The sequence below is a fragment of the Leucoraja erinacea genome, chromosome 11 (assembly GCF_028641065.1).
Source record: "Leucoraja erinacea ecotype New England chromosome 11, Leri_hhj_1, whole genome shotgun sequence".
NCBI lineage: Eukaryota > Metazoa > Chordata > Chondrichthyes > Rajiformes > Rajidae > Leucoraja > Leucoraja erinaceus.
The window spans coordinates 35,176,382-35,320,560 of NC_073387.1; the positions used below are offsets into that span (position 1 = coordinate 35,176,382).

Sequence of the window (144,179 nt, forward strand, 5' to 3'; positions counted from 1 at the left end):
AATCTGGTGGTTTTGCTCCGCATGCTGCGGTAGCGCTTGCCGGATGGTAGGAGGGTGAACAGTTTGTGTGCTGGGTGGGTGGTGTCTTTGATGATATTGGTTGCTCTCTTGCGACAGCGAGATGGGTATAAGTCCTGGATTGCTGGTTGGGGTGATCTGGTGATCTTCTCCGCTGTCCTCACCACTCTCTGTAGGGCCTTCTGGTCAGCAGCAGAACAACTGCCATACCAGACTGAGAGACTGCTGGTAAGAATGCTCTCAATGGCACCCCTGTAAAAAGTGGTGAGGGCAAAAGGGGGGAGGTCGGCTCTCCTCATCCGTCGAAGGAAGTGGAGGCGTTGCTGTGCTTTCTTGACTAGGGAGATGGTGTTGGTGGACCATGTCTGTAATGTGCACTCCCAGGAACTTGGTGTTTTTCACAGACTCCACTGCACTACTGTTGATGGTGAGTGGGGTGTGTGCTGTCTGTTTCTTCCTGAAGTCCACAGTTATTTCTTTTGTTTTATTGACATTGAGTTGAAGGTTATTGATGTCACACCAGTTGATGAGTTGTTGTACCTCCTCTCTGTAGGCTGAGTCGTCATCGTGGCTGATGAGACCCACCACTGTTGTGTCATCTGCGAACTTGATGATGTGGTTCGAATTATGCTTGGCACAACAGTCATGTGTCATTAGCGTGAACAACAGAGGGCTCAGCACACATCCCTGTGGGACCCCCGTGTTCATGATGGTGGTCTCTGATGAGTTTTTGCCAACTCTTACTGTCTGTGGCCTGTCGGTGAGGAAGTCCAGTAACCAGTTGCATAGTGGGGTGCTGATGCCTATTCCGCCGAGTTTATTCACCAGGTGTTGGGGGGTGACTGTGTTGAAGGCGGAGCTGAAGTCGATGAACAGCATCCGCACGTAACTGTTATTGTTCTAATTGAAAGATGAATTAGATAGCAGAAGCATTCACATCAGCACTGCTATCATTGAAGCAATTTAAGGATGCATGAACATTGTCACTGTTGTGTTGGTTTTAAATGATGAATGGGAATTTAGGGAATGCTTGACCATAAATGACCAAGACCCAATAAATAACCAAGGCCCAAGGACCATTCCGATGATCAAGTTGTTTGGTTTTTATTATCTTGGCATTTGTATGATATAAATTATGAGGAAATTGTTGACTAACTATAACAATAATCACTCACAAATAGACTGTAACAGGTAAATTGGAGGTGAGAAAAATACCAGTATAGTTTGCAGAAACTTAGGTCAACAATGACCTGCTCTTCTTAAGCAGTGCCCCACGATGTAGAGTTCTCAACCTCTTATTATGCTTCCTTTACGCTCATGATGGTGCTGCCAAATTCTGCTCTATCTCCATTAATATGTTTACAGATGACACCTCTGTAGTGGGTTGGATCTCAAACAATGATGAATAAAGCACAGGTAGGATATAGAGAGCTTAGTACATGGGGTTAAGAATAACAACCTTTCTCTCAATGTTAGCAAACAAAGGAGCTAGTTATCGACTTCCATAAGCAGAATGAAGCACAGGCCCTGGTCAGCATCGATGATGCTGAAATGGACATAGTCGAGTGACTCAAGTTGGGCGTAAATATCTTATATATCTTATTCCTGAATAACATGCAAAATAAAGCTTTTCACTGTATCTCAGTACACATGACAGTAATGAACCAATACCAACACTTAATACGCCGGGGCATCGGTACTAGAAAATGCCACATTCAACTAAAAACAAAACAAACATAGCCTTGGTAGCAGATCATCTCCCCACTGCTTTTAGAAGCTGGTTATGGAACGCATTAATCCAGACACCTACGTCAGACTTCTATTCATAGACTACAGCTCTGCTTGCAATACCATTATCCCATCCAAGCTCATGTTAAACTCGAGGAACTTGGAACTCAGCACTGTCCTCTCCAACTGATTCCTCGACTTACAGACAAACAGGCCACAATCAGTGAAGAGTGGTGACAAATCAGCCACTACCATAATCTTAACACTTGTGCCCTGTAAGGGTGCATTCTCAGCCCCCTTCTTTACTCCTTCATGACTGTACAGCCAAATACAGATCCACCTCAATTAACAAATTTGCAGACGACACCACCGTAGTGGGATGGATATCAAATAATGACAAGACAGAGTGCAGGAAGCAGATTGAAAACCTCGTAACCTGATGCCAAGGCAACAACCTTTCTGAAAAAGGGTCTCGACCCAAAACATCACCCATTCCTTCTCTCCAGAGATGCTGCCTGTGTTACTCTAGCATTTTGTGTCTACCTTCGATTTAAACCAGCATCTGCCGTTCTTTCCTACCCAACCTTTATCTCAATGTCAGCAAGACAAAGGAGATTGTGATCGACTTCAGGAATCGAAGCAGTACACATACCAAAATATACATTGATGGCACCGAAGTAGATATGGTTGAAAGCTTCCTTGGAGTTAATATCACCAGCAACTTGATCCTTGATCAGCCATACCAAAAAAGCACACCAATCCCTCTATTTCCTTAAAAGGCTTAGGAAGCTTGGCATGTCCCCAACAACTCTCACCAAATTTACAGATGTGCCAAATGTATTTTAAATGTTGTTGGAATACTTGCCTCAACTATCTCCACTGGCAGCTTGTTCCATATACACACCACCCTCCGTGTGAAAAAAGTTGCTCCTCAAGTTCCTATTAAACATTAAAATCTCACCTCAAAATCTTTCTCCTCTCACCTCAAAGTGATGGGGGTGACAATGTTCATAAGGGATTAAATCAGAACAAAAGTGAGAATGGTTATTGGCTCAGAAAAATCCATGTTTTCTGGATAAAACCAGGCAGCACCAAGAGCGAAAAAAAAGTTGGTGGGAGATACTTATACGGCCATGGCATCAAAAGTAAAATTCAAGATGCATGCAACAAGGGTACCACAGTAATCATGGCTGAATTTAATTTGGAAATAGACTGGTCAAATCAAATTAGCAATATTAGTATGGAGGATGCATTTCTAGCGTTTGGATGGAATGTTTTTTTGACCAATATGTTGACAGGCAAACAAAACACAGGCTATTCTAGATTAGGTTCATTGCGATAACCAGTGCAATCTTGCTGATAATCTGGTTGTATTGGCCAAAATGACCCAAAAATGATTCACAAAAGTTAAAGTTGTAAAAAAACATGCCAAGCCAAAGGTTCAGTGCAGTTTAGAATTCAGCAAAAATAGGACAAAGAAATTGATCAAGAGAGTAAAAACAGAGCATATGAGTAAATACCTCTTCAGGAAAGAGTCTCCATGTTCTACGCACATGGGCCTTTTACACTACCTCAAAGCCCACAAAATTGTCGTGGAAATACATCATCCTCATTAGGGCGGCACAGTGGTGCACCAGTAGAGTTATTGCCCTACCGCGCCAGAGACCCTAGATCGATCCTGACTATGGCTGCTGTCTGTGCGGAGTCTGCACGTTCTCTCTATGAAATCCTACCGACGTGCAGGTCTATAGGTTAATTGGCTTCTGTAAATCGCCTCTAGTGCGTACGATGCGAAAGTAGGATAACATAGAACTAGTGTATGGGTGATCGATAGTCGGCATGGACTTGGTGGGCTGAAGGGCCTGTTTCTGCAGTATCTCTATCAAAGACCCAGAGAGACTGTCTAAAAAAAATAGAGAAGCAAGAGTTTCTGCACATTATATCTGAAATTACTCAAACATCATATTCTAAAAAGTTACTCCAGGAAATAATTTTTACTTCATACTAGTATGACGTATAATAAATTGGTACCAAATCCTGAGTCAGTACCTCACCTTACATGATAACAAACTAAAGGAGGACTCCGTGAAATAGTGTGACTTACATCGTCTCACTGAATAATTACTGAGTTTTGATACCTGTTTACAGCTGTTTACCTGAAACTAGAGGATACAAATGCTTAAACAGATAATGTTAGGGATTTGTAAGCATTAGTTCGCTCAAATGTTTATGGCTCAGACTTCATAGGTACTCAGTTCTATAAATGACGTAGATTAATTTAATTTGGAGACGTTTGACTGCTAAATTTAAATGAATTTGTTACATGTAAGTATCCAATAGTTCGCAGTAACCTGCATTAATTGGTATAATTCAAATGTCAGTATTATAATATGAAAGTGTTTTTATTTCTTGGTTCTGATACTTTGTAATTTTTCACCATTTAAACATCCTCACAAAATGAACATAGGACCTCTTTTTTTAAACTCCTCAGATATCACCTGCAATTTTTATTTGGGAAGTTAATTATATATCTCTCCAAGCGGATGTGAAGGTTAGCAATTATGGAACAGCCACTTGTTATTTGAATTATCCAAGCTATCTGTAAAATCCTCGAGCCGCCACAACGATTGCAACATATAATGACTACATCCCTGCAACTTCCACAAATTGCACAACGACAAAGATTCTCAGGCATTTTAATGCTCACAGCGTCATTAGTACGAAAACAGGGCAGTTCTCGCAAAAGAAAATTAATCATTCTCATTTCAGTAATACCTGAATTGAAGTGGAATCCAAAGGATGTTGTAATCGTATGCCATCCTGTTATTTTTAATGTGAGATCAATCATAGCAAATCCTTCATTGTACTAGGCCAAACGTTCAGTCTGCATTATCAACCAAAACATCTGTTATCCTTAAAGTATCAAAAATGACACCTAATCGAAAGGTTTTACAATCTTATTTTCCAGTCACTAACCCTTCTTAAACTGCTTTTTATCTCCTTTTAACTCCCCGTCCCATTCCCATAACATGCTTTCAGACCTTGGTTCCTTCATTGCCAGTGTGAGGCCAGACACAAACCTGAAGAAAAACACCTCATGTGTAGCTTACATCCTAACAATATGAACATTGAATTCTAAAACCTCAAGTAAACTATACTCCCTCTTTCTCCCCAAGCTCCTCCGTCCCACCCTGGTGTATTCCCATTTCCCCCATCTTCCACCTAATACCCTCCAGTAATCCTACCCCCTTCTTTGTACACTCATCTCCTAGACCTGTGTCCCTCATTTCCCTATTCTCTCTTCTCTTTTCCCTCCCCCTAGCCCCCTTCCACCCACATCCCTCCCTCCGGCTTTACATTTCACCTCCTCTCCTCCTGAAGGAAATCCACAATAGGCAGGAAAGGGTATTGGGTAGACTGATGGGACTGAAGGCTGATAAATCCCCAGGGCCTGGTGGTCTGCATACCTGGATACTTAAGGAAGTGGCTCTAGAGATCATGGATGCATTGGTGATAAATTTCCAATGTTCTATTGACTCAGAATCAGTACCAGTGGATTGGAGGGTAGCTAATGTTATCCCACTTTTTTAAGAAAGCCAGGAGAGAGCAAACAGGGAATTATAGACCAGTTAGCCTAGGTGGGGAAGATGCTGGAGTCAATTATAAAAGATGAAATAGCCGAACATTTGATAGAAGTAATAGGATCGGTCCGAGTCAGCATGGATTTATGATGAGGAAATCATGCTTGACTAATCTTCTGGACATTTTTGAGGATGCAACTAGGAAAATGGACAAGGGAGAGCCAGTGGATGTAGTGTACCTGGACTTTCAGAAAGTATTTGATAAGGTCCCACATAGAAGATTTGTGGGCAAAATTAGGGCACATGGTATTGGGGGTAGAGTGCTGACATGGATAGAAAATTGGTTGGCAGACAGGAAACAAAGAGTAGGGATTAATGGGTCCCTTTCAGAATGGCAGGCAGTGACTAGTGGGGTACCGCAAGGCTCGGTGCTGGGACCGCAGATATTTACAATATACATCAATGATTTCGATGAAGGGATTCAAAGTAACATTAGCAAATTTGCAGATGACACAAAGCTGGGTGGCAGTGTGAACTGTGAGGAATATGCTGTGTGAATTCAGGGTGACTTGAACAGGTTGGGGGAGTGGCAGATGCATGGCAGATGAAGCTTAATGTGGATAAATGTGATGTTATCCACTTTGGTATCAAAAACAGGAAGGCAGATTACTATCTAAATGGCGTCAAGTTGGGAAAAGGGGAAGTACAACGGGATCTGGGGGTTCTTGTTCATCAGCCTATGAAAGTAAGCATGCAGGTACAGCAAGCAGTGAAGAAAGTGAATGGCATGTTTGCCTTTATAACAAGAGGAGTTGAGTATAGGAGCAAAGAGGTCCTTCTTCAGTTGTACAGGGTCTTAATGTGACCACACCTGGAGTATTGTGTGCAGGTTTGATCCCCTAATTTGAGGAAGGACATTCTTGCTATTGAGGGAGTGCAGCGTAGGTTTACAAGGTTAATTCCCACGATGGCGGGACTGTCAAATGCTGAGAGAATGGAGCGGCTGGGCTTGTACACTCTGTAGTTTAGAAGGATGAGAGGGGATCGCATTGAAACATATAAGATTGTTAAGGGTTCGGACACACTAGAGGCAAGAAACATGTTCCCGTTGTTCAGAGAGTCCAGAACCAGGGGCCACAGTTTAAGAATAAGGGGTAAGCAATTTAGAACGGAGACGAGGAAACACTTTTTCTCACAGATAGTTGTGAGTCTGTGGAATTCTCTGCCTCAGAGGCGGTGGAGGCCGGTTCTCTGGATACTTTCAAGAGAGAGCTAGATAGGGCTCTTAAAGATAGCGGAGTCAGGGGATATGGGGAGAAGGCAGGAATGGGGTACTGATTGGGGATGATCAGCCATGATCACATTGAATGGCGGTGCTGGCTCAAAGGGCCAAATGGCCTACTCCTGCACCTATTTATTGTCTCCTCTTGTCTTACATCTTTTTGTCTTCTTTTTACTGCCTGCCTTCCCTCCCCTCACCTGTACCCACCTATCACGTACCCACCTCTCCTTTCCAGTTTTCTCCTCCCTACTCCAATCAGTCGGAAGAAGTGTCCCAACCCAAAACTTCTCCTGTGCATTCCCTCCCCAGTTGCTGCCTGAGTTCCTCCAGCACTTTGTGTTTTGTTCAAGATTCCAGCAGCTGTAGTTTATTGTATCGACAATATTTGTTTCTTAGGTTCTTCTCAGCATGTTGTAATTTGTATAGGGCTTCATATATATAACAAATATATCTATATTGCAAGTTTAATGTTCTTTATTAATTTTCAATGTATGGGTGCCATTGGCAAGGTGGCCATTTGTGCCATTCTTTATTGCCCTTGAGAAGTTTGTAGTGAGCCACCACTTTGAACTACTCTAATTCTTCTGATGAAGTACCCACATCCCTGTTGTGTAGGGAGTTCCAGGATTTCAAGCCCACAATGATAAAGTACTGATATCTTTCCTAATCAGAATAAGGTGCAACATGGAAGGGAACCTCCTGCAGACAATGGTGATCATATATCCCAACTGCCCTTTTCCTTTTTTGTTGTAGAGGTCACACTTTTATAAGCACTGGTGGAATTATCACTGCTACAAACTCCATTGCTCACTTTCTCTGTATAATTATTTTATATTATTTTCTTCACAGCTCACCATCTTCCACATGTGAGTTCTACATGAGAGGACATTCATACAAATATGCTTGATGGCATTTGGAACTGTTGGCTGGATTGTCATCTCTACATGAGTTAAATTCTGAACATCCTTTCCTACTGCTGTCTGGTAAAGCATCCAACATGAGCAAATAATTTTTACTAACTATGTCTTCACTCTGTAGCCCAAACCAGTCAAGCTTCAGCACACTAACTGCTCAAGATTAAGTTTTGTGTATTAAACATGTGGTGTTAGTTCAGCCATTCAGCTGTATTATTTTAAATCAGCCTATATTAATTTCTAAACTATTGATTTCTTACAGTAGTGTGATTTCATTGACAGCCAACAGATGTGGTCTAAAATCCATGAAGCCATTCTTTGTACATGACCCTGGACATTGGATGTTGCTATGCTATTTGAGTCTATGGGCTGTACAAATTAAGCCAGAACCCCAGCCAACATCCAATATCCACACATGTACTTCCAAATAAAGTTAAATGAAATTACCAGAATTGTGAACAGAGCTGCAGGCACAAAACTCGATTCCCTCTCTTCTAAACGCAATTATGATTGCCCATCAGCCCTTTGTGGAGTTCTGCCAACTCAGCACATGGTAAGGCATGCAGCCAGCATTTAACAGGAAAAAAACAGGAAGCATTGGTAATACTCAGCTGTTCAGACACATCCTTGAAGAGAGAAACAAAGTTAATGTTTTGGATCAATGATCTTTCATCAGAAATATGAAACGTAGAGATAAAGTAAATCTTAAGAGGCAGAGAACAGTGAGGGGTAGAAAGAACTCTAAGAAATACTCGTGATAGGAGGAGGGCTGGAGAGATCACAGGACAGGATGGCAATTGAGATGGTAATGAAGTGAATCACAAGTCAGTCTGGAAAAAATTGTAAATAGGTAAAGATAAATAATTATTTGAGATCACCAGAAAAACACGATAACTGTGAATACTGAAAATGTGATAAAGGCTGGAATTGCTGACTATCTGAAATTTATTGAACGCAGCACTGAGAACAGAGGGCCTTAAATGTCAAGTTTAAAGACAGAGATGTACCTTTAGCTTATGTCAAGTTTCAGAGAGCAGTGTAGGAAACCAAATACAAGCAAATCAGTGTGAGAGCTTGATGGAGAACTAAAGTGCCCAAACAGCAGAAACCTGCTTCTGTTATCAGAGTAATATAGATGGAATAAACCACAAGAAACATGTCTCAACAGCAAAGGTGTCTAAAGGTAGAGGACATAGGTTTAGTGTAAGGGGTAAGATATTTCAAGAAATAACTTTTTACCTGGAGTGCAGAACGCACAGTTTGAAAGGCTGGTGGAGGCAAGGATTTGTTTTCAATATTTAGGGATTAAGTGCTTTGGACAAGCACTTGCCAAAACTCAGAAGGTTGTGGATCAAGTACTGGTAAATGGGATTAGTATAGATGGACACTCGATGGTCAGATGGATATAGTGAGCTGAAGGGCATGTTTCTGTTCTGTATGACTCTATGACTAGGATCCCTCATGTATCCAGGCTATGCTTGTCTTTTTGTAACATGTTGGCTGAGTCCAATTCAGGTTTCTAATCTCACTTCCTTTCCAATGGATTGATGAATAGTTATGTGCCACCCCCTTGCCCTCAAACAAAAAGCTTCATCAACTTTACTGCCAATCACTACTCTTATTTTAATCTGGTCCATTTCCAACTCCTCCCTTCCCCAAGTTCTCCATCTTTATTTTAGGGATAGGTTGGAAGTCTGAAGAAGGGTCTCAGCCCAAAACGTCACCCATTCCTTTTCTCCAAAGATGCTGCCTGTCCCGCTGAGTTACTGCAGTATTTTGTGTCTATCTTCAGTTGGTAGCCAACATTGGTAAGGTTGATAAGGTTGGTAGCCAAGGACGTCCCTGCTACTATGACTGCAGCTCCTCCCACTCTGCTTCCTGAAGGACTCCATTCTATTCTCTTAATTTCTGCAACCTTGTTATATCTGATCTCATGATGTCCCTTGCCCCACCATTGCTTTTAATGTGTCTTCCTTTTCCCCTCCACCATTGTTAACAATACCCTCAGCTCAGTCCATTCCATTGGTGGCCCAAGAGACCTAGTGTTCAGCTTGTGCAAGATAGGGGGCAGCATGGAACCCCACCTACAAGCAGATTTAATGAGAATATGTTATTGGTCCTTAGCAACCAAAGTGCTGCAAGTTCAGAGGCTTCCATGGGTCCAGTAGTTACCTGATTTGTGACATCAACTTCTCAGCTGAAATATTAGGCATCTTTTTCTTTATTAAATTAAATCGTTGACTCATGGCTTTCATTCCGTTTATGTTGCTCCGTTAACAGAGAACAGGTGATGCTTCTTTCAACACTCAGCAAATAGAAGAAACCTCGTCATTGTCGGAAATTAACGGCATCCCTTATGTGTACGTGAAGCATATTTTCTACTTGCATTCTTCCCTTGTGTGATCATGCCCCACAACTTAAATTTACGTAGTGCAATATTGCAAAGTGGAACGTAACAAAAGCATCGTCTTTGGCATATGGAAGGTTATTGTTAAAATGCCAAGAAAAAATGACGAGATGCTGGAAAGGCAGTGTCTGTAAAGATGGAAACCAGAATAATGTTTGAGGTTAATAAACTTTCAGAACCTGAAAATGTTGGAAAACAAACATATTTGGAGAATGGGAGCAGGAGGATGGGTACAGAAATAAAGTTAAGGTCTCTAAAAGCTCTGAGAACATGAATGAACAAGTTATGTTGATTTCAGCTGAAAAGGTACTGAAAGCTCGTTGATTAAGCTGGTCTGTATATATGAGATGTAAATGGAAGGAAATTGCATTGTAACTACTGTATGAGACACATTGCATTGTAACTATGAACTCTAAAATACAGCAGCTGCTGGAAAACTGAAATAAAAGAGAATGCTAAACATGCCCGACGTACTTGGCAGTATCTGTGGAGAGAGATAAACTGAATTAACATAACACGTGTTCAAAATGTTATAAGAATTGACACAAACTGGAAAGCTAGGTACCTGAATGTCAATGTTGGGACCCAGGGGCTATGGCAGATGTGCCGGCAGGCAACTAGAAACTTTGGATCATCGTAGTGAAACGCATGGAAGTATTCTGAAATTGGTTATCCAATCCACTGGGTGGCGCCGTCAGCGATGGCAGCCTCGCCAACAGTCTGTCTGTCTTTTCGTGTATTTTTTTATTTTTTTAGTGTGTTTTAAAAGTTTGTGTTCCTGTTCTCTGGTATGTTTTTTGTGGGGGGTTGGCAGGAAGGTCGGGGTAAACTTTTTCTCAATCTCAGATTCAGATTCAGATTCAACTTTAATTGTCATTGTCAGTGTATAGCACAGAGACAACGATATGCAGTTAGCATCTCCCTGGAAGAGCGTCATAGAATATGATTTCAATAAATAAATCTGTTTACATGCATACAGTCACAGACTTATTTTTTCCTGTGGGAGGAGTGTCCGGGGGAGGGTGTGATTGGCAGTCACCGAGGTACATTGTTGAGTAGTGTGACAACCGCAGGGAAGAAGCTGTTCCTGGACCTGCTGGTCTGGCAACGGAGAGACCTGTAGCGCCTCCCGGATGGTAGGAGGGTAAACAGTCCATGGTTGGGGTGAGAGCAATCCTTGCCGATGCTGAGCACCCTTCGCAGACAACGCTTGCTTTGGACAGACTCAATGGAGGGGAGCGAGGAACCGGTGAGGAACCAGATAGCCAAGGAGGGAGTGATCCCTGCAGAAGATTAAAAGAGATGGGAGCAGATGATCTGACAAGTGCTGGGATCTTGTTTTAACTAGTGGAAATTACAAAAGATAGTGTGCAGAATATGGATGCTGGTGGGGGTGAAAGGTGAATACTAGGGCAATTCTTCTACGGTTCGGTTTGGTGGGAGGATGTTTCTGGAGACAAAACACCCCGAAGGTTATGGGCCAAGAGAGGAAATGTGGCATTGAAGTAAATGATTAGACATGATCCTACTGAGTGTCTGAACAACTTCAAAGAATCTCGTGGCCCGATGTTGCCTTTATATTTTCATTCTCCCTTCCAATTTCTATTGATGCCATTGTATGAACTACCCTGTACAATATTGATACCGTGGTTTGGGCTTGAACCTAGCCTAACATCTGACTTTATAACCATCATAATCATTGTTTGCTTTGGTAACTCCAGCTACCATTTCCACCTTGTCTTTGGGATTTATTTGATGGTGATTCATAAGCAATGCAGACAATCTGATCCCTACGTCATACAACTATCTCTTCAAATATGAATTTGGAACTTCCCCTCCTTGAATGTTCCTCTTTTTTTATTCTTTTCGTCAAGTGTGACAAAACATTTTTAGCATGAGACTATGAATTTGAATAACAGGAAATGCATTGCAAATGCTGTTTGTAATGTTAAAGGGAAATAGAATTGTATACAGTACGCACTTAGATAATTTTACGGGTTGCCATAGTGGGTGACTTTAACTTCCCTGATGTTGAATGGGACCTACTCTGTGTAAAATGGGCAGAATTTGTCAGGTGTATCTAAGAGGTTTTCCTGAAACAGTATATGGATGACAAGCACCAGGCCACCATATCTAGCACCATCACCGACTTCATCAACTCCCACGCCCTGCCCGACCAAGCTTCCAACCTCATCGTTCCCCAGCCCCGCACGGCCCGGTTTTACCTCCCCCCAAAATCCACAAACCCGGCTCTCCCGGCAGACCCATTGTCTCTGCTTGTTCGTGCCCCACCAAACTCATCTCCACATACCTTGACTCCATACTATCCCCCTTGGTCAAATCCCTTCCCACCTATGTTCTAGACACCTCAGACACTCTCCGCCGCCTCCGCGCATTCCACTCTCTAGGCCCTCACCCCCTCATCTTCACCATGGATGTCCAGTCACTCTACACCTCCATCCCCCACCAGGATGGCCTCAAAGCCCTCCGGTTCTTCCTCGACCAGAGGAGCAACCTATACCCAGCCACTGACACTCTCCTCCGCCTAGCGGAGTTGGTACTCACCCTCAACAACTTTACGTTTGACTCCTCCCATTTCCTCCAAACACAAGGCGTAGCTATGGGCACACGCATGGGCCCCAGCTACGCCTGCCTCTTTGTCGGGTACGTCGAACAATCCTTGTTCAATACGTACCAGGGCCCCATCCCCGACCTCTACCTCCGTTACATTGACGACTGCTTTGGGGCCACCTCCTGCACCCACACACAACTGACTGACTTCATCCACTTCACCACTGACTTCCATCCGGCACTCAAATACACCTGGACCATTTCCGACACTTCTATACCATTCCTTGACCTCACCATCTCCATCGCAGGGGATAGACTTCTGACCGACATACACTACAAACCCACTGACTCACATGGCTATCTGGACTACACGTCTTCCCACCCTGCCCCCTGTAAGGACTTCATCCCCTACTCCCAATTCCTCCGCCTACGCCGCATCTGCTCCCAGGATGAGACGTTCCACACCAGGGCATCGGATATGTCCTCGGTCTTCAGGGAACGGGGATTCCCCTCCTCCACCATAGATGAGGCTCGCACCAGGGTCTCTTCCATACCCCGCAACACTGCTCTCTCTCCCCATCCCCGCACTCGCAACAAGGGCAGAGTCCCCCTAGACCTCACCTTTCACCCCACCAGCCGGCACATACAACAAATAATCCTCCGTCATTTTCGCCACCTCCAACGTGACCCCACCACTCGCCACATCTTCCCATCTCCCCCCATGTCTGCCTTCCGCAAAGACTGCTCCCTCCGCAACCCTTGTCAATTCTTCCCTTCCCTCCCATACCACCCCCTCTCGGGCACTTCCGTTGCAACCGCAAGAAATGCAACACCTGTCCCTTTACCTCCCCCCTTGACTCCATTCAAGGACCCAAGCAGTCGTTCCAGGTGCGACAACCCTGTATCTCCTCCAACCTCATCTACTGCATCCGCTGCTCTAGATGCCAGCAGATTTACATTGGTGAGACTAAGCGGAGGTTGGGCGATCATTTCGCCGAACACCTCCGTTCAGTCCGCAAGAACCTACCTGAACTCCCGGTGGCGCAGCACTTCAACTCCCCCTCCCATTCCCAATCCGACCTCTCTGTCCTGGGTCTCCTCCATCGCCAGAGTGAGCAACACCAGAAATTGGAGGAACAGCACCTCATATTCTGCCTGGGTAGCCTGCGGCCGGCGGGCATGAACATTGAATTCTCCCAATTTTGTTAGCCCTTGCTATCTCCTCCCCTTCCTTAGCCTTCAAGCTGTCTCCTCCCATCCCCCAGCCCTCAGGCTCCTCCTCCTCCGTTTTCCTTCCTTCTCCCCGCCACCCCCTATCAGTCTGAAGAAGGGTTTCGGCCTGAAACGTCACATATTTCCTTCGCTCCATAGATGCTGCTGCACCCACTGAGTTTCTCCAGCATTTTTGTGTACCTATGGATAGTCTAACTTGAGATGGACCATACTGGACCTAATATTGGAAAACAAGCCTGGCCAGGTGACTACTGTTTAAGTTGAAGAGCAATTTGGGGTTAGTGATCACAATTCCATAAGTTTTAAGATTGTTTTGAATAGGGATAAATCTGAACCTTGAGGGAAGGTGCTGCATTAGAAACAGGCAAATTACAGTGTTATTCAGCAGATGCCAGGGAAAGTAAATTGGGAGCAATTGTTATTGGGTAGGCACATATCTGACAGGTGAGAGTTGTTTAAAGATCAGTTATCAAAATTCTGGATTGACATGTTCCTGTAGAGTGGAGGGATAAGGATGGCAAGGTAAGGGAACCTTGGATGACCAAAGAGGTTGTAAATTTGTTGAAAAGGAGAATGGAAGGTTTTATAAGATTAAAGCAGATCAAAGCCTTTGAGAAATAAAGCAAGTGTGAAAGACCAAGCGAGTGATTAGAAGGGTTAAAAGAGACCATGAAATAACATTGGTAAATCAGATTAAAGAATACCCCAGGGCTTTAAATGCAAGAGGGCAACCAGTGTGATGGTAGGATGCACAAGGATAAAGGAGTGAATTTGTGCATTGAGTTAGAGGATGTAGGCAAGGTACTAAATGAATACCTGTATTCAACTTGGAAAAGGACATGAAGGACAATGTGATCATTGTGGAGAATACTAATGCAAAGGGCAATTTGAGATCAGGAGGGTGGGTGGTGTTTGGCTCCTGAAGAGCATTAAGGTGGATAAATCCTTAGGATCTGATGGGATCTCCGAGGTTGAGAAAAGAGACAAAAAAGGACATTGCAGGGCCTTGCAGATCTTTGCATCTTCTCTCGCCACAGATGCAGCTATGTCTGGAGAGAAACTAATGCTGTTCTTTTATTTACAAAGGGAAATAGAGAGAGTCCAGAGAATTATAGGCCCCCGGTGAACCTCACGCCAGTAAGGTTATTGGTGAGGGTTCTTCGAGATAGGATATACTCCAATTTGGAAGAGAATTGCCTTATAAGTCAGGGATAGTCAGTACAGCTTTGTATAAGTTGTTTTCTTTGGAATGCCTATGGTTGTGAGGAGAGATAATAGAAATAAATATGAGAAACATAAATAAGATATACATCAGAACCTTTTTGCCCAGGGTGGAAATGTCAGGCGAGAGAACAGAGCTTTAAGGTCAGAGAGGGAAAGTTTAAAGATGTGCTGGGTATGTTATTTTACATAGAGAGCAGTGGGTGCCTTGACACACGGCACCAGGGGTGGTAATGGAGGCAGATGCCAAAGGCTTATACACAGGCATCTGAATATGCATGGAATGGAGGGATATGGATCATGTTCAAGATCATATTAATTTATCCTGCCATTATATTCGACACATACGTGTATTGGCATGGTACTTTCTGAAGCCCTAACCGACCATAATCAACTGACCCATGTTATTCATCTTTTGAAAGCGCGTATAATTAAACATAACATGAATAAAAGATGGTCGGAGGTCAAGCTAGAAAAAAGCTTTGGGAACACGTTACAATAGTTTCCATAGCCGAGGGCTGACTATATAACAGTATGTTCATCCGGCACCGGTTGGATTTCTAAGAACTGATTTATTTGGAAATACGACATCCTGATTTGCAGTTAAATTTCATGTTATACATTGTTTTGTTTTAAATTCCGTGATCCTTAACAGATCGTAAACACCAATGCATCTTTCCTGTTCTTGGTATTTGCGATGTTGATTAAAACTTGCAGTTGCTTGTCAAAAATAATGGGATTTAAACAGATAGCTGACCCATTTTTAAATATCTTAATTATACATGAACGTTACTCATAGTATGTTAGATGATATATAGAAATGCTAGATGTATAGAAAGGAACTTCAGATTCTGGTTTAAACTGAAGATAGACAACAAATGCTGGAGTAACTCAGCGGGTCAGGAAGCATCTCTGGATAGAAGGAATGGGTGACATTTCGGGTCGAGACCCTTCTTCCGAAATGCAATTTTGTCAAAATTAAATCCACTGGGATTAATATTTCTAATAGCGTGCAAACCGGATGCATACGATCTATGCGGCACCACAGAGTGTGACAAAAAATATCGACTCGGGGTAAGTATGGAGAAAGGAAGGGGGAAATGCAATTCAAGCATTTGTTTTAAACAGAGTGTGCACGGCGAGGTGATTACTTTATCTGCCGTGTGAATGTTGGCGGAAGTCAAAATGATCTATCTTCAGTGAGATACTCAAATACCAAGAACAGGATGTAAAATCCTCCAGCTTGCAAAGCTATTTTCAGTTAGTTAAGTGAAATGCAATTCGATCCATAAATGTTTCTAATTATAGTATTACAGTATATCCGGCGTGACCTCCAACGGGACATCTGGGATGGGAAACGTGCTGCACGTATCCTGGAGAATGAAGGGAACGCGGCGTTCTCGGGCCTCGCTGTTCCTAAAGCATCAACGTCAATGCACGCTTTTCCTGCTTATACGCCCCGGACGCTCGGTTGTCGACTTGGACTTGTATTGGAAAGTTACTGACTGACAGCGCCGTTGACCATACGCGTACTTCAGACTGCATCCTGTGATTTTCCATAATAGAGCAACATAAACTGCAAGGGCAGCCCAGTAAAAACAGGACCTGACTGGCGCCTGGAGTGAGTAATTTCCTAAGGTGATCCTCAAGTATAAAATCATTGTATAAAATAATGAGAGGAGTAGATCGGGTCCACAGAGTCATGTGCCCAGACTAGGAGAATCGGGAACCAGGAGAACAAGGTTAAAATGAAGGGGGGAAAGAATAAATAGGAATCTGAGTCATAGAGTGAACAGACCCTTCGGTCCAACTTGCCCACACCAGCCAACATGTCCCAGCTGTACTAGTCCTGTCCAAAGATCATATAGCGGCTATAAGATCTTTGGTCCTGTCTGCCTGCTCTTGGTCCATATCTCTCCAAACCTGTCCTATCCATGTAACTGTTTCTTAAACGTTGGGATAGTGCCAGCCTCAACTGCCTCCTCTGGCAGCTTGTTCCACACACCCACCATCCTTGTGAGGGGTAGTATTTTTCACACAAAGGGTGGTGGGTGTCTGGAACGAGCTGCCAGAGGAGGTAGTTGAGGCAGGGACTATTACAGAATTTAAAAAAAAAACTATTAAACAGGTTTAATTAAGAAGGAACTGCAGATGCTGGAAAATCGAAGGTACACAAAAAAGCTGGAGAAACTCAGCGGGTGCAGCAGCATCTATGGAGCGAAGGAAATTGGCAACGTTTCGGGCCGAAACCCTTCTTCAGACTGATCGGGGGTGGTGGGGGGGACGGGACAAGAAAGAAAGGAAAAAGGAGGAGGAGCCCGAAGGCTGGGGGAGATGGGAGGAGACAGCAGGGGGACTGAGGAAGGGGAGGAGATAGCAAGGACTAACAAAATTGGGAGAATTCGATGTTCATGCCCCCAGGATGCAGACTTCCCAAGCGGAATATGAGGTGCTGTTCCTCCAATTTCCTGTGCTGCTCGCTGTGGCCATGGAGGAGACCCAGGACAGAGAGGTCGGAGACGGAACAGGTATATGCATAGGACAGGTTTGGAGGGACAATGGCCAAACGCAGGCAAGATGGAACTAGTGTAGATGGGACATGTTTGTCGGCATGGGCAAGTTGGGCCAAAGGGCCTGTTTACACGGTGTAAGACTCTGACTCAATTATTGATCTGGAAAGCGATACGATGCCGCCCAGCTGACCAACAGTCCCTAAAAGATCCCATTCATCCACCCTGTGCTCGTTTTAATCCGACATAAGCAGCCTCTAGATGCCTGTAGTGCAATGCTAGCGAAGTACCTCATTGTTGTCAGCATTGACATTTGTTAAACGGCATCACACATGATTTCAAACGAATATCAATCATGACGTGTTACATTTTATCCACTAATCGGAGATTAGATTAGAGTTCCAAGACATAAAACCATGCTTGTCTACAGATACAGATTTGATTCACATTTATTGCAGTACTCTTCGTGTTAAAGAATAGAGTTTCTGATATCACATTACTTAACCAAGTAAATGTTTGACTAAAGTTGTTACAAACTAACCCTTCGAGAATTTTGTGGATTTGACTGCTCCACGAATAATCGATTGCAACAATTTAGCAGAAATGGACGGGAATCAAATGTTTCAAAGGAATGGTGTCAGTACAGGAAAGTGGTGCTGGGATAAGGGTCGCCGTAATAAATGGGACAGCACTTGAAAGGAACCGAGTCCTCCTGTTCAAAGTTAACTGGAGAATTTTGACCGGAGAGGTACACATGAATGAAGAGGAATGAATGGACAGTATAAATAATCCCTCGAAGTAAGGAATTTTAGACGTATATATTTGTGTTCAAGGGAATGTTAGAAATACTGTTTTACGCACTGCTTTCCGGAGATTATGTTAGTATAAAGCAGGATTTGGGTGCTAGACTTGGAGACCATTCACATAAACATAGCTCGTTCGGAGTCCGGGCTGGTGGCCAAGATCAAGATGTGACGCACGTCCTCCTTATGTGACTGAGGAAACTCCCTGTGTTTCTATGGAGACGCAATCAATCATACACATCTGAGGAACAGCTCCTCCGTGTAACATAGCAACGCTATTGAACGACGATTAAACTAACGCCAAGTCAAATGACTTGGCGTTAGTTATTATCACAATCAATTAATACCAACTTGGTTAATCTCTACTTTTGACCTAAGCGTCCGGTAACTTTAAAACATTTTGAAGAGGATTTAGGTAGAAATTCCATCTTAATTTATTTACTTGGATTTAATTTCGAATTTGCAGTCTATGTATAAACATACTGTACATGTATATTATATTACACACACACACACACAGATATATATATATATATATGTATATTACATATATGTGTACATGTATATTATATTACACACATATATATATATATTATATATATGTGTGTAATTATATATTATTATATAATATATATACGTCACCTATCCCTTTTCTCTAGAGATGCTGTCCAACCAGCTGGTACTTTTTGATTTTCAGTTTCAACAAGTTTCATAATTATCTGTCCAAATTTAAACATGTTAAACCAAATATATTTTAGAACGAATATGGAGATTCGCGGCGAGCTCAATTAATTATATAAGGTTAATTGGGATTTAAGTAACAGATTAGATTTGGAAAATAGGTAATATTTAGTTGATTTTCTATTCATGGTGTTGATTATTCTATTAATACCAACAATCATGGTGCATTCTGAGAAAGAGGAGATGACTATAGGCCGCTTCTAATGGTATTTGAATCTAATCCATATTGCAATCACATGAATGTCGGACTGTAGCTGATGCAGAGTTCCTTTCCCTGCACATTTTAATGAAGTAACTGGGGTTTAACAATCGGGCATTTTGTGGTCGGTTTACAGAAACCTTCAACGGTTAATGCTAAATTTAGAGTATTAAACTGCCACAATGGGATTTGATCTGACGTGCCCTGGTTTATCGGCACACTACACACCTCCTTATTACTACTCCATTAACCAAAGGGTGGGATATTCAGGAATATGACAACAAATGCAGTAATAGGATTCTTCATTCAGTTGCAATTTCATTTCCAGTAAATTCTAGGAAAGGGTTCATTCCAGATGGAACAAACTCAAAACTAACTACCTTGCAATAGATTTATACAACTGCATTTTTTTTTTTAAATACAAAGTTTTAGAAAGCAAATAAGAAAATCCTGGATTAAATTACCAGATAACAGTAGTCCAGGTTTTCGATAATCCCAGCAAATTGAAAGGTGACAATGACATTACCCCCCCTGTGCTGCATGGCACACGAGGGCAGTGGAAACAGAAGCAAGTTATTGCCAATTGAATTTGACACTAAGACCCATTAATCTTGAGATCATTTCCAACAGAATTTGTGCGCTTTTTAACTAGACGTTCTAATTCCTTTGACAATATCATTAAAGGTAGTGGATTAATGAGAAACATAGATGTTCCAACCACTTTAGTGCAGACTTCTAGATTAACTTTCAGGGTTGTCCTAAAATATAGTTTGTCCTATAAATCATTTGGAGTTTGTCAGCGAGTGAAATACAGACCTATATTTCAGGGGGGAAATGGCTTTAGCATGTAGATATGCATACTAAAGATAATTTCCGGAAATATATGTATTTATATCTCTCTTTGACAAACTCTAATGGATTTGAAGTGTGGCTGGCATGGTATATATCTATACCATCTAACCCCGAACCAATCTTGAACAGCATTAATGGGAAATAATGTTTGAAGTGTCGTTTAAAGGCTGTGCAAGACCAATGGACCAAAATCTGCGCTAAACATTCGTGTGGTTGGTACAGTTAAAATAAGCGTGCTGTTTTAATAAACAGGGTAAGGAATCAAAATAACACTTTTAGCTGTTCAACGCTAAACAAAGTTATGTAAAAAAATTGTTTTATTGAACTCATACAAAACATATGTACAATAAAGAATATGGCCATTGTGTAAATAAATAATTGTATAAATTATCAAACTGAAATCAGTATAAACATCAACATTAAAAAAGTATAAAAAGTGCTAAATTGCCGATTGTATCTTCGCCAGACATTTTTCAGAATTAGACACAGTGCAATGGTCTGGTTGAGATATTTCAGGATGAATCTCTGTGCATTGAGGAAAGGCGTGGACACGACCTCTCCCAGCTTATTGTGCTTTGTTTAGTCCGGAAAATACAGTCTTTCCCGCACGTCAATATGTAGGGGAGGTGGTAATGGGACTCTGGAGATAACTCAAGGAATTAGCTGGTGAACGGACGGGCATGCTGACAGGGAAGTTAAAGACGAATCGAGTTGAAGCACTGGAGGGGTTATTTGCGGGACTGGCAGCCTCTGTTGAACACGAAGGGGTGAACACTTGCGATTCAAACTGCAAAAGTTGTCCCATAAAACTGAAGTTTGGGGAAATGACGCTCCTGCGTTGTTTAACGAACTCGAAAGCTTCGTCTAACTTCACCCGGTTGGCTCTCATGAGATAAGCAAGGCAGATGGTAGCAGATCGAGAGATCCCAGCCTGACAATGAACAAATACACGGCCGCCAGCATTCTTCACAGAGTCTGGAGAGAGACAAAAATCAGATTGAGTATTGAAAAAACGATTATGAAAAAATATTTACTGCTCAAGTTTTTAAAAACAGTTTTATGAATAAGCTCCGATTAGGTATCTGAAGCAGAGAATAATAGAAGATAGACACAAAAAACTAATGTTGACAATTTAACTCAAATTCACTTCTGTGCATTACTTGACAGGAAAGTGTTGGCTGCATGTCTTCGAACACTTATTATGAATCTCTCGGCAATATTCAAGCCTTAGCACGTCTATCTGTTGAATTAACTGCTTATTGTAGGGATTAAATCACAAGAATTTACCTATAAATTCAATGGCGTCGAGGAACCAGGAGCTGATGTCGGCTTTGTGACTGTCCTCCACCGGGATAGATTTATATTGATAATGTTCCTCAAAGTGGTTTGGGCAGTTAGCAGAGACGTTCATCAGGGCCGTGATTCCAAGGGCATCCAGCATATCCTTCCTTGACGCATGGTAGGCACTTCCGAGGTAGAGGAAAGGGAGAATTTCTACAGGTCCACCCTGAGAAGTTAAAAAAAGTATATTTCAATTTCCCAGTAAATTTCCTATGTCAATTTTTATGACAATTGGTTGGTTAATCAGTAATCCTTTTTATCTATATTGCAGAGACATTTAGATTAAACGGTTGGTCATATAAATGTTGCTCAACAGTGAACAGTTAGCAAATAACTAACCTGATCATAGAGTGGAGTATCACAGGAACTGCAGCTGGGCTCCGCACTGCTGGGGCGGCGGTTGGGGCTCAGAGGTAGAGACAACGATGGGGGCGAAGGTTTAGTGCAAAATTCTGGATATTCTGTGGAAAATGCATCATAGCCACCTGAAATTAAACAAACGCGAAACTGATTAATCCACTGTATCCTTAAGACATACAATCAAATGTTACCGAAGCTAAAGAGAGACGTACACGACCCGCCAACACAGCATGTTTAATTTCACATCTTTTAAAGCTTGTTTAAAGTCGTCAATGTTTTACGCAGAGCTATTTGATCACTGGTTAGATGCACGTTTTGGTTTCATTAGCAGACCAATATGGTTCTGAGTGATACATCCGGCGTTAAAATGCCCCCAAGCTTTAGTAGCATCGATGTTTAATTGACGCTTTTTCAGCGTCATTACTGCAACAAAAGTTAAGTAGTCAATTTGCTTACCTCGGAGAAAGGTAATGCGTGCTCCATATGATTCTCTGCACAACGTATTGACTGCGAGGTGCACCGTACAGTCTTTTTTGAGCATGTCAAACTCACAAGGCATTTCGTCAAATATGACTACGTATGAATAATGGCCGGAGATCAAGTTATTGCGAGACTCTTCATTCGGTACAATATGTTCAATCCCCATCGTTCCTTTAGCCCTTCTCTTTACTATGGTACTGAAACGGACGTTGATTGAATTCTCTACATGCGAGGCGTTGAAGGCGAAGAAAGATCGGCAGTCCAGCAATAGACATTTGGAAGAATTTTCTTTGAGAAGCTGTCCAAGAGTTTCATTGTTAACACTTGAGATTTCCATCATGACCATAATTGCTGATTTAAAACACACAGCTGGTTCTCGAGAAGCTGATGGCAAAGCCTGCTTCTTAGATCGTCCTGGGCCCTGGACTGAAGTCTTGCCCTTTTTGCTCTGGCCGCGACTCTTCCGACTGCCTTTTTATGGAGGGTTTTTGTGAATGAAATTGACGCGGTGGCCGTCACGTGAGCCGATGTGGTGACGCACGGTGCCTGGTGCACTTGACACGCCTTGTCCTTGACTTGAGCCAAGCAGGCGCGTCACGCCAGCTCCAATCCTCAATGCTTAATTAGAAACCAACAGTGTGATGTAACTTCAGGCCAGCTGACCTGAAACCGCAGCGCCTGCATTTCAACCAGCACGAAGAGTACACTCAACTTTTAATGCATTCAGACAATAATTTATATATTTAATTAGTAATGTATTATTTACAAAGTTAAGAACATTCAAACCCCATACCCATTTCAGCCCAAGCTACTGCAATCATTAACTGCAGTTAATGTGTAGGAAGGAACTGCAATTGCTGGTTTAAAAAGAAGATAGACACAACAAAGCTGAAGTAACTCAGCAGGACAGGCAGCACCTTCGGAGAGAAGGAACGGGTGACGTTCCGGGTCGAGACCATTCTTCAGACTCGGTTATCCTATTTACACCAGGAGACATAAACACTCGTGTACTGTTTATCTTACCAATAGTTTGTTTTGTGTAGGTTATGTACTGTTTTGACATTTTAACCTGAGTCAGATTAAATTGAGGAAATTAAGGGATTGGATACATACCGTCCGTGTTAATGCACTCAGAGTACTGAAGGGATGAGATAATGCAGTAGTCACGGTGCAAGTATGGATTCACCTGACAATTCCTCATGTTTCCAAATAAATAGTTTATGGATGAGTATTCAAATTACTTTTTGTTAAATGGACTGGAAACCACGGCGTGTAGTTATAAAATTTCCACAAAACTGACAGATTTGTTTACTTAGGATCTACAAATTTGATATAGATTAGATTAAAATGTATTGCGTGTTGTGCTTAACCTAAAGTACAACGTGTTCTGAATGGATAGTTCGATTGCGTAATGAAGCTTCCTATGACCGGAGAACAACCTAAATAACATTGTCGCGGAGAATCGCCGCTAAAGAACAGAAACAGCCAACGATACAAAATGGGTTACATTTTAAATGTGTCCATTACTTTTCCATAATTATGCAATTGCACAGCGAGTTACACTTTGTAATCAGAAAAGCAACTGATTTGTGAGCTCAGAACCAAGTTACGAAGCACTACTGGGATGTCGCCAGTAAAGTAACAATTCCAAACGAACGTGTCCTGGGGCTTTATCGGTGATAACGCCAGACTAATATTGATTAATGCGCATTAAGAACTAAAATACAGTGTTTTTAAAACCACAATAAAATACGTTTTATGTAATTTAACCTTGTCAAAATCACATCCATTTAAGGATCGAAGGTAGACATAAAATGCTGAAGTAACTCAGTGGGACAGGAAGCATCTCTGTAGAGAAGGAATGGGTGACGTTTCGGGACGAGACCCTTCTTCTTCAGTCTATTTAAGGATCCATTTAAGGATCCATGTTTTCTTATGAAAAGATTATTCCAGAATTTGTGTGATATGACTAATTAGTTTACCCGATCTTTACCTGATTCAATATTATGCCATGAGGCATAACGTGGAGATGTTTACGTGGATATGTGTGCGTGAGAGACAGAGAGGTGGTTGGCAGAGAGGGCAGGGGGGGGGGGGGGGGGGGGGGGGGCTAGCGGAAAGAAGGTGAGGAATAAAGGAATTTGTACAATTGGAAGCTATTATAGTAAAATGGTGAGTGTTTGAGTATACAATTTGGTTAAAATATGAATTTTAGTGCAAGGGGCTTGGATGGGGAGAAATCAGTGCTTTCAAGAAGGTTTTCTGAAGCAATACTACAGTCCTACAAGTGGGAGAGGAGCTGTACTTCTCTGAGGGAATGAGGGCGGCCAAGTGATTGAAATGTCTGTGCAGGAACCCTTTGGGTAGAGCGACCACAGTTCAGTAAGATTTAATACGGTCATGGAAATAAATCAAGTTGATCCTCTAATTAGTTCCCTAAACTTTGAGGTGGATGTTGATCCATATAAGATAGAACTTGGGAGAATATGATGAGTTGTTTAAGAAGGAACTGCAGGTGCTGGAAAATCGAAGGTAGACAAAAGTGCTGGAGAAACTCAGCGGGTGCGGCAGCATCTATGGAGCGGAGGAAATAGGCAACGTTTCGGGCCCAAACCCAGAGGGGCACTGTGAACAACATCTGATAAGTGGGAGGCTTTTAGAAACAAGATATTAATTAGAACCAGCATGTATGACCCTGTAAGAGGGAAAAGTGGTACGTTTAGGCAATTCTGGTTAGTTAAGGCTGGTTAAGATTTGATTGGGAAAAGAGGTCAGCTATGTCAGAGACAGGAAATTAAAAATGAACAAATCATTTGAGGTTAATAGCTGATATAGGGGCAAACTTAAGAAATAAATTTGGAGGGCATTGGGATAAGGATGGGACATTACCACTATTCCTCTCTGCTAAGTGGAGAAAAAATAATCAGTTCAGTTCATTGGACTCCTGTTAACCATATATTGAAAATACTGTATTCAATTTGGATCATGTTTTTTTTAAGTATGAGTGAAAGAAAACCAGCAATGTCAGGCAACATACTGCCTGACATTGCTGTAGTACTTAAATGTTTATTAATTTATGGATTCTTTCCTGAAGTAATATCAATAGTTTAAAAGCAAAATGTAAAAGTTGAGTTAAATCACATCAAGGTTGTTTAATTTGACACTCTATGTGCCAGTAACATGGCAAATGGTATAGAATGTTTAAAAAATGTATATTAGAACGTCAGAATATCAAAACATTTTATGAGGATGTTGCCAGGAATCGAGGGGCTGAGCTTTTGGGAGAAGTTGAGCAAGCTGGGACTATACCTTGGAGCATAGGAGGATGAGGTGTGATCTTGTACAGGTATATAAAACCATGAGAGGAATAGATCGGGTAGACACACAGACTCTCTAGCCCAGAGCAGGGGAATTGAGAACTAGAGGACATAGGTTGAAGGTGAAGGGGAAAAGATTTAATAGGAATCTGTGAGGTAACTTCTTCACGTGAAGGGTGGTGGGTGTATGGAACGAGCAGCCAGAGGAAGCAGTTGAGGCAGGGACTATCGCACCATTTAAGAAACATTTAGACAGGTACATGGATAGGATAGGTTTAGAGGGATATGGGCTAAACGCAGGCAAGTGGGACTAGTGCAGATGGGACATGCTGTTCATTGTGAGCAAATTGGGCTGAAGGGCCTGTTTCCGTGTTGTATGACTATAACTCTATAAGCATTTGAATGAGGAAAAGGCAATCTTGCCCTATGAAAGTGTTCCACAATTTAGCAAAATTATGGATGATCTACTGGCTCTGGTCCATTTCTCTGCACTTTTTTCCCTTATCCCTTAATTCTCTTAATATCTAAATATCTATTAATTTTTATTTTGAATAAACCCAATGACTAAACCTCCACTGCCATCTGGGTGGAGAAGTCCATTGATTCACCATCTTCTAAGTGAAATAATTTGTCCCAATCATAATGCCCAACTCCTGGATAGAGGTGGATATGGAGAGGATGTTTCCACGTGGGAGATTCTAGGACCAGAGGCCATAGCCTCAGAATTAAAGGATGATCCTTTAGGAAGATGACCAGGGAATTCTTTAGTCAGATGGTGGCGAATCTGTGGAATTCATTGCCACAGAAAGCCAAGGAGCCGTCAATGGATATTTTTAAGGAAGAGATAGATAGATTCTTGATGAGTACAGGTGTCCGAGGTTATGGGGAGAAGGGCAAACCCAGCATCCTAGGGATCGGCCTAATAAATAGTTTCAGCACTACCTCTAATGCTAAATGTGACATTTTTCAGGTAAGACCAAAACTGTGTGCTTTGCTATATAACCTGCTAAACGAGGAACATTCTTCAGTCTGAAGAAGGGTCTCGACCCGAAACGTCACCCATTCCTTCTCTCCAGAGATGTTGCCTGCCTCACTGAATTACTCCAGCATTTTGTGTCTATCTTCGATTTAAACTAGCATCTGAAGAGATACAGAGTGGTGGAGTAAGTCGGTGGGTCGGGTGGCATCCCTGGAGAACATGGATGGATGACGATGTGGGTCGAGGCCCTTCTTCAGTATTCTTCTCCCTCCACTGCAGGAACTAAAATATTTTTTAATCACTAAGCTTGGAAATAGGAGCAACATCTTAATGTTATTATAGGTCCACAAACAAATGCGCGGAGAATAACATTATGTTAACATAAATGTACACCTAATGATTAATGCAGTCTTGGTGGGCTAAAAAGCTTATTTCTGTGCACAATTCTATGACTCATGAGTTTTGGAAGCAAAATTATTATCTCAGGTTGATGGGAGGAGGCAGAAAAGTGGAAGGAGGCTAAATCAGGTGAAGAGGCTGACACTGCATCAGCCATCCAGTCCTTTCAGGCAGAACATTTCACTTGAACTTGCTGTATATTTCTTCTTTCATCACATTACCTCTAAGTATTATGTAATTTGCTTTGATGGCCTTTATCCGCCAAACATTCTGCTACTATTCTCAGTGATGGCTGCATTTATGAGTTTTGGGTTATTGTGAAAGTTTTAAATTATGTTGTTACATTTTGTATGTCCAAGTTATTAATGTATGTCAAAAAGAACAGGACGTCAATATGTTATTGCTGATTCAATTGACAGAAATGTTGTCTCTGAGTTAGGAAGTTGTGGATTCAATTGCTGTTCCAGTAACTTGTGCACACATATTCAAGCATACAGCATGGATATACTCAGAATGATGCTTGCCTTTTTGAATGAAATATCAAATCTAGGGTTGATTTAATTTTTACTGACACTAAAATGGTCATAGTCATAGAGTGTGGAAACAAGTCTTTCAGCTCAACTTGCCCACGCTGACCAAGATGCCCCATCTACTTGTCCCACTTGCCTGCGCTTGGCCCGTAACCCTCTAAACCTATCCTATCCAGAAACCAGTCCAAATGTCTCTTAAATGTTATGATAGTCCTGCCTCAACTACCTCATTCCATATACCCACTCCCTTTGTGTAAAAAGGTTACCACTCAGGTTCCTATTAAATCTTTCCTGTCTCACCTTAAACCTACAGCATGTCCTCTGGTTCTCAATTCCCCTACTCTGGACAATACTCTGGTCACAATAACAATCATTATGGGTCATCAATGCAGACTCTACATGCTTATGAAAAAGCAGCACAGGCCAGCACTGACTGTTTTCAGCTCCTTTGCCTGTTTAAGAATCTGCTGTGCCAGTGACTTCTTTAATCCCATAGCTTCAATTACAAGATATTTTATCAAACATTCTTTTCAAAGATTGAAAAGACTAGGCATTTAGAAAGATGAGGGGGGGGGGATCTTATAGAAACATATAAAATTATAAAAGAACTGGACAAGCTAGATGCAGGAAAAATGTTCCCAATGTTGGGCGAGTCCAGAACCAGGGGCCACAGTCTTAGAATAAAGGGGAGGCCATTTAACACTGAGGTGAGAAAAAATGTTTTCACCCAGAGAGTTGTGAACTTGTGGAATTCCCTTCCACAGAGGGCAGTGGAGGCCAAATCACTGGATGGATTTAAGAGAGAGTTAGATAGAGCTCTAGGGGCTAGTGGAATCAAAGGATATGGGGAGAAGGTAGGCACGGGTTATTAATTTGGGACGATCAGCCATGATCACAATGAATGGCGTTGCTGGCTCGAAGGGCCGAATGGCCTCCTCCTGCACCTATTTTTTATGTTTCTGGACATCCGGTGGCGCTGTTGCTAGCCGCCTCCGCCCACGGTCTGGCTGTCTTTTTTTATTTTGTTATGTTTAGAGTGTGTTTTTTTTCGTTATTTTATGTGGGGCGAAGCGGGTAGGGTAAGGGGGAAACCGTCCTTCAGTCGCTTCCTGGTGAGGATGCGGCTATTATCCGAGTCGCGTCCTCGCCCCCCCTCCCTGCCAGCTGGATTGCCACGGCCTTTCCTGCCCGGACCGGACCAGAGCTTCAGCAGCGGCAGCGAGGCGCTGGAAACATCGCAGAGTGGGCAAGGCCTTCCCGGGATCGCTGCTTGGAGCTTCGGAGCTGTGGGTGCGGAGCTCCCAACGTGGGCGGCACTGACCTCAACATCGCGGCGTGCTGGGACCCTTTGCCAGGGGTCGCCAGCGCGAATCTCAGCCCAGCGCGAGCTGCGGACTCCGGTGGAAGGTGGCCGACGAGAGGTTCCTGGCGAGAGGGCCTGAACATTGGGCCACCCGTAGCGGCAACTACAGGGTGCTCCGGTGGCTCCGACCACGGGTGATCATTGGGGAACATCGGCGAGGAGGTCGACTGGACTCTGGTTCCTTCCCTCACCGTGGGGAACTTTGGTGCTGCTGTGGGGATGTTTGTGTTGTGGTCTGTGTTTTGTGTTTTTTTATTTTTCTATTTTAATTTTTTTTTGTATTACTGTAAGGGAAAAAGAATGTTGTCTCTTCATTGAAGCCAATGACAATAAATTAAATCAAATCAAATTGCTATGTTTCTAAGTCCAAATAACATTGTCTTTTATTTTGTCAAAAATCCTACATTTTGTAAATAGGATTTACTATTAATTAATCAATCATGATTTTCAATAAAGACTCGGAAATGATCACTTGTTCGTCTTTTTACCCATTTTGAGAACATCAATTATACAGAAGGAAAATTCCATCTACGTTTCACCTGCAAGCAATCGTATGCCTCCAAACCTAACCGAGTTTTCACATTATATTACTTTGAAATTATGCTATTCCGTATTCCCGAATCTATCTCATTAATGTCCAAGAAGGAACTGCAGATGCTAGAAAATCGAAAGTGGACAAAAGTGCTGGAGAAACTCAGCGGGTGCAGCAGCATCTATGGAGCGAAGGAAGAAGGGTTTCACCCGAAACGTTGCCTATTTCCTTCGCTCCGTAGATGCTGCTGCACCCGCTGAGTTTCTCCAGCACTTTTGTCTAACCTTTATATCATTAATATCCTGTATTTTTTTTAAAAACGGAATGTCCATGTGTTACTTCTGGTTCATTTATTATAATATATATAATTTATTCAAATTATGCCACTGAATTAGAAAGTTGTGGATTCAATTCTTGTTCCAAAAACTGGTGGGACAAATATCCAAGCTCAGTGCAGTTCAAAAGTCCAAGATCTTTATCATCAGCCTGTACAAATTGTTAGTTACGGTTGACTAGCTGGAAACAGATGTGCCCAGCGCAAGATCGCAGAGTCTGTTCAGCATTGCAATCCCTGGACTGGATCTCTGCTGCACCTTTCGCTTGACAGGATCTCTCCTGCACACTTAACCACCCCGAACAGAGATGTCACTTTTATTTTAAATGATGACCGTGAATCTAAAGGGCGTCTTTTCTTGGGGGTGGGAACGTGGGGTAATTTTCTCTTATAGTTGGAAACTCCCATTAGATGCAACAACCAAAGATCTTTGGCAACAACTCTCTTGCATTCCCAGACCGGAATAAGACCAGCAGATCGCTTTTCAGCAGCCAATAGCGAAATACAGGGCGTCCAAATGTGACGACGCATCCGGGCGGTAGCCGGCGGGTTCCAGAGAAAGTTGTGCACTTTACCACTGGTAAATCCCCTGCAATTGCATTTAGTGAACTGATTGCAATTTCAGGCGCCGTCATGGTATTCGACGTTAGGAGGTGAGTTGGGAGTGTGCATGCATCGGTATGTATTTCTTGTAGAGGCAAGGTTGGTAGAGGATGTACAGAAATGTTGCAGAGTTCTGGAGGCAAGTTGCTCTTGTCCTCTTGTGTCTGCTGCAACCCTTGTTCCATCGCAGCAGCTCCATGTAGATCCCGGCGGATCAAAATCAGAGGCTGAAATCACCTCCGCTTTCAACCCTGGTCCAGGTTGCACCGGGCGGGGCGGCCAAAAAAAAAGCACCTTCAAGGGTCATTTGTGAAATCTGATTAATTGTATTATAACGGGTCTGTCTCCTTATCAGATGTGGAACCGTTTCCCAGCTAATGTTAACACTCCAGCAAATGCATTACCTGTCCTTTTAAAAAAACCTGTGCATAAAAATAACAATAAAGTGCACCGAATCGTGCAATTCCAGTGTTTAGTAAAGGGAATTATGTGTCCCTTTTTTGGTGGGACGATTTATGTGGTTGGTGGCATTTAATTTTCTTTCATTCTCTGAAGCATAGGAGCAGCTTTAATTTATTAACACGTGGCACACGTTGATTTGACCCAACGCGGGTCCGGTTCTACCCGGAAGCATTGTCTCATAGCACATGAGTTTAAAATCTCCTGCATTACCTGACGAGTCTCACGTTTCCTTTCTGAAATTGTAGCTTACAGCACGCAACTTGAAACTCGTCAGGTAGTACAGGAGATTTTAAACTAGCAAGCTGTGAAGTCTTAATAATCCATTTGGCTTAAAATCTATTACAATTTACTTTTTTTTTCTTAGTGAAATAGTTAGAATAGTCCCTGTCCCAGTAATGTCACCCACGTTAACATTTTGCCCTGATCGTTGTGGAACGCTCAAAGCTCATTTTACATTATTATTATTATTACTATTATTATTGTATTCACGTTATGAGTGTGTTATTTTTCTGAAGTGAGTACCTGTTAATTGTCGGTAATAGAAATGGCTGGGTTGTGAACAAGAAGGTCAAAATCTTGGCAATGTAATATTGACTTTTATTACTGTAACTCGCTAAAGCTAGTAGGCATTTCTGTTTTGAGAGAGTGCAGTGTAGATTTCATTAACACATTTAAACATTTCATCTCTAATAATGGTGTTATCTCATGGTTTCTCTTGAGGTCATAAGGCCATAAGTGATAGGAACAGAATTAGGTCATTCGGCTGATCAAGTCTACTCAGCTATTCAATCATTGTTGATCTATCTCTCCTTCCTAACCCCATTCTCCTGCCTTCTCCCCATAATCCCTGACACCCATACTCATCAAGAATCTATCTATCTCTGCTGTAAAAATATCCATTGAATTGGCCTCCACAGCTTTCTGTGGCAAGAAATTCCACAGATCCACCACTCTCTGACTAAAGAAATTCCTCCTCATCACCTTCTTAAAAGAACATCCTTTAATTCTGAGGGTATGACCTCTAGTCCTAGACTCTCCCACTAGTGGAAACATCCTCTCTACATCCACTCTATCCAAGCCTTTCACTATTCGGTAAGTTTCAGCGAGGTCCTTCTTCGTTCTTCTAAACTCCAGCAAGTACAGGCCCAGTGCCGACAAATGCTTATCATATATTAACACACTAATTCCTGGGAACTTTCTTGTAAACCTTCCCTAGACCCACGACCAACACATCCTCGGATATGGTGCCCATAATTGCTCACAATACTCCAAATGTAGTCTGACCAGAGCCTTATAGAGCCTCAGCATTACATCCCTGTTTTTGTATTCTAGCCCTTTTGAAATAAATGCGAACATAGAGAACCAGTTGGTATCTTCCTCCAGCTACCAGCCATCATTTATTAGGAAGGACTGGGGGAGTGAGGGAGCAGCATTTGACCAGATCCAAGGGCAGGTCCTACCAGGGTGTTGATTGCCCCTCACTGACACAGTGGACTGATTCCCTGAACCTCTGCAAGTAATCTGTCCTCTTCTTCCTGTTCTTAAGCGATTGCCAATGCATGCCTGCATTTGTCAATATTTCAATGTGGTGCTTCCTTGTGCCACCATTGTTGTCTCTCTTGCTTCTTTGTAGACTGGATGAGGGAGAGTTCCAATGTACAAAGGAATGAATGAGCCAATTCTTGGAATTGATTTGGCTCTGTGCAAATCTTTGATCCAATTTACCTATTCCAGAAATCACAGTATGTTAAACAACATGGGTGATCTTTACTCCAATGATGTCTTTTATTTTTTTTAAGTTTCAGATAATAAAAATTCTGATTAGTATCCAGTTGGATGTGTCTGATATTAAGCACACTGATGTACACACTGAAGATACAAAGTGCTGGGGTAACTCAGCAGATTAGGCAACATCGCTGGAGAACATGGATAAGTGATGTTTTGGTGTGGGACCCTTCTTCAGCTTCTGAAGTATCTGAAGAAGTACCTGAAATGTCACCTATCTGTGTTCTCCAGAGATGCTGCATGACCTACTGAGGTGCTCCAGTATTTTGTGTCTTTTTTTGTAAACCACGATCTGCAATTCCTTGTGTCGACATTGAAATCGATTAACTTTTCACTTCAGGGTGAATTTAAAAGCTTGCGGTGTTTGTACTGTTGGGTAGTGTCCTATTCTGGGTTATAAAACAATTGGAGAAGAAGCAGAGAGCAAAATTCAGCGGCACAAGTACAGAACTTAGTGAGCCATGCTGGATCTTGAGGTGAATGAACAAATTACAAGGATAAAATCAAGTTATGTTATTTTCAGTAAAACACCAACCTTTTGAAGATGGACAAATGAATAACTTTTTTGATGTCAGACTTCACACATTGTGTCAGAAAATGTGAAAAATACTTAATACATATTGGACTACAGATAAGAAGGAAACTTCTTCCTAGAGTTCAACGTGAATATGCCACGTATATAATTTGCTTGGATTCTATTAGTGAAAACTTTAGAAAACTGTTTGTGAATTATGTATTTGTAAACCTCTTTTGGTTTTCAGTGCTCTTGCATCAAATAGTTCTAGGAAAGACGATCTACGGAGGAAAATGTATACAGTAACGGGATTCAGCATTTCTCGCATGAAAAGGTTGTCATTATGACACGCTAAATACTCCCATGTTTTTGAAAGTACCTACATTCATATGTTTATTCATTCACGGCTGGATGACCATTTCAGTTAACCACAACTCTTACAGTCCGATTCAGATTCAACTTTATTGTCATTGTGCAGTGTACAGTACATAGACAACAAAATGCAGTTAGCATCTCCCTAGAAGAGCGACATAAATATGAGCAATAAATAAATCTATTTACGTGCATACATTCATAGTATTGTATTGTATATCTTTATTGTCATTTCCTGAGTATTCACATACCCAGAGGAAACAAAAAAACGTTGCTCAACCAGTGTCCATTCAGTGTGCATTAAAAATAAATAGAAATAAAAATACATGTATCATGAACAAATTTAACACTCTACTAAACATTCAACAGGCGTTCCGATCGGCAGCGGCACAACAGTGGCTCTGCTGCAGTGTGTCCAGGTTGGTGGTTGGTGCGCGATACTTGGCAGGGGGCAAAGTCCATTTAGCAGTCTTATAGCCTGTGGGAAGAAGCTGAGGAGCATCCTGCTGGTTTTGCAGCTAATGCTCCTGTACCTCTTCCCAGATGGCAGGATGGAGAAAATGTCATGCATTATGTCATGTCATGCACCTCCCACCAGTATTTTTTCCTGGTGGGAGGTGTGTCCGGGGGGGGGGGGGTGATTGGCAATCACCGAGGTACAGTGTTGAGTAGTGTAACAGCCGCAGGGAAAAGCTGTTCCATGACCTGCTGGCCCGGCAACGGAGAGACCTGTAGCGCCTCCCGGAAAGTAGGAGGGTAAACAGTCTGTGGTTGGGGTGAGAGCAGTCCTTGGCGATGCTGAGCGCCCTTCGCAGACAATGCTTGCTTTGGACAGATTCAATGGAGGGGAGTGAGGAACCGGTGATGCGTTGGGCAATTTTCACCACCCTCTGCAGTGCTTTCCGGTCGGAGACAGAGCAGTTGCCATACCATACTGTGATGCAGGTCTCCTGCATGAAATGCTATTCAACCCCAACTTTTATTAATGCAGTTCTATACTTTTGATAGTTGTACAAATAAAGAATAATGCTGGACTGAGGATGTCGAGTCAAACACACGGATAGATATTAGCTCAGTCTGCTTTAATCTTGATGCATTTCCATATTCCATGGGAAAAGGAATAGCATTCAAAAAAAGCAACCAAGTGCTGGATGAACTCGGCAGGTCAGACAGCATCTGTGGAGGGAATGAACAGGTGACATTTCACCTCGGGACCCTGCTTTGCCTTTAGACTTTAGTTACGTAGTGAGGAAACGGGTCCTTTGGCCCACCCCCACCAAGTCCACGCCTACCAGCGATCACTCCATACATTAACACTATCCTGTGGATGTTGTCTGTGTGGGGTGTTTACGTTCTCCCTTTGACCGTGTGGGTTTTCTCTGGTTGCTACAGTTTCCTCACATTCCAAAGATGTGCAGGTTAGCAAGTTAATTGCCTTATGTAAATTGTCCCTGGTGTGTACGGTAGATCGAGTGTACGGGTGATCATTGATTGCTGTGGACTTGGTGGGCCGAAAGTACAGGATTAATTTCTTCATTTTTTCCATGTACGAAGAAGGAATACTATTCTTAAAAAAACAACAAATGAAGTGCTGGATCATGAATAGGAAAGATTAAGAGGGGCATGAGTCAAACATGGGCAGATTGGATTAGTGTATCTTAGTTGCCAAGGGCAAGTTGGACAAAGGGCCTGTTTTCGTGCAGTATGATTCTGTGACTCCAGATGTTTTCAAATGATCGTTTTAATGCGTATAACTATTTTTCTGATATCTCAGCTGTTATGGAAAACTTTCAGGGCTTTCCATTGTTTATTACCACGGTATTTAGTTTTGCTCTTTGTACTCTACTTTAGTGTGCTTCTAATGTTGATGTATGTGCTTGCCTGACAGTAGACACCCACCAGACCCATACGTCTACTGACGAATTTCTCACAAATGGAGATGTATAAAAATTCCAGGGTGAATCATCATTCTGCTGCATTTTAGTTCATTTTTAGTCTGCGTTTTGTTCACAATTTGGTGCAGTTCATCTTTTTGGTCTGATCTGATTTGCGAGAATGCTGTTAGATTCTTGAGAATTGGTTTCCATAATTCAGTGCTGTTGTTTAGTAGATATTAAATACTCTACAGTAGATCAAGTGGTGTTTGACCCTAGTTATTTTTGCATTCCTAAGCTCTTTGGGAGGCTTCTCATTTTGTAAATGTTATTTAGTGCTATGAGTGGTCCTTTTTGTGACATCAATTTGTTAAAGTAGTTACAAAACACACATTTTATTGATGACAAATATGATGTTGTGGAATATATTTTTAAAAGTGATCTCAACTGCATCAATGAGTTTTGAGATGTCGTGGTTTTAATTTAAATATCGAGAATGCATTTCTAAAACTATTGTACTTTACGTAGGAGTCTATTGCTTTGCATGAAGTTGCTGGCATTCACTGATCGGTTTCTGTTTCCAAGATATGTAAATAGATAGTGCCATGAGGGTGTGATTGTTTAAACGTAGAAACAAATAAATGCAGATGCTGGTAAGGACATAAATTGCCGGAGTAACTCAGCAGGTCACACAGCATTTCTGGAGAACATGGATAGGGGATGCTTCGGGTCTCGAACCGAAACATCGCCTATCCATGTTGTCCAGTAATGCTTGCTGTCCTGCTGAGTTACTCCGGCACTTTGTGTCCTTTTATGTGGTTTAACTAGGAAGCGAAAGGACTTTTTAAACATAATGCCCAAACGTATTTTAAAGATGTCAAGTTTGCCACAGTGCCTTTTTGTAAAACAAAAGTTCAAAGTTAAAGGTCACCATTGCCATTTTTGTACAAAATTCAACTGTGAGCATTACAAAATTCTATTACTTAGGTAATACTCTTTCTGCATCAGCTACACTTGTTAAATAACGACTATAGCCATAATACCACTAATATCTTTACCTCTCATAATGTTGTATCCCAACAGCAACATTGTCATGATGGGAATTTGTTTTTGGGTTGGAGGGCTATGGTGGTGTGTACAACTCTGGACACCCTTGCCACAGTGCCCTGCATAATGCTTGGGACAAAGACCCATCATTTATTTATTTGCTTCTGTACTCCACAATTTGAGATTTGTAATAGAAAAAAATAATGTGGTTAAAGTGCACATTGTCAGATCAGGAGACCGGAGGGAGGGGGAAGACCGCAGGCGCTGCCGAACCGCCACTGGACCATCCTCGGTCCCCGGTTCTCTCCCTCCACCCCCCCCACTCGAGTCATCTGGACCGACGGGACACTGGCCCCCAGGCCCAGCACGGAGAATCGCCAACCCCAGCTCACCTCCGCCTCTCCCGCCGGGCAACCGACACCCTGGACTGACAACATCAGCGGCCACACACCCACAGCCAGCACCAACTCCAGCCCAACCCCGCTCCAACTCCAGAGGACGGTCCCCGATAGGCCACTATGGCGACAAGTGCCAGTTCGCCTACGGCCTCAGCCGCTGCCCCAAGACAATGATCCCAAACATACTGCCAAAGTAACAAAGGAGTTTTTCAAAGCTAAAACATGTTAAATTCTTGAGTGGCCAAGTCAATCACCCGATCTGAACCCAATTGAGCATGCCTTTTATATGCTGAAGAGAAAACTGAAGGGGACTAGCCCCGAAAACAAGCATAAGCTAAAGATGACTGCAATACAGGCCTGGCAGAGCATCACCAGAGAAAACACCCAGCAACTGGTGATGTCCATGAATCGCAGACTCCAAGCAGTCATTGCATGCAAAGGATATGCAACAAAATATTAAACATGACTACTTTCATTTACATGACATTGCTGTGTCTCAAACATTATGGTGCCTGAAAATGGGGGGACTATGAATAAACACTGCTGTTATTTCTACATGGTGAAACCAAAATGTATAAAAATGGCCTTTATTAAGATATGACAATGTGCACTTTAACCACATGTGATTTTCTTTTTCTTTTACAAATCTCAAATTGTAGGGTACAGAGGCAAATAAATAAATTATGGGTTTTTGCCCCAAACATTATGGAGGACTCTGGTGTGTACTAGAGATCCTTGAGGAATGTTTAATTCTGTATCAGCTGGCAATGATGAATCACACTGTCTACCTTAAACATGACAAAATTGTCACTAATGTGAACCAGAAAAAATTACACCGCCGTCAGTAGAAGTTTGCAACAAAAGACAGTTAATTCAAATGTTTTAATGCTCAAGAAGAATTTAAATTGAATTCCTGTTCTGGATGCTGCTAAATATGCAACACATCTGCTTACTAGAAGTATAATTTAATTATAAAGAAAATATCTAAGGTTATGCTAGATCTCCACCATTGGCACCTAATCACCCAGCGGAGTGAAAAGCAGATCAAGGAGAATTTGTAGTTTGCTAGCTCTTGTGCACAGCAGGGCACAATGTCATTAAATGGGGTGTTGGACTTTGGCTGCCTGCTGTTAAAATTGGGTTCTTTGTTCTCTTTGCCAGAGGGAGTGACTTTAAAAAAATAAAAATAAATAAGTACTCATAAATTGAATCAAACACAAAGATGACTGTGTAGGAAGGAACTGCTGATGCTGGTTTATACTAAAGATAGATACAAAGTGCCGCAGTAACTCAGCGGGTCAGGCAGCATTCGTGGAGAAAAAAGGTGGGTAACGATTCAGCACCGAACCCTTCTTCAGGCTGAGACTAGAGGGGCTGATTTTTGTTTGCTTGATATAAATTAATTGCTTCCAAAAGCCAGTTGTTTTCTGTGATTATTAGGAACAGATTATAGGAAATGTAATTTTGGAAAAAACTGCATTTTATCAGCCGCCGTTGTGCCTCCACTATCTTGTTGCCTTCCACAATAACATTAAAGGAAACTGGTTTCTATGTCAGTGTCACATGTCCAAAATAGTAGACCTTCTGTATTGCTAAAACATCTTGCAGCAATGTTTTCACAACAGCCATTCTTCCGATACTACCATGATCAAATAGTTATTCTTTATGTATGAGGTCTGAATTGCTCAACTCCCATCTCCCCACTTTTTCTTCACTCCATTGTTTATAGATTCTTTCCTCTGCTATCACTTATTCTGTCCCTTGATGTATGCTTGTGCTATGCCAAGGCTCGAAATTAGCGGTTGCCCGGGTGCCACTGACCACCCAAAGTGCCGCCGGGCAACCTGAACACCGAGTCATTTTGCCCGGCTTGGCACGCAGATACTGGTTGATACCGAAGATAGACACAAAAAACTGGAGTAACTCAGCGGGTCAGGCAGCATCTCTGGAGAAAAGGAACGTGACGTTTTGTGTCGGCGACGGCTGCAATGCGTGGGAAAGATACTAAGTGTGGTGTGACGGAGGGTCGGAGCGAATGACGGGCCCCGAACAGCAGCGGCGACGTCGGCGGCGGCTCCATCTCCTCCTCCTCCCCCCTCCCGCCTGCCCTGTTAGCGGCCGTTGCCTGCCACTCTGCCAACGGCGCTTTCAAAACAAACCCTCCCACACGCTGAGGCCGGGAGGAGGGAGAGAGGGAGGGGGTGGCCCCCTTCTGCCGTCTGAAGCGTCTGCACCGCTCGGCCCCGCACCTTCCTGTTGGTTGGCTAAGGAGGGGAGGCGATGGCGAGGAGATCCCAACTGCCTCCCCCTTTAGCGGCGGCACTTGGCAATGGACAGGCAGAGGCGGAAATCCCGGGGGGGGAGGGGGGGGGCGGCAGGGGACACTCGTCCCCCCCTGTTTTGAGAAGTCCCCACCAGAAAGCCCCCTCCCCCCGCACCCGGGGGTGGCCAGAGATGTCAGATGGGAGCGGTGCCCCCCGGCCCACAGCCAGCGCAGAGAAGCAGTGCTAAACCCAGCTCAACTCTGCCTGTCCTCCAAATTTTTTTTATTTGTTGCTTACAAACTGGGTATCGTCATTGCTGTTCACAACACATACATCTAATCTGAATGTCTGATAATGTGGCGTCTTGACACCTTTAAATATATTACCAAAAGAACATTTGCTGCATTTATGTCCTTTGGCCATCTCTTGTTAGCTAGTGTAATGTCAGATGGGTATAGTCAGTTTTAACAGCTGTTATCATAAAATGCATTTAGAAAATTCCTTGCAACCTGTATATTTTGTTGTGGATAAATTATATGGGAAGCGAGAGTGTTTCTGTACCAATAGCAATAACGACCCATGCTATGGCCATGTCATGATAATTTTCGGTCCTTCACAGAAAACATGCTTGCATCAATCTGTAGTGTGCATGGTTAAGCATATATGTTATCATGGTCCAGGATTTATTGACACAAGTTGATCATACGCTGAATAATCCTACCACATTTTTGTTTGGAAGTGGAAAGAAATAATAAAAATTGCATTAATTGCAATGTGTAAAAAGAGTTGAGATACTGTATTATAATTTTGCTGCATGTCATTGTGGTATATATCATGTCTTGATTGGTGAATATGTTTAGTTTGTGACTTTATTTGAAGCAGAAATAATATGTGAATGCTTAATTGAGCATAATTCCGATTGGTAACTATGCACTTCGTCCGAGCACATTACTGCACGCGTCATGCAAGCCATCTTAAATGACCACCTAAACTGGCATTTGGCAACCTAAAAAGCTGCCAAGGTTGCCCGGCTGGCAACAGGGAAAAAAAGTTAAGCGAGAGCCCTGTATGCATTATACCTTTGTCTAGCTTTTTTCTTGACGCAACCTTGCCAAACTGGAAAAGTAACACATGATACTGGTGATATACAGCATATGCAACATTTATGGGGGAAAGCAGTTGACATTATAATAAGTGTTTAACACCACCCTGGCTAAAACTCTCATTTAACTCCTGCCATCATGAAGGTCCTCTTGAACATCAAAAAAACGAAGGAGCTGATCATGGACTTTAGGAGGGCACATCATCCGAGGACGTACACTCCATTGAGTATAAATGGGGATCCTGTGGATAGGGTGAACTGTTTTAAATATCTGGGAGTCCACATCTCTGAGGATTTGACATGGTCATCACACGCCTCAGCACTGGTGAGTAAGGCAAGGCAGCGCCTTTACCACCTCAGGCAATTGAGGAAATTCAGAGTGTCTCCGAGGATCCTCCAGTGCTTCTACGCAGCGGCGGTGGAAAGCATCTTGTCCGGGAACATTACCATCTGGTTCGGGAATTGCTCTGCCAAGGACAAGAAGGCTCTGCAGAGAGTAGTGCGTTCGGCCGAACGCACTATGGGAACTTCACTCACCCCCCTGCAGGAACTATACAACAGGAGGTGCAACTCCAGAGCAAACAAAATCATGAGAGACCTCTTCCACCCCTGCAACGGACTGTTCCAGCCGCTACGGTCAGGCAAACGCCTCCGTTGCCATGCAGTGAGAACGGAGAGGTTGAGAAGGAGTTTCTTCCCAGAGGCAATTCGGTCTGTAAACGCCTTTCTCACCAGGGACTAACTGTACAGAACGTTTTTCCTTCTATTATTTATTATGTAAAATAATATGTGTGTTATGATTGTGTTTATAATTTGTTTGGTTGTTTTGTTGTTCCGCGAGCATTGCCACTTTCATTTCACTGCACATCTCGTATGTGTATGTGACAAATAAACTTGACTTGACTTGTCTGACCACCAGGTTCAAGAATAGCTTCTTCCCAAAAGCCATCAGCTTTTGAACACTGCAAAACACTACCTAAAATATGAACTATGAAGTCGCACAAAGGACTTCGGGTTTTTAATTTATTGATTTGTTTGTTTATCATATTATCAATGTGTACTGTGTTTACAGGCCGGTTATGATGCTGTAAGTAACATTGTATTGCTCAGTTTTCAGTACCTATGACAATTTAACATTCTCTTGATTCTGGAGTTGATCTGAGAGTGGTGGTCAACACAGTGCATTTTACTGAGAAGACACAACCTTAAAAACATTTAATTAAAACAAATATTCTCTTAACATGGGGAACCTATGTAGCCATTTATGTATCATTTGATTGCTAAAGATTTCCAAGCTTAATTATTAAGGTCACATTATTATTTTGATTTATCCATTGTCCTATAACCAAAATATATTAATTTGACATATGCCATGCCTCCGAAGAATAAAGCCTGACTTTTCTGATGCGGACGCAAGTCCATGATATCACAGGAACAGTAAGAGGCCACTTAGCTCCTTCAGACTGTTCCAACTTTAATCTAACTTCATTGACCTTTACTATTGGCACAAATCCCTTACAGGCTTAAACAATCAGTCATGGGTATAAAATTAACAACTAACCATTCTTTCCAAGTAGAAGTGCTTAAATCCACATCAGAGAAGCCAAGCTTTAATCTGCTAACAATCTCCTTTTGGTCTGAAACGGCCTAATTGTTTTCTTCCATTTCTTGGGATCTCTGCGTCAGTGGCAAAGCCAGCATTTATTGTCCATGAGAAAGTGGTGGTGAACTGCTGCCTTATACTGTTCGAGTCCTTCTGGTTAAGATTCCCATACGCAACTGTTAGCGAGGGTGTTCCAGGATTAAGACTCGGTGATGATGAAGGATCGGCAATACATTTCCATGTCTAGGTGGTATGCAAGTTGGGGCATCTACAGGTGCTAGTGTTCCCATATGCCTCTACGGCCAGAGTACATTTGCTGAGGAGTTGTGGAAACAATTGAATGTTGGGCAATCATCAATAATCATAATTGAAGATGGTTGTGCTGAGGACACTGTTTTGAGGATCTCCCACAATGCAGTCCTGGTGCCCGCTTGCTGGACCACCAACAACTACACTCCTCTTTGTGCAGGGTAGGATGCTAACCATTGGAATATTTGTGTATAGTATGATATAACTGGATAGCTTTTCACTTTATCTCTGTGCATGTGAGAGCATAAACAAAACTCGAGGCCCATTGACCAATTTTACCAGGGTTATTTGATACCATGTGCAGTCAAAACTACCTTGATGTGAATAGAAGCCACTCTCGCATCTGAAAATCAGCTTGTTTGATCCATATGCATAAAAAATGAGATTAGTAAGGACTGTCAGAAAGAGGTACAAATGCAAAAAGAGTTCCAGATCTTGGGGCCCTAGTAGTTAACAGTGGCTGCCAAAGTTTGCCAGTTAGGTTTAGAGAAACAGCATGGAAACGGATCTTTCGACCCACTGAGTCCATGCCAACCATCGATCTCCTGTTAACACTAGTTCTATGTTTTCCCACTCTCATCCATTCCTTGCACATTTAAGGGCAATTTACAGAGGCCAATTAGCCTCCAAACTCTCACTTCTTTGGGATATGGGAGAAAACAAGAGTAAACCATGTGGTCACAGGAAGAACGTGCAACCGCCACACAGATAGCACTCTGGAGCTATGAGGCAGCCTCGGTACCACTGTGCCTTTTATTTGGTAAAATAATATTGTTCTTTGTTGCCTGAAGTTAAAGGAGTCATGTAAGCTTCTTGGAAAATATTGTTCATGTTAATGGTGCATGTAATGCAGGAAAATATATTTCACAATGCTGCAGAGACAGTAAATTAATAAAGGAGATGGTAGGTCAGAAGAGGAATATCAGGACAAGTGGCCTTAAAGTTGAAATGGCTCCTGAAGGAGAGTGTAGCAAAGACGAGAGGTCGAATAATGAAGCTGGAGTCCTTTTGGATTGAATGGCCATTAAAAAAAAATCTGTTGACTAACAAGAGGTAAAGAAATGTGGCTTCAGCTTTGCTTATCATGTAGTTTTAATTTTGGGCAAATGCACTAGTAGATTAAAAGACTTGTGGGTTCCACTTTTAATGATAGCAGACTTGTTATTACATCTACTTCAACATCAGGACATTCTGTCACTTTATTCTATCTACCTGATAAGTTAATAGGAGCTGGAGTGTGCTTAAATTGCAAGTTACATCTGCATGGCTGCCAACATTGCGTGAGAGTTGGGAGTGAGAAATTGTGAGAGACCAAGCCTGAGTGAGCATAGCGACTGGGGTTTGGGGTGTGTCCTCACCCATTCGTATGGAGCTTTTGCATTTTTCAGCTTGAAATTGTGCAATCTGGTGCATACTGTAGTGTCTTTTAACTTGCACTTGAATGTAATATTTATGCTTTAAATTGGATTAGCTATGAATAAGGTTAGGCTAAATTACATTCCTAATTACATTCCACAGTAGAGCCAGGCTCTGATCAACAGGCGCAGCACATGAATGATAACATATTCATGTATGGAAATCAGATTATAATCAAACACTTTGCCCATGTTGACCAACCTGGGTCTCACTGCACACCTGGTACTACTCCTGACCCTGACTTCAGTTGCATACCTTCCCTCATTCCTGATCCTGAGTCCAACCTTACACCTGCCCACCTATAATACCCTGAGCATAGGTGCTTACCTGATTAGGTTCCCAGCACTGAACACTCCCATTGTCCCAGCTTTGACTGAACACCTAGTACTATTCAAGACCTTGACTCTGGATGCACACTTGGCCTTGCTCCTAGCCTCTCTGCACTGACAATATATCTGGCCCACACATAAAACCCCATATCTGACCCCCTGGACCTAACCTAATACTTTCAAGTCCACAGGTGCTTATCTAATGCGGTAATCTTTTATGGGGCACTTTACAGACCAAATTTTGTATAACAAAATTTGCCACATCCATTTGCTTCCTTGTTATCTAACATGCTAGTTACTTTGTCAAAAAAGTCATCAATTGGTTGAACACAATTTCTCATCCATAAAATTATATTCAGCTCTATAAGTATTCTGTAACCATTTCTTTCATTTTCTTAACAAACTGTCCTGAAGTCATTTTCACCCCGAATATTTTCAGTATTTTGCTGTCTTCCTCTCAGCTGGGACTTTTCCGAAATGCAAAGTCCAATAACTATATATTTTAAGTAATATTCTATTAAATGTGATCTTGAGAGTACATAATATTTTCTGTGGTAGTCATAACACGACAATGATAAAAATATCTTCGTTTTGATTGCACCTACCAACATGCATACATTATTATATTACAGTTAATATGTACTGAGGGCAAATTTTTGTTCCAATCCTCCCCATTCCCTAGTACCTTTACACTGAAGTTCCCCCCTCACATCTGGCAGTGGTCTCTGTCTGAACCAGGGGCCACAGAGCGTTTTTGAAAGTGGGGAGGCTGAGTAATCACTGATCACTGTCCTTGGGGGGGGTCCCCAGCGAGGGAGTGGAGCAACTAAGTGGGGGGAGGGTGTGGTCAACATGGGCAACGGACATCCCCCTCCCACAGTAGGGACTTTTTGAAATTTGATGTGTTAAAATCATGTTTTAGTGCATTGTAGAAATATGATTTCAATGTTTGAAGTATTTTTAAGAGGTAAGTTTTTAAGGGGTAACATTTTCCACACAAAGGGTGGTGGGTGTATGGAACAAGCTGCCAGAGGAGGTAGTTGAGGCAGGGACTATCCCAACATTTAAGAAACAGTTCAACTGATACATGGATAGGACAGGTTTGGAGGGATATGGACCAAAAGCAGGTAGTGCCGAAGGGCCTGTTTTCACACTATCACTCTATGACTACATTATACCTCCACCATGCATGAATGCTTCAAAATCAAGTGGTCAAATTTTATTGCCATATACTCAAGCATAGAAAATAGGTGCAGGAATAGGCCATTCAGCCCTTCGAGTCAGCACTGCCATTCAATATGATCATGGCTGTTCATCTAAAATCAGTACCTCTTCCCTGTTTTTCCTTTGATTTCGCTAGCCGCAAGAGCTAAATGTAACTCTCTGTTGAAACCATCCAGTGAATTGGCCTCCACTGCCTTCTGTAGCAGAGAATTCCACAGATGCACAACTTTCTGCATGAAGAAAGTTTGTCCTCATCTCAGTCCTAACTGGCCTACCCTTTATTTTTAAACTGTGACACCTGGTTCTGAACTCCCCCAACATCGGGAAAATTTTTTCTTGCAGTTACATTGTGAAAATCTAGCAGGCAAGCAGGATGCTTTCTCCAACCACCCCCATTTGACCACTATCTTCCACCGCTTCTACCCAGTGCTTGGTACATACTTCTAGTTATCCTCCAGGATGCACTGAGCTGCAGCCTGATCCATGCCAGTCACCTGGGCGAATTCGGCAAGAGTCTCTCACGGCAGCGGCGCGACGCCTCCGATGGCCCAGGATTCTTGAAATGAGGCTGCTCCATGGCCAGAGTGCAAGCCTCCCGACGGCCCTGAGGCTTGCACTGAGGTTGCTGCATGGCCGGAGCTGCAGCAATGGACTCGCCAGCCCGATACCCACTCGCCAGCCTCGCCAGCCTGGTACCCACTCGCCAGCCCGGTACCCACTCGCCAGCCCGGTACCCACTCGCCAGCCCGGTACCCACTCGCCAGCCCGGTACCCACTCGCCAGCCCGGTACCCACTCGCCAGCCCGGTACCCACTCGCCAGCCCGGTACCCACTCGCCAGCCCGGTACCCACTCGCCAGCCCGGTACCCACTCGCCAGCCCGGTACCCACTCGCCAGCCGGCAAACACTCGCCAGCCCGGAGAACACTCGCGCTGCAAGTGCTGTGAGGCAGCAACTTTATTGTTGCACCACTGTGCCACCACATGTCTTTGGGATGTGGGAGGATACTGGAGCACCTGGAGAAAATGCATACGGTCACAGGGAGAATGTAGAAACTTGGTGTAGAGGCAGCACCCGAGGTCAGGATTGAACCCAGTTTACTGTGCTCTAAGGCAGCAACTCTGCTGCTGCACCACTGTGCAGCCTACAATGTCGAGTGCATATGTTCATATCTTCCTGGGCCCAGCCTACTGCACGCTCACACTCACTGAGATCAGACGTAGGGGCTGATCATGTTGGCTTCTATGTCCTGCAGTCGGGTGAGATGTTTGGTTCAGCTAGTGAAGAGCTTGAGTGCCTGTCCTCAAAATGCCTTGACAACAGTTGACAGAAACACGTCATGGATTTTAGCACCATTTACAACTCTAAAATTGAGAAACATAAACATTCTTGCACTAAATTAATTTCATTTTTAAGATTTGTTGTAAATTACTCTCAGTTTAATGAACACAAATTGCCAAACTGAAAAAAAACACACCATATTATGTGAGATGAGATTTGCCTTTTGAAATATTTGAGATCTCTGATGGTAGCCAGGTCTGATTGGAGAAATAGTTTTCCCCAGCAAAAAAAAAGCTCCCACCAAAATTGCATTCCCTTACTGGGAAATATTTGAAGTCCATCAATGGAGACCAGTGACAGATGTGGCAGCATATGTTGCTGCCTAATAAATACTGCTCCTCTTGCAGCAGTTTTGCATTAGCCCAGCACTTGTGTTTTCACGGGAGTCTGTTGATAACTGCCAGCCACAGCTGGGGGAAAAAATCAATTGATGGTGTAAACAAGGAAGTTGTTAGTGAGTTTAACCTGAAGCAAGAGGATGTAACAGCATTGGAAGCTGTCCAAAGAAGATTTGCCTCGCTAATTGCTGGGATGGGATACTAGACAGTGTGAGTGTGTATTCCTTGGAGTTTAGCAAAATGAAGAGTGACATTATTCAAGCATCCAGAAAATCAAGCTGTGCTTGATGCAGTACGTTGAGTTGTTTCCACTAGTGGGAGACTCAAACAAGGGGACATAGCTACAGAATAAGGGGCCAATCATTTAAGGTGCATAAAAATGTCTTCTCATTGATGGCAATCACCCCCTGGGATTCCTTCTCTCCGAGGGTGGTGCAAGCCTGATCATTTGATATATTTAAGGTGGTGATAGATTGATGTTTGAAAGAATGAGGAATTAAAGGTTATGGGGAACTGGCACGGAAATAGAGCAAGGAAGGCTCGCATGGATGAGCAGGCGTGTGGGACCCACTCCTCTTCTTGTGTTCAATGTGATCCATTTTTCTACATTGCTCTCACTTGCTGTATGCCATATTGCAAACATGCATGTTGCTGCTAATTCTTCCTGTCGGGTTTAACTTCAAGCTATTTAAAACCCCAGTTTAAAATGTCATGCTTATTATTTGGATTTTGTTATGTGTTAAACAGCACCAGATCTTGTGGATTTTTGAAACATTACGAACTCAGTCTAAACTTTAATTCCATCCTCATCGCAACTTTGATATGCAGGTTTAGATCTGTTGGAAAATAGAATTAAAAAAAATGATTGCTTCAGAACATTATAACAAAAGCACAGATAGATGTTTTAAAGTGGAATGAGATGAGACATATAGTAGAATCAATTGACCATAGTGAGAGAAGAAAATATGTAACAATGTTTTAGTCTGAGAACTGAGGATCTTGGGCTTGGGATAGAGCTCAGCGCACATGAGATTTTAACACTTAAGAGCATTTAAAATATGTTGTGCTCAGCCCTGTCTAGTTTTCTGGTCACTGCTGTTGGTTAAAGGATTATAAAAAGGAAGGAGGGAGAAATTGATATCAAGACATGTCTGCGTATTTTCAATAGTTAATGATGTAAGCCATGATTCTAACCAATCTCAACAAAGAGCGATACGAGAAAAAGACCGTCACAGCCCTGACATTTTATCAATATCTCTCACCACAGCGCTGCTCCTCATCTCAAACTTCCTGCAAGGTTTGATATAATCTTAGAAATAATGGATAACTATTTAACCTGTAGCAGCTGCACTCCAAATAAATGGCACCCGACATTTGTAGTCATTAGGTCATAAGGAATAGGAGTAGAATTGGGCCATTCAGCCAATCAAGTCAACTCTGCCATTCAATCATGGCTGATCTCATTAACCCCATTCTCCTGCCTTCTCCCCATAACCTCTGATACCTGTACTAATCAAGTCCTGAGGGACTGTCATAAGATCATAAGAGGAGTAGAATTAGGCCATTCAGCCCCCATATAGTATACTCCGCCATTCAATCATGGCTGATCTATCTCTCCCTCCCAACTCCATACTCCTGCCTTCTCCCCATAACCTCTTGACACCTGCACTAATCAAGAATCCTATCTATCCATCTATCCATCTATCCATCTATGTCTTAAAAATATCCATAAACCCACCACCATCCACTGACTGAAGACATTTCTCCTCATCTCCTTCCTAAAGAACATCCTTTAATTCTGAGGTTATTACCTCTCGTCTTGGACTCATCCACTAATGGAAACGTCCTCTCCACATCCACTCTTTCCAAGCCTTTCACTATTCTGTATGTTTCAATGAGGTCCTCCCTCATTCTTCTAACCACCAAGTGAGTATAGTCCCAGTGCCGACAATCAGTCAATATATGTTAACCTATTCATTCATGGGATCATTCTTGTATACATCCTCTGGACCCTTACCAGAGCCAGCACATCCTTCCTCAGATATGGTGTCCAAAATTGCTCCCAATATTCCAAACGTGGCCTTATCAGAGCCTTGTACAACCCTAACTGCCCAACACGAAAGAGTTAATGATGGCGGTTATTAATGTTCTTGGTGACTTTCTTCAGCACGTCTTCATACAGTGCCTGAAGTGACATCTGATGTGCAACAAGATGGACTGTATTGATGTGCTGGTTTTTTTTGTGGTTCTGACGTGTGGTTTTATTTATTTATTTATTTATTTTTAAGTGCTGCTGTTTTTGTTTTGTAATGCAACCACTGCTGCTATTTGGGAGTGTTTTTCGTGTGTTTGTGCATCACCATGCAACAGGTGAAAACTTCAGCAGCTGGTGAAATAACAGAAGACGCCATGGCTTTCCCAGGCAGCTGTCTGCTGAGCGATTAAAATTAGTCTTTCCACATTGGCTGATTTTATTTTAAACGGATAAAGGCCAGGATTGCATCGCATTTAGTAGTGATGTTGGGATCATAGGAGTCTCATTCCAGCAGACATAATTATAATGACCCTTTATAGGGTATTTACATTTCCAGTAGTTGTGTTTCAGTCTATAAAATTCTATTCATTTATATTTTATGTCAGTTAATTTATATTGCCCCTAAATATCACAGCAAATCTAATGCAGCTCATAATTCTCTGGTGACTCTGTGCACGAATTGTCTCTTTAGTAATCTAATTCACCATCAAAATGGAAGGCTTTCATCATTGGCCATGGAGTCAGATGATTATTGACATTTACATCCAAATAAATGTTGGAGATTTATGGTAATTAAAAGGAAATGTTCCCGGTAAAGGCTTTGAAGCTCAATTTAAATAAAAAATGTTTTTAGGGAATAGTCCATTTTCAGATGCAAAACCAGAATTAATGCAGTTGAAAGATTGGCTTCTCTTATACAGAAATATTAAGCCTGAAGATGGAAGCTAATACTTAATCGTGGAACTATTTAATGAATGTAGATCATAGAAATGTCCAGCGCAGGACAGCCCTTTTTTTCCACTGCTGAACCTGATACCAACTTAACCTCATCAGTCTGAAGAACACATCAGTCTGAAGAAGGGTTTCGGCCCGAAAGGTTGCCTATTTCCTTCAGTCCATAGATGCTGCCGCACCCGCTGATTTTCTCAAGTATTTTTGTCTCCCACCAACTTAACCTAATCTCCTCTGCCAGCACGTGATCCATATCCCTCCATTCCCTACATATTCATGGGTCTATCTAAAAGTCTCTAAAATGACACTATTGTATTTGCCTCCACCACCTCTGACATTGCGTTCCAGGCACCCACCACTCTCTTCCTGGACTTCGCCTGTGGTGAAAGAAGATGCAAAGATCTTTGTCAAGGCTCCTGCAATCTCCTCTCTTGCCTCTCTTAATAACCTGGGATAGATCTTGTCAGGCCCTGGGGATTTATCCACCTTGATACTCTTCAGGAGCCCCAACAACTCATCCATCTTAATCTCAGCCTCCCCTTGTATGTTAGTATTCTCCACACTGTCTTCCATGTCCTTCTCCTTGGTCAATACAGAAGCAAAGTATTCATTTAGATCCTCATCTACATCCTCTGACTCCAAGCATAAATTCCCTCCTTTATCTTTGAGCGATCCTACCTTCTTGGTCGCCCTCTTGTTTTTAATGTACAGATAAAAAGCCTTTGGATTTCTTTACTTCCGTTCACTAAAAACTTTATATGGCACCTTTTGGCCATCCTAATCGCACACTTGAGTTCTTTTTTACTTGCTTTGCAAGGCTCTGTCTGATTTCATGTTTCTAAACCTTGCATTTGCTCCTTTTCTTTTTGCTCAAATTTATAACCTCTTTGATTATCCAAGGTTTCCTTACTGCAACATGGCAGTCCTACACTCTGATCAGTTGGCCTTTAAAACAACTCCCAACATATCAGAATGTGTAGGAAAGAACTGCAGGTGCTGATTTAAATTGAAGGTAGACACAAAATGCTGGAGTAACTCAGCGAGACAAGCAAAATCTCTGGAGAGAAGGAATGGGCAACGTTTCGGGTTGAGACTGATTTTGTGTCTACCTCCCACATATCAGATGTGGACTTGCCCAATAACAACTGCTCCAAATTTACTTGTCCTAGTTCATGTTTAACAATGCTGTAATGCCTTGCCCCAATTTAGTACATTCCCCTAAGGCCTGGAGTTAACCTCATTCATAACTATCTTAAAACCTTTGGAGTTATGATCAGTTTCCAAAATTTTCTTTGTTCCTCTATCTTAGATCTATGTTAATTATCTGCTGTTACAGGGATGGGCTGAGATATGGGATGAAATAGGGGGGAAAAGGGTGAAGTAATGATCAGATCAGCAAGAAGAAATTGTGCCATGTTGCTAAAACTGGCTGGGAGCTTCAGTAGTCCCATGTTCCTTGTACTTTAGTGGTTTATTTTTCTTTCATAAGCTTTCATTTTTATACATCCTTGAAGTAATTTTGAAGATTCATAAATGTAAAATAATTCTGTTATTGCAAGTGCTGTGCTGCACATAATGTTGCTAAAAGTCGATCAGATTTCCAAACTGACAGGGTGTGGGACTTTGTGTTGGTGGCTCACAAAGTCATTTACACCTTGTGCAGTGCGTATCTTAAGTATATTACATGGAAAGATTATCCTTTGTGAGATTTAAAATGTAAATCCAAATGACCTGCTAAAGGCCCACGTCATCGTATTCCGACGCGAGGACATTTAATCACAATGGGAGAGTACTGGAAGTCTGCCATAAGTTATAATACATTTACATACACACTGTGTTCCTTAGCTCACTTTATACAGGGTGTTGCATTGTATATTTTAGCAAGCAACCGGTCATTTGGTAAGATGCTGTAACATTGTTTAAGAACTAAGCTTAATCATTAATATAACCCGGGTCATTTTGCAATATTGGCCACAGCCTCTCCCACAGCCAAGCTTTTAACATCCTTCTGTTATCTCTTTAGTATTAGAATTTTGTCAAAATGTCTTTTTATATTACGTCAATATTTGTCAATTGTGAAATTGTTAAATTGGAGGAGTTGGCATTTAATGTTCAGTTGATGATTTCGCTTTTTACAAACGTAGTTCTAAACACACTTTAACTTTTTCACAAAATTTTACTTATAGTATGGTATTTTAAAACATTGGCTGTTTGAGTGCACTAATCCACATTTGTTATTTATGATGGAAAATATGTGCATGGGCTGCTAGACACTTTCATCAACAACATTTCTCAATGAATACTGGAATAAAAGGAATGGGAAGATATTGGGCAAGATGAATTTCAGCTGCTGTTCAGGGTACAATAGAATTGTACAGCACAGGAACAGGCCCTTTGGCCCACAATGTTTCTTCTGAATATGATGCGAAGATTAGCTCTTATCTATCCGATGAAAGGTCTTGACCTGGAACGTCACCTATTCCTTTTTTCCAGAGATGCTGCCTGACTCGCTAAGTTACTCCAGCATTTTGTGTCCATCTTCAGAGTAAACCAGCATCTGCAGTTCTTTCCTACACACCCTATATATCCATGTTCCTATCGAAAAGTTAAGTCTTAAATGCCATTTGTCCCTATTGCCTTAAAACTATGCCCTCTCGCACTTGATACTTCCATCCTGGGAAAATGGTTCTGAGTGTCTACTTCTAAGTTCTAAGTATCATGCCTCTTATAATTTTATGCAGTTCATTAACATTGGAGATCTTGGCATAAATTAGATGATTTTAATGAGACCATGTGTCCAAGTGAAATTTAAAAAAAAACAAATTGATGTTGGAATTGTATTATTCCAAGGGGCGACAGATAGCACAATAATTGTATTATTATGGGGCGGCAGATAGCACAATGGGCTAAGAGTTCGGCTGGCGACCGGAAGGTAGCCGGTTCAAATCCCGCTTGGAGTGCATACTGTCGTTGTGTCCTTGGGCAAGACACTTCACCCACCTTTGCCTGTGTGTAATGGAATGTAATTACGGCGGCAGGCGCGGGCACACCGCGACGCCCTGTGTCTCCCTTTCAAGGGAGATGCTAAAATGCATTTCGTTGTCTCTGTACTGTACACTGACAATGACAATTAATTGAATCATTTCATTTCATTTTTTTTTTTTTTTTGTATTAATGAAATGTAATGCAATAGGTATGTTGAACAGTACCATGCTAGAACAGGTCCTTCAGCTCACCATGTCCATGCTGACCAAGATCTCTTCTCCATATAACCATATAACAATTACAGCACGGAAACAGGCCATCTCGACCCTTCTAGTCCGTGCCGAACATGTATTCTCCCCTAGTCCCATATACCTGCGCTCAGACCATAACCCTTCATTCATTTCCCGTCCATATAACTATCCAATTTATTTTGAAATGATACTCCTTGCATGTGTCTGTCTAATGATACTCCTGCATGTGTCTGTCTAAATACCTCTTAAACATCACTACCACTTCCCCCGGCACACAGTCCAGGACGTACCACTGTCTGTGCAAAGAAAAACTCAACATACCTTGCATATTTCCTTTGACCTTTCCACACTGGGGGGAGACTCTGATTATCTACCCTAATTACTCTCATATGTTTATAAAGTTCTGTCAGCCTTTGAAAACAATCAAAGTTTGTCCAACTTCTCCTTGTAGCTAACACACTTCAGTCGAGGCAATTTCCTGGTAAAACTCTTCTGCACGCTTTCCAAAGTCTTCACATCCTTCCGATAGTGTGGCGAACAGCACGGCAGAGTATTCCTATCTAAAGTAGACACAAAATGCTGGAGAAACTCAGAGGGTGAGGCAGCATCTATGGAGAGAAGGAATAGGTGACATAGAAACATAGAAATTAGGTGCAGGAGTAGGCCATTCGGCCCTTCGTGCCTGCACCGCCATTCAATATGATCATGGCTGATCATCACTCTCTGTGTGAAAAAGTGGTGAATCTCTGGAACTCTCTGCCACAGAGGGTAGTTGAGGCCAGTTAATTGGCTATATTTAAGGGGGAGTTAGATGTGGCCCTTGTGGCTAAGGGGATCAGAGGATATGGAGAGAAGGCAGGTACGGGATACTGAGTTGGATGATCAGCCATGATCATATTGAATGGCGGTGCAGGCTCGAAGGGCCGAATGGCCTACTCCTGCACCTAATTTCTTTGTTTCTATGTCACCTATTCCTTCTCTCTATAGATGCTGCCTCACCCTCTGAGTTTCTCCAGCATTTTTTGTCTACTTTAGATAGGCAACATCTGGAATACTCTGCCGGGTTTTGGGTCGACACCCTTCTTCAGACTGGTGCCTTTCTAAAGTTTTATACAGCTGCATTGTGACTTCCTGACTTTTATACTTGATGCCCCAAATGATGAATGCCAGCATGTCCATTTGTGTTGCCACTTTCAGGGAGTTTCAAAGCCCTGTCCCACAGTACGAGTTTATTTCAAGAGTTCTCCCGAGTTTGCCCTGACTCGAACGCGGGGATTTACGGTAATGGCCACTCGGCGGTACTCGGGGCTCTCGTGGACATTTTTCATCATGTTGCAAAAATCTTCACGAGTCTTCCCGTGCTTACCTGCCGTTAGTGAGTCTACCCGAGTACCTGCCATTAGCGCTAGAGACGTCCCCGAGCTCCGACATACCCGTTATGTTCATTCTCCGTGCTTACCACGAGTTTGATTTTTTTTTAACTCGGCAGAGCTCCATGGAATGAACTCGTACCGTGGGACAGGGGCATTAGACTTGCACTCCAAGATCTATCTGTACATCAATGATCCGAAGGACCCTGCTACTTGTGTAATTTCCTCATGCATTTGACTTAAAATGTAACACCTGGTATTTGTCTGGATTAAACTTGATATGCCATTTCTCTGCCCATACTTCTAATTTATCCATATATTGCCATATAATTTGATAATCTTTCTCACTTTCCACAATTCCACCAGTTTTAGTGTCATCTGCAAACTGTCAGACCATTTACATTTTCATTCAGATCTATTATGTATCTTAAACAGCAGAGGTACCAACACTCGTCCCTGCAGAACACTACAGGTCACTGACCTCCAGTCAGAGAACCCACCCCGTGTCCTCTATCACCAAGCCAATTTTGTATCCAATTTATCATTCATTGTGCCTCTCTTGTGACAATCTCCTGGGCCAGTCAATTGTGAGGGACATTGGCAAGTGCTTTACTAATGTCCATGTAGATAACAAAGAGTGCCCTTTCATCTTCATCTCCTCCTCTGCACAAACACACATCAAATTTGTGACATGACCTCCCCCACACAAAGCCACATTGAGTTTTGCTAATAAGTGTGCTTTTCAAATGCAAATAAAATTGTTCTCTAGTAATCTTTTCCACAATACTTTCCCTATCACTGGCATAGGGTTCACTGGTCTATAATTTCCTTGTTTGTCCCTGTTGCCTTTCTTAAGCAAAATGATGCTATTGCCGATTCTCCAGTGTTCTGGAACCTAGCCAGTAACTAAAGAGGATGTATAGATCTCAATCTAAACCCCAGCAAACTCCTCCCTTGCTATCTCAGTATCCGGGGATAGATTACATCAAGCCCTGTGGTTTTATCCACCTTTACTGTTTCTCAATGTACACCACAACTCTATCTCCTTAACATTGACGTGTTTTAGAATGTTAAAACAGCTCTACCTGATCTCAATGTCATCCATGATGAATGCTAATGTGAAGTACTTGTTAAGAACCTCGCCCACCTCCTCTGACTCCAGGCTGAGATTTCCTCCTTTGTCCTTGAGTGGCCCGAACCTTTCCCAGCTACTCGCTTGTCCTTAATATACATATAATATGCTTTGGATCTCCCCTTAATCCTGCTTGCCAAGGACATGTCATGGCCCTTCCTTATTTAAGCTTGATTTGTTTGAGGCTAGGAAGTTAGACATGCAAATTTCAAAAATGCTGGCCAAAAAGGAACCTAGTGCACGAATACCTCTTTTAAATAAGGATAGGAAAAATTATGAGGCCATACCTCACATTAATGTGTACAATGTCCTGTGTTGTAATATTAAGACTTCCTTGCTTTTATATATGATTCAAATTTCAATAAAGGCCAACATTCCATGAGGAGCGTCCCGACCTGAAACATCACCTATCTGCTATCTCCAGAGATGCTGCTTGACCTACTGAGTTACACCAGCACATTATGCCCATTTAGGCCAACATACCACTTGCTTTCTGGATTACTCAAATGTTAACTTTGTGGTTCATGTGTGAGAATACCCAGACTGTTCAGTTGTGCCCCGTGGTCAAAGAGTTATACAGCACGGAAACAGCCCCTTTGACCCAACCCGTTCATGCCCTATCCAAACCAGTCCCATTTGGCCTATATCCCTCTCAACCTTTCATATCCATGTAATTAAGATAGACACAAAAAGCTGGAGTAACTCAGCGAGAAGGGCAGCATTTTGGAGAGAAGGAATGGATGGCGCTTCGGGTCAAGATGCTTCTTCATTCCTTCTCTCCAGAGATGCTGCCTATCTCACTGAGTTACTCCAGCTTTTTGTGTCTATCTTCTATTTAAACCAGCATCTGCACTTCCTTCTTACACATATCCATGTATGTGTCCAAGTGTCTTTTAAATGTTCTGACAGTACCTGTCCCAATTCCTCCTTTGGCAGCTTAATCCATATACCAACCACCCTCTCTGAGAGAAAAAGTTGCTCCTCGGGTTCCTATCAAATCTTGCCCCTTTCATCTTCAACTCGTCCTCTGGTTTTTGATTCCCCTACCTTGGGTAAACGGCTCTGTGCATTCACAACATCTATTCCCCATTCTTCCAATTAAAGCAACATTGTGCTTTTCCATTTCTTCCAGCAAATGGATGATATCCTATTTCCTCGCTGCATACTCCAAACCATTTTCTCATGGTGGCAATATCAAATACTGGAGGGTGAAGCTTCAAGGTCAGAGAGGGAAAGTTTAAAGGAGATGCTTGGGCCAAGATTTTCACGCAGAGTGGCAGGTGCCTGGAATGTGCTGACAGGGGTGGTGGTGGTGGTGGCGGTGGTGGCAGAAATGATAGGCACATGACAATGCAGGAAAAGGAGGAATGTTCTATGAATATGTTCAATACTGTTTTAAATAATTCCCTATCGCTTTGAAGATTCTGTGCATTCTGTACTTTTGTATGATTAGCAAATCAGGTTGCAATGCAGTCAATCCCCTCATTCAGAACATTAACACATACGGACGTCCCTTGATTTACACAATGGTTGTTCTCCTGGAAAGTGAAGTTCTGTAAATGTAAAGTGAAATTTGAAAATGTGAACCTGTGCGTGGCGTTGTATTTATCACCGTGAAAAACAACTTTGGGTTATGTATCTGATTTACAAAGAATTAATGGCATTGGAGCAAGAATTTGTATATTGAGGAATAGTTCACGTTGTGCACACTGGAATCAAACTGCTTTCAATGTGTTCCTGCACCTCCTTATCCTGATGTCCCTTCAGTACTTATTAAGCCGATTTTAAATGTTTTCTTCATGGCCCTTGCCCTGAACATCAGTCTGGTAGTAGATTCAATTCTATTTTTATTACTTTTTTTCACAGTTGATTTCTCTTGCTAGTTGTTTCTCATTCCGGATTCCCTCGTGTTAGACCTGTGACCTCTGGCTCGCACTGCCCTCCCCAGCCCCGACTTCGGACGATAGTTTCCAACCTCCAGTGAACCCTTCTTCACCCACCTCATGGTCCGGTTGATAGGCCTGTTGTAGGCAGCTGACGTTGAAGCTGGAGAAGTCGCTTTATTCAGATTACCGCCACCGACGGTTCGAGTTTTTGGTCACCGTGGGGCTCCCTCCCCTCTCACCAGCTACAAATGGCAAGGAGAATTATTTGAATGAATCTTAATAAAGAGCCGAAACAATGGGCGACACAAGGAAGCAGCAGCTGGTGGAAGGGGAGGGAGCCAGAAGTTGGCGGCTGCCTGAGAAATTGCACTACAACGTGAGCCGCAACAACAGCTGCGTCAACAGACCGTGCGGTTGGTGAAGAGAGATCGCTGGGACAAACCAGCAGCATCAACGCATAATTTTAAGGTGAAACTACACAATGTGCAGGTGTAACTCAGCAGACTGAATCATTCTGAATCAGTCTTAAGAAGGTTCCGACATCACCTTGCCATGTTCTCCAGAGATGCTGAGTGACCTGCTGAGTTACTCCAGCACTTTGTATCCTTTCGTGTAGTAACCACCATCTGCAGTTCTTGATTCAACTCCTTACTCGGTGAAAGTGGACAATCGGCAATAACAAACACCATCTCCCCACTTTTTTAATAGTGTTTTTAACTGTGTATATGTGGGGGGCGGGGGGGGGGGGGGGGGGGGAAGGGGGAAACTTTTTAAAATCTCTTCCCTGTACGGGAGACCCGACTTTTTCCAGTCGGTCTCCGTTGTCATAGAAACATAGAAATTAGGTGCAGTAGTAGGCCATTCGGCCCTTCGAGCCTGCACCGCCATTCAATATGATCATGGCTGATCATCTAACTCAGTATCCCGTACCTGCCTTCTCTCCATACCCTCTGATCCCCTTAGCCACAAGGGCCACATCTAACTCCCTCTTAAATATAGCCAATTAACTGGCCTCAACTACCCTCTGTGGCAGAGAGTTCCAGAGATTCACCACTCTCTGTGTGAAAGATGTTCTTCTCATCTCGGTTTTAAAGGATTTCCCCCTTATCCTTAAGCTGTGACCCCTTGTCCTGGACTTCCCCAACATCGGGAGAAATCTTCCTGCATCTAGCCTGTCCAACCCCTTAAGAATTTTGAAAGTTTCTATAAGATCCCCTCTCAATCTCCTAAATTCTAGAGAATATAAACCAAGTCTATCCAGTCTTTCTTCATAAGACAGTCCTGACATCCCAGGAATCAGTCTGGTGAACCTTCTCTGCACTCCCTCTATGGCAATAATGTCCTTCCTCAGATTAGGAGACCAAAACTGTACGCAATACTCCAGGTGTGGTCTCACCAAGACCCTGTACAACTGCAGTAGAACCTCCCTGCTCCTATACTCAAATCCTTTTGCTATGAAAGCCAACATACCATTCGCTTTCTTTACTGCCTGCTGCACCTGCATGCCTACCTTCAATGACTGGTGTACCATGTATTCATAGCAAAAGGATTTATCGGCCTTTAATCCATTCAATTTACCCAACACCACTTCCCGACTAACCTGGATTTCACTCAATTCCTCCAACTCCTTTGACCCGCGGTCCCCTGCTATTTCCGGCAGATTATTTGTGTCTTCCTTTGTGAAGACGGAACCAAAGTAGTTATTCAATTGGTCCGCCATATCCTTGTTCCCCATGATCAACTCACCTGTTTCTGACTGCAAGGGACCTACATTTGTTTTAACTAATCTGTTTCTTTTCACATATCTATAAAAACTTTTGCAGTCAGTTTTTATGTTCCCTGCCAGTTTTCTTTCATAATCCATTTTTCCTTTCCTAATTAAGCCCTTTGTCCTCTGCTGTTCTCTTAATTTCTCCCAGTCCTCTGGTATGCTGCTTTTTCTGGCTAATTTGTATGCATCATCCTTCGCTTTGATACTATCCCTGATTTCGCATGTTATCCACGGATGCACTACCTTCCCTGATTTATTCTTTTGCCAAACTGGGATGAACAATTTTTGTAGTTCATCCATGCACTCTTTAAATGACTTCCATTGCATATCCACCGTCAACCCTTTTAGATTTAATTGCCAGTCAATCTTGGCCAATTCACGTCTCATACCCTCAAAGTTACCTTTCTTTAAGTTCAGAACCATTGTTTCTGAATTAACAATGTCACTCTCCATCCTAATGAAGAACTCAACCATATTATGGTCACTCTTGCCCAAGGGGCCACGCACAACAAGATTGCTAACTAGTCCTTCCTTATTACTCAATACCCAGTCTAGAATAGTCTGCTCTCTCGTTGGTTCCTCTACATGTTGATTTAGATAACTATCCCGCATACATTCCAAGAAATCCTCTTCCTCAGCACCCCTGCCAATTTGATTCACCTAACCTATATATAGATTGAAGTCGCCCATTATAACTGCTTTGCCTTTGTCGCACGCATTTCTAATTTCCTGTTTGATACCATCTCCAACTTCACTACTACTGTTAGGTGGCCTGTACACAACACCCACCAGCGTTTTCTGCCCCTTAGTGTTTTGCAGCTCTACCCATACCAATTCCACATCCTCCAAACTAATGTCCTTCCTTTCCATTGCGTTAATCTCCTCTCTAACCAGCAACGCTACCCCACCTCCTTGTTCAGCTCCCAGCCTTGGTCACCCTGGACCCATGTCTGCGTGATCCCAACTATATCATAATCATTAATGGCTATCTGCACATTCAACTCATCCACCTTATTGCGAATACTCCTTGCATTGAGACACAAAGCCTTCAGGCTTGTTTTTACAACTCTCTTACCCCTTATACAATTATGTTGAGAAGTGGCCCTTTTTGATTTTTGCCCTGGTTTTGTCTGCCTGTCACTTTTACTTTTCACCTTGCCACCTCTTTCTTCTACCCTCATTTTACACCCCCATTGCCTCTCTGCTCTTGTACCCATCCCCCTGCCACATTAGTTTAAATCCTCCCCGACAGCACTAGCAAACACTCCCCCAAGGACATTGGTTCCATTCCAGCCCAGGTGCAGACCATCCTGTTTGTACTGGTCCCACCTCCCCCAGAACTGGTTCCAATGCCCTAAAAATTTGAATCCCTCCCTCTTGCACCATTTTTCAAGCCACGTATTCATCTGCAATATCCTCCTATTTCTGCTCTGACTGGCCCGTGGTACTGGTAGTAATCCAGAGATTATTACCTTTGAGGTCCTACTTTGAAGTTTATCTCCTAGCTCCCTAAATTCATCCTGTAGGACCTCATCCCTTTTTTTACCTATATCGTTGGTGCCAATATGCACCACGACAACTGGCTGTTCACCCTCCCCCTCCAGAATGTTCTGCAGCCGTTCAGTGACATCCCTGACCCTTGCACCAGGGAGGCAACATACCATCCTGGAGTCTCGTTTGCGGCCGCAGAAACGCCTATCTATTCCCCTGACAATTGAATCCCCTATTACTATTGCCCTTCCACTCTTTCCCCCCCCCCATGTGCCGCAGAGCCACCCATGGTGCCATGAACTTGGCTGCTGCTGCATTCCCCTGATGAGCAATCTCCCTCAACAGTATCCAAAATGGTATACCTGTTTAGGAGGGAGATGACCGCAGGAGACTCCTGCACTACCTGCCTACTGCTTTGCTGGCTATTGGCCACCCGTTCCCTTTCTGTCCTCTTACCTTTTACCTGCGGTGTGACCAACTCGCTGTACGTGTTATCCACGACTTTCTCAGCATCGTGGATGCTCCAGTATGAATCCAGCCGCAGTTCCAATCGTTCAATGCGGTCTGCCAGGAGCTGCAGCTGTACACACTTCCTGCAAACGTAGTCACCAGGGACACTGACCATATCCCTGATCTCCCACATGTTGCAGGCTGAGCAAACCACGGGGCCAATCTCCACTGACATATCTTACTCCCAATTTAACTATATTAAATATTAAAAAACACAAAACATTATCCTGTAAACTTTACTAATAAATACTGTACCTTTAACTCCCAGAATCCTTAACCTAAAGGCAGAAATGTAAAAATGTAAACCAATCAGAGGCTTCCCCCAGACTCCTTCTCTGGAACGTTGGCGATTTTGGTTACAGCGCAGGTACTCCTCCCCTCTCACCAACGGCTCCCTGGGCCTCTGTGAAAACAAGCCCCGTGGTGTATTTTATACTTACAGCGCAGGTACTCCTCCCCTCTCGCCAACGGCTCCCTGGGCCTCGTTGGGGCCTAGCACCATGGAGCGGCCTCCAGCCTGAACGACCTGGGGGCTCCAGTCACGGAGCCTGCGGAGCTGCGGACTTACCATCGTGGGGCTGGCCGGCATCGGAGCGTGAGGAGCGGTGGTGACTAGCTGCTGCGGCCCGACCACGTAGCTCGGAGGCTCCAGCTGCAGCTGCAAGTCCGGTGGACTGGGACATCTGGAGCTCGCAGGTCCGGGTGGAGAGACCGCTTTCCGGAGCTCCCGCAACGAAACTTCTCCAGCCCGTGCCATGAGACTTATCATCGCCCGCCTGGGGCTTGGACATCGGGAGAGAAATGGAAAACAGGGGAGAGAAAAGACTTTGCCTTCCATCACAGTGGGTTCACTGTGATGGATGTTTTTGTAAATTGAATTGTGTGTATGTCTGCAGGAAATTGTCTTTGTATGTATGGCTGTGGAAACTGAGTTTCGTTTGAGCCTCACTGAGGGTCAAATGACATGTAATAAATATTGATTGATTGATTGATAAAGTAACTGAGAAAGGCTGTGCGTTCTCTTGCATTATTCTTTCAAAATGGGGGGAACTTATTTCCTTTCTTGGCATGACGATGTTTTGTAAATTCCTTCTGCTTCCTGTGAATATCCCCCGAGTATATCACTGGCTCCACTTCTTGTTTCTGAAGGCAGAATAGCTGCAAAAAGTTTGATGGCCTGTCGTTCTTTGCATCACACTTCCGTGATATGTGGAATGTCGATTGTTGGTTGTAATAGTTGGTTCCTTCCCCAGCTTAATAGAAACATAGAAAATAGGTGCAGGAGTAGGCCATTCGGCCCCTCGAGCCTGCACCACCATTCAATATGAACACGGCTGATCATCCAACTCTGTATCCTGTACCTGCCTTTTCTCCATACCCCCTGATCCCTTTAGCCACAAGGGCCACATCTAACTACCTTCTGTTGCAGAGAATTCCGGAGATTCACCACTCTCTGTATGAATTTTTTTTTCTCATGTCGGTCCTAAAAGATTTCCCCCTTATCCTTAAACTGTGACCCCTTGTTCTGGACTTCCCCAATATCGGGAACAATCTTCCTGCATCTAGCCTGTCCAACCCATTAAGAATTTGTCAGTTTCTATAAGATCCCCCCTCAATCTTCTAAATTCTAGCGAGTACAAGCCAAGTCTATCCCGTCTTTCTTCATATGAAAGTCCTGACCTCCCAGGAATCAATCTGGTGAACCTTCTCTGTACTCGCTCTATGGCAAGAATGTCTTTTCTCAGATTAGGAGACTAGGATAATTTTTATCAACTAGTTTGTTTAAGCCGACAATTTAATCTTTGATTTGATCTTCTAGAATTTACCAAATTCCTCAAACTCTTCTTTGTACTGTGGCGTCCAGTACAATCCTGATTTTATTTTTGTTGCCCCTGCTCCTTTCGGCCCAAGGATTCCAAAACTCTTGATCATATAACGTGCTTGGCCATGTCATTCTTCATGAACTCTGGGTTGTTTATGTTGAATCATGCAAAACCTCACCACGATTACCCAACCCCTTAAATGTATGATTACATTGGACAATGAGGATAAGTCATAGTTTTGTTTCCTTATGTGACCCACCTCATTCTCCTATCCTGTATTTCTTTGCCTCTGGAACCAGATACACAAAGCCCTGTGTTATTCTTTTTTTGCTTGTTGCAATCAATGTAATGACTATCTGGTGCTTTTATAAATGGATGAACATTTTTAAAGGAATACAGTAAAACTAATAATCTAGTACTCTCAGGACTTTAGTGGTGCCGGAACGGCTGATTTTCAGGACTGTTGACTCTTTCTATTTATATGGGGGGGGGGTGTGCACGTAAGGTCACTGGGTCATAGGGCTTGACGCACGGAGCCGCTCAATCCATCTGGAGGACATCGCAGCTTCCGGTATATGCTGTTAATAAATGAAACGCGTACTTTCCTACCTGTTAAAAAACGCCAAAATGTTGAATTTTTGCGCTGTAAAAAATTGTGGAAATCGGGGTAAGCGTTAGAGACATGCACCCAACTTCAGAATTCCCAAAGTGAAGCGAAATGAAGGTAAAGAGAAGCGAGAGCTGAATGGCCAACAACAGCTAAAGTGCTTGGCGAACATTGGCCGTGCAGATATCGAAATTGAAAATATTGGGAATTAGCGGGTTTGCTCACTGCATTTCATCAACAGTAAGGCATTATTTGTGTTTTTTCTTGATTCCTTTGGTATCTAAAAATTCTCAGTGATAAATCTGTCTGTAAATTTTGCTTCAGAGGTGTTTTCATTTTGTATGTAAAAACCCACTTGAGAACCATGGTCGATTTAAAAATTTTACAGCCAGATTTATCACCTGAAACTTTTTGACCATTCTGCGGGTTTTAACGGGCCCGCTACGCTGGAAACAATGGTCAGTGCTTACCTGCAGTTCATCGCGTGTACTCCACTTGGCGTAGCGTAGCAACAGTACGGGTCATGGGTCGTGACCCGACTGCCTTGCAACCTCCCTATGCCTAGACACTTTTTACTCAATTCTCTAGATGTTACGTGGTACAATAATGAATTTCCTAGTGTGTTGGGTAAATTGACTGGGCAAGTGGCAACTGAGGCTCTGGTGAGACGGGATCTGTGGCCCCAGTCAGATGGAAAGGGAGCATGGTGAATGACACCAGATGCTGAACCATTGATATTTCTGAATAGTTAAATAGAAAATTATCAGGATTTTACTATGTGCAAGATTAGAAGCATAACATTTGTCCCCTGTTGTAAGCTTGGCTCCATCACTGAATTTGCTGCCCTGGGCCTGGTAAGGTTGACTTTTGTTCAACTCTGAGCTGAATGCCACAAAATTCAATCCTTCACGAAAGCCAATCGACTCAATATAAACTTGCTTATAGCTGCCCTCTCCCTGCTGAAAGACTTTGACCTTGCTTATGTAACCCGCTGCATTGGTTTCTCCATTCACACTCATGCTGTTTTCTTTTAACTTCTTAAAATTCAAGATAAACAAACCTCGAAAGGGCCTGTCCCACTTGGGCGTCATGCGCACGTAATTTACGCGACATCATTACACGTGCATGGTGCGCATTACGCGCGTATGGTGCGAGGTGACATAGGCAGTGACGTGTGGTCGCGCGCGGCGCCCCAGGATTTTGGGATGTATAAAATCTTTGCGTGCCCTCAGCGTGACGTGCATATGACACCCAAGTGTGACAGGCCCTTATGGCACACCAAGTCCCAGATGTCCCTTTCCTTTTTTGTTTTGATATTATTTCCTGTTTTGTATGCGAGTTCTTTTAATCTTGAAATCAAATGTTAACTGTCCAACTTTATGCCACAATCTTCAGTTCCCGAACTTCTGATGTTCATCCCTCCAAGGGCTGTAGGCGATGGAGCCCCGTCGATGACGGAGAGTTTCCCCAACTTTAGTTGAGTTTAGAGATACAGTGTGAAAACGAGCCCATTTGGCCCACTGAGTCCGCACCGACCAGAGATTGCCGCATACTAACACTATTCCCCACACACAAGGGACAATTTACAATTACACTTAGCCAATTAACCTACAAACCTGTATGACTTTGGAGTGTGGGAGGAAACTGGAGCACCCGGAGAAAACCTATGCGGTCACGGACACCCTGTGTCTCCGGCACTGTGAGCCAGTATTCTACCACTGTGCCACCGTGACGCCCTAATTTAAAAAAGGATTTCTTGAAATGGATTTACTTGACAGATCCCTTTTACGTATTTCGTCTATTCTGCAAAATTATTTCAACATTAAAGCATCTTGCTGTTTGACAATGTTCGTGGTCAGCATTATTTTATATTAAGTGGCAAAGAGAAGAACTAAATGTGTTTTTTTTTCTCCAAAGGAATTTCTCAATCTATGAAGTTGGTACTGGTAAATTGAATAATTGTGTTAAAATTATGATGGAGCAAAGGTTGCATTAAATCTATTTTAACCATTTTGTTTTTCTCTAGACTTGATATCTACAGGAAAGTTCCAAAAGACCTTACTCAGCCCACATACACAGGAGCTGTCAGTAAGTATTGTGTTACATCCTGCTTGGTCTTATGATAATCACATGCCAATTTTACAGACTATTCATGTTTAAAAAAAAAAAAGACCAAGGAAAAGTCCATCAATAGCAGGGAGGGTCCAAGGCACTGGATGCAACTGTTCTGCTGACACCAAGATATATCTCCTACTCTTATTTGACCCCTGGCATGAAGAATTAGGAAGTTATAGTTACTAAATTCTGTTAGGGCAACATCCATAATTTCACAATCTTATGCAGACAACATAATGAAAAATGAAATCGCAACTGCTGTTTCAACAATATTATGATACGCTATGTATGCCTCTCCAACCTGCATTCATAACTGACAATCAGGGTTTCCCCTCGGCTCTGTGTCCACAGCAATATGACTGCTCTGTAGGCAGTGCTTTTGGATCTCCCGTGATCCAAAATGTTCAGTCGTGTTTTGCAAAATGTATGAACCACAGGACCAGTGATGATCCTTTTTATTGTAGCCCTGCAGATCAGAAGCTGTGCGAGCTATCCACTGTGTGGGCACATCCTTGCATCACTGAACCATAAACTAATACTTACATTTACTTCCAGTCATTGTTGCAACATGGAATCCAAATGTATTTATCAATATCATACTAAAACATACTCTCAAACTTTTTCTGCCAAAGTATAACAATTCTTAATGTTAGCATGCTAGTTTGTTAGTTAGTTGGTTGTATCACCTCTGGCCAGTTTTGTTTGTTTATACTAAACTCTTAATTACCAGTTGTTGCTTACTGTCATTTTTTTTTTTTAATCATTTAGTTTCCCCTGGGATCTGGGGCTCAACTTTTAAAATTTATTTTCCTTGTTCTGTGCTGTTCCCCTAGCCACCATTTCCCAGTCTCTGCACTTCAATCTATTCCCAAAATAACATCTCATCATTTCGATAAAAGGGTATGAACCAGATGCCATTTTCTCCCTCCATAGATGCTCTGTGACCTGTGGGTCATCAATTATTTTGTTTGGCATCCTGATCGTATTTGAGTCTCCTGCATCTTGTTCCACGTAGAGCTACCTATTTCTTCTACTGTCTTCTGTCCTTAGCGAGCTTGTTGGTGATAGTCGGTGACTATCAGTGATTCTTACTAATGTGGATGGGACATGTTGGTTGGTGTGGGCAAGTTGGGCCAATGGGCCTCTTTCCACGCAGTATAACATCATGACTATAACTCCAACATGGCGGCGCTGCCCTAGCATCTGCAGCTCGCCTGCAGTCCGTTTGTCTCTTTTGTTTTTGTTTTCTTTTTGTCCCGTTGTTACAGTTTATTTTGGTTTATTTTAGTTGTGTATGTGTGGAGGGGTGGGAGAAACTTGTTTTAGTCTCTTCCTTCGGTGGGATGCGACCTTTTCTTGCGTATGCCCCGTCTCCGTCTCTGTCTGCGCTGAGGCCTAATGGCAGAGTTGGCGGCCTCCAACTGGGGCTGACCTCAAGACTCCGGAGGCAGAGCCAGCCAGGACTTACCATCGCGAGGCTGGCCGACTTCGGGGCTGTGGTGGCGTTGCGGCGGCGGCGACCCGACTTCGGAGGCTTCGGCCGTGGGCCCGGTGGACGACATCGTCGGGAGCTCGCAGGTCCCGGGCTGGTGACCGGTTCTCCAGAGCTCCCGCAACAACAGCTTCGTCCGCTGGACTGGAGGGTGGCAGCTTCGACCGCCCCGGGCCGCGGAGTTTGAACCGGCTCGTTCACGGAGCTTGGATTCATCCGCGGGACTTGCTTACCATCACCCGGCGGGGTCACAACATCAGAAGCCTGGATCGCCTCAATGCAGAGGGAGAACAAGGAGGGGAGTAACAAGGACTTTAAGACTTTTGCCTTCCATCACAGTGAGGAGGGCCTGGTGGACTCACTGTGGTGGACGTTAAATCTTATTGTGTGTTTTATTATTTTATTCTATGTTATGACTGCAAGGCACAAAATGTCGTTCAGACTGAAAAGTCTGAATGACAATAAAGTATACTTGATACTTGATACTCTATATTTGGAGAATTATCTTGCTGTGTACACTGGATATCGTGAACTCTCCTGATGATTATATTTTCTCCCTCAAGAAGATACAAAAGGTCCCCTTGCCTGAGTTGAAGTCCTGAGCAAAGTGCTATATTTTATTTTAGTAGGATGCGAGCATTACTGGCAAAGTCAATATTTTAGTGTTCATCCATAGAATTCAACACTCTTCCTTTTGCTCTTGTAGGAATAGGCACAGAAATTGCCTTTCCCATTCTCGATCATCGTCTTCAGTGCTGTCTCTAGTTACGATGTTGAATGTACACCGTTCACTCTTTCTATAGCTTTAACGTTAATTCTCTAATGTGGTCCATGTGCCTTTGACACAGTCCTCGAACCACAGTCTAATCATTGTTTTGTGTATTTGTATCACTACCACTTCCCAGTTCTTTGCCCTCATTTATAAAATGCGGTTGATTTTACTTTTATTGTTTAATAACAGTAATTTTATTATTTTGTGCTTTTGGATTTGAATTTGTCTTAAACATGTGGTCATTCCATGATATTGTTGCACAAAGGTAATGTTTACCTATTGCAGTTTAATGGCGTAAGTACGTTTCCATGATTAATACTTTAAAAAAGTCACAAGACCTGTAATGCATCAGGATTACTCACTTTTGCAGTTCAGTACTGTTGAGTCAGAATTGTTGACTTGCACTGACTGGTTAGTTGCTGTGAATTGCACGTCTTCAGGTCTCTTAACACGTTTCCTTCTTCTGAGTGTCATACCCGTCTTCTATCTTGCAATGCGGTGACCACTTTATTGCGTTATAATATCCTGAATAGGTAATATAGTGAAGGAAAATGTTTCTAAAATCGCTAATTTCCCCTCAAAAATATGGGTGGATTTATAGCCTGAAAATGAATTATCTAAAGTAGAATTGCAATAGGCAGTAATATTACTGGATGATCTTTCCTTTAAAAAAATATAATCAAGGTAGATATGTACAGAAACATTTTGTTTTATCTGAGCACTTTCATGTAAAGAAAAGGGAAGCATTCTTTGCAGAATGGAGTCTAAATGAAGGTGTAGTGTTGGAGAAGAGAACAGAATTACAAACACATTGATTGAAAAGCTACCTGATCTAGGCTTTTCTCAGGAAGCAGATTTGTAGAGCATGGCTCTTTAATGCATATTGCAAATTTAGTGAAGCAATTTGATAGCTAATAGGGTGATTTTGATTCCCATAATGACCCTCCCTCAAACCTCTGGTCCTCACACCCTCTCTTTCTGTAACCCCTCCTGCTCCCCGTTTCTCTACCACATTTTCTTTATCTCTCGAGGGAAATTGAATGAAGGTTTCAAATTTCTCCTGAACACCTAACACCTGATTGCTTAGGTGATGAGTCACAACTTCTTTGTGTTGAGTAGCTTATGATGTTATGTCAGGACATTGTCATCTACAACACCCCCCTCCCCTCCCCTCCCCCCATCAAGATTCTTTTGAAGAACAAACTGGGTTGATTGAATTCTGGACCAGTACTACATTTATGGCATGTGGTGTAACTACTTGATCTTGTCTTGCCTGTTACATGGCATCAATAGGAGTGATCATGACATAGTTACTGTTGGAGCTAAGTCCTGATTTAAAAAAAAATCAAATTCCTTTTAATAAGAGACTACATATTGATAACATTAAAATAATTACATTCGAAATTCAATAAATTAAAAAATAAAACTATCTTTAGTTTTTTTTGTTGTGTTTAATGTTGAAATACGCTTGTGTCCAGTTTCTTGAATCGTCATGGCCAAGAAAGAAACATAATTTGTTTCTCCTATTTCACAAATGTGTTAACATTTTGCAATTTGCATGTGTTATGGGTTGACTCTTTAACCTTTAACTTTTCTCTTCCCTTTTATATGATTTTTGGCATTGAGGCAGATTTGAAGGAACTTGGGGCAGAGTTGGGCTATTTTTGCTTCAGCGAGTTTGTCAATGTTACAAGTGCCAAAGGTACTAGACAGGATAAATAGCAACAGTACTGTTTGAAGTGGTTGAATGTGGGGAATTGGATGTAAAATCAAAACATTTTGGACAGCAACAAAAGTTTTCACCCAGAGAGTTGTGAATCTGTGGAATTCCTTGCCTCAGAAGGCAGTGGAGGCCCAATTCTCTGGATGCTTTCATGAAAGAGTTAGATTGGGGTCTTAAAGATAGCTGAGTCAAGGAATATGGGGAGAAGGCAGGAACAGGGTACTGATTGTGGATGATCAGCCATGATTACAGTGAATGGCAGTGCTGACTCGGAGGGCCGAATGGCCTACTCCTGCATTATTGTCTATTGTGTGAAATCGACGAAAGCAGATATTTAAGAATATATCAGGCAGATGGTTATTGGAATGGTTAATAAAATGACGTTAATTGAGTGGGCACATGAAACTAAGATCATTTGTGTCCAAAATGAACATTGTCCATCAAGCGTAGACAAAAATGCTGGAGAAACTCAGTGGGTGAGGCAGCGTCTATGGAGAGAAGGAATAGGCAACGTTTCGGGTCGAGACCCTTCTTCAGAAGCGGTTGGATGGGGTGCCAATTCCAATGATTTCTGTGTAATTTGATAGAAACTGTTTATATTCTAGTGATCAGTTCATTTCCTATTTTACTATGTATTTTCCATTAAATTGGGCCTTCCACTTCATTGTCACGCTAGCTTCTAAAACACAAACATAGTGGCGCCAACATATTTATGCTAGCACAGTTTATTTTTTAAAACCACATTGAGACTGGAAGTTGTAAGGAGCGGTGGGAACTGATTTTTTTTTTGTGTGCGAACACACTTCCTGTTCTGCTCTTGAAATTCCAATCTGGTGATCTCACAGATAAAGGTTGCTGCCCACGGTTCACTATTCTGGTTCTAGTCACTGAGGGGGACTTTCAGGAAGCCACATCAGGGGGAGTTCCCGGGCAGTGATCTGCTGTAACTGCAAGTAATAAGCATCTGAATGGAGGCGACAGAAATGTTACCAAGTGTCCAGATATTTCCTTTAATATCACTTGGGACTCGATGATTGAATAAAGCACTGCTTGGTTCCAGTTCCAGTCAATTTATCCGTTGAATCATAGGTTATAAAGTTGGGTTTTTTTGTATACAAAAAAAATCACATTCATGTGTGAACCCTATTTTTAGATAATTACATACTTTTGGAATTTATAGCCCTTGATTTCTAACTGGAGACTGATTTATGATAGTTACATACTTTTATGGAGAGGCTGGAGCCCTTGTTTTGGGCACAGAGGATCAAGAAGAAATTGAGTGGGGAGGTTCAAGATCATAAAATATCTTGAAAGAGTAAGCAAACCTAATGACAATAAGCTGGTAGACAGAGACAAAAGTAAACGACGGGGGATTTTTTTTGGAATAAGTTATAAACTGGAAAATAATGATATGGAAGGGTATTGTGAACAGATTTTCAAAATGGAACTGGATAAATGTAGGGTAAAGGACGAAGATGTGGGTGTAATGGTATAACATTTTTCAGAAGAGCTAATGCAGGTGTAATGCATTCTTTAGTTTAATTTTAATTTAGAGATACAGCGTGGAAACAGGCCCTTCGGCCCACTGAGTCCGCACAGACTAGCGATCATCTGTGCACTACTTCTATCCGGCACACTATGAACAATTTACAGAAGCCAATCCTACAAACGTGCACATCTTTTCTATGTGGGAGGAAACCGGAGCATCCATAGATAACCCACGCGGTCACAGTGAGAATGTACCAACTCTGTACAGGCAGCACCCATGGTCAGCATGGAACACAGCTCTCTGGCGCGAGAATGTAGAAACTCTGCAATCACACCACTATGCCACAGATTATCTTACTGATTCGTCTGAGGCTCCATGTCGTTAGTCCCACCACCCTGAGTGATGAGACCATACGACAGCCCTGCAATGGTACTGAAGTCTGTGTTGCAGGATGAGCTGTACCTCCAACCAGGACTTTCCAGTGCCTTTACAACACTCTTAACATCGAACGATGTGATAAAACATCCAGTTATATACCATGTGCAGGAGAGCAGATCCATTTTTGCGAATTTCCATCCAATACGTCAACTCTGGTCGTCAGCAATGTGAAGAAACCATAGTCATCGGTGCTGTCAAGTGGCACTTACTCACCAATGACGTACTCTTATCTGCCCAGAACAATTCTATTGCAGACCACAATCATGGTCTTTGAAGCGTTGTGATTATTTTAAGAAGGGTAAAGAGGAGAGATGGAGGTGATGGTGATGGAAGCATGAGTTATTCAGAAGCCCTGACAACTTGGAAAAGCAACCCAAGATTCTCTCCCCCGCCACCATGTACCGCCCTCCTTGGCATTAGTTTGTCAGATATAGATCCCAATTAATTTTAATTTACTGTATTTGTTTTATGAGTTTTACAGCTTTAAAATATGCCATAACAAATCATGTCTTGCATTAGCTCAACAAAATGGTTCATTAACCTAATGAATAATTACACAATCACAAGTGTAATGACACGGATCTTTGTCACCCCTTTCAAAACTGCAATGCTGTTATTTGTTAATGAAAGTCTTTAATTCTCCTATGTAAACTTGCAAAGTTATGCATTGCTGTTTTTTTTAAATTGTCTTTTACGGTTTATGCATCGATTGATATTCTGGTATTCTATTTTTAAAATGGTTTGTTTTATTGCCTGACACCTGTGTTAATTCCAAGCCATTGGGCTCTGTCAGGCACCAAACCACTGACTCAACTGCAGTTATATACAAAATTAACTTTGACCATAGACTAGACTAATTTTGTAGCCATTTCTCCATCTTTACAGTGACTATATATCCTGCAGTTTGGAAGGAAAAAAGCACTGGAGCTTGTTTTTAAATGCTTTCATTTGTCTTACAGTTTCCATTTGCTGCTGCATGTTCATGCTGTTCCTTTTCTTGTCAGAACTGACTGGGTTCATTGCCACTGAAATGTAAGTAAACAGCATGCCTCTTGACCACTGATCTTATTGGAGCTGTGTGTAAATAAAGATGAAAGTTAATGGAATAGGTTGTGTTAAAATGACAACAGCTGATTTTTCTTAGTCCTGAAGCTCCCAGCAGGTGCTGCATGCTCCCAGTGTCCCCTGTTAATAAAATTTATCTTCCCAGTTTCTGCTTTCAGACTATTTAGAGTGCTCTGGGCATCATGTTTACTGTTGCAAAGAATGGATATATTTTGAGTGGGCGATGGGCAGGAAGAGGAATGGGGAGTGTCCCTTTTTAGTCCCTTGAGCCTAGTTTGGTTTTATTTAAATTGTAGCTATTTGCATCTTATTTTCATTTGATTTGTTTAATCCATAAACCCTTAGTACCTTTTACAAAAATCTATCTTTTTTTTTCCATTTGACTCACCACCATCTTCACAATGGCAATTGGGGGTGGGCAATAAAACACTGGTTTTGCCAGTGATGCTCAGATCTTGAAATTGGGGGGTGGAGAAATTATAACCCAGCAATCTAAATTTCCATTGCACGGTGTGATGTTCTTTCTAACACCACCTTTAAATGACTTGACTGCAACTTAAAGATTTTTTTAATCTTTTCGCACCCTTGCGTAATTTCTGTCACTGCATAGAATATAAGAAATGACAGACTCATTTGTAGAAATATTTTTCAGAAAGATGGGTTGTTTTAAAATATATCCCACCCACATGGCAATTTTAATGGTCATTGTGTAGTCAAAGCGCCAAACCCCAAGCCTGTATCAATCTTAACACCTCTGCACTCAACTAAACCTTGTTATAAACAGGCAAATGCACTTGCTGTGCTATTTAGCATTCTGGGAACTTGTAATGCTTTTGCTCAGCAGCAGTCTCTTTCTCTGTCAACAAAGCATGACAACTTTTCCTGCAATTTTATAATATCAAATGTCTCCAAGAACAAACAACCTGGTGATTAAAACATCAACGTGGGAGCATTAAGGCAGACAAACAGCTGATGGAGCTGCAGCAGTAAAGCAGGTTCCTGTAGTATTTAAAATACGACACCTCCTCCTGATTTCAACCCCAAACCGTGCTGTTGGTTTAAAAATCAAAGGCTGGTTAAGAAAGATTATTTTGATAAAGTGCAATTGGAGACCAAAATTGTCCTTTAAATAAGCAATTGTGGAGTAAAGGCAAAGGTGTCCATTCTCGTTAAGTAATCTGAAGAAGAAAATTGCAGAAAATAAACAGGCCTACAACCAAGTTTGGTGTGCATTTCTTGCCATACATCTTACTGCACAATATAAATATATGTTTGATCAACAATGAGAATTAATTTTCTTTACTTGAAGTATCATATATACTTTTTAAATCCTATATTGGATACCAAGGCAAAGCAGTTCTCTTATTACAGAATCTAATTTAAAATTTTGACCCCAAGACGTCAGTAGCTATTGACAATACTTTTTAATTAATGAGCAGGAAAGTAGCGTCATCCCAAAGTATCAGTGTGAAGTCTGGATTGACCTGGTTGTGTTGGAATAACCTGATAATCAGACTTTCGCAGAACCTGAAAGAGAGTGGGAACTGAAATGGATTTGTGTTAATCTACTACTACGCAATGAGATGGCAACCTGATGAGTGACGTACTAGGATTAGCTGAGGAAAAACCGTGTTTCTATATTTGGCAATTTCTACTAGAACACTTAACTTTGTCACATCGCTAAATGTTCTTGGAATGAGTGGTTACTATTTTGTTGCAGAGTGAATGAATTATACGTGGATGATCCTGACAAAGATAGTGGAGGAAAAATTGAAGTAAATCTAAATATCACCTTACCTAACCTTTCATGTGATGGTGAGTTAATGTAACCATTCAAAACAAATAGTGGCAAGGGATTATTTAATAAAAAAAGTAATTTCACCTGTCCGACTCATCCTTGTATTTTAAAGCCCTTCAGATTAGATTTGTCTCTCTTGCATTTGGTTTCATATCTGCATTATTGCTGCTTTGTGGATGAGGAAACTAGTCCTTGTATTTTCTTGAGTGTTTAAATTGAAACTATCTTTATGGCTGTTCTTTTAATAAATTACAGCAAAACTATAATTAATCCACACACTCGGGAATTTAATGCTACGTGAATAGCCGATTTTTTGGACTATTGGATCTCACTCATATTGACATAATTTCTGTTTAGCCGTTGCACAGTGGTACCATAATAACCTTTCCAGTAAACCCATTGATTATAACGAGAACATGGGAATTTAGGCTGTGATGAATTTAAATGAAGCTCCACAACTGGGCTGAGGTGATCTTGGTGAGTTTAAAGCAAGTGAGGGAGTTGGGACCACAGTGAGTTTCGAGGGAGCTTTGGAAGAGGGTTATGGTGAGTTTAATAGAAATATGGGAAAGGAGGCCCTAGTGAATTTTTAGGGGGGGGATGTAAGAAATGGGGTTCCGCTAAGTTTATAGGCAGCATGCAATGCAAGGCCCAGTGAGTTTATAAGGAGTGTGTGAGATGGCAACCCGGTGAGTGTACAGAAATTGGTGCTTCAGTGAGTTTAGAGGAAAGGTGAGAAATGGGGCTCCATAAGTTTAAATAGAGAATAGAAAACACAATCCAGTGAGTGCGGTGCTATCCATTCAGATTTCTAAACACCAGGATAGTGGAATATCAATTTCTTACGATATTCCAATACTGAGATCATTCCACTTTTAAAAGTTATGTCTCGGTTTAGTTAGTGTAGGAAGGGACTACAGATGCTGGTTTAAACCGAAGATAGGCAAAAAATGCTGGAGTAACTCAGTGGGACAGGCAGCATCTCTGGAGAGAAGGAATGGGTGATTTTTAGGGTCGAGACCCTTCTTCAGACCCTGAGGTCACCTTGAAGGTCACCCATTCCTTCTCTCCAGAGATGCTGCCTGTCCCGCTGAGTTACTCCAGCATTTTGTGTCTTATCTTGGTTTAGTTTCCTAAACAGCTGAATGTAGATTTGTTCTCTTATTTATTTATCTATCTATCTATCTATTTGTTTATTTATTTATTTATTTATCATTTATTAGAAGCAGTGTATATAAAAATATAAGCAGCGGCATATGACATAATACAGTTATTGTACAGCTTCAATTTTAATTTTTAGCTAAAGATGAGAGAGAAGAAGTGAGAAAAAGCAAGAGAGAGAAAGTGGATGTGCAAGAATAGAACCCCTAGACGACCAAATTGGTGTAGCCAAAGAGTGAGTAAGTAAAAGAAATAAGAAAGACGTAGAGAAATAAAAAGACAAAAACAGAAAGAAAAACAAAAAGTGATGATATACCTGCTTTGTATCCCTCCCCAACCATCACCCAACCCGTAATTAGATTTAATTCCAAAATTGTGTTGCACCATACTATCCTTGTAATGAATCAATGAATGGTGTCAATGTCTTCGAAAAATGCTCTGATTTTTCTGCCAAGACCAGTCTCATATTTTTAAGATGTAGCATCTCAGACATGTTTGTAATCCACATTTTGAGAGAAGGGTCAGATGTATGTTTCCAAAATTTGAGTATTAATTTTTTCGCCGTTATCAGACCATAATTGAGGAAACGTCTTTGAAATATTGATAGCTCAGAGCAGGCTTCTGACGTTCCTAGAATAATCATCCGTGTCGGGGACCAGATTTGTTTTTAATGTTTTTGAGAAAATTTCAAAAATTCCTCTCCAAAAGTTATGTAATTTTATGCAAGAGGTGAAGGAGTTGCTTCTTGAAGGAGATATTTGTCACATATAGGAGATACATTTGGAAAGATCTTATTCAGTTTAGTCTTTGAATAGTAGAGTCTGTGCAGTATTTTATATTGAATTAAAGTATGTCTAACGTTAATCGAACAATTGTGTATATGTAAAAGGTTTTCTTCACATCTGTCTTTTGGAATTTTTAGGCCTAGTTCCTCTTCCCAGTCTCTTCTAATTGCTTCTGACAATGGGATTTCTATATTTAGACGGGTGTCATACAAATATGATGTTAAGTTGTTTGAAGTTCTATTCATACATTCTTCTAGTATATCTAGCAGCAGAGTTTGGTAGTCATGGGTATATGTTTTTGGATAGTCTCGAATTTGAAGATATCTGAAATATTGATTACCTTTTGGGTGGTATTTCGACTAATTCCTGAAATGAGAGGAGGTCCCGTCTCGTAGAGATCTCCAGGTTTTTTGATTCCTAGTCTTTCCCAATGAGTAAACGTTTTATCAATAATAGATGGCTTGAACAAAGGGTTATTGGCTAATGGTGAGAGAAGAGATACATTTCTTAGTTTAAAAGTTGATTTTACTTGTCTCCAGATTCGTAGAGTGCTGTGAATAATCGGATTTTTATCATATAGTGTGTTCTTCATATTTGTTGGGGAGAGAAGAATCGCGCTTATGTTAAAAGGCGTGCAATCCCCTCTCTCCATTATTAACCAGTCTACCTGTTGGCATGAGTTATCCAGCCAGTAAATTACATTTTTAATGTTTGTTGCCCAATAATAGTATAAGAAGTTGGGGAGAGCCAATCTTCCCATTTCTTTGGGTTTACATGGATGTCATTTATGAATTCTATGTTTTATAATCCCAGAATAAGGTTGTAATCAGAGAATCAAGATTCTTGAACATTTTTTTAAGGAAGGTATATTACTTAAAATTGATGGAAATAAATACAGAATTTGTGGGACGAAGATCATCTTTATAGCATTTATTCTGCTTATTAGAGACAACGGAAGTGTTTTCCAAAATTGAATAAGAGCGTTTAATTTAGTAACTAAAGGTGGGAAGTTTGCATTGAATAGAGGGGTATATTTTCTGGTTACCTGAACACCCAGGTATTTGAATTTTTCCGTAGGAATTCTGAAAGGGAATTTTAGAAGGTGTGTCGACTCTTCAGGTTTTATTGCCATAATTTCACTTTTGTTCCAGTTTATTCTATATCCTGAAAAGGAACCGAATTTCTCTATAAGATTTAATATATTTGGAATACTAACTTGAGAGGTGGTGATATATAATAATAATACATCATCTGCATATAATTATATTTTATTATTGGAGTATTTAGAATTATAGTCGTGAATGCTCGGATGTACTCTTACACTTTCCGCTAGGGGTTCAATCGCCAGGGCAAATAACAGGGGTGATAATGCACATCCCTGTCTATTGCCCCTGGATAACTGGAATTTAGGAGAGAGTATATGGTGTCAGTATCCTGGCAGTTGGCACCATATAACAGTTTTATCCATGAAATAAAATTTTCTCCCATCTGAAATTTTTGCAGTACTGTGGAAAGATATTTCCATTCTACTTGGTCAAATGCTTTTTCTGCATCTAATTAAATAATTGATAAGTCTTCTTTAGTTCGGTGTGAGTACATTATGTTAAAAAGGCCTCAAATAATTAAACAAATGTTTCTTGGGTATAAACCCTGTTTGATCCGAGTGTGTTAATTTATTAACATATTTACTTAATCTTCTTGCCAAAGATTTCACTAATAGATTTTTGATTTAGGAAGCTAATTAGCCAGATTTTTACATCAAGCCCTTTAATTTTCTTTCCATAGCTTAAACATTTAAAATTTTGTTCACAGATTTCACCCACTGCCCCTCGGCCTACCCCTGTTTAGCAGCGTTTGGCTCTAGTAGATGTAGGGATGGCAGTTGCTAGTTTATCCACTGATGGCCTCGTCTTGTGTGAACATATAGAAAAAAAAAATAAGTTGCTCCTGAATTTCTTGCCTTTTAAGATTATCCTGTATTGCCACCTCATTTGCAAGTGTGAGAGGATCTTGGCTTCAGAAGCAATCGTATTATTTAACTTTTTATTTCAGTCTTCGGGGAGATGGGTTCAGGGATTAGTCACTGTCAATATGGTTCAATTACTGTAAATACAGTAGTGAAACCTGTATATTCGTCATAATTGTTAGCTTAGAAGTTCTCTTTCCCACAGGGCATAAAGCAAATATCAATTGCCTCTAATGTTCTTCATTGTTTAAAGTCTCTGGCCATTTCAAGACACTATTTGGTAAAGTCGCAAAGGCAGTCCACTAAAGTACAAAATAATTCAAATTTTGAGATCAGATTAAATCCAATATACCTGCATACAACATGAGGAAGTAATCATCAGTGCCATGTGACCGTAAGAATTTTTTTAAACCAGTTTCCCCCCCCCCCCCCCCCACCACCAAAAAAAAAAAAATCCCTCTCTGTATTTCATTGCAGTCCGTGGAAGGAAGAATTGTGTAATTCTAAATTTAGGTTGTCATTACCTTGTATGACTAATTCCTTTTTATAGGTCATCAGAAAAAATTTTGGATATCGATTTAGATTTTCATATCTAAGTGAATTGACACATAAAACAATTTAACCTGCTGCCACTCAAACTAGTGATATCTTTGGAGACTAGTATTCAGTGTTTGAAATTTCCGAGCTTTGAAGTTAATCAACAAACATTGACTATTGTCATTGTTTCTTGGTTATTGATCAAAATGCAAATGTTTTTTTTAAATTTACCCAAGATAACAAATCATGGAGTCATACAACATGGAGAGAGGCCATTTAATCCAACAAATCTGCACTGACGATTCTGTGTCTGAATTTTCCAAGTTTAATCCCATTGTATCTTGCCCTAATTTCAATCGGCTTGTGCCAGATTCTACAAGTCAGCCTAATGCCAGGGTCAATTTACACTGGCCAGTTAACTTTGCAATCCACGTATTCGTGGGGACTTGGAGCATCGCTGCAGGGGAGGGGAGTTTGGGGGAGGGGGGTGTTTGCAGAATAGTGTGAAAACTCAACACAGACACCACTGGTCACTGGAAGTTAGAATTAAACTACTCCCAGAGCTGTATTGGCTATATCACCATGTCACATGCCTCGTTCCATGCATTATGTTGTCCATGTTTATTGCATTGGCTTTCGCCGCTGGTTCTGAAGGGAGCTGCCAGCCTATGGCCCATCCACATTATGTACGTCCTGCACGGTCCTCGTGTAAGTGCAGGTTGAGCTGAGCATGAACTCGACTACCACTTCACTGGTCAGTGCCAGAGCTGGGCTTTTATGACTTGTGTATTAGGAGGATGAAGGCGTGTTGATGTTTAATGTGCTTTTAATTACGTTTTTTTTTTATTTGAAATACTTTATTGGGGAATATAAGAAGTATTTAAATATCCTCCCAGCTTTGATGGGGGCAAGGCTCTGTCCCAACATTGTTTCCTGTCGGGCGCACCATGGCGATATGTTTTCTGGCCAGTTCACAGTGAAAGCGCACAGTCCATCTCCTGGGAGGGGAGAGTTGGCTGTTTGTATCCAGCCTAGGCCTTTGTAGAACAGCATAGCTGTCAGTGGCAGTCTGCACGGTGCTGTGGGCCAGATGGTCGTTGATCCAGCCACTCAGTTTTCCAGGGCACCAAGGTCTCCAATTGACCTTGAGCCTGCCGTTTGAGACCATAGTGGGCCGCAAGTGGTGATACCGAGATCCAGGGCACTGATTTTGTGGCCCATCCTTGGCCCTGATGCTAGCTTGGTGCTGTTAAAAGGACTTTGAATTGTTTGTAAAGACTCTTGAGTGGAGCCGCTGTGACACAAGTGAATGATGTACAGTGCCTTCCATAATGTTTGGAACAAGGACCCATCATTTATTTATTTACCTCTATAATCCACAATTTGAGATTTGTAATAGAAAAAAATCATGTTGTTAAAGTGCACATTGTCAGATTTTAATAAAGGGAATTTTTATACATTTTCAGTTTCACCACGTTGAAATTACAGCAATCCCCCCCCATTTCAGGGCACCGTAATGTTTGAAGTCTGCGATTCATGGACATCAACAGTTACTGGGTGGCTTCTCTGGTGATGCACTACCACGCGCGTATTACAGCCATCTTTAACTTGTGCTTGTTTTGGGAGCTAGTCCCCTTCAGTTTTCTCTTCAGCATATAAAATACATCCTCAATTGGGTTCAGTTCGGGTGATTGACTTGGACACTCAAGAATTGACCATTTTTTAGCTCTTTTGTTGGTTTAACAGCATGTTTCGGATCATTGTCTTCCTGTAGAATGAACTGCCGGTCAATGAGATTTGAGGCATTTGTTTGAACTTGAGCAGATGGGATGTGTCTATACACTTCAGAATTCATTATACTACCGCCATCAGCAGTTGTATCGTCAATGAAGATAAGTGAGCCAGTACCTTCAGCAGCCATACATGCCCAGGCCATAACAGTCCCACCACCGTGTTTCACAGATGAGGTGGTATGCTTTGGAACCTAGGCAGTTCTTTCTCTCTTCCATACTTTGCTCTTGCCTTCACTCTGATATGTTAATCTTCGTCTAATCTGCCCACAAGACCTTTTTCTCAGAAATGTGGTTGCTCTTTTAAGTACTTGTCAAACTGTAACCCGGCCATCCTATTTTTGCAGCTAACCAGTGGTTTGCATCTTGCAGTGTAGCCTCTGTATTTCTGTTCATGAAGTCTTCTGCGGACAGTAGTCATTGACGAAACCACACCTGAAGAGTGTTTCTGTTCTGTCGGACAGGTGTTTGGGTTTTTTTCTTTATTATAGGGAGAATTCTTCTGTCATCAGCTGTGGAGGTCTTCCTTGGCCTGCCCGTCCCTTTGCAATTAGTAAGCTAACCAGTGCTCCTGTTCTTCTTAATGATGTTTCAAACAGTTGATTTTGGTAACCCTAAAGTTTGGCTGCGTTTAAACACAGCTGTAATTTCTACATGGTGAAGCCAAAATGTATAAAAATGGCCATTAATAAAATCTGACAATGTGCACTTTAACCACATGCGATTTTTTTTCCTTCTCTATTACAAATATCCAATTGTGGTGTACAGAGGCAAATAAATAAATGATGAGTCTTTGTCCCAAACATTATGGAGGGCACTGTAACTGTAGGAACTGTGCTTGGGGTATGTGTGTGTGGGGCAGGCTGGATCATGCCTGATCTGGCTCAGTGTGACGAATGGGTATCATGCTGCAACTCCAGCCATTGTCCTGGACAGGCTTAGGGGGAATTTACAAATCTCTGATTTTTCTTTAGTCAATTTAAAACAAAAATAATTAAAAGCATTTTTGGTAAAAGTAAAATAAATAAAAGATTGACACAAAGTGGAGGAATGGGTCAGATAGCATCCCTGGAGAAAAAGGATGGGTGATGTTTTGGATAAACGCCCTTCTTCAGATATAAATTTACAGATACTAGTAAATATTTCAGATACAAATAAATAAAATGCTGCCTTCCTCCAAATCTTCAAGCCAAGAATCCACTGAGCTTTTTCCACGCAGGTCTGGCTGGCAAACGATTGCGGAGGTGGATTCCTCGGCCCACACCTCTTGGCTTCATCATTAGAATCCTGGTGGATCAAGTGCAAGATGTGTTTATTATGGGGTGAAAGCTGGTGGTCTCCCTTGACGCCTGCTGTCCCTAGTATATAACTTGATCTGAAGAATGCATCACTGGTGGTTTCTAGGATACCTTATGGCCAATAATTCACAGCTGAAACACTTGGGTTGTACAAATGGGTAGGGAATTAACAGTTTATTCCTGGCTATTTCTTTGACTAATAGTAATTATATTTTGCCATGAAGAATATTATGTTTGGCTTTAGGGAGCCATTTACCACAAATAGTTTGCATTGAATAATTGTTTTTATGTCAGAAGCTGACTTTACTGTATTGTCTACTGGAAATTATAGCTGCTTTGGAAACATTGCAATGTTTTTATGAATCTTGGAGCAGTTTATTAATTTCATGTCTTTCTCAGTTGTTGGATTAGACATCCAAGATGAAATGGGAAGACATGAAGTTGGCCATATTGAAAACTCCATGAAATCACCTCTAAATAATGGCCAGGGCTGCACGTTTGAAGGACAATTTAGCATAAATAAGGTAAGTTTAAAGAACCTGGTAGTACAAAATATTTTTGCAAAATTTAATTCAAATCTGAAAGCTGCAACATTGTAGCATGCAGATAGAACAAGTAATTAGGAAGATGGATAATATGTCGACTTTTAGTACAACAGGTATAGAGTATAAAATCAGGGAAATCTGGCTAATAACTGCTAATGAGACCACACCTGGAGTATGTATACAGTTTTGGTAACCTTCCTTTAAGAAAAAGTACTTCCTTGGTTCAGTGAATGAAGACTCCTGAGATGAAGATTTAATATTATTTTGAATGTTTGTGCAGCTTTGCTCCATTTTAGAAGAACGAAATGCATCCTTATTGAAGGATAGTATTCTGAGTGAGCTTGACAGGGTAAATGTTGAGCGGTTGTTTCACCTTATTGGGAACATCTGAAACTAGGGGACATCAGAATACGGGATAGTCTAGTTAAAAATGCGGATGTGGGGGAATGGGAATTATCTATCCTAGAGAGCTGTGGTGGAGGCTGACTTGTTGATTATGTGTAAAGCTAGGGGCAACAGATTTTTGATCCATAGGGGAATTCTCGATTAAGGGAAAAGAGACAAGAAAGTAGAGCATGTCAGTTCAGCCATTGATCGTAAAATCACTTTTGCACCCAGATTCAAGCACAATGGGTCACTCCCACATGAAAGGTATCAGAGCTTTAATCCATAAGTGATCTTTTTGTACTGATTCAGGATTTAGTTCAGTTTAGTTTAGCGATGCAGCATGGAAACAGGTCCTTCAGCCCACCGAGTCCACGCTGACCAGCTATTCTCATACACTAGCATATCTTGCACACGAGGGACAATTAACATACTTTGCTGAAACAGCCTACATACCTGTGTGTCTTTGGAGTGTTGGAGGAAACCGGAGCACCCGGGAAAACCCACACGGTCACAGGGAGACTGTACAAACTCCTTGCAGATAGCACTCGTACTCTGGATCAAACCCGGAACTCTGGCGCTGTAAGGCGGCAACTCTAACGTTGCGCCACCGTGCCGCCCTCTTCTAGAATCTGGTTCTGCCTGCAAAAGTGGCCGTGCCCTAATATCAAGTCTATGCAGTTATGTTAGTTCAATACGTTTATATAAATCACACTCTTTGTTGGACTTACTGGCGTGTCAAAGAGTTATATAGGGATACAGTATGGAAACAGGCCCTATAGCCAACTGCACCGTTGCCAATCATCTGGCACTCGTTTCGACTAATCGTACATTAATCCCACTTTTATCTTCCACACGTTCGCATTAATTCACCAGGATTCTACATTAAGTTACAGGGGCAATTTACAGTGGTCCATTAACCTGCTTATAGGATGTAGTTTCAAAAGATTTCTTTAAATTTTCAATGTAGTAAGGAGCTAACGAGTGAAACATCACTGTAATTATTACCCACATGGCACACTTATTTAAAAATGTTTGTTTTCAGTAATATTAATAAAATTTCCATTTTATCGCACATATCAAGGAATACGTTTTTTTGAATAAAAAACACAATTGTATTTTTCATTCAAAATTGCCAAAGTGATGATTTTCATTGGTGTCTTTTTTTGTGAGGCACTTAAAATGTATTTGGAGTATCATATTCTGATCAATCCCAAAGTCTCCCTAGCTCAAGACATGTATTCAAGAGAGAGTGAGATATAGCTCTTATTAATATTCGGATTCTTGTTCTTTATTTTAAAATGTCTCATTGACAAATAACATTCCAACTGGGCTAGTGCTCCACCATGTCCTTATTTGTATTCCATCACTTTGATATGGGGAGAGAGCATGAACGGGGTACTGATTTTGGATGATCAGCCATGATCAGATTGAATGGCGGTCCCGCCATGAAGGGCTGTATGGCCAACTCCTGCACCTATTTTATATGTTTCTCTGTTTCATTTTGTAAAGGAAATGGAATCACATGGCTGAGAATCGTTTCTGTTGTCTAAGTCAACACATCACGTAAAGGTCTTCAAATTTCAAATAACATTTGAGTAGATTCTAGAATTTCTTAATGTTTGGGAGCGGTAACTTCTGACCATCACTGTTTTGCAACATGGTTGAATAGACAATGTTAGCCAATAAATACAGATCTAGAATTGGATTAAAAGATGACGCAGAAATACAATGCTGTGGTCAAACCATTATCAATGCTTGATCTAAGTTGTGGGTGAACTTGACAACAAAAAGGTGCAGCTAAGTTGCGGTTAAGACAAACATAATTGCAAAAAAATAAGAGTTTAAAAATAAACCTGGTGGGAAAACTCAGCCGGTCAGACAGCATTTGTGGAGGGAAATAAACAGATGACAATTGTGGAAAATGATATTGATATTTAATTAAATGCGATAATTTGAACATTAATAGACATTCATTTCTATGAAGGGTAATAGTCTGATTAAACAAAAAAACATTGTACAAATTATTGAAAACGTTGTACGGCTTTTAATTATGATGTCAACTTGTGGTTACGGCTGAGAATCATCTGCTGTGTTTCATCAGTAATCTGCCATCAGTGTTCATTGAGGTTTACAGGGTGAACAGGGGTTGATGTCATTGGGTGGGTGGAGGATCCTGCAATGCTCCCTATTACAGAATGTAGATAGTATCGTAATCATTGTTGTATCAGCCATGATGTCAATGGGCAAATGACTTCGGGAGAGAAAAATGATTAAAATTAGAATCTGGACTGGGCTGTAAACGATAACACAAATGGGTCAGCCTGATTAATTCAGACGCTCTCGGCCCGCCTTGGCCTAATCGATGTCCCGGTTGCCAAACTCCTCTTCCCATTCCCACCCTGATCTTTCTGTCCTGGGCCTCCTCCACTGTCAAAGTGCATCAAATGCAAATTGGAGGACACGCACCTCTTATTTTGCTTGTGCAGCTTACGGGCCAGCAGTATGAAAGTTGATTTCTCTAATTTCAAGTAACTTCTACATTCCCTCCTGACCCACCCTAGTCGTTCCACTGTCCGTATCCTTGTATCCTTCTCGTTAGGATGTCTTCCCCAGCCAACAATGGGCCTGCAGTTTCAAACCCCCCACTCCCCTCTATCTTTCAGTATGAAGGGGTCCGACCAGAAACTTCACCTATTTCTTTTCTCCAGAGATGATGACTGACCCGTTGAGTTATTCCAGCATTCTGTGTCTGTCTTCAGATAAATGCATTGAAATAAAGAATAACATTTAGCTGTCAGATTATGGAGGTCCTGATGTTTGAATATTTGCTCCAGTCTGGAGACTAAACACCACAGCTGCCCTGTTATGGTGTTTCGGATGCCAGATTGGAGTAAGTCATTGCATTAAAGCCCTGAAACTTTGTGGGCGATGGTCAGCTATTCCTTTGCCATGACTGTGAAGTTCGAGTTAACAACTTTATTTGTAATTTAGTGTGGCATTGTTTCTTATGTTAAGAATTCCATATTTCTCAAAAAATATATAGCATTGTAAATTATGTGGAGTTCTGGAATTATTTGCTTACATCGGTACAAACATTTTCACTAGGTACCAGGCAATTTCCACATATCTACGCACAGTGCAACTGCACAACCAGATAATCCAGATATGACTCATGTAATTAACAAACTGACATTCGGAGAAATGATAGAGGTAAGTGCCTATTTTATATAACATGACTGACCTTAAAATAGTGTAGTAAATTAGTCACACTTTCATCATATTCATCTGTCAACTGAATATAGTAAAGCTATTTTGGTTATAGATCTGTGATTTATTTTTACTTACTGAACAGAGCAGTTTTGTACGTTTTTCTGTTCATTATTGCTTGCGGGCTATGGTTCCAAGGTTTATTGTTATGGTAAGGTTTATGTTTAAATTCATAACAATAACCAATTCCCTTTTGCTTCTTACCAGTGCGCAGATATGGAGTCCAATTTTGCCATGATTCCATGTCTTTTACTTTTTTTTGGACCAAAATGCATGAAAGACCTTCTCAAAGGCATAGTTGAAATCCTGCATTATCTTCATTACAATACCTGCATGATCTTCATCCTTGTTCACCACATTTGAATCCAGTTAATAGGACACAATATTCCATTAACACATTTATATTGACTGCCTTTAATTAATTGAAGCCAGAGGGTAATGGTGGATGGCTGTTTGTCGGGTTGGAGGCAGGTGACTAGTGGGGTGCCTCGGGGATCTGTGTTGGGTCCTTTGTTGTTTGTCATGTACATCAATGATCTGGATGAAGGGGTGGTAAATTGGATTAGTAAGTATGCTGATGATACCAAGATAGGGGGTGTTGTGGATAATGAAGAGGATTTCCAAAGTCTACAGAGTGATTTAGGCCATTTGGAAAATGGGCTGAAAGATGGCAGATGGAGTTTAATGCTGATAAATGTGAGGTGCTACACCTTGGCAGGACAAATCAAAATAAGACGTACATGGTAAATGGTAGGGAATTGAAGAATACAGTTGAACAGAGGGATCTGGGAATAACCGTGCATAGTTCCTTGAAGGTGGAATCTCATATAGATAGGGTGGTAAAGAAAGCTTTTGGTATGCTAGCCTTTATAAATCAGAGCATTGAGTATAGAAGCTGGGATGTAATGTTAAAATTGTACAAGGCATTGGTGAGACCAAATCTGGAGTATGGTGTACAATTTTGGTCGCCCAATTATAGGAAGGATGTCAACAAAATAGAGAGAGTACAGAGGAGATTTACTAGAATGTTGCCTGGGTTTCAACAACTAAGTTACAGAGATAGGTTGAATAAGTTAGGTCTTTATTCTCTGGAGCGCAGAAGGTTAAGGGGGGACTTGATAGAGGTCTTTAAAATGATGAGAGGGATAGACAGAGTTGATGTGGACAAGCTTTTCCCTTTGAGAATAGGGAAGATTCAAACAAGAGGACATGACTTCAGAATTAAGGGACAGAAGTTTAGGGGTAACATGAGGGGGAACTTCTTTACTCAGAGAGTGGTAGCGGTGTGGAATGAGCTTCCAGTGGAAGTGGTGTCGGCAGGTTCATTGGTATCATTTAAAAATAAATTGGATAGGCATATGGATGAGAAGGGAATGGAGGGTTATGGTATGAGTGCAGGCAGGTGGGACTAAGGGAAAAAAAGCTGTTCGGCACGGACTTGTAGGGCCGAGATGGCCTGTTTCCGTGCTGTAATTATTGTTAATTGGAAGGTTTTGTTTGCTCATCAGAATTGTTTCCAGGGAAGTTGAACTAACTGGCCTGTATCCACTTGATTTATTCTTTCCATTATGAAAACATTGATAGTCCCCCACTTCTCTGCAACATCTAGAGATGACTGCAAAACAATGATCGGACCCCTCACAATTTCATCCTTTCGTCCTTTCCTCCTTTTCAAAGCCCATAGAGACAGGGAGAGATTCATTTGGTCCTGGTGATTTATCCACTTTCAAAGACTCCAACCCCATTAATATTTGCTCTCTTACATTATTGCATTTAATATTTAGCATCTTATCTATACCATCTGTATTTTCCTCTTTTTTAAAATAAAAAATACAAGCAAAAATAAATTAACTTTATCCTCGGGTTTTAGCTCTCTGTGTGAACCATCTTTTTAATTCCCCAAAGGTCCTACTCTTAATTATCCTCCTGTTCTTTAAGCATTTGTAAAACCTCTTTAGATTTTCTTCAATTTACTTGGCAATATTTTTTCGTGCCCACTCTTTAGAATTTACCCGTTAATTTCATCGATACACATCAATGACTCAGAAATCCCCCAGAGTACAAATCTCATGGTTATATTTATTTTCTAAAAGTCACTTTATTATCATTAATCATAGAATTACTGCAAGCCAATTGAATTCCTCCTCTGATAGTAGTTGGGCAAGAATTTCGCCAGATGATTTTTATAAAATTCAACGTTGGCAAACAACTGAGGCAAAATTGAATTTGAAAAAAATAGCATGGATGATGATTTCTGGAAATTTAATATTAAAACAAGTTTAATTTGCTGGCTGATTGCCTTAAAATTCTTTGACCCGGCACCTCTCAGAGTAACTGCTTTATACTCATTTTTAATACCTTTGGCGCAAAATATCTGGAACCAGTCGATTAAATGCATCTTACTCGCAGGTTATATGTAAAACAGGAAGATAATTTATACTTTGATTATTGTTATTTCTTAATATAACTTTTCACGATGCTATTTGTGGTTGTTAAATACAGTGGGAAAAGAGTGGAGGTAATGGGGAAAGAAAGCAAATTTAAGAAGCGATGAAGCTGCCAGGAGTATTTATTGGACGGTAAAAGTGATGAGTGGCATTCAATGCAGATGAGCAGAAGTTTAAATACATTGGACAGATGTGTTATAATTTATTAGTGTTGAACCAGATAAGAAAGAAATGGAGAGAACTGGTGATTGCGTAAAATCATAGTCCAATTTACTGGCAACGACGCCGCAACGAGTGCTAAGTCAGCAAAATAGTAGTCTGAAGCTATTATGCTGCACTTTATGCAGACAATTCTTAAATGCGATATTTCTGGTACGAAGTCGGAAGAGACACATCAAAGCTTTTGTGATCTGCAGAAAAGTGACAAGGCAATGGGTCTCTTAGAGACCTTAGTTATGAGGGAAGGATTATAAAAATACTTGGACACCTGACTTGTTACAAGTGAAGGGAAGGAAAATTCTGGCAAAATCAATGGGAACAAAAAATGATAATTTGGAGCACGATTTGAAAATAAAACCGACACCTGCAGTACCAGAGTTCCAGATAACATGGAGACCCCAGAAGCTGCAGATGCTGGAATCTTGAACCAAGAAACAAGGTGCTGGAAGAACTTAGTGGGGACGGTCTGCATTTCTTTGAAGGGAATGGACATATGGCGTTTCAGGTTGGGATGGGAGAGGAGCCTGGTGGGCACACATTTCTTGCACCACATCTCCCTCCACCCTGGTCAACCTGCTCACTTCCCCTCCTCTGTGTGCATCATCTCCCATCCCTGTCTCACATTTCCCTTTTTATCTCCGTCTTCCCTTTCACCCATATTCCTCCTTCCAGCTTTGCATTTCACTTCTCCTCTTTCCTTTTCTAATAACCTTTAGTCTCCTTCTCACCTCTAGCCTTTGTCACTTACACCACTTTATTCCCTTTATCATTAATCTGTACACTTCGATTGTAATCATACATTGTCTATTCACTGATTGGTTAACACGCAACAAAAGGTTTTCACTATACCTCAATACATGTGACTGTAAGCTAAGCTAAACTAAACTCAAACTCAAACACTCATCTGCTAATCACAACCCCTCTTCCCTCCCCACCACCTGCATCCATCTATCATTTACCAGTGCCAACCCTACTCTTTTTAAGTTTTCACCCTCCTCTCCATCAGTCTGAAGAAGGGTCCAACCTGAAACATCACCTATTCATTCCCTCCACAGATGTTGCCTGACCTGAGTTCCTCGGGCACTTTGTTGTTATCGTTGATATATACAAAGGAATGAAACTGGAAAGTAGTCAGTCATTCCAAAAGGGATTGATACTTGGAATAATCATTCAACGCACATAACACAAAGAACCAGTGCCACTAAAGAGGTAATAGTATATTGTGTTGATGGGCTGATAGGTTTCTTTGTAAGGATGAGCCAAATGACCATGCCTAGTTACAATTAAATTTTGAAATTTCACAGAAATATTGTAAAGTTAGGCATTTTAACATGTTTGAGTCCATGGATGGTTAACCTGAGTGTGTACACTATTTCCTGTCTTAATTTACCATGCCCTTGTTTTATTTCATTTCTTTAGGTTAAAAATGTTCAAGGTGCTTTCAATGCTGTAGGCGGAGCAAGTAAACTTGCTTCAAACCGTAAGTAGCCTGTATTAAGCCTGCTTGAGTTTTTTGCATTTGCTTTAAATTGCATTTACGGCAGCACACAAACGTGGTTAAAGGAGGTAATTGAAGGCATTGAAGGCTCTGCACTCAGCTGGCTCCGTTCCTACCTTTCCAACAGATCCCACTTCATCTCTCTCCACAACCACACCTCTGCTACAGCCACAGTCACTCAAGGCGTTCCCCAAGGCTCCGTACTCGGCCCCCTCCTCTTCATCATCTACATCCTCCCCCTTGGCCAGATACTCCGCCACTTCAATCTGGACTTTCACTGTTGCGCTGATGACACCCAGATCTACCTTGGCACCAAATCCCCCCACAACCCCCCCCCCCCCCCCCCCCCATATCAACTCCTGTTTGTCAGCTATAAAAACCTGGATGCAACATAATTTCCTCAAACTCAATAGCGATAAGACAGAATTCCTCCTCATAGGCTCCAAATCCACACTCAGCAAAATCAAAAACCACACTCTCACCATCGACGGCACCACTGTCTCCCCACCTCCCCAGGCCCGCAACCTTGGTGTGATCTTTGATTCCACCCTCTCCCTTGAGCCTCTCATCCGCTATGTCATTAAAACCTCCTTCTTTCATCTCCGCAATATCGCCAAACTCAGACCCTCTCTCACACCGCCCGCTGCTGAAATACTCATCCATGCCTTCATCTCCTCCCGACTGGACTATTGCAACTCACTTCTCCTTGGCATCAGCTCCACCTACATCAACCGACTCCAACTGGTCCAGAACGCAGGCGCCCGACTCATCACCCATACCAAATCCTGGCATCACATCACTCCAGTCCTCAAACAACTTCACTGGCTTCCCATCTCCCACCAGATCACCTACAAAATCCTGATCCTCACCTACAAAGCCCTCCACCATCTGGCCCCCCCATATCTCAATGACCTCCTCTCCCCCTACCAACCCTCACGGTCCCTCAGATCCACATCAGCTGGTCTCCTCTCCATCCACAAGTCCAACCTCCGCAGTTTTGGGGACAGAGCCTTCTCCAGGGCAGCTCCCAGGCTCTGGAACTCCCTCCCCCCAACTGATCCGCAATTCCGTGTCCCTCACCATCTTCCAGTCCCGCCTCAAGACCCATCTCTTCACCTCTGCCGTCCCTTTTCATCTGTGCATTAATTGCCTCATACTGTGTTTTGTATTGAATTCTGTATTTACTTTGTGTACTAGTCTTGTCTCTACTATTTATTTCATTCCCCTTACATGTTTTTCCTCTACCTGCAAAATTTTTGTAAGGTGTCCTTGAGACTCTTGAAAGGCTCCCATAAATAACATTTATTATTATTATTATAATTGGGCTGTTATCTAGTTTCAAGATTAATTTTAATGCCTATTGTAAGGCTCTGTTAATAACTATCCAATAATTAAAAAATAAATCACAGATTTAAAAAAAACTAGTATCAATAAAGCTAACCATGAACCAATTAGGTTTTTTTTCTTGTAAAAAGTCTTGTTCTCAGTGGTCCTTGAGCCTCAATGAAGATTAATGTCTAAGCAATCATTAGAATACAACAGGATATTTTATTTTTTCCTATCACAATTTCTTCCCTCTCTTTCTCCCGGTCCCAAGACCCTATGACTTGCATGTACCCACCACCCACTGCATGAAAGAATTGTGCATGAGCCACAGACTCATGTTTGATCTGAACAGCACGGCAGGCATAAGGTGACAACAGGATGAATCAGAATACCCGATTTCTTCCTGATGTGAACTGGTTGACTTCCTGAAGGTAGCACTGTCCCATCTAAACTCTGAGTACTTTAACCCAGCAATAGGTTTGTATAAATCAGATTTTCTGATTTAATAACATTGAATCCAACAATTTAAAAGAAGCCACTGTTCCTGCTTTGTATTTCGTGTTTTTGCTGTTTTCCTCTTCCAATTTCACTTTTTCGCTTGTCTTCACATATTTATACTTATCACCTTGTATCTTTTCTATCCGCTGCCTTTCCTAGCTGCCTACAGCCTGGTCTCCACTCTGTCATATACCTTCCTGTCTTGTGCACTCAATTGCCCCACCACCACCCCTCTCCTCTTCAATCTAAAGCTTGTTTTGTTTCTACAGGATTGCATCATTGTAAATATTCTCATTTAGAAGTTGCCTCTCACCACTGGTCGTTTTTGTTTGTATGCTGACACCAATCACCATTTCTCACCACCACCTCCCTTAACCCCTTCCACGTTCTAAGACTGCGTTTGCGTTCACATTCAATGATTAGAAATAAAATTTTTGAATTTATTTGCAACTAAATGTTGGAAATATTGAAACTCTTGGTTTTGGTCCCTGCTAGGTACTCAGCTCCTGGCTCACTAACTGTCTCCGTGGCAACGCTGAGGCTGATCTGGTGTTAACATGGAGTTGAACATTCCACCTCAGTTACGTTGTATTGTAAAACGCCATCCCTGCCCAGCGCAGCTGCATAAAACCTTGACCATCCTTTTGTTATTTCTGGAACTAACTCTTTGGATGCATTCTTAAATGAAACCTTCCATTTTCTATCCTCCATTAACAAGAAACCACCCAAAGCCCTGCCGCATTGTTTATGGAGTCAGAACCTGGCCGATGCATCAGTTGTATACTCTTGTCAACTTAACTTGCTCTGTTGAACAGTGAGTCATTTTTAACATTCCCAAGCTTGTTTACAAGTTACCTCTTTTCACCACTCCCTATCGTGTAATCACATTTAATCCCATATTGTGTTAATTATATTTTTATAATTCAGGTGTCCATTATTGGTGGTCATGCCCTCATTAGCCAATGTTCGGTGCTCTGGAATTTTATTATCTACCTTTGAGTCTGATCTCTCTTTATCCTGTGAGGCTGTCTTTCAACTGTACTTCACAGACCCAATACTATCTCATGTGAATCATTGTCATGTTTTGTTTCATCATGCACCTGTAAATTAACTTGGAATGTTTAACTATCCAAGAAGTTGCTCTACAAACATGAATTATTCTTCCCACTGTTTGGTCGATATGTTGCAACGAATATAGTCCATTTGCGCTCAAACATCATTAATTGTGCTTGCAGTAATGCACTGTCCCAAGTCAATGTGTTATTTGGGGCTTTTGAATAGTATCGTGTTTCCTGGCTGTTGGAAGCTGGTCTAAATGTTGTTTTAATTAAATTTGCCATGCTGTTGAATTATGTCCTGATCATGTTAGTGGTGATTCTGATAACATGTTTATTACTAATATTTCTACAATTAGTAGGTGAATTATATTGTTGTCGCAGCATGACTGATTAGGATATTACTCATACATCATTTGAAATTGTCCACAATTTAATCGTGCCAAGAAGCAGCTGTTGAGTTAGTTGATCATTTTGCATTCTACTAAGCCTAGAGAAAATGCAGGCAGAGAAGAGTCAAGAGTGTTTTATTGTCATATGTCCCGGATGGGACAATGAAATTCTTACTTGCTGCAGCACAACAGAATATTGGAATATGTAAACATAGTACGTAACAGGAAAGAGGGGGAAAAAAAAGTTCAATAAATAACAAACATAGTGCAATAATAATGTAGTCTTTTGCAATTCAGAGCTCGGAGCTTATTCGTTGTTGTGTTTAATAGCCTGATGGCTGCAGGGAAGAAGCTGTTCCTGAACCTGGATGTTACAGTTTTCAGGCTCCTGTAACTTCTACTGATGGCAATGGTGAGATGAGTGTGTGGCCAGGACTGTGTGGGTCCTTGATGAGTTTGGCTGCCTTTTTGAAGCAGCGGCTATGATAGATACTGTAGTAGTAATAAAATTCCAGTTGAAACTTAATTCTATAATATTTCTGATCTCAAGCAGCTCTTGCCTCGCATGACTATGTTTTGAAGATAGTCCCCACTGTCTATGAAGATTTAAAGGAAAAGCAGCGTTATTCCTATCAGTACACAGTGGCACAAAAGGTAAAGTGGTGGATTTTTTTATTTGATTCACTGGCAGATTGTGCTTCCATTCAATATTACTCAGAATGGCCTTGGTGTGGGCAAGTTGGGTTGAAGGGCCTATTTCCATGCTGTATCACTTTTATCTATGAAAGCAGAATAAATACTGCTTATAATAAAAGGACAAATAATAAACTGTCTTGCTGCTAAGTTGTGTATTCCTAGTTATGTTTTATCCACATAGCTAGTAATGCATAATACAAAGGGAAATTTAATAATTTGTGTATTGATTTGGCCTGTTTTGAGATTGGCAGGCAATTAATAAGATTTGTATTCCAGTGGACAAAATAGTGGGATACATTATTGCCAAATGTGACATTGTTTCGGACATTAATTTGAGGAAATTAGAGCTTAGCTTGCAGTTTTGTGTTAATATTAAAGATTCTGCTGCAGTAGTGAATTCTTTGGACTGGCATGCCCTCTTCAGCAAAGACTACCAAACATAGAGGAACTTCCATGCTAATTGGATTAGCCTCAAAGTGGGAAACTAATTTAAAGCCATTGACTGTACATGAAGCTTTTGAGATCTTGGAGAGAAGTGAAAAGCAGTTGTATGATTGCACGTTTCACCTTGTTTCTGCACAGCGGGTATAGAAATAAGTGGGAGAACAGCAAGTACTGTTGAACTCAATTTTAATTACCTTTTTTAAAATTCAGTTACTGTTGAATGGAATATTGTTTGTATTTCAGGAATATGTTGCATACAGCCACACAGGGCGAATTATCCCTGCCATCTGGTTCCGATATGACCTCAGCCCAATCACTGTAAAATATGTTGAACGGAAACAACCTCTATACAGGTTTATTACAACAGTGAGTAAACATTTGTTTAATCATGGTGATATCATTTTATGCTGTTGTGCTTATCCGGCACAGTTATACAGTTTTCCGATATACTTGCCAATCAGGGATAATCAAATTAATTTCAAATTTCCATCTTAAAAAAAAAAGAAAAAAAAATTCCAATTGCTTTGCCTAATAACAAGTTCTAAGCAGCTGTTGTATGATATAGTTATTAATAACCCTTGGTGGTTTTTGAAGACAGCATTCAGGGACTTTGAAAACAGGGATTTCCTCTGACTCAGTGTTCATGGTCTGACTGTGGGTTGCCTGAGAGATTCCCTCAAAAATGAAAATAGACTGAATTACAATTTTAAAAAAGCACCGTGAAACAGTGGAAACAGTTAATAATTGAGAATGTTGACTTTATTTAATGAAGGTTGAAGCCCTGGAGTAGTGGATCTTCATCAACTTTTCTCCTGGGCTGTGCTTTTAAATTAAAGCCAGAATGATTAATGGGACAAAAAAGGCCTTTATCTCGATTAAGCATGTATGATATACAATGAATTTGGACTAGAGATGTGAACATAAAGTTGTCTCTTAGTTTTGGATGTAAATTTGGCTTAATGATTCCTGGGTACGTGTGGTAGTAAATTAAAGGTAGTGGAACTAGTAGTGGAAAAAGGTGGAACCAAAGAGTGAAAGCTTTACTTTGCATCTAACGAAGCTACAACAGACTTTGCATTAAATAATGATGTTGACAGCTACCTAAAGTGCATGTCCCATTCCATAGCGTCAGCTTTTTTCACCTTGAGTATAATCACTTCCAAACCTAGGTAAGCACCAAGGATGTCCTGCAGTGATTGACTCGGAAAAGGTCTGGCATCTCAACCTGCGCATCCATGAGACGTTCTAGACCATCAGCAGCAGAAAGTTAGACTTCCATCAAGTTTGTACGAAGGAACAGCAGATGCTGGTTTTGACCAAAGATAGGCACAAGTTGCTGGAGTAACTCAGTGGGACAGGCAGCATCTCTGAAGAAAAGGAATGGATGACGTTTCGGGTTGAGACCCTTCTTCAGACGGATGTCAGGGGAGAGGGAGATAAAGATAAGGAAATGGAGTGTGAAAACAGGACAAAGGGAATGGAGATCAAGGAAAATGTAGAATAGATCATTGTTAGCTGGGAGAAGTTAACAACAAAGTAAACAGATAAAATATATAAAACAACTTAACAACTATGCTAAACACTTTAACTCCCTCTCCCATTCCCGCACTGATCTTTCTGTCCTGGGCCTCCTCCATTGTCAGAGTGAGGCCCAGCACAAATTGGAGGAACAGCACCTCATATTTTGCTAGGGCAGCTTACACCCCAGTGGTAAGAACATTGACTTCTCTAACTTCAAGTAACCCTTGCTTCCCTCTCTCTCCATCCCTTCCCTTCCCAGTTCTACAACCAGTCTTATTGCCTCCGACTACATTTTATCTCTGTTTGCTTTGTTGTTACCTTCTCCCATCTAACAATGATCTATTTTTCATTTTCCTTGATGTCCATTCCATTTGCCCTGTTTTCACACTTAATTTCCTTATCTATGTAATTCCCTCTCCCTTGACATCCGCCTGAAAAAGGGTCTTGACCCGAAACGTCACCGATTCCTTCATTCCAGAGATGCTGCCTGTCCCACTGAGTTACCCTCACGTGGCTGAGCACATTCCTGAGCTGAGCACATCCCTCACTCTGCCATTACTAACAAGCCTGGGGAGTAGCCCTGGTTCACTGAGGAATGCAAAAGGCCATGCCAACAGTAGCATTAGACATATCCGATGATGCTGACAATGTGATAGCTTCTTGAAGCTGTAAAGCAGCATTACTCACATGCTAAATATCGCAAATGGCTTGAATAGAGCTGAGTGATCCCACGAGCTATGCAATTTCAGTACAATTGTGAACATTAAATGGTTAACAGGAGGAGGAGGTTCCTTGGAAATTGTCACTTTCAACATTGACTGGGTCCGGAGTGTGATTGTTAAAGAAAATAAACATTCACAACCACATTCAGTCAAACGTGCTGAGTTGTGGATCCATTAGGTCAGCCCATTCCAAGAAGGTTTGGAGAGGGTGCAGAGAAGGTTTCCCAGAATGCTGCCTGAATTCATCATATGGAGAGGTTGGACAATCTTGGATTGTTTTCTCTGAAGCATTAAAGACTGAGGGAAGACCTGATACCAGTATGTAAAATTATGAGTAGGAAGGACCTGCAGATGCTGGTTTACTCCGAAGATGGACCCAAAATGCTAAATTATGAGATGCATAGTTAGGGTAGACTGACTGAATCATTTTCCCAGGGTGGAAATGGCAAAGGCTGGAAGGCATAGGTTTTAAGGTGAGAAGGACAAAATTTAATGGAGATGTGTGAAGTAATTTTTTTTACTGGAGTCTGGAGTGATGGTGGAAGCAGATATGATGGTGGACATTTAAGAGGCTTTTAGATAGGCACATGGATATGCAGGGAATTAAGGGATAAAGATCATATGCAGGCAGAGAAGATTAATTTAACTTGCCATCGTGTTCGGCATGGACATTTTGGGCTGAAGGGCCTGTTCTTGCACTATACTGTTCTATGTTCACTTCCCTCTGAGATCCCACTACCACTGAAGCTCGTCACTGGCCAGTTTGATTCAACACCACATGATGACAGGAAATGGCATAGAATGCTGGATACATCAAAGACAGTGAGACCAAGAACTGGGCTCCAGAACCAGCTATGCTGTCGGCGAAACTGTTGCAGCTTAGTTTCAATACTGACATGTACCTGATAGTGTAGAAAATTGCCCTGTATGCCGTGCTCGCAAAAAGCAGGGCAGATCTAATCCTCTCATTGCTGCTACTCAGCACACACACTATCATCAGCAAAGTGATGGAGCTGTCACCATCCCGAGGAAACCAATTCCCTTAATTGGCACCTAGTCCGTCACTCTGAATAATCATCACAAGGTATTGAGTATAGAAGTTGAGTATAGAATCTACAAAATGTACTGCAGTTTCATGTGCAAGTTTTGCTGACAGCACCTCCAAACCTGTGACCTCTACCACCTGGCTACTGCAGAGATGTCTTTCTTCAGAGGACTGCAGCAATTTAAGTTGACTTGCCATAAAGGTGATTAGAGGTGGGCAGTAAATGTTGGCCTTGCCACTGTTGCCTAGATCCCGAAAATGAATGAAAATAAATATTCCATTTCTCCCCCCCCCCACACCAATTGATGGTACAACTCTTATTAAGCCCCATTATTAAGCCATGGTTCAGAGTTTTTGCTTGAATGTTGCTAGTAAAGAAGGCAAATGCAACGTTAGCATTTCTTTTGATAAGACTTGAATATAAAGACTGGGATGTAATGCTGAGGCTTTAAGGCATTGGCCAGTCTGCTTTTCGAGGATTGTGAGTAGTGTTGGGCCCCATGTCTGAGGAGATACAATACGAAAAAAAAATCACTTCTCCGTCGAGGTAAAAGATTGAAAAAAAAATTCCCTCAAACCCCCCACCCCCACATAAAAAAAAAACAAGGAACACTGAAACATATTTTTATCACATACTAAAAATAGCAAAAAAAAAAGAAAGGACTGTTGGTGAGGCCGCCTCTGTGGGTGGTGCCACCTGCAGTGGAGTATATAAGGATGAGAACTTCATTGAAGCTTACCAAATAGTGAAATGCCTGAATAGAGTGGATGTGGAGAGGAATGTTCCACTAGTGGAGAGTCCAGGACCAGAGAGCACAGCCTCAAAATAAAATGATGTATCTTTAGAAAAGAGACGAGGAATTTATTTAGTCAGAGTGTGGTGAATCTGTGGAATTCATTGCCACAGACAACTGTGGAGGCAAAGTCATTAGGTATTTTTAAAGCAGAGATTGACTGATTCTCTCAGTCTGAAGAAGAGTCTCGACCCGAAACGTCACCCATTTCTTCTATCCAGAGATGCTGCCTGTCCTGTTGAGTTACTCCAGCATTTTATGTCTATTGACAGATTCTTGATCAGTATGGGTGCAAAGGTTATGGGAAGTAGGCGATTAAGAGGGAATGATAGATCAGCCATGAATAAATGGCGTAGATGACTAGATGGGCTGAATGGCCTAATTCTGCTCTTATGACATGAACCCGTTCTCTCTCACTCCTCAGCCTCTCTAATGGACTGTGCTTCAAGAGTGTGATTTCAGGTCTCCTAGTTTAATCATCTTTGAACAGATACCTCTGTGTGAGCATGCTCCTTCAATTATGCTGTTTTCTGTGTCACATTCCCCCTTGTGATTTGGCCACTAATGTAATAAATTACCATTTTGTGAACATTGTGTAAACCATTCCTTTTCAATATCCTGGATGATCAATATTGACCATTGTGATTTAGAAAGGTGAAAATTCTTCTTCTTTGATCAGAGGCACAGAAATTCCAACAATTGATCTTTTGTTTGTTTTTTGAATTTTTATATTATTTTTCAAAACTAGGCTTAACTAGTTTCCAGTGCAGTCTCCTTTACCTCCCTCCACTATTTAATGAAACCATTGCCTTTGGAGCACTACTTGGAGCTTGAGTGCCAGTTGAAAATCTACATTTCAATCAGCTCTCTACAATTTTAGTACCAGTAAATTGCGAATCTTTTCACGCTAATCATTTAGCTAAGCAAATGTCTGGCGAAGCTTCCATAATGTGTCTTATTTGTTTCCTTGCTGTTCAAGTCAAGATGAGTTTATGGTTCATGTTTTTGAAACTGACAGTCTTGCTTCTGCTGTTCACTTTTCCAATCCAGCATGCCACAATTTTATGAATGAGAAAAAGATTAGCATGAATGAATGTTGAAACTGATAACTGTGTATTGGGGGGTATTAAGAGATTGAGATTCATAGTGTTTAATTGACCAATGAACTCTCCGGCTTGCTGCTGACCTCCTCAGAAAGCTGCCGACCGTGCTGTAGTAGTCTCTGTGGTACTAATTTCATGTTAATGTGCCAGTTGCTGTCAGGCCTTTACCACCCAACAACAGCGATATCATTGAGCAACCACCGCCATGGGTCACATTGAGCAACCTGCGCCATGGGTCATATTGAACTAAACTATTTAAGAAACCAAACTTTTTATAGAGTAAAAGTTAAGATCATAAGACATAGGAGCAGAATTGGGCCGTTCGGCCCATCAGGTCTGCTCCACCATTCAATCACGGCTGATATGTTTCCCTCCCAACCCCATTCTCCTGCCTTCTCCCCATCATCTTTGGGCAGCCTTGCTAATCAAGAACCTATCAATCTCCACTTTAAACATATAAAGGAAAACTGAAATATCTTAAATAAATGACAAAAAAAAAAAAAAATTATCTGAGAGAATAAGGTGTTGCACCATTTTCTGGGTGAAGTAAATATTATGCAATAAATATGGTTTAATAAACCATGAAATAAATCACTTCTAATACCGTGAAAATCTGCTCCCTATTTTGAACCATCGAATCACTAACCACTACATCTGCTAATTTCTGCATTTAACTGCAAATATAAATACTGCAGAAGTTGCTGTCTGTTTCAGGGCAACGACTGCAAACCTTGAAATTTCACTGTCGTTACGGTTCCAAAATTTGACCCATTAAAATGTATTGAATCTAAGGAAGCAGTCGTACTCGTACACTTTATCAAATACAAAATGTCTATTTTTAATTTATCTTTTAGTCCGAATTCGAGGCTTATGAAATAGAATGATAATCTTTCATTGATTGAAAATTTAAAGTGTGATACTTTGGACTAAACCTGCAATCAAAGACATAATTCTTACAGGTCAACTTTGGAGATTGATGGTGTTAATCCTGAGGATTGTGCATCATTGTTGCTATGGAATTAAGTGAATCATCCTGGTTCACTGAAAGTACCCAGGATTGTTTCCAGGGAGATTATCTGGTCGATGGCAGATGGTACATTGTCTATGGAGCAAACATTTGGGATAAAGATGCATGTTTCACACCTACAAAGTGGTGTGGTCATAATTTCAATTTAATAGAGTTAACAAATTGTGAGTTTGTAATTATCTATAAAGCATTTGTAAAAATTAAGTATGTTAGACTAAATCTGATGAACTTACTGAACCGAACTTCTATTAACATGCAATAAAGATTAATAGTGGTATGAAAACCAATCGGATCCCCACAGATAGTATTATTTTAAACTATTTATATCCTGAAATATAGTGTACTTTATCCACTTTTATTAATGTAGCTCTTAAGAAGCTTTTGTGACTGACCCTAATTTATTTTTTTAATTTGAAAATAGTTTTGAGATTCAGTCGTCTATTTGAAGTTAGAACTTGTTAGTCATATATCACTTTTTTAAGGGGCAAATAGTTGAGAGTAATGCATCCATTAGCCATACTGCTTTTCAAAAGAAAATCAGACAGGTGAATAACTGGTGGTAGACCGCTATAAACTGTATTGAATGCATTCGGAGTGTACATCTTAGAATGCATCATGGTAATTGACACGTTTAATACATCAGTTATTCTCCTGTCTGATTTTATTTTGCAAAGCAGGATGTTTAAAAACCTCAGGCACCTTTTTCCTTCCCCAAGTGGGTAGAAATTGTTTCAATGCCAATTTTTTTCCTGTCCATAATAACCTATCAATTCAATGAATGTAGTGGGAAATGCGCAGATGATGTTTTGGGTTGGGACCCTATTTCATATCAATGGCGTAAAGCAGATCTGGTAGAAAAAGGAGAGGGAAAGGGATGGGGAAAGAGCTTGTAGGTGATGGGTGGATCCAAGTGAAAGGTTTCATTACCAGATGAGCTGGGAAAGGGGGTGGGGGGAGGTGTGGGGTTGGCTGGCTTAGTGAAGGCTGGAGATGAGATGATAAGTGGAGAGGACAAAATGGGTGTGGTGTACTGGGTAGATGAGAATGGGGGGGAAGGGGTGAGGGGTACATTAAATTGGAGAAATCCATGTTCATATTCTTGGGTTGTAGGCTGCACAAGCAGAAAGCGAGGTGGTGTTCTTCCAGTTTGTATGTGGCCTCTCTCTGGCACTGGAGGAGGCTGAGGTTGAGGACAGATGGGTCTGTATAGGATGAGGAATAGAAGTGGCTTGTATCCGGGAGCTCCAGATGGCCCTTACGGACAACACACCAAATGTTTGGCAAAGTAGTCCCTTTACCTCTGGTCTCACCGAAGGCCATGTTGAGAGCATCAAATGCAAGAGATTAGACTGCGGATGCTGGAATCTCTGCAATCTCTTGTGTCTCCATTCAGCTGTTAATGTGAACACATTTAAATGGGATAAATGCTTGCTCTATGAAGTTTTTAAAACTATTTTGATTAGAATCTCTCTGCTACTGTACTGTAATATTCTTAATGATATAAAGCTGCTTGTAAATATTTTTTGCCTTCCTAGATTTCAAAATTGAATTATGTCCAAGTCCATTGCATTTTGACATGCATGCAATGTAACTGCTGAATTATTTGCTCATGTGCTAATGATTCTGAAATGTACTTGAATTTTACAACACTGTAAGCGCTCCAATTTTATCTAGTTTAATTACTCAATGAAGCTACGATTAAACAGTTTTTACTTAAATGGTTTAGAATTGCCTGGCTTGTTCTTCTTTTGCCTTTTTCATTTCTCCTTCCCAACTACTGATTTCATTAAGGCCTTTAAGGAAAAAGACTGAGGAAGAATTGTTGGTGTTCATTATTCATTTGAGAGTTATGGTATGAGTGCAGGCAGGTGGGACTAAGGGAAAAAAAGTTGTTCAGCACGGACTTGTAGGGCCGAGATGGCCTGTTTCCGTGCTGTAATTGTTATATGGTTATATGGAGATGAATTCACTAAGTGGATAATTGGTCTACCTTCGTGGAGATGAATAAAGTAACAGGCGACACATCTGACTTTATAATATCCAGTTTTCAATGTTGTAAATCCAAGTTATGCTGTTGTGGAACAAGATATTGAGCCGTAATCCCTGACCACAAGTGGAAATGGATGGTTCTGAACTATAGATTATACTGAAAGCTAGCCTGGAATTTGTAATGGCAGGACGTATACATCAATACTTTAATATTTTGGAAATGTGGTGGGAAACTGAACTTTTATTCCGTGTTAGACCTCAAGATTAATATTTGCCCCTATCTACACTAAGTTGATTAGGCCATTTAGTTATTTTTTTGATTGACTAAATTGTTGATTAGGAGTATGCCAATTCACTTAATTTCAGAAAATTAGTTTTGATACAGAAGGAAGAGGAGGAATAGGACTATTGGAATTTCTCTGTTGGGACCTGGCAGGGACTATGAGTGTAAAATACACCCTTTGACGTAATAATTAAAAAATGTTACTGTCGTCTTATTTTAGAAGTGGAATTCTCTGCCACGGAAGACAGTGGAGGTCAATTCACTGGATGTATTCAAGAGAGAGTTAGATATCGCTATTAGGGGTAATGGAATCAAGGGATATGGGGAGAAAGTAGAAACGGTGCACTGATTTTGGATGATCAGCCATGTTCATATTGAATGGCACTGCTTGCTCGAAGGGCCTAATGGTCTACTCCTGCACTTATTCTCTATGTTTTTAGCCTTCAGGTGAATTTTCTTCCAAAACATTGTACATGCAAATGTTATATATATAAATGGTGGTGTTTCTGTTGCAGAGTGATTCATTATATACTTCTTATTCCTTAGATCTGTGCGATAATTGGAGGAACATTCACAGTTGCTGGGATCATAGACTCCTGCATTTTTACAGCATCAGAAGCTTGGAAGAAGATACAGCTGGGCAAAATTCACTAGCAGTAACATATACAATTACTGAGCCAACCCAGTTTGCCAGTAACTGGTTTAAAATAAATTTGCATCATTTTTTTAATTTATGTCCGTCCATCAGCCAAGGTCATTCTAAGTTAGTTAGATCTTGGGCAATTCTGTTTTGTACAAGTGGTCATCAGGAACTGAAAAAATGTTATAACTGAGTTAGAAAATCTAACGATCAATCTGCACTTCTCTCTTTACTAATATTAAATTATATTCTGAATGAAACGGATGGCATGATTGAAGAAAGACTTAAGCTGAGAATTATTTGTGAAATGCAGATATATTGTTCATTCTGGCTTAAGTCAAGAACCTAACACTGGACAATGAATAACCACCAGTTTTTTAAAATGTTTTTATGCTACTTTAATTAAAATTGGGTATACGTAGAAATGTTTATAGTTTATTTTAACAAAGCTCAACATATTTGCTATCAGTTGACTCTGTCTTTATATTTCTGATGATCGCCAATCAAAAAAAAGTGTAGTGTCGTGGAAATGATCGGTTATAAATTCCTGAATTATTGAATTGTAATAAAATATCTGAAACTGTTACTATTGTATTGCGTGGTTGCCCAAGATAGCTTGCTCTGTGCGTAAATGACAAAGATATGCATAGATTAATTGGTGCATTACAGATGCTTAAAATAACTTGTTGCATACATAATATGACATCTTCAAGGGTATTATAAAATTATATGTTCTATGTTCATATTAAAATACCATTTTAGTACAGCTGCTCCTCCACCTACGATGGGGTTACGTTCCGATAAACCCATTGTAAATCCAAAATATTGCAAGTCGAAAACGCATTTAATACAATGCGATCATATGACCGGAAGCGACGTCGGCTCACTGCCGTTGCCCAGTGTTTGCACCATTGTAAAGTTGAAATATCGTAAGTCAAAGCATCGTAAACCGGGGAGCATCTGTATTGTTACCAGTAATTCATCACATTAAATATGAAAGTTTACTGGATGCAACATTTTATGCTGGAATCTTAAGTGTTAACTTGGAAGTTACACTTGGAAATGGTGGCGGAAGGCCCTGCAAGAGGTTTATGTTTGGTTTCCGTTCTAATTATTGAAAGTGTGTATTGGCAGTTAACTATTCTTCCCTCACATTTGTACTTTCATCAAAGTTGGTGACAATGAATGTGTAGTAGTACTTACACAGGCAGTCAATGCTTTTCACACATCCAGAGCAAGTACCCATTGATGGATTTCTTCCTGTGGCCTTACTTCCATAAAATTGAACTAGTTAAAAGGAATAAAAAATGTTTACCATAAATGGTGGTTCAAAAATGTAGTGGCACTCAATTTTATGAATTAGCTATTTCATTTGCTGAAAACATCAGCGGGCAAGGCAATAGAAGTGTGAAGGAAAAATTGCTTTTAAGATATAACATTTAAAAACTGGTGAAAAAGGGTGAATGGTGTCATACAGATATAATTTGCCAATGCATACATGCAGACTCTCTTGAATAATGGTATTAATCGTTCATCTAAAGGTAATATGAACTAAATGTTTCTTCAAAAATATTCTTCAGAATGAACAAAAATACTTTTCTTTATTAAGTGGCCACCTTCTTGGACCACAAAGTTCATGGTACAAGCACCCCAGCAATGCTGTTGTGTTGGGTCTTAACACAAAATATGATATTATCTTATATAAGATATTAACACAACAGTATGAAGGAACTGCACATTTATGTTTGTGTTAGTGTGTAAGGGAGATTTTATAATTTATATTGTTCACATGTATCTTCTGTCGTTCTCAGAAATCACAACATGGGAAGGTATTTTTGGAGAAGCCTCAGTAGTTGCTCTTGGGCCATCTTGCAGTGTAATGGAGGCAATAAATATTTCGTATGATGGATGATGTGCCAATCAAGTCTATTGGTTTGTTCTGGCTGCTGTCAAACATCCAGACTACGCAGAGTTGTACTCCATCGGGCATGAGGAGAGTATTCCATTACACTTCTGACTTCTGCCTTGTATACAACCCATGTATAGGGATAGCCTGCATGACATTGCAGCTATATTATTTATACGGGTGGTCCTGTTAAGTTTCTGGCAAATGGTGCTCCTCAGTTCTTAGATAATGTAGGATTTGTTGATTTTGCAAGAAAATCTGATTATTTTTTCCTGGAGTAGATGGTCATCACAATGAATGAGTGATGGATTTTGCATTCTGGCTTTCAGCTAGGTTTTGCAGTATATGGTCGAGATTGCTTTATTATCTGAGATCTATGAATGGAAGGGCACCGCCATTTATCAGAAACCTTGTCATTTCTAACCTGAGGTGTCATTAGCGTCGGAGCATTAGATTAATCTGGTGCAACTATTTGTTTCTTAATATCACATAAGCCTTATGTTTAGCACTTGCATGCTGGGGTCTGGTATCATTGAAGATGTGTACATTCATGAAGCCTCTTCCTAGAAACATAGAAAATAGGTGCAGGAGGAGGCCATTTGGCCCTTCATTGTGATCATGGCTGATCGTCCCCAATCAATAAATAGAAACATAGGAAATAGGAAATAAAAACATAGAAAGTAGGGCGGTTGTTTAATTGGTTACCTGCACTTTGCAAATATGATTTAATAAACATTTGAAAAATGAGCTGTAGTATATCTGATCACAGTTTAATGTGGATAAATGTGAGGTTATCCACATTGGTGGCAAAAACAGGAAGGCAGATTATTATCTGAATGGTGTCAAGTTGGGGAAAAGGGGAAGTGCAACGAGATCTGGGGGTCCTTGTTCATCAGTTACTGAAAGTAAGCATGCAGGTACAGCAGGCAGTGAAGAAAGCTAATGACATGTCGGCCTTTTTTTATGTATATATTTTTTCCTTCTTATATATTTAAAATTGCTCTTGTGAATCGCACCGTGGGATTGACTTTTAAATTTTGTTGTACCATGTGCAATGACAATAAAGAGATTCATTAATTCATATAACAATAGGAGTTGAGTACAGGAGCAAAGAGGTCCTTCTGCAGGTGTACAGGGCCCTAGTGAGACCACACCTGGAGTATTGTGTGCAGTTTTGGTCTCCAAATTTGAAGAAGGACATTCTATTGAGGGAATGCAGCGTAGGTTCTCAAGGCGGAATGGCGGGACTGTCATATGTTGATAGAATGGAGCGACTGAGCATGTATACACTGGAATTTAGAAGGATGATAGTGGTTCTTATTGAAACATACAAGATTATTAAGGAATTGGACATGCTAGAGGCAGGAAACATGTTCCCTATTTTGAGGAAATCCAGAACCAGGGGCCACAGTTTAAGAATAAGGGGTAGGCCATTTAGAACGGAGATGAGGAAAAACCTTTTCACCCAGAGAGTTGTGAATCTGCGGAATTTTCTGCCTCGGAAGGCAGTGGAGGCCAATTCTCTGTATGCTTTCAAGAGATAGTTAGATAGCTCTTAAAGATAGTGGAGTCAGGGAATATGGGGAGAAGGCAGGAATGGGGTACTGATTGTGGATGATCGGCCATGATCATATTGAATGGCGGTGCTGGCTCGAAGGGCCGAATGGCCTACTCCTGCAGCTATTGTCTCTAATCCATTGTGTGGGCCATAGACATATCAGTTAAAGATAACTGGACCAATAATCCGTCCTATATCATTGTCCAGAGGCCAAGATGATTAATTTCCTTCTAGGAATAACCACCACCTGTTGTATAAGATGTGACTGCAGACAGTTCAGTGTTTACTTTTGTTTCATTAATTCCAATTGACTTCAACTTCAGTGATCATTGACAAATTTTGTCAGATGCTGCCATGGAATCAAGGACTTTCGCTTTGCCTGTGGAATTCAGCTTTGTTCCTGGTTTGGACAGAAATGTAATCATTAGTTCTGGAACATTATTGTCCCAGTGGGACCCAAACTGAGTATTGTCAAGCAAATTAACCAAGAGTAACTGGCACTTTGAAGGTGACAGAGACCAGTCAATCAATGGTTATGTTCATAATTGATAGTAGATTGATGGAAGGTACACAAAAATGCTGGAGAAACTCAGCGGGTGCAGCAGCAGCATCTATGGAGCGAAGGAAATAGGTGACGTTTCGGGCCAAAACCCTTCTTCAGTCTGAAGAAGGGTTTCGGCCCGAAAAGTCACCTATTTCCTTCGCTCCATAGATGCTGCTGCACCCGCTGAGTTTCTCCAGCATTTTTGTGTACCTTCGATCTTCCAGCATCTGCAGTTCCTTCTTGAACACCTAGATTGATGGAGTTGTCTTGACTATGTTTATAATTGTCTTTTTGGAGATCTGTCATGCCTGGAATGAGCTGATGACTATGCTAAATCTCATTAACGGTCAGCATTTTCGCTGAGATGTTGTTGCGGTCAGTGTTTGATTATCTGGTGCAGTCTTAATATTTCCTAATATTGTGGTTATTTTGGTTAAGATTGGCCTCTGTAATGGTGGTGTCCATATAGAGCCTAATTTATCACATTTATCTGTAAACACCTGTCTTGTCTTATACATGGCGGTGCCTTGTATCAAGAAGGCTTGTCCTTCTGTAAGTTCTTTAATTGACCACCAGTTTGTACATAATTTGTTTTAATGTTTGAGAATTAAAATGGGTACTGAAGGAAGAAATATTTTCCAGCATTTTACAGGCTTCTGTCCTTCTGTTATAATTCATACAATGTAGGTGTGATATGGTTCTAATTCATTACTAGCTTGTGTGATCTTGTGACAATTCTTTTTTGAAGACCAAATTTGATCTATTGAAAAAAATGTTTTTAAATATGTAGTGCCATCACCTCCAAGGTATGGAGTTTAGTCATTCTGAATAGTTCCTTTCAGTCGCTTATGTTGCATTGTGTATAAACATTTATGCAGGTTAGAGTATGAGTCTGAAGAAGGGTTTCGGCCCGAAACGTTGCCTATTTTCTTCGCTCCATAGATGCTGCTGCACCCATAAACTGCAGATCTTCCAGCATCTGCAGTTCCTTCTTGAACACTAGAGTATGAGCTATCAGGTTGCAGATTGAAAAAATGTGCTCTTCCACTTTTTAGTATAAATTCCTTATTTGTGTGGTGGTGAGCTTGTATCTATTTGCCACTGCTGTAATAAGTATTCCATCTGGTAGTTTACTGAAGCCATTGACTGCAGCTGTGGCAGTGCTAAATGACAATTTTAGCAATTAACTTAAAGTGTACTAAAAACAAAATAACAGTTTTATACTTGATAACGTTCTACACATCTGCCATAATTTCCCATCAATTTGATTAGAAACTGCAGCTCCATGTCACTGGTCTTAACCGCGTTGAATGCATATCGGTTTTCTTTCTTTTAAGACAGGCCATTGTTGCAGCATTGAAAATAAAATATTCCATAGTGCGAACATCTAAATTCTGCTGAAGTTCCAATTTAACAAATGATATGGGCAAAAACTCCATTTTCTGCCTCTTTAACTGGCATATGTAGTTTGATAATAATATTTTTCTAACCGTAAATGGTTTAGGGAAGAACCATGCAAATTGATGCAGGCACAAACATTGAGGAGCATTGTTCTCTTGCCATTTGTATTTGGACATCTATTTACTTAAGGTGCACTTCCTTCTTGTTAAATCCAGCAATAATTAAATAAAGATGTAAATTATTATACAGCTCTTGTGTAACCCCCTGTCCCCAGTTACATGAACATTTACCTGTTAGAAGTTTGCATACTTCATTTTTTTCAAAAAAATTACACAGCATTATTTGTTGGCTAGTTGAGTAGTTTTGGATCCTTTGTTTGCTTTATTAGAGTGTTTTAAAAAAACCCCAACCCATAATATATCTGATTCAAGAAATTTCCATGGTAACCTTGGCATTCATTTTCTTGTATAAATAGTGGCTAACGTGGAACCATCTGTACTGCTTGACTAGAGTAAATTGCCAACTAAATGTATTCAGTTCAGTAATAAGGAAATATTGTCACTTATTTTAAAAGGGGAATGCAGGAAGCTCTGAAGATTTAAAGAATATGTGTGGGCACAGATTAGTAGCACAAAGCCATTATGTTGTATTCGTTGTATAACCTACAGGACAACACACAAAACCAATAATTTTTTTATGTTAATTTTTTTTAAATTATTTCCATAAATTAAATGTTTTGACTAGTCCCCAAGCATAGATGTCAAGATTGTTCTGCAGACAGGGAGTCTGGAATTACAGTACTTGTTTTCAGGATGAATTTAAATAATGAATTTAATACTGAGACAAAGAGATTTTATTTCTTCTCAGAGGGCTGTAAATATTTTTGAATTCTCTGCCTAAGTTCAAGGCTGAGACATTTTTAGATCATAGAAGAATCAAGGGTGACTGGGATCGTGGAAAAGTGGAGATGAGGCCAAGGAAGGAATTAATTGTGAACAAATGATGATGGGGCAGGCTCCAAGAGGGCTGCTTCTGCTCCTCATGTTCTTGAATGCTGAAGATAATTTTGAGACTAAGCGATCGTTAATATTAAATCAAATTGTAGAACCAAGGACATGTAGATGCCAACTTACAAAAAAGAGACAGTGCTGGAGTAACTCAATGGGTCAGGCAGCATCTCTGGAGATCATGTCGTGATCCGAAATGTCACCTATTCAAATTCTCCACAGATGCTGCACCTTGCATCTTTTCTTAGAAATAAAATTGTATTAGATTTTCCTGTAGGTGGCTGTTTTAAAAAAAAATATATATATTTCTGGTGTGCACAATGTATAATAATGAGAAGTCTGTGAAAGTAGAACTGGTTCAGTCCTCGTTTGGAAATAACTAAATTCAAGGGAAGTTGACCCCCAATAGACAAGGACACGTTCTAGATTTTGTTTCTGATTATCTCTGCAAACTTCCAAGGGTTGGGGAAAATTGAATCGAACCTGAGTGATTTGTCTTGATTATTGTCCTTTAATGTCCTAGAATTTTGTCGGATTACTTTGAGGATGGCACATAGTCTAATAGTTTGCCTATATGTTGATGTTCGATTGTCACACAGAGGGATCTGAGGAAGAGCTGTTGATGTTAGATTACATATTCATTATGAAAGATGCTTCCCAATTGCACAGGTTCCCTCAACCAAGTCATTTTTATTATTAAGCTATCCTATAAATTTCTAACATTCCTGCAAGTGAAAACATGTGAGGCAGCATTAAATATCACCAGTAAAGTTTAATTGGGCCTCTGAAAGGTTTGGCAGAATTAAAAAATGACAGCATTAAACATGCCAATAGAAGTTCACACTGCACTTCAGCAGGAAGAAAACTATAAATAGAGAGACATTGGTGGGGCAGCACGATGGTGCGGCGGTAGAGTTGCTGCCTTTCAGCTCTTACAGCACCAGAGAACTGGGTTCGATCCTGACTACGGGTGCAGTCTGCACGGAGTTTATACGTTCTCCCCATGACTGCGTGGGTTTTCTCCAAGATCTTTGGTTTCCTCCCACACTCCAAAGACGTACTGGTATGTAGGTAAATTGGCTTTGTACAAATGTAAAATTGTCCCGAGTGTGTGTAGGGTGGTGTTGATGTTCGAGGAATGCTGGTTGGTGAGGGCTCGATGGGCTGAATGGCCTGTTTCTGTGCTGTATCTCTAAACTAAACTAAACTAAAAGTACCGCGGAAACAACCCCATGCATGGCCCAATGAGTCTTTGGCTGCCAATTGTTCAGAGATTAAATTGAATTAGTGGTGCGAATGGAAGAACTTTGTATGATAGCATTGAAGATGACCTTGAACATTTCTTTACAGGAAAGTATTGGTTGCATCATTTCTTTTATGCCCTTTAATCAGTCTTCTATCTACATTCTACTTTCTGGTCGGGGGTGGGGGGGCTTTTTTTTGAATTTGCATTCCTAACTAGTAAATCCTAAGGCCACATCCATGTGTGGAGATGGTTTGAGAGGAAAGTGTCCTCTTTCAAGTGTCATATTCCTGTGTGTTTCCTCTGCCCATGGTCAGAATGAGGTAAACTGTATGTAAAGGCTGCATAATCCAATTTTGTAAAAGTTTAAAATAATTCATGTGAATGAAACCAGTAAATAAAACTTGGACTATTTAACTACATTGAAAATAATTGTATCGCCTGGTTATCTTTGTTTGTTTGAAGTTCTTTATCCTTTCCTTCTGCATTTTCCCCTGTATTATTGATGATCTCCTCCTGCACCTATTTTCAATGTATTCATCATTATTTCTGTGGAGGGAATCACAGAACCAGTTAACTGGCTTCCAGCTAAAGTCTGAAAGAAAATCAAACCCCACACTAGCTGGGAGTGGGAAGTTTAGTTTGGATTTTCTTCCCAATTTATTTGGAAAAACGCCTAATCCCAAGTTAATTTTTTTGCTTTCTGCCCACAAATAGGCTATGCTTTTTTTTTTGATCAGTGTATTATGTGTTTTGCAGAAATAGCAAGCCTTCATGAAGTCTGATTGCCCAATTGGATAAAATTTCAGAAAAATCTGACTAAGAGCAGGTAGATTTGAGGTGGCAGGGAGAGATTTCTGGAAATTTTTGGAAATTCGAAGAACGAATCTTCCTGAATTTTAACTACCTTTCTAATAATAAATAGGCAGTTTGTTTTTTCTTTCCTACCTCCAGTTCCCTCCCCTCTACTTTCAGTCTGACGAAGAGACCCAACCCAAAACATCACCCTTTTAACTCCAGAGATGCTGCCTGCCCCGCCGGGTTACTCCTTCACTTTGTGTCCAGGTTTGGTATAGACCGTAATCTGTAGTTCCTTTCAACACAGGCAGTTTAATCAAGTCTTTTCATTGTATAATGGATAGAAACATAGAAAATAGGTGCAGGAGTAGGCCATTCGTCCCTTCGAGCCTGCACCGCCATTCGATATGATCATGGCTGATCATCCAACTCGGTATTCCATCTCTGCCTTCTCTCCATATACCCTGATCCCTTTAGCCACAAGGGCCACATCTAACTCCCTCTTAAATATAGCCAATGAACTGGCCACAACTACCTTCTGTGGCAGAGAATTCCACAGATTCACCACTCTGTAAAAAATGATTTTCTCATCTCTGTCCTAAAAGACTTCCCTCTTATCCTTAAACTGTGACCCCTAGTTCTGGACTTCCCCAACATCAGGAATAATCTTCCTGCATCTAGCCTGTCCAACCGCTTAAGAATTTTGTAAGTTTCTATAAGATCCCCCCTCAATCTTCTGAATTCCAGCGTGTACAAGCCGAGTCTACCCAGTCTTTCTTCATATGAAAGTCCTGCCATCCCAGGAATCAGTCTGGTGAACCTTCTCTGTAATCCCTCTAGGCAAGAATGTCCTTCCTCAGATTAGGAGACCAAAACTGTACGCAATACTCCAGGTATGGTCTCACCAAGACCCTGTACAACTGCAGTAGAACCTCCCTGCTCTTACACTCAAATCCTTTTGCTATGAATGCTAACATACCATTTGCTTTCTTCACTGCCTGCTGCACCTGCATTCCTACTTTCAATGACTGGTGTACCATGACACCCAGGTCTCGTTGCAACTCCCCTTTTCCTAATCGGCCACCATTCAGATAATAGTCTACTTTACTGTTTTTGCCACCAAAGTGGATAACCTCACATTTATCCATCTGCCATGCATTTGCCCACTCACCCAACCTATCCAAGTCACCTTACATCCATCCTCACACAGCTAACACTGCCCCCCAGCTTCATGTCATCCGCAAACTTGGAGATGTTGCGTTCAATTCCCTCATCCAGATCATTAATATATATTGTAAATAGCTGGGGTCCCAGCACTGAGACTTGTGGTACCCCACTAGTCACTGCCTGCCATTCTGAAAAGGACCCGTTTACTCCCACTCTTTGCTTCCTGTCTGGCAGCCAGTTCTCTATCCTCATCAATACTGAACCCCCAATACCATGTGCTTTAAGTTTGTATACTAATCTCTTATGTGGGACCTTGTTGAAAGCCTTCTGAAAGCCCAGATATAACACATCCACTGGTTCTCCCTTATCCACTCTACTAGTTACATCCTCGAAAAATTCTATAACATTCGTCAGACATGATTTACCTTTCATAAATCCATGCCGACTTTGTCCAATGAATTTACCACTTTCCAAATGTGCTGCTATCCCATCTTTAATAACTGACTCCAGAATTTTCCCCACCACCGATGTTAGACTAACTGGTCTGTAATTCCCCGTTTTCTCTCTCCCTCCCTTTTTAAAAAGTGGGGTTACATTAGCTACCCTCCAGTCCTCAGGAACTACTCCAGAATCTAAAGTTTTGAAAAATTATCACTAATGCATCCACTATTTCTGCGGCTACTTCCTTAAGTACTCTGGGATGCAACTTATCTGGCCCTGGGGATTTATCGGCCTTTAATCCATTCAATTTACCTAACACCACTTCCCGGCTAACCTGGATTTCACTCAGTTCCTCCATCTCATTTAACCCCCGATCGCTTGCTATTTCTGGCAGATTGTTTATGCCTTCCTTAGTGAAGACAGAACCAAAGTAGTTATTCAATTGGTCTGCCATGTCCGTGTTCCCCATGATCAATTCGCCTGTTTCTGACTGCAAGGGACCTACATTTGTTTTAACTAATATTTTCCTCTTCACATATCTACAAAAACTTTTGCAGTCAGTTTTTAAGTTCCCTGCCAGTTTTCTTTCATAATCTATTTTCCCTCTCCTAATTAAGCCTTTTGTCATCCTCTGCTGGACTCTGAATTTCTCCCAGTCCTCTGGTAGGCTGCTTGTTCTGGCTAATTTGTACGCTTCATCTTTTGTTTTAGGGGATCGAAGTATCTACGGTGCCCTCCATAATGTTTGGGACAAAGATCCATAATTTATATATTTGCCTTTGTACTCTGCAATTTGAGATTTGTAAAAGAAAAAAAATCGTATGTGGTTAATGCGCACATTGTCAGATTTTACTAAAAGCTATTTTTGTACGTTCTGATTTCACCATGTCGAAATCACAGCAGTGTTTATACATAGTCTCCCCCCCCCCCCCCCCCCCCCCCCCATTTTCAGGGCACCACAATGTTTGGGACACAGCAATGTCATGAAAATGAAAGTAGTTATATTTAGTATTTTGTTGCATATCCTTTGCATGCAAGGACTGCTTGAAGTCTGCAATTCATGTACATCACCAGTTGCTGGGTGATTTCTCTGGTGATGCTCTGCCCGGCCTGTATCACAGCCATATTTAGCTTATGCTTGTTTTGGGGGCAAGTCCCCTTCAGTTTTCTCTTCAGCATATAGAAGGCATGCTCAATTGGGTTCACATCAGGTGATTGACGTGGCCACTCAAGAATTTACAATTTTTTAGCTTTGAAATACTCCATTGTTGCTTTAGCAGTATGTTTGGGATCATTGACTTGCTGTAGAATGAACCGTCGGCCAAGGAGTTTTGAGGCATTTGTTTGAACTTGAGCAGATATGCTGTGTCTATACCCTTCAGAATTCATTATGCTATTACCATCAGCAGTTGTATCATCAATGACGATAAGCGAGCCAATACCTTCGGCAACCATACATGCCTATGCCATAACGCCCCCACCACCGTGTTTCACAGATGAGGTGGTATGCTTTGGATCTTGGGCAGTTCCTTCTCTCTTCCATACTTTGCTCTTGCCATCACTCTGAAATAAGTTAATCTTCGTCTCATCTGTCCACAAGACCTTTTTTCCAGAACTGTGGTTGCTCCTTAATAATAATAATAATAATAATAATAATAATAATAAATTTTATTTATGGGCGCCTTTCAAGAGTCTCAAGGACACCTTACAAAAATTTAGCAGGTAGAGGAAAAACATGTAAGGGGAATGAAATAAATAGTAGAGACATGACTAATACACAAAGTAAAGCCAGAATTCAATTCAAAACACAATATGAGGCAATTAATGCACAGATGAAAAGGGAGAGGGACGTGGGGCCCCTTTAAGTACTTCTTGCAAACTAACCTGGCCATGCTATTTTTGTGGCTAACCGGTGGTTTGCATCTTGCAATGTAGCCTCTGAATTTCTGTTCATGAAGTCTTCTGCGGACAGTGGTCATTGACTAGTCCACACCTAACTCCTGGTTTCTGATCTGTCGGACAGGTGTTTGGGGATTTTTCTTTATTGTAGAGAGAATTTCTTTCCATCAGCTGTGGAGGTCTTGGCCTGCCAGTCCCTTTGCAATTAGTAAGCTCACCAGTGCTCTCTTTCTTCTTACGGTTGATTTTGGTCAGCCTAAGGTTTGGCTGATGTCTCTAACAGTTTCATCCACGTTTCTCAGTCTCATAATGGCTTATTTGACTTTCATTGGCACTCAGAAGGCCAAGTTCTGCTTAGCAGCAACTGTTGGCTGAGTAGCAGCACTCAAACCTGCCCTCCAGTGTGCTCTCGGGAGTAGTTCCACATCTATTCCGAATTATAACTCCATTGATTCAATAATTAACTGCTGTCTTTTCCCAGGTGCAAATTAAGTGGGAGAGGGGAGGAGAATCATTATTCATCAACAAATCCTTAATGATAAGAATAATGCTATATTTTGTGTAATTGACTGCATTTGTTGACAATGCTTTTTTAAGGCCTTTAAGGTGTGTTGTTAGAAAATGTTATGAATGTCAGTCAAGTGTAAGTGACTTTGTTTGGGGTGGGTGGGTGGTTGGAGAGCTATTGCCCCTCAGGATGTCCCCAACTCTTTTACAGCCAATATTAAACATTGGTAGCCATGTTTCATACATTACAGTTTAGTTTAGGGATTTAGAGAACAGGCCCTTTGGCTCACCGAGTTTCCGACCAATAGCAATCCCCACACACTAACACCATTCTACACACTAGGGACAATTTACAATTCTTCCAAGCCAATTAACCTAAAAACTTGAACATCTTTGGAGTGTGGAAGGAAACCAGGGGACCCGGAGAAAACTTGCGCAGTCATAGAGAGAACATGTTAATTCCACACAGACAGTACACGTAGTTAGGATCGAACGCGGGTCTCTGGCGCTGTAAAGCGGCAAGTCTACCGCTGTGCCACCGTGCTGCCCTGATTCACACACTTCTCTCTCTCTCTCACACACACACACACACACACACACACACACACACACACACACACACACACACACACACACACACACACACACACACACACACACACACACACACACACACACACACACACACACACACACACACACACACACAAAATGGTTACCTATGGGATAAATTCTGGTCTGGGCTGTGGCATACTTAGGGTTGCCTACTGTCCTGCATTAGCCAGGACATCCCATATATTGGGCTAAATTGGTTTGTTCCAAATGGGACGCACATGTTCCGTATTTGACTGCTACTACTTGGGTCGAGGGGACTGTCTATGGAGTGCAGCAGCAACACCTCGCCTGTGGCCCTGTCGGTCGGCAGCCCGGCCTTCGGACCGTTGCTTACCACCGACACCACCACCCCTCCTCATGGCCGATCATCGGTTCATGAGTTGGATGGGGTGCTGGACTTTACATGCGACATCGCGCGGGGGCCAAAACTCTTCAGCTGGCCCGCCAGCTGGGCTTTGTGTGCAGTCCAACACGGGGGGGGGGGGGGGGGGCAACTCAATCACCCAGCAACGGCCAAGTCGGTCAACTAATTGCCGTCAGGAATTTGTCCCTTATTTTAACCTTTTGTCCCTAGTGCAGGAAGATTGTTCCCGATGTTGGGGAAGTCCAGGACAAGGGGTCACAGCTTAAGGATGGGGGAAATCCTTTAAAACCGAGATGAGGAGAACTTTTTTCACACAGAGAGTGGTGAATCTCTGGAACTCTCTGCCACAGAGGGTAGTTGAGGCCAGTTCATTGGCTATATTTAAGAGGGAGTTAGATGTGGCCCTTGTGGCTAAGGGGATCAGAGGGTATGGAGAGAAGGCAGGTACGGGATACTGAGTTGGATGATCAGCCATGATCATATTAAATGGCGGTGCAGGCTCGAAGGGCCGAATGGCCCACTCCTGCACCTAATTTCTATGTTATTTGGGAGTGAGAAAGTTGGCAACCCTAAGCACACTCTAGTTTAAAGGAGCCCATTACATTGTTTTAGTTCCATTGGAGAGCAGAGAATATGTTTCAACATCCTATTTCATCCAACAGTGCTGCACACAATCATTATTTCACATTGTTAGCCTGGATTTTCTGTGCTCAGGCCTTGCATATTGCTTGCACCTGCATCCTACTAATCAATAGGGAAGTGGTGCCAGCTGAGCCACACCTCATTTAAAAAAAATAAAAAAAAATATTTTGATGACACCCATAATATTAAATGCTAGAACACACATTGCTGAACTTCTCTAATGGTAGTTTCCACTTTGTATTGATTACTACTGACAGTGGAGTTTCAATCAGAATTTCATAATTGGACTCTTCTGTCAGAGCAATCAATCAATGACCATTTTATTGCCCTACCCTCCCTTCCCAGTTTCCAAGTGCGAGCATCACACTGTTGGTTAACTGACACTGGGGTTGCTTCAATCATACATGCCCCTGATGCATAAATAACCATTAAAACCAGGCAGGAAGCAGATAATGACAGCATTTTCTGGCTGTGCTGTCTATTTAACCACAGCCTTGTTGAGGGATGTATAACCTCATGAAGATCAAATTGTGCTGCACATACATTCTAGCATGATGTATTTCAGAGAAAGAAAGCATTAATAATATGTTGATATTTGTTAGTTGTTTGAACATTGTTTGAACATTGTTTGAAGCAGGCAGGGACCACGGACTTGTCCAGGGAGAGGTTGAATAATGTAGTGAGCACTGGAGCTAGCTGCGTAGCACAGGACTTGAGTACTCGCCCCGAGATGCCATCGGGCCCTGCAGCTTTTCTCGTGTTCATCTGTGTCAGAGCCCTCCTCACGTCGTGCTCGGACAGCGGGAATGTGTGCACATTCCTCCCTTCAGCTTCGATAGCCAGCCCGCTGGCGGTATTGTCGAGATGTCTGAGATGTATTCAGGGTATAAATCTATCCTATTATAGTGTAGAGTGTACTCCAAATCCTGATACTTATATTAGAACTAATCTTAAAACAAACCCATATTCTAGTTCTGATGAAAGGTTCTGGGTCTGAAATGTGGACTCTTTCTCTTTCAACAGAGGCTGCTTGACGTACCGAATGCTTCCAATATTTTTATTTTTGGATTTTTAACATCTACAGTTTAAAAAATATATATTTACATTTACTATAGAATCTTGAAAATACTGCTGCTGTTCTTTTAGGTTGACAAAAATGCTGGAGAAACTCAACGGGTGAGGCAGCATCTATGGAGCGAAGGAATACATGATGTTTCGGGTCGAGATCGGGTCGGGTCGGGCCTTCATACTGATGTCGGGGTGCGTGGGGGGGGGGGGGGGGGGGGGAAGAAGAAAGGAGGAGGCAGAGACATTAGGCTGTGGGGGAGCTGGGGAGAGGAAGGAGGGAGAAAGCAACGACTACCTGAAATTGGAGGGCAATGTTCATACCGCTGGGGTGTAAACTACCCAAGTGAAATATGAGGTGCTGCTCCTCCAATTTGCGGTGGGACTCTGGCTATGGAGGAGGCCCAGGACAGAAAGGTCGGAGGAGAAGGGGGACTCTGTCCTTGTTACGAGTGGAGGGGGGGGGGGGGGGGGGGGGGGGATGGGGAGTGAGAGCGAGAGCGGAGCTATGGAATATAGAAGAGACCCTGGTGAGAGCCTCATCTATAGTCGAAGAGTTCACTAAAGAATGAGGACATCTCTGATGCCCTGGTTTGGAACACCTCATCCTGGGTGCAGATGCTACTGTTTTTATGATCTGTTCCCCAAATAATGACGTAATACTTCCTTTGTGGCATGTCCAAATCATTAATGTGTCTGTAAACTGAGAAACAACACTGACTGAAACTAATTAGCAGCATATTACAAGTTAATTGATGTGCGGGTTGGCATTAATTTATTTCATGTCATTCTTAATTTTGACTTTATTCACTGGAAATATGTGGATTTAATCTAAGTTTTTATGAGCTATCGGCTACAAATACAGACTTGAGTCTAATTTCAATTTGCCTGCTTTTGTTTCCTGATCTTATGCATATGAAGTATATTTAATAATGCCCCTATTTTTATAGTTTATTCAGCTTTTTTCTTCCTGTTATGTAGTTGGACATATCAAAGGATGGGGAGTCTTGTGCGTGTTAAACTACACAGTAATAGATTAATATCTACAGATAAAGAAAGCTTATCTGCCATGCAGCATTCTTGCATTGATGTACTCATAAAGACGTATGTAGACATGTAGAGATATTCACACAGACATTTGGTCATGCAGATATATGATTATTGAATTGATCTTACAGTTAACTAACTACAATTGATTATCTTTAGATTAGTCGAGGTTCCAAAACAAAATCATAAACGCGTATAAATAAATAATTTAAACCGCCCCAAAGTTATATTAATTGGTGAAGGGGTTAAAAAATTGAGATCTATCTATTTAATAACCATATTTTATTCTCTAAATGGACATTGTGTTCTTGGTACAGTTTGAGTATAACTAATTATGTGTATCAAGGCATAATGTTCTTGGCTCTGCCAAATACACACGAATTAACTTACCAGGCCCTAACAATATTAACTGTACACAATGTCACGGGTGAATGATGGCTGTGACATAACCTGGTTATTCCAAGCGTCACGAAAATCCTGCAAAATCCATAGAGCCTACTAGGTTCGGTCTGAGGTACCTGAGCTGAAGCTACTGGCCATGCAGTATCCTGGGCATTAACTGGTTTTCTGAAATTCCTGATAAAGTAGAAAGGAAATATGTACATGTTTGAGCCAGCAATGCACTGCTTGCCCTTTTAGTCAAGGTAGTTTTTATCAGCAACAAGAGAACTCACTGATAATAACATTAAATGCCAGATTCTGCACATTTTAGATTTTGTTTTCGTTTTATTTGGTCTTTGCTGAACCCCCATGCATAATGTGGCTCGCTTGAGTAGGTAGGCCCTCCTACTGATGTTATTTAAAGGAACAATGTTATGCTTGTTGCTTTCTTTCAGGTGGCTAATTGATGCCTCCAGCAGCATTCAAAACTCATTTTCATCAAAAACTTTGGTCTTGCATTACTGCTTGCTTTGGGGAAGCTTGGTTCTGAAAATTGATAGCAATATGATGCTGTTTCCTGACCTGGAAGATGGAGGTAATAAGCAACAAAGATACTCGAGAGGAGCTATGAGGATCCCACCAAGGGCTGTCCACATGCGAGATTCAAGTAGTATTTACACGTGAGCTGAATAGGAGCAATGTCTGGTGCCTTTGTTTTTAGTTTTAGATTTAGAAATACGGCACGGAAATGGGCCCTTCGGGCCATCGAGTCCGTGCAGACCAGCGATCCCCGCACATTATCCTATCCTACACACACTGGGGGACAATTTACAATTATTCTGAGTTTCTTCCCACACTTCAAAGATGTACAGGTTATTGTAGGTTAAGTGGCTTCAGTAAAATTGAACATTTCCCCTAGTGTGTAGGATAATGCTACTGTATGAGGTGTTCGGTGGTCGGCATGGACTCGGTGGGCCGAAGGGCCCATTTCTGCTCTGTGTCTCAAGTCTAAAGGTTCTGAAACTAGCCAAAATCAACCCGCTCTGCCTAATTACTTATGCCTGTCATCCTCTTCACTTCATGTCTCTGTGGCGTGCCCTCATTTCAATGCAAAAGTAAGCCAGCATGAAAAGGTGAACACATTTCTGAAATGTACTTTCTTTTGATCTGTCAGCATTAATAAATAGGAGAGGTTTGTGTCCAGTGTTTTGTGCTGTGCTACTATTTGATGATCCGATAAAATGTTTTCCTTCTGTGGTTACATTCACCACAGAGGGAGATTGATGAGCTATCAATGGAGACATTTAATGTGACCTTTGAGGATAACCTCAAGCAGCCCTGGATGTATAGCATTTGGCTATATTACAGTCTGCACCATCTCTGCATAGACTTCTGCAGTCTGTCCCAGTTAGTTGGATAACACTCTCAAGGGCTCTGGCAGAGTAACTGAATGGGTAACAGATCCCTTTGGGCCAAAGCAACTGGCACTGCGCCTTATTTGAACAATGTTTCTGCCAGTGAGCGAGAGCACAAGTGCTGTGATGCTCTGGGCGCGCCTAGGCCCTGAGAAGATTCCATGGCAACAATGTGAGCTGGTATAATAGCTAAACAAAATGTTCCAGCCATAATTCGTCTCCACAGCAGTAAAGTAATATGTATTTTATCATGTTTAAGAAAGATCTACAGATGCTGGAAAAATCGAAGGTAGACAAAAATGCTGGAGTAACTCAGCGGGTGAGGCAGCATCTATGGAGAGAAGGAACAGGTGACATTTTGGGTCGAGACCCTTCTTCAGACTGAGGAAGGGTCTCGACCCGAATCATTGCCTATTCCTTCTCTCCCATGTTTTTCATCATGGTGGGTCTCACAATGTAGATAGGCAATGATTCGGGTCGAGACCCTTCCTCAGTCTGAAGTCTGCAGCTGGATCAAGATTACAAGGGGGGTGAGTTATCTCCACCTTCTATGCAAAGCCCTCAAATGATGCAAAAGCCCGGCACCCTTGCTTTGTCATTCCTGTAAACATTCTTTGATATCTCAAGCTCGTAAGCCTGCAGCTGAATCCTATTGTTCTACTGTGGTTGTGATATCAGCTTCTAGATGCGCTGTTGGTGGTCCCATCCAAGCCCCCTTATCCTTACTCCAACCCACTTGCCATTACTTGCAAATTCAACTAGGTACATTAGCTGTGCTGGGCAGGAAGCCAAGTTGACTGATATTACCTCTTTGAAATGAACAGCTGCTGCATTCTGCCTACACAAAGTGTCTCCTTTCAATATTAACTGCTGGGGGCTGTGACACCTTGTACGTAACCTGCTGGTGTGATTATCTGTACTAGTGGACCAGCAATTCACAAATCAATTTGTCTTTGTATAGACAATACTCTAATGACTTGGGGAATAGTGAAAGGCTTGGATAGAGTGGATGTGGATAGGATGTTTCCACTAGTGTGAGAGTCTAGGACTAGAGGTCACAACCCCAGAATTAAAGGACGTTCATTTAGGAAGGAGATGAGAAATTTCTTTAGTCAGAGGGTGGTGAATCTGTGGAATTCTTTGCCACAGAAGGCTGTAGAGGCCAAGTTAGTGGATACATTTAAGGCAGAGATAAATAGATTCTCGATTAGTACAGTTATGTCAGTTATGGGGTTAGGAGGGAGAGAGATCAACCATGATTGACTCGTGGGGTAGATTTTATGGGCCAAATGACCTAATTCTGCTCCTATCACATGATCTATATTCCTCTAAACATTTCCTATCCAAGTACCTTTCCAAAGTCTCTTAAATGTTATTGTACCTGCCACAGCTACTTACTCTGGCAGCTCCTTCCATGTATCCACCACTCTCTGTGTCGAAAAAGCTGCCCCTTAGGTGCCTATTAAATCTTTCTCTTCTCACCTTAAACCTATGTCTCCTGATTCTTGATTCCCTTACCCTGGTGAAAAAGATTCACCCTATCTATTACCCTCATAAGATCATCCTTCTATAGACTTTAGACATACAGCACAGAAACAGGCCTTTCGGTCCATCAGGTCCGTGCCGACCAGTGATCACCGTACACTAACACTATCCTACACACCATGGACAATTTACAATTTTACCGAAGCCAATTAACTTACAAACCTGTACGTCTTTGGAGTTTGGGAGGAAATCTGAGCACCTGGAGAAAACCAACACGGTCACGGGGAGAAACATAGAAACTAGGTGCAGGAGGAGGCCATTTGGCCCTTCGAGCCAGCACCGCAATTCATTGTGATCATGGCTGATCGTCCCCAATCAATAACCCTTCGGTAAGTCCACAGGCCACGCTGGTCAGAGCTCCAACACTGGCGATCTCGGCGAAAGATCCCAGGCTCCGCGGTGTTTAAAGTCAGTGCCGCTCCAGCTGGAACCTCCGCAGACCACAGCTCCACGATGTTAAAGCCGACAGTCCCAGCACTCAGGAGCTCCACACGGCGACCTGGGTAAGGCATCGCTCAGCGATGGTACCTCAGTGCTGTGCTGCCGCTGAAGCTGCAGCTTGAAGCTCTGGGCAGTCTCCGGCAGGAAAGACCGCGCCAATTCAGGTGGTAGGTGGCGAGGGGGGTAAAACGGTTTCCCCCGCCCCCATCCCCCCACATAAAAAGATTAAAAGGCCTCCAAAACAAAACTTAACACATTAAAATTTAAAAAAGTGTGAAAAACAAACAGCTGCAGGCAAGGCTGCCACGCTCTATGGCGCCATCACTCGAACTCTGCGACTGCGCCACTATTGTCTCCAAGCAACTCCTGTTTCCTCCCACATCGGAAACGTTCTGGTAGGTTAAGTGACCACTCTCAATTACCCCTTTGTAAAGGTAATGGCAAAAGAGTTAAATGAGAGATGTTCATCATGTGAGTAAATAAGTTGCAAGGCCACAAACACAAATGGAGAGAGGAATCAAGCTAATGTGATTGCTATGTCTGATGTCTGATGAAGGGTCTCGACCCAAAACATCACCTATTCCTTTTATCCAGAGATGCTGCCTGACCCTCAGTTACTCCAGTATTTTGTGTCTATCTTCGGTGTAAACTAGCATCTGCAGTTCCTTCTTTCACAATGGGATTATTATGCTGGGAATCTGGCAACTGAACTCTTGCATCATAAAAGTAACTATCAGCCCACTTTGTGATTATTGAGCCTGAGAGACAACTCATCCTTTCATCTCTTTCAGAAGAAGGCGAAAAGTGTATTTGAGTGGACTAATTTGCACAAAAAGAGAGGGAGAGGCTACTGAGCTATGATGCCTTTGTGACTGGAAAATCAATAGGGAACCTTTCAGCTTTGAGCTCATCATTGACAATGTTGTCCAGACTGCAGTCATTACAGAGCCAGCTGTCTACATTCAAAGCAAAGATCTTAGAGCTCTAAGGTCTTTGATTCAAAGCACTCATCACTGATCTATAAACTCATCTCCTACAAGATGCTGTTCTGCACAGTCGCAGAGACGGGAGGGCTGGAAAGGACAAAAGGAAAGATCCATCATAGGCAAAGATTATCTAGGTGACACAACATTTTAAGCGCTATATATTTTTAACAGATGAGTGAGCTCAATTGGAGAAAGAATACAAATCAAAATAACATGCAGGAAAAGTGGTAGAAAGAATGTCGCAGCTGTTGGAAATCTGGAACATGAGAATACTTGGAAATACAAAAGAGATCTGGCACTGGTTGAAAAACTAGGTTAAGGTGGATGACACTTGCATCAGAACTGGCAGATTCTAATACAAACAAGAAAAGCTGGTTATTTGACATTCGATATTGAGTCTCAAGGGTTGTGAAACAAGGAAATCCTGTTCTTCAAGCTTATGGTGGGATTCTTTGGAGCAGTGTTTGAGGCAAAGATAGAGATCAGAATAGTATGTGTAGGAAAGAACTGCAAATGCTGGTTCAAATCGAAGGTAGACACGAAATGCTGGAGTAACTCAGTGGGAAGAAGGGGCTCGACCCGAAACGTCACCCATTCCTTCTCCCCGGTCAGTAGAATGGAGGGTTAATGAGACAGATGGCTGAAATCTTAGACTCAGCGGGACAGGCAGTATCTCTGGAGAGAAGGAACGTCTGAAGAGGGTCTCGACCCAAAACGTCACTCATTCCTTCTCTTCAGAGATTCTGCCTGTCCTGCTGAGTTACTCCAGCTTTTTGTGTCTATCGTCAGTTTAAACCAGCATCTGTAGTCATGTCTCTACTATTTATTTCATTCCCCTTACATGTTTTTCCTCTACCTGCAAAATTTTTGTAAGGTGTCCTTGAGACTCTTGAAAGGCGCCCATAAATAAAATGTATTATTATTATTATTAGATGTGGCCCTTGTGGCTAAGGGGATCAGGGGGTATGGAGAGAAGGCAGGTACGGGATACTGAGTTGGATGATCAGCCATGATCATATTGAATGGCGGTGCAGGCTCGGAGGGCCGAATGGCCTACTCCTGCACCTATTTTCTATGTTTCTATGTTAAGTGCTAATAGTGCTGTGAGCAATCTATCTGCCTCAGAATTTTTAATGTTTTTCACTTAATGGGTCAAAAATTCTGTTTTTCTTTTTGCAGTTGAGTTTGCTAAAAAAATGATTGATTATTCCTGTTGACCTACAGCCTAACTGTTTCCCAGGTGAAGTAGGATTTGACCTTTTCAGCTCACCAGTCATACAAATCCTTATGCATGCCAGATAAAGCTGCTCAATTCTTTTTTTCAGAATACTGGTTGCAAAATAGTTTGAATGAATGAAGGCGTTGAACGAAATGAATGCAATTCTTCATAATTAAATCTTCCAATAAGAATATTCTCAAAGGGAACATTATTTATATGATTACCTTCCTAATCCAATGCTGATCTTCTGAAACTTTTCATTAATTTGAATCCAAACCCTTCTTTAGCTTGCATAATGCACTTGAAAATTCTACATTCATTCTAAAATTTGTAAATTGTTGTTTTTTTGATGACTACATTTATGTCCAGGATGGCATTGTATGCCTCAATCACTGACGTGTCTAATGATTTACTGACACTGAAAGCATTTACTATCAGGAGAAATTAATATGTATCATGCATGAATCATAAAGCTGCTTTTCTTGTGGCGTCAACACTAAATCCGGTAAAAAAAAAAGGAATTGATGTATTAATAAAAATATATGTTGGTAATATATTTATATCCACTCACTGGAATATTTTGGAGATAAACAATTTAAATCAAGTAAGTGGGAATATGCCATTTGTTAACCACTCTGAGTGAAATCTAAAATGTGTGAGAAAACTCAGATTTAGTTTGTAAAGGGAATGTTCCACATACTAGTTATTTCTGAACTCCTGAGTAAACATAGGAACATAGAAAATAGGTGCAGGAGCAGGGTCGGGTACTTTTCGGCGCTGCCTCGGAAAACCTCGAGAATGGACAACGGAGTAAGGTCAGGGCCAATTGCGAGCGGTGCGAGGGGGGAAGTGAATACGGAGGACAAAGTGTTGTATATGAATGCGCGAAGTATAAGGAATAATGTGGACGAGTTTGAGGCTCAGTTAGAAACTGGCTAGTATGATGTGGGAATTACTGAGACATGGCTGCAAGAGGGCTAGGGCTGGGAACTGAATATTCAAGGGATAATCAGCCATGATCATATTGAATGGCGGTGCAGGCTCGAAGGGCCGAATGGCCTACTCCTGCACCTAATTTCTATGTTTCTATGTTTCTATACCTCCTATCGAAAAGACAGACAGGTGGGCAGAGGGGGTGGGGTTGCCCTGTTCGTGAGGAATTAAATTCAGTCCCTTGCAAGGGGTGACATTGAAACAGCAGTTGTGGAGTCAGTATGGATAGAACTAAAGAAATGTGAGGGTAAAAAGACCCTAATGGGACTAATCTACAGGCCCCCAAACAGTCGCCTGGATATAGGGCGCAAGTTGAATCAGGAGATAAAATTGGCATGTAATAAAAGTAATGTTGTGGTTGTTATGGGAGATTTCAACATGCAGGTAGACTGGGAAAATCAGGTTAGTACTGGACCCCAAGAAAGGGACTTTGTAGAGTGCCTTTGTGATGGATTCTTTGAACAGCTTGTATTGGAGCCTACTAGGGAGAAGGCAATTCTGGATTTAGTGTTATGTAATGACCGGATTAGATAAAGGACCTTGAGGTTAATGAGCCATTAGGAGGCAGTGACCATAACATGGTCAGGTTTAATCTACAATTGGAGAGGGAGAAGAGTAAATCGGAGGAGTCAGTGTTGTAGTTGAATAAAGGGGACTATGGGGCCATGAGGGAGGAGCAGGCCAAAGTTGACTGGAAAGATACACTTGCAGGGATGACAGTGGAACAACAATGGCAGGTATTTCTAGGAATAATACAGAAGGTGCAGGATCAGTTCATTCCTGGGAGGAAGAAAGATTCCAAGGGGAGAAAGGGACAACCATGGCTGACAAGGGATGTCAGGGGCAGTATAAAAATTAAAGCGAAGAAGTGCAACGTAGCAAAGATGAGGGGGCATCAAGAGGATTGGGTAATGTTTAAAGAACAACAGAAGATAACTAAAAAGACAATACGGGAAGAAAAGATGAGGTATGAAGGTAAGCTAGCCAAGAATATAAAGCAGGATAGTAAAAGCTTCTTTAGGTATATAAAGAGGAAAAAATTAGTTAAGACCGAAGTTGGACCCATGAAGACCGAAAAAGGTGAATTTATTATGGGGAACAAGGAAATGGCAGATGAGTTGAACAGGTACTTTGGATCTGTCTTCACTACGGACAAACAATGTTCCTGATATAGTAGTGGCCAGAGGATCTGGGGTGAAGGAGGAACTGAAGGAAATCTACATTAAGCAAGAAATGGTGTTGGATAGACTGATGTGACTTAAGGCTGATAAATCCCCAGGGCCTGATGCATCCCAGGGTACTTAAGGAAGTGGCTCTAGAAATTGTGGATGCATTGGAGATAATTTTCCAATGTTCTATAGACTCAGGATCAGGTCCTGTGGATTGGAGAGTAGCTAATGTTATCCCACTTTTTAAGAAAGGCGGGGGAGAGAAAACAGGGAATTATAGACCAGTTAGCCTGACATCGGTGGTGGGGAAGATGCTGGAGTCAATTATAAAAGATGAGATAGCCGAACATTTGGATAGTAATAACAGCATCGGTCCGAGTCAGCATGGATTTATGAAGGGGAAATCATGCTTGACTAATCTTCTGGAATTTTTGAAGATGTAACTATGAAAATGGACAAGGGAGAGCAAGTGGATGTAGTGTACCTGGACTTTCAGAAAGCAATGGGACTAGGGGAGAATACGTGTTCGGCACGGACTAGAAGGGTCGAGATGGCCTGTTTCCGTGCTGTAATTGTTATATGGTTATATGGTTATATTTGATAAGGTCCCACATAGGAGATTAGTGGGTAAAATTAGGGCACATGGTATTGGGGGTAGAGTGCTGACATGGATAGAGAAGTGGTTGGCAGACAGGAAACAGAGAGTGGGGATTAACGGGTCCCTTTCAGAATGGCAGGCAGTGACTAGTGGGGGGTACCACAAGGCTCGGTGCTGGGACCGCAGCAATTTACAATATACATCAATGATTTGGATGAAGGGATTTAAAGTAACATTAGCAAATTTGCAGATGACACAAAGCTGGGTAGCAGTTTGAACTGTGAGGAGAACGCTATGAGAATGCAGGGTGACTTGGACAGGTTGGGGGAGTGGGCAGATGCATGGCAGATGAAGTTTAATGTGGATAAATGTGAGGTTATCCACTTTGGTAGCAAATACAGGAAGGCAGATTACTATCTAAATGGCGTCAAGATGGGAAGTACAATGGAATCTGAGGGTCTGTGTACATCAGTCTATGAAAGTAAGCATGCAGGTACATCAGGCAGTGAAGAAATCGAATGGCATGTTGGCCTTTATAACAAGAGGAATCGAATATCGGAGCAAAGAGGTCCTTCTGCAGTTGTACAGAGCCCTAGTGAGACCACACCTGGAGTATTGTGTGCAGGTTTGATCCCCTAATTTGAGGAAGGACATTCTTGCTATTGAGGGAGTGCAGCATAGGTTTCCAAGGTTAATTCCCGGGATGGCGGGACTGTCATATGCTGAGAGAATGGAGCAGCTGGGGTTGTACACTCTGGAGTTTAGAAGGATGAGAGGTGATTTAATTGAAACATATAAGATTGTTAAGGGCTTGGACACGCTAGAGGCAAGAAACATGTTCCCGAGTCCAGAATCAGGGGCCACAGTTTAAGAATAAGGAGTAAGCCATTTAGAACGGAGACGAGAAAACACTTTTTCTCACAGAGAGTGGTGAGTCTCTGGAATTCTCTGCCTCAGACAGCGGCGGAGGCAGGTTCACTGGATGCTTTCAAGAGAGAGCTAGATAGGGCTCTTAAAAATAGCGGAGTCAGGGGATAAGGGGCGAAGGCAGGAACGAACGGGGTACTAATTGGGGAAGATCAGCTATGATCACATTGAATGGTGGTGCTGGCTCGAAGGGCCGAATGGCATACTCCTGCACCTATTGTCCATTGTCTAAGAGCTAAATCTAACCCTCTCTTGAAATTGGTATTTGAGTCTCTTAGTTCTTTGTAAAGCATTGAGCACTGGCAGCAACTTTAAATACAGCTGGAATGCATTAATGACCAGTCTCTGAACTTTGTACTGTCTGTTGTGTTGTTCTCTGATTTCAACGTTTTCTCATGCATAGTATAGTGGAAGTTCTCTATGATGAAATAACTGACTTCTCTTTTCATATGTGAGAAAGGAGTCAAAGTCACAGCTGTCTAGAGGAAGGAAACATTTCTAAGTGAAACATAGTGTACAGCTGAACAGCAAGCTTTTGCAAAACAATATTGCAGACATTTCCATTGTATCCGGTTTGCATCTGCCCACCCATTTTAAGATGTGTAGAAATGTGCAAATGCTCATTTAATCTCACTAGAGTTAGATTAAATTGTTTTTGCACTGATGTAAATTCTTGGCTGTAGTTCCTACCTCCTGAAGATGAGAGGTATGTGAAGTATGAAGGTCAAACAGGAGTAAGGGAGGCACTCAGCTTTCATACTTATGTTCTGAATACACAATCATCTCACAGGGGTGGCATTTAATTCCTGTATTTGTGAAAAGCATTCAGGATGAAATGAGTTAAAGCTAGAATATTAGAAACATGAACATCAGAAACAGTTGTAAAATAGATCATACGACTACTCAAACCTGCTTTGTTATACAGTTAATTTATTCTCGGAGTCAGCTCCACTTTTTTTCCCGTTATAGACCAAAAATATGATTCAGCCTTGAATAATTTCGTTGATTCAGTTACATTAAGTCTCAAATATTCATTGTCCTCTGAAAAAAATGTTTTTTTTGGCCCAATGGTCAAAACCTTATTCTGATAGAATACCTACTGGCTCGAGAACCTCGGTTGAAGTCGGTTCTCTAGTTAAGGGAGTATTGCATAGCTTGAGCATTGGTCAAATATCTTCTCCAATAAAGCCAGTTGAAATAGATGATTAAAGAATGTACAGGAGCTGCTGCCTCAAAAAAGCAGCCAGCATCTTCAAAGACCTACATCACCATAGCGACCCTCTCATTTCAATTCTACAATTGGAAAGAAGGTATAGGACTTTGAAAGCAATGACTACCAGACTCGAGAATAGCTTCTTCCCAATCATTATACTTTTGAAGATTATACAACACTAGGGTGGCACAGTGGTAGAGTTGCTGCCTTACAGTGCCAGAAAGCCAGGTTTGTTCCTGACTACGGGTGTTGCATTTACAGAGTTTGTACATCCTGAAACCACGTGTTTGCTCTGGGTGCTCCGGGTTCCTTCCACATTCCAAAGATGTACAGGTTTTGTTAGGTTAATTGGCTTCGGGAAAATTGGAAATGATCCCTAGTGTAGGATAGTGCTGATGTATGGGGTGATCATTGGTCAGCACGGACTTGGTAGGCCATTATTAGTATATGTACCAAGGTACAATATAAAAATTGTATAAAAATTTAGCATTAAGACCAGCAAAATTATTGCCATGTATAAGTACAATTTCCGGTTAAGTACATAATGCAAAAAAACGCCAAAAAAAACAGCCCACTGAGACCGTTTTGGTGAAATTTCCACAGTCCCAACTGCATCAACATACTTCATGGTATTATTTAGTAATATTATTCAAATTTGGCATAGAAATTCATATTTGCTACTTTCATTTAATTTATAAACGAATTATCTTCCCAAAACACAAAATAAATACCTGGATTTATTTGAAAAATCATGGGCATACATATCCATTGTTAAATATTACTGTTCAGGATACTGAGTAATGGGATTCCAATGTACCAGATTATTTATTGTATAGATAGTATTTGTTGTAAATCTTAATTTGTTTGCTTAACTCTGAAAATCTGTGGAAGAATTTGAAATTGGGGGACTTCATTGAAGCGTACAGAATAGTGAAAGGCTTGGATAGAGTGGATGTGGAGAGGGTGTTTCCACTAGTGGGAGAGTCTAGGACCAGAGGACATAGCCTCAGAATTTAGAAAGGAGATGAGGAGGAATTTCTTTAGTCAGAGGACGGTGAGTGTGGAATTCTTTGCCACGGAAGGCTGTGGAGGCCAATTCAGTGGATATTTTTAAGGCAGAGATAGATAGATTATTGACTAGTACGGGTGTCAGAGGTTATGGGGAGAAGGCAGGAAATAGGGTTAGGAGGGAGAGGAGAGAGATAGATCAGCCATGATTGAATGGCGGAGTAGACTTGATGGGCCGAATGGCCTAATTCTACTACTAACACCTATGACCTTATGACCTTACACTGTTTGTTTCATTCCGTATTGCCTTTTTGTCATATTTCCTGCTTCTACCAGAAAGTTGAGGAAAATTAGTTACGTCAACATGACTAATGTGAACTGTAGCATTGAAACATGTTGCAAATGCTATCACAATACAATCAGCGAGTCACTGAAATAAGATCAGCCATGATTGAATGGCAGAGTAGACATGATGGGTCAAATGGCCTAATTCTGCTCCTATCACTTATGATCTTATGAAATTCTGTTAACTGTGGGAGGACAAGAGGAATTCAGACCTTAAAGAATGTGCATTTAAACATTAGTCCATGAGCCCTTGTACCGAATGAGCAAGACTCGGACTCATGGGCTTGGATTTTGCAGCTGCTAGAAGGTGAAATGGCTGTTGATCAATACCAATAATATGAGAATTTGGCAACTCTTGGATTTTAAGCCTGGTGTGGCTTGCTGTGCAAATCGCACATGCTGATATCGATTCAACATGCCGTCAAATGCTCTGTTAGTGGAAGCTTCCTCCACAATTGACACAGTTGAAGCCATTTGAGTTCCTGTGAATTTTAGTTATTTATATGAACTAGCTATCTACAAACTCTGAAACAGTTAGCTTCCTGAAGCTTTAATAAGTTCTTAAGGGTGCATTAAGTCATTGCTTACTGCTTAGTAAGCTATCTGATTTATAAACACTAATATTTTCTGTGTACATTGTAAATCCCTCACATGAATATTACAAAATACAGTCTTTTAAAATTTTTGTTTTAAGCGTTACTCATTTCAAATTGTTTTCACATGCTTCAATCTTTCTTTGCTATTCTAACCAAAACCTGAAATATGAATTAAAAATGATTTCTGGTTTGTCAATGTCATCAGCTGCTTCGTCAGAAAACAGAATACGGAGCACAAAACAGCACAGGAATGAGTCCTTCATCCCATAATGTATGTGTGTTCATTTTTACATCAGATCTGCCTGCACATGATGTATAACACTCATTTCCCTGTCGGTTCATGTGGTTGATAATCATGCTTGATGAAATCGCAGGCACTGGACACTGGGAATCCCAATGAACAGATGACAGATTACAGCAGACGCAGAAGCAGAGGAAGATCTTGCCTCCAGAAAAGGTTTATGTTCAAAGAGATCTTTATTTTGAGCACAGAGCCAGGCATGATGCACTTTGACAATAACCATAAATTCTGTTCAATGATAACCAAACCTTGCAAGCTAAATATCACAAGCAGTCATGACTGTAATAGCAAATTTGGGCAACTGAACTGGGGTAATTTTAAGGAACTGCAGATGCAGTTTTACACAAAATGAAACAAAGTGCTGGAGTAACTCGGGGTCAGGCAGCATCTCTGGAGAACATGAAACAATTAGCTTCCTGAAGCTTTAATAAGTTCTTAAGGGTGCACGAGATCCTTCTTCAGATTAATTGTAGTCTGAAGAAGGGTCCCGACTAGAAACGTCACCTTTCTATGTCCTCCAGAAATGCTGCCTGACCCGCTAAGTTACTCCAGCACTTTGTGTCCTTTTTTTATAAATAGCATCTGTAATTCCTTGTTTCTACATTTTGACTGCTCCACTGCAAAATCTCCTCGTTATGCCTACTTTGAAGAAGTTCTCCTTCTCTCTCTGACCTCTACAATTAGTCTGAAGATGGGTCCCAACCCAAAACATCACCATCTCCAGAGATGCTGACTGACCTGCTGAGTTACTCCAGCAATTTGTGTCCATTTAGGATAATTTTAATATTCATTAGTTTAATTAATTCATAAGAACCTTTTCATGAAACAAAAAGAGGTAAATATCACGTTTTGTGTCTAGGTGACAAATCTTACTGCATCTTATCTCTTATGTTCTCTGTCCCTTTGGTGGTTTTCTGCAATGAGTTATGAACTGTTAAAGATGGAGTCCAATCTACACAATCATATTTCATGTAGGACAGGCAAATATCTCAGTTGCTGGTCTCTGTTTGACAAATGCAAAGCTTTATGTATTTTCTCAGTACATTATGTTTTTGAAATGTTATGTTCATGGTGTATATGGTGTTTTTTCACACAGAGAGTGGTGAATCTCTGGAACTCTCTGCCACAGAGGGTAGTTGAGGCCAGTTCATTGGCTATATTTAAGAGGGAGTTAGATGTGGCCCTTGTGGCTAAGGGGATCAGGGAAGAGAAGGCAGGTACGGGATACTGAGTTGGATGATCAGCCATGATCATATTGAATGGCGGTGCAGGCTCGAAGGGCCGAATGGCCTACTCCTGCACCTAATTTCTATGTTTCTATGTTTCTATATGCTAGCACCAACTGCAATTCTGTTTTGTCACTTAATCTCTTGATTGATTGATTGAATGGTACGGCATGGAAACGGGCCCTTCTGCCCACCGAGTCCACACCCCACCACTGATCACCTATTTTTACTAGTTGTATGTTATCGCACTTTCGCATCCACTCCTTGCACATCAGGGGCAATTTGCAGAGGCTAATTAATCCACAAACACGCAAGTCTTTGGGATGTGGTAGGAAACTGGAGCACCTGTAGAAAACCCACGTGGGAGAAATCACAAACTCCACATGGAAAGCACCAAAGGTGTGGATTGAACCTGGGTGTCTGACACCATGAGATAGCTGCTCCATCAGACGCGCCACTCTGTCACCCTTTTCATATAAACTTTCTTAATCTTTCCCCGCAGAGATTTACTCCAATTCAAAGTCTGTAAGATTGCGATTCTAAAACAAAAATACTTCATTAGGTCATTGTGAGAGTAAGAAATCTATTTTGTTTAAACTGAGCCCTATTTTGGGACGTGATTACAAATCTTATGGTGTTGAGAGGGGAATATATTTACTTGCGTGAGGATTTAACTACAAACAACATATTAAGTGTAGGCACACAGTTTGGAATTATTCATTGTGTAAACCTTTATATTGCCAAATAAATTCTGAAATTTTACGTTTAAACATTTTAGGAACATGGTACACATTTGCACATTTTGTTGAAAATATTTTTGGTTAGTGAAGGATAACAAAAACAGTGACCCATGGAGTCTGGGTATGTTGCTATTGCTCTTGAAAAGTTGGAAGCGCTGGGAGTCAGCATTCCATCCATGTTAATTGAGTGAAGTCACATTTCCTCAGTTGTTAAGCTGATACATAATGTACCAGAACAACATGTATGCTCTTGAATGCTCTTACTAAACGGCTTGGAACTGTTGACTGATTCCAGCTTCTTGAAGTAATTTTGAAATGGCACAGGTACAATTCCAAGCTGATTAGAGTCATATGTAATACTATTTTTTATCATTCAAGAATGCTGGAATTTTAACGCAATGATTCACATTTTTCTTTAGAAGGAAAAAACTTCTTGAAATGTTGGATAAGAACTTATGACGCATATTATAAAATGTATGAGTTTCACATCAGTTTGGGATCATAATGTTCTCATCTGGCATATCCAAGTTAACAATGTATTGCATTTTTTTTGGTTGTTTCTATTTTAACTAGATGTTTTGCTTCATTCCATTTTATTTCTCTCGATTTAACCTCTGATTGGATTTCCATCTAATGAGCTATGCTGAACGTGCCACAGTAAAGATATGTTGGAGGGGAAATTTTCCCCAGAACATTGAATTTTCTAAAACTTTTTCACTGCTAACCATTTAGTTTCAGGAGGACTTGGTTGTGTAACCAGCACCTATCAGTGAGGCTGTTCTTCAATCTTTTGTGAACAATTGGGAATTTTCCACATGGCTTTGTGAGGAAAGAATAAACCTGAAATATTAAATCATCGTTTCCAGCTTTGTTAATGGTGTAGTTGCAAACTATTAACTCTCAAAAGCCTTTCTTCACATAATCTAACCAGAGACATAGACACAAGATGCTGGAATCTTGTGTAGAACGTGGTGCTGGAGGAACTCGGAGGTTCAGGCAACATCTCTGAAGGACATGGATAGGCGATGTTTCGGGTTGATCTGTAGAAGGGTCCTAACCCAAAACATCGCCTATCCGTTCTACAGAGATTCTGTCTGACCCACTGAGTTACTCCAGCTCTTTGTGTTCTAACCTAAACAAAGTTTATTTTAAAAATATACATCTGTAATTATATAACGAACCGAAATCGAATGTCTGTCGTTCTTGCAGTCATTTGTGAATGATTATAGAAATTCAACGAGTAGAAAGCCCCTGAAGCTTTCTGTCCGGTGGAGAAGTGTTTTCAAGCGTGCAATCTAGATCAACGGATGGATTTGTCTCGCTCTCCTCCTGAGTCCCATGTGTAACAAAGCTAATTTAACGGGATACTGAGAAAGAACTGAGCACTTTGGATATGATAAAGGTCATGGGAACAGGCAAGCTCTCAGCTCTCAATTTAGCCTTTGTCCAAGCTGTTCCAATTTTGATAGAGCCATGACATCTACTGACAAAAGTGAAAGGTTACAGAGGCATAACCTGCTAACAAAGGTCAGGACAAATTAACACCTATTGGGTTGTAACCTGAGGCATTTGCACCTAGACTTTTACTTTAGAGATACACTGTAGAAATAGTGCTGTTGGACCACTGAGTCCGCAACAACCAGCAACCATCCTGTACACTAGCACTATCCTACACATTAGTGACAATTTACATTTTATGGAAGTCAATGAACCTATAAGCCTGTAGGTTTTTGAAGTGTGGGAGGAAACCGGAGCACCCAGAGAAAACCCATATGATCACAGGGAGAACATACAAACTCCATACAGGTAGCACCCCTAGTCAGGATCGAACCCGGGTCTCTGGCGCTGTAAGACAACAACTCTACTGCTGTGCCACTGTGCCATCTGCTCATCTTTAACCTCTGATACTCAGATTTAATCCCTTCATTGAGGCTCAGTTTGTATTCCGCTTGGACCGTTTGTCTCCACAATCTCATTACGGCAATAGACTAACTATGGAGATAAGAATTGACTCCCAGGTGAGGATGACTGTGTTTGACGTCAGAGAGCACTTGATCAAATGTGACATGGAGGAGCTCTGGTATAATGGAACTAAATAAAAATGTGATGAAAAATTATCCAATGACTGGAATAACACTTTACGCAAAGGAAAATGGTTGTGGGCATTGGATCTCCAACATGTGAGTTGGCAGCAACACCTCTTTGATAATCATGAAAACAGGAGCATCTTCTCAAGGCTCAGTCTCCTGCTCTACTATCCATAGTCATAACTATGTGGCCACAGTTCCAACACCATCTTTAAGTCCCCCTGAAAATATGACATAGAACATAGAAAATAGGTGCAGGAGTAGGCCATTCGGCCCTTCGAGCCTGCACCGCCATTCAATATGATCATGGCTGATCATCCAACTCAGTATCCTGTTCCTGCCTTCTCTCCATACCCCCTGGTCCCTTTAGCCATAAGGGCCACATCTAACTCCCTCTTAAATATAGCCAATGAACTGGCCTCAACTAACTTCTGCGGCAGAGAATTCCAGAGATTCACCACTCTCTGTGTGAAAAAGGTTTTCCTCATCTCGGTCCTAAAAGATTTCCCCCTTATCCTTAAACTATGACCTCTTGTTCTGGACTTCCCCAACATCGGGAACAATCTTCCTGCATCTAGCCTGTCCAACCCCTTAAGAATTTTGTAAGTTTCTATAAGATCCCCCGTCAATCTTCTAAATTCTAGCGAGTACAAACCGAGTCTATCCAGTCTTTCTTCATATGAAAGTCCTGACATCCCAGGAATCAGTCTGGTGAACCTTCTCTGTACTCCCTCTATGGCAAGAATGTCTTTCCTCAGATTAGGAGACCAAAACTGTACGCAATACTCCAGGTGTGGTCTCACCAAGACCCTGTACAACTGCAGTAGAACCTCCCTGCTCCTATACTCAAATCCTTTTGCTATGAATGCTCACATACCATTCGCCTTCTTCACTGCCTGCTGCACCTGCATGCCTACTTTTAATGACTGGTGTACCATGACACCCAGGTCTCATTGCATCTCCCCCTTTCCTAATTGGCCACCATTCAGATAATAATCTACTTTCCTGTTTTTGCCATCAAAAATGTGGCGCCTCGGCCAGGTAAGGAGGGGGGCGGTAAGTAACACCTGTGCTGTATAATATGCAGGCCGACCATCTTCGACTAGTCCATTCACTACCCTTGATATTGAATTGTATTGTCATTACTGAAGCACTCCCTCACTATTAACGGCAAGGTGGAGTAGCGGTAGAGTTACTGTCTTACAACAACAGAGACCCGGGTTCGATCCTGACTACGGGTGCTGTCTGTACGGAGTCTGTACGTTCTCCCTATGACCTGCGTTGGTTTTTTCCGAGATCTTCGGTTTCCTCCCACACTCCAAATACGTACAGGTTTGTAGGTTAATTGGCTTGACATAAATGTTTAATAAAATTGCCCCTAGTGTGTGTAGGATGGTGTAAGTGTGCGGGGATCGCTGACTGGCGTGGACTCGGTGTGCTGAAGGGCCTGTTCCCGAGCTGTATTTCTAAACTAAACTAAAATATTAACATCTTTGGGGGCATCAAGGACCAGACACCAAAATGCCCATGTAGATGCCATGCCTATAAAAGCAAGTTAGGGCTTCATATTGTGTCATGAATGAATCTTATTTTAATGCCTTTTAATCAGTTACAGGATATGAGCATTACTGGCTAGTCCCATGTTTATTACTCATCCTCGTTCTTGAATTAAGGTGCTTGCTCAGTATCCGCAAAATTGTTGTGACTGGACGTGACTGGAGGCCCGTGTAGGTCAGACTGAGTAAAGATGACATGTTTCTGTTATTCAGGAGCATTTGCGGACCTGGGGGGGTTTCCACAGTCTGACACATTTATGACACAAGCTTATACTTAATTAATTAACAATTTAAATGCTCTTTTCCTCTTGTGGGATTTGAATATATAACTCTTTAATCAAGAAGATTTTGTGATAGCTCTACAGTATGTTTATTCCACTATGGAGGAGGTTAAAGGGCGATCTGAGAGGTAATCTTTCACACAAGGGTAGTTGGTACCTGGAATGAACTGCAAGAAGAGATGCTGGAGGCATAAACAGCATTTCAAAGGCATCTGAACAAGTATTTGAATAGCAAGGCACAGTGGGCTGTGGTAAATGGGATTAGTATAGATGAGCATGGTGGCCAGCAGAGATGGGATGGCAGAGGTGCTTGTTTCTGCTCTGTCCAACTTTGTGATCCAGAATCTTTTTACCACCACTCACCTTCAAGCACATGCATGGCTAGGAGGAGCTGCAACAGCACTCGAGCGAGCATTCATTCCCAAAAGGTATAGCTTTGTAAGTTAAGAGGCTACTGAAAATCATTTCTCGTTTGGGGTAAATGGTGAAATCTGTGGATAGTAAGTGGAAAGTGAGGGGAATGAAATGCAATTAGTGCAGGATTTTTGTAATCAATTATTCAATGATCACTGCTTACTCTGATGGGCCATATGACCTGTTTCAACATTGTGTGACCACGACTCTAAGACCAAGAGCATCTAGGCAATGGGTGTCTGCTTGACTAGACTTCATGCAGTACAGGTCCACCACCGATTTTCTGGCAACTGATGGTCTGGCACCTCCTTTAATTCAGACAAAATCACGGAAAAGCACGAGATCCCACCAGGATGCACCCTCCCCCCCCCCCCCCCCCCCCCCCCCCCCCCCCCCCCCCCCCCCCCCCCCCCCCCCCCCCGAGGGCCTCAGAAAATGTGGCACCTAGGCTGGATGAGGCTAATCTTGTCCTCATTGGGACTTCCACACCAATCAGCAGGCCGAAATTGTCGGCTGCAGCCAGGGCTCTGAAACTCCGGCCCGACCGGAGCCAACAGTTCCGTTCCCATTGCTGACTTCTGCGGCTGACTATTTGGGCCGGTATCTCGGCCCCCCAGAGCTGTGATCTTTGTTGGTCCAGAAAAATGGATAATACAGCAAGGCTCTCAATCTAAGGCTGTCGGAAAATCAGTGGTTGACCTGTACTTTAAATGGTGCATGTGACTGGAGTGTGTATTAACTTCAAGATGCACTGCAACAACTCACTGCATGATGTTTCAACAGGCAGCACCTGATCAAACTATCTCCAGTACCTTAAAAGGCAAAGGCCGTAGGTGCATGAGAACAGACGGATTGAGAAATATCCACTATTTTCCCTTGTCACTGAATTAAATGCGCATTCCCCAAACTGCATTGCTGGAATACCTTTACCATTACTCTTAAAGAAGGCAGTTCATCACTACCTTCTCTTGGACAATAATGGGTGACCAATAAATGTTAATTTTTACCCATACCCCAAATATAAATAAATTATAAAAAGAGCATTTCATAAAAATAGTTTTCACTTGTGACTCTAATGATTGAGGGACAGCATTTTTCTTTGGATTAGGCAGTTATATTTTCCATAAAGATTCAGTAGACATGAGCACCACCAGCATTGAACTTATTTCAGACCATCATTGAGTCACAGACCATGGAAACAGCCCCTTAGGCCTACTTAATCCACACAGATAATCAACACTCCTTTATTACTAAAGGGCCTGTCCCACTGTACGAGGTAATTCAAGAGCTCTCCCGAGTAAAAAAAAATCAAACTCGTGGTAAGTACGTAGAATGTACATCGGAGATCAGGACGTCTCTTAGCGGCTCATAACGCTAACGGCAGGGGCAGGTACTCTGGAAACGCGGTAAGCTCGTGAAGTTTCTTCAACATGTTGAAAAATGTCCACGAGAGCCCCCAAGTACCTACGAGCGGCTATTACCATAAATCTCCGAGTTCGAACAAGAGGTGCTCTCGGGAAACTCGGAGAGCACCCCTTGCCCCCTCCCCCCCCCCCCCCCCCCCCCCTCCCCCCCCCCCCCCCCCCACCATCTCTGTGCCCCACCTGGATGTGCACCATTTCTCCTTTTTCCCTCCCTCCCTGCCATCCCTATGTTCCTTCCTTTTGGCTTCAGATTTCATGCCTCTGCTCTCCTTATCTGAACATTTCTTGTCTTTTCATCGCTGGCCTTTGTCCAACCCTCGGCCGATCTCACCCCCCCCACCCCACCAACTCCCCATCACAGATTAATTATTTTCCTACTACCTTAAATGACTGGCTTACACACCTTAACCTCTCTCAGTACCCTGGTGCATGGATTGTCTGTTGATGGGAACAGCTTCCCAATGTTTACCTGTCCATACCAGGTGTGTTCCAATGCACTAACTTTTTAATACATTAATAGCATTTTATTTTCTAATTTCCCATATCAGTTTGACTGTAAATAAGCTATGATTTTAAAGGATATTATTTGGTTCAAAACAGTATTAACATTGGGTTCCATCTCACTAAAAGCAATCCAAAGAAGCTTTTATTGATTTTCTTTTGGAAGTGTATTTATTTGGTATTAGAAAACCATTTAGTTATGCGAATAAGACATGTAATGTTTCAAATTATAGATTCATCACAATTTTCTCAAAGTAAGTAATCATAGGCAATAAATGTTTTGCCGACAATGCCTGCATGTTAGAATTTAATTAAAAGAAAATGGCACATTAGATGTGTGATAACGATGCAAGTACAAACCACTGTCCGTTAAGATCATTTTAATTTAATCTTCTAATTTATAGTGTACTCGGCATAATGTACTTCCAAAATAAGTACATTAGTGTTTGCTGGAAGCATTATTGAGATTGTATTGTGCAGCATTAACATGTGGAAATGGCAAGGTATTCATCACATGCATGCTACAACTCGTACCTTTTTGTCTTGAAGGAAGATAAGAGTCTTATGATTTTTTATGACGCATGTACTTGTTTTATGGTAGGTAGCACCTATTTATCGGTTGTGACATTTGATACCAAATGTGAAGTTTAAAGGGACGAGTTCAGAGAGTCCTTTTGTATTTATTTAACTTAAAATAAAATATTCTTTGTGGATAACCTATCTTCTGCTAGTGCACGTTCTTTAAGTACGGTGTGAATTGCTGTTGAACTTTATATACTTGTACTCAACTTGCATCACCAAATTAGAATAATGCAGGCAGCATCTCTGGAGAGAAGGAATGGGTCACGTTTTGGGTCGAGACCCTTCTTCAGACGGAGTTACTCCAGCTTTTTGTGTCTATCTTCAGTTTAAACCAGCTCATCACTATTGCAATTATCAAGAAAGCTCATCAGCGCCTCTACTTCCTGAGAAGATTACAGAGAGTCGGTTTGTCAAGGAAGACTCTCTCTAACTTCTACAGGTGCACAGTAGAGAGCATGCTGACCGGTTGCATCGTGGTTTGGTTCGGCAATTTAAGCGCCCTGGAGAGGAAAAGACTACAAAAATTAGTAAACACTGCCCGGTCCATCATCGGCTCTGACCTTCCTTCCATCGAGGGGATTTATCATAGTCGCTGCCTCAAAAAGGCTGGCAGTATCATCAAAGACCCACACCATCCTGGCCACACACTCATCTCCCTGCTACCTTCAGGTAGAAGGTACAGGAGCCTGAAGACTGCAACAACCAGGTTCAGGAATTGTTACTTCCCCACAGCCATCAGGCTATTAAACCTGGCTCAGACAAAACTCTGATTATTAAAAACCCATTTTCTGTTATTTTGCACTTCATCAGTTTATTTATTCATGTGTGTATATATTTATATCATGGTATATGGACACACTTATCTGTTTTGTAGTAAATGCCTACTATGTTCTGTGTGCTGAAGCAAAGCAAGAATTTCATTGTCCTATACAGGGACACATGACAATAAACTCACTTGAACTTGAACTTGCATCTGCAGTTCCTTCCTACACAAATTAGAATAAATAATCATCAAGACTTACAGCAAAGAAATAGGACCTTCAGTCCAACGTCCATGTCTATCAAGTTACCTCCTCTAAACTAGTCCCATTCCCCTGCATTTGGCCCACATCCCTCTAAAATTATCCTTTTCATGTACATGTCCATGGGTCTTTCAAAAGCTGTTATAGCATCTGCCTCTACCAGCTCGTTTCATTTACCCGTGATAAAATAGAGGGAATATAGCAAGTATCACAGGTACTACTAACCAATTGCATTAGAAAACTGACACAACTCAAATTCAGAGCTTAGTACCTAGTACGCACTGGCGTTGAAAATATGATATAATTGCAATCAAAATTGTGCAACCTAATACCAAATGGTTTTGAGCAATTATGCTTAGATGTTTTGCCAGAATAGTGGCCGTGTGTTGCCAGTCTTCACACAGTGAGCTCCTGATTTTTAATGTGCTTTTGTGTGTCACATAACAGAGATGGGTCCTATAGGCGATTGTGGAGCTTAAAACCATTGAGGTTAATCTGCATACAAGTAATTAACAACTCAATCATTTAAAACATTACATTTATTTGGATGTAGTTTCTTACGATTTCTTGGACAATTCCAAAGACGTACAGGTTTGTCGGTTAATTGGCTTGGTAAAATTGTAAATTGTCCCTAGTGTATAGGATAGTGTTAGTGCGCGGAGATCACTGGTTGGTGCGGACTCGGTGGGCCGAAGGGCTTGTTTCCGCGCCGTATCTCTAAACTAAACTAATTCGTTCATGCTTTAAAATAGCAAGGTGAACAACATGTTGTATTTATATATCACCTAATCTGGCTGGAGCTCTGTGAGCAGTAGAGTTCTACAAGGATCATTGCTGGGATTTGTACTATGCAGTATATAAGTTATTTGGTTTTAAATGTAGATGAAGTGATTACTACATTTGCAGAGAATACTAAAATTAGCCGAGTTGCGAACAGTGAGTAAGGTTATCAAAATATACAGCAGGATATAGATCAGCTACAAAAATGGCAGAGAAATGGCAGATGGAGTTTAATCTGAGCAGATGTGAGGTGCAACACTTTGGGAGGTTGAAAGTAAAGGGAATACAGTTAATAGCAAGATCCATAACAGTATTGATGTACAGAAGGATCTTGGGGTACATATCCTTAGCCCCCTGTAAGTGGCAACACAAGTAGATAGAATGGCAAAGAAGATGTATGGCATGCTTGC

At 41.5% G+C, this 144,179-nt stretch overlaps 2 protein-coding genes across 4 annotated transcripts; one reads left to right on the top strand and one right to left on the bottom strand.

The window, feature by feature from the left end:
* Window positions 1-20,359: 20,359 nt before the first annotated feature.
* Window positions 20,360-22,755, bottom strand: dusp1 (dual specificity phosphatase 1). Its single transcript, XM_055643012.1, has 4 exons — window positions 22,218-22,755; window positions 21,741-21,886; window positions 21,348-21,567; window positions 20,360-21,035 (listed from the first exon to the last, which is right to left on the bottom strand). The coding sequence occupies exons 1-4, from the start codon at window positions 22,585-22,587 to the stop codon at window positions 20,671-20,673; spliced, it is 1,101 nt and encodes a 366-aa protein (XP_055498987.1). The 5' UTR covers window positions 22,588-22,755; the 3' UTR covers window positions 20,360-20,670.
* A 7,400-nt stretch (window positions 22,756-30,155) lies between these two features.
* Window positions 30,156-104,401, top strand: ergic1 (endoplasmic reticulum-golgi intermediate compartment 1). 3 transcript variants are annotated; one of them, XM_055643013.1, is made up of 10 exons: window positions 30,156-30,348; window positions 65,515-65,576; window positions 72,477-72,549; window positions 74,303-74,397; window positions 82,317-82,441; window positions 85,955-86,059; window positions 90,202-90,262; window positions 94,102-94,205; window positions 94,935-95,057; window positions 103,722-104,401. In XM_055643013.1, exons 1-10 carry the CDS (start codon window positions 30,329-30,331, stop codon window positions 103,827-103,829), a joined length of 876 nt encoding a protein of 291 aa, XP_055498988.1. In that variant the 5' UTR covers window positions 30,156-30,328; the 3' UTR covers window positions 103,830-104,401. The 3 variants fall into 3 exon arrangements, with proteins under 3 accessions (XP_055498988.1, XP_055498990.1, XP_055498989.1); XM_055643014.1 differs by having other exon boundaries at window positions 30,167-30,348; window positions 94,105-94,205; XM_055643015.1 differs by lacking the exon at window positions 65,515-65,576 and having other exon boundaries at window positions 30,161-30,348.
* Window positions 104,402-144,179: the final 39,778 nt, after the last annotated feature.

Bases quoted from the DNA above. Each gene is read 5' to 3' on its own strand.
- dusp1 (XM_055643012.1), bottom strand. From the start codon at position 22,587: ATGGTCATGATGGAAATCTCAAGTGTTAACAATGAAACTCTTGGACAG. The intron at 21,568-21,740 runs GTTAGTTATTTG...TTAACTTCTCAG, and splicing joins ATACTCCACTCTATGATCAG to GGTGGACCTGTAGAAATTCT. The intron at 21,036-21,347 runs GTAAATTCTTGT...GTCTCTCTCCAG, and splicing joins CGACGCCATTGAATTTATAG to ACTCTGTGAAGAATGCTGGC.
- ergic1 (XM_055643013.1), top strand. From the start codon at position 30,329: ATGGTATTCGACGTTAGGAG. The intron at 90,263-94,101 runs GTAAGTAGCCTG...TCTGATCTCAAG, and splicing joins AAGTAAACTTGCTTCAAACC to CAGCTCTTGCCTCGCATGAC. The intron at 94,206-94,934 runs GTAAAGTGGTGG...TTTGTATTTCAG, and splicing joins AGTACACAGTGGCACAAAAG to GAATATGTTGCATACAGCCA.